Source organism: Carassius auratus, unplaced genomic scaffold, assembly GCF_003368295.1.
Source record: "Carassius auratus strain Wakin unplaced genomic scaffold, ASM336829v1 scaf_tig00009860, whole genome shotgun sequence".
NCBI classification, from domain to species: Eukaryota; Metazoa; Chordata; class Actinopteri; order Cypriniformes; family Cyprinidae; genus Carassius; species Carassius auratus.
Window position 1 is genome coordinate 76083 of NW_020524083.1, and position 144179 is coordinate 220261.

The 144179-nt window shown below is 37.4% G+C and overlaps 1 protein-coding gene and 1 long non-coding RNA gene across 2 annotated transcripts; one reads left to right on the forward strand and one right to left on the reverse strand.

Moving 5' to 3' along the window:
• Window positions 1-7381: 7381 nt before the first annotated feature.
• Window positions 7382-115156, reverse strand: LOC113072681 (receptor tyrosine-protein kinase erbB-4-like). Its single transcript, XM_026245653.1, has 28 exons — window positions 115144-115156; window positions 114913-115048; window positions 91976-92162; window positions 79075-79261; window positions 60194-60328; window positions 59636-59701; window positions 57570-57688; window positions 57244-57385; window positions 56926-57039; window positions 55324-55450; window positions 54293-54366; window positions 53554-53644; window positions 52102-52301; window positions 49998-50130; window positions 49412-49505; window positions 47579-47733; window positions 46824-46868; window positions 46376-46508; window positions 44217-44339; window positions 44015-44113; window positions 37054-37239; window positions 19487-19642; window positions 19119-19194; window positions 17397-17543; window positions 14943-15040; window positions 14655-14825; window positions 13231-13531; window positions 7382-10610 (listed from the first exon to the last, which is right to left on the reverse strand). Exons 1-28 carry the CDS (start codon window positions 115154-115156, stop codon window positions 9784-9786), a joined length of 4335 nt encoding a protein of 1444 aa, XP_026101438.1. The 3' UTR covers window positions 7382-9783.
• A 19227-nt stretch (window positions 115157-134383) lies between these two features.
• LOC113072680 (uncharacterized) lies at window positions 134384-136264 on the forward strand. Its single transcript, XR_003280329.1, has 3 exons — window positions 134384-134444; window positions 135683-135839; window positions 135928-136264. It is a non-coding gene; the product is annotated as an uncharacterized LOC113072680 (long non-coding RNA).
• The last annotated feature ends 7915 nt before the right edge of the window (window positions 136265-144179 follow it).

Below are 144179 nucleotides of genomic sequence, written 5' to 3' on the forward strand. Positions count from 1 at the left end.
ATTAAAATATTTTGTAACAAATGTATTAATTATTTCTTTTGATCAATTAAATGCTACCTTAATAAAAGTATTAATTTCTATAAATAAACATCTTTTGTAACATTATACATGTTTTTACTGTCTCTTTTGATCAATTTAATATGTTCTTAATTTCCATTAAAAAATTCTGACCACAAACTTTTTAATAGTAGAGTCTATTTACAAGAAAAGCAGTGGGAAATAAAATGTAAGCCTGAATCTTTTAACACCCCAGCAGATTTCACAACGTACTTTTGCTAGCAAGAACCTCAAGATTTATTTATTTTTAAACAACGTTGTTTCATAACTTACTGAAAAACCAATTGTGCAATGCATTTTACGGGGAAAATAGATTAAAAAAAAACTTTTTTTTTTTTTTACAATGCTAACATTTTGATGTTAAATTAAATTTGTCTATACATATAATAAATACATCTATACAGTTATACAGTAGATATTCAACTATGGTTGCAGATGTACGGTCCGTTTGCCTATAGTAGCAGCTGCTAATAAGGGGGTTACCACGCATCTGCCATCTTGGAACGGCCAAGTTGTTGTCACTCATTGTAAAAATCTATGAGTTTTATAATATGTTACCACACTGTGCAGTCTTTGGTTGTAAAAAAAAAAAAAAAAAAAAAAAAAAAAAAAAATTATAATAATTCCTGAAGAAATAGGATAACCTTTCACAGTGTGGTTGGTTTGGTTTGAGTTTTATATGTATACAATATTATAGTTTTGAAACTATATGGTAAAGTTTTAATGCATAAGTTTATCACTGATTTAGATATTCATATTGTCTATAACTACTTTTTTAGACATAGCCAACTAGCTTTTGAGTGTTCACGGACTGGCTCTGGCCATTCCAATATGGCCGATGACTTATGCATAGTGGCCCATAGAAAAGCTACTATTGTGGATCTATACACTGCATATCATCTTCTAGGACTTTTGCATCTGCCAAGTCCAAACATTTAGAAATAAACCATGCACACTTGTATTACTGATTAGAGTTCTGAATCAAATCCCTAACCCTAAGTATAAGCATAATTTCGCTTTATAGCAAATGCAGCTAATTAGCATTCGATTAACTGGATTGGCAGCAACAGATGCACTGAACATCAAATCAAGTACCGGAGGGTCAGATGCCAGATTTCACTTCAGACTGAGACTCTAGTGAGATCACAGGAGACAGATCAAATGCCACATGTGGCATAAACCAGCATGTGAGGCAGCAGCCTGGCTTTCAAAACCATTAATCGCTTTAATATTTATTGTTCAACTGGATTTGTGTTAATTGACTGGGGCTTTGGAATCCGTTAAATCTGGGTAAATCAGAGCTGCCACAGCAGTGGCTGTGGCACAAAAGAGAAACTCATTATGTTCTTAATTAAGCTGAAATTCAAAAGCTGTGTGAGATAATGTTTTGTAAGTACAGAAAGAAAGAGCAATGTCTGTGTGAGAAAGAAAACAATAAAATGATAGCAAGGCCTCTATGCATGGCTGGATTTGAGAACAAATTCAGTTTGTTAAATTGTGCTAACCTTTTATGTATGAATATACATATTCATTTTGAAATATATCAATTTGTTAAGGTCTATGTTCACATAAAGCCATTATGTTCTATATTTTAATAACATAATTATATAATTAAATCAAATCTGTTGTCATTGTTGTTGTTGTTGTTGAAATTAAAGACTAGCCAATGCAACTTTTTTCACCTGTCATTTCTATTCTTACAGTGTATATACATATCCCTAATTTTTCAAACCAAAAAAATAATTTTATGCATCCTACTCCATCACAAGCAGTTACATGGTTAGCTGTTTTACTATTTGCACTTGCCGTATTTTACCTGCTAATGGCAATTTTGAGTTAAGAGCCACATTAGCCACATTTAAAATTATAAAAATTTTAAAATAACTATTTTTTTTTCTTCTAAATTTTTTATGTGATGTCATAACTTAATTGTCAAATGATCCTTCAGAGATCATTCAAATATGCTAATTTAATTATTATCATTGCTGGAAACTTAAAGGTACAGGTTGTAGGACCTGCCACTAGAGGGTACATTACCAAAACAATAACAATCGCGGGGTTAGATGACGCTAAGAAGGAGCGTTGAATGATGGGATTTGTTTCTACCCAATTGCTGACGGCCATCAATCAGACGGAAAGATAATTCATGGATATAACGCGAGTTCAACAATGCGCGAGTAGATTACATACAAAGTGAATGCAAAGATGCGATCAGACTATGGATCAGACACATCTTCGCGCGGGTCTAGAAACGCGATGCCCCACGTTTGGCGTGTATGCCCCATAATACTAGTCTTGTTGATCGTTATAATAGCATACGTTTTCTGTAAAGATATGAATCAAAACAACTCACCTGTTGAGTAAAACTTAAGTGAGATTGGCATCTCTTTCTAGTTGAAGCTTGTCGTGAAGCTACTTCCGCATTTGTCCACAACATTGTTGTCATGTTGTTTCTATGTCAGTAAAGGCGGTCACAAAGGGTAATTATCGTCATTGACAGGCGACTGCACTGCTCAATGTCACTGTTTAGAATGGGAATTTTCTCATGATTTAGAAGTAGTTGAAAGCATTAGAGATATTGTTAGTAATCAGCTGGACAAAATATATAACACTAGCCTAGTGGTTTTTGGATATTTTACTGAAAATATCTTACAAATTGTACCTTTAATACTTTTGTTGATAATTTGTATTCTTATTTTCAGGATTGATGAACAGAAAGTTCCAAAGAACAACATTTATTTGAAATAGAGATATTTTGTAAAATTATAAATGTCTTCACTGTCAGTTTTGATTAATTGACTTTTGTCCTTGCTGAATAAAATAATTATATTACAATTTTATTTCTAAAAATAAAAAAATAAAAAAAAATAAAAAACATATTAACCCCAATTTTTGGACAGTAGTGTATATTTAGTATTAATAATAATCAATGATAAAAATAAAATAAAATAAAAATTAGTTCAGAGTAAAATGTATTAGGCAGTTTGATGTGTTTGAAAAAAATAAATAAAAAAAACATGACATTACCGTGAGGAAAAAACCATCATCCAAAACAAACCATGGCTAACAGTCAGATTCAGCCGTACATTTATGATCCAGAATCAGATCCCGAGGCTGAAATTGAACAAGAGCAGCAGCAGCAACGACTACAGCAGGAAGTCTCTATGTGATATGTAAGTTATTGGAACTGTTTATATTTGCTTAGCGGTTTTGGAAAATGACAAAGTTCAACTTTTTTTTATTTTATTCTTTTAAAGGTTTACATGTGGGAAGTGCAGTTTGATGTCAACTGAGGCGGAAAACATTTGCTGCCAAGAAATAGAACCAGTTATAGTTAAGTCTTGAAATGCATTATGTGGCCAGGTAAACACATGTATTTAAATACACACACACCATACATCGCATGTTGTTTACTTGATATGCTTACGCGCCGATAGCGAAGTTAACAACACAGAGATATTTGAAGCAGTTTTACTCACCGCCTGCGGTTCCAACTCACGATCGTGACCCTTTTTCGTTGGGACTGCAGTATCCTTAAGTAATAAACGATATGCTCAGTGAATGTCTCTGCTCTGGTCTACGGGCACAGTCGCGCTCTTCCGGGAGAAGTGCCCTTAGGACCCATATAAGGAAATTCCGCACCATCTAACGTCACACAGACCCATACTCAAAAAAAACTTTCAGAAACTTGTGACAAACCGGAAGGAGTATTTTTGGAACAAAAATACTCCTTCAAACGTACAACTTAATTTTTGAAATTTTAAATCCAACTCATTAACAGTGTAAAAAACTCAGTATAGGAATAATTGGTGACAAGAACCATAAAGAAGTCTCTCTGTTCTTCTCTAGCCCTTCACCAATCCCTGTTCTTTATGACTTATCAAGACTGGTTGATACAAGTAGCATTGATTGCATTGTGTTATATATCCCAATCATATACATGTCTTTAGATAAGACAAAATTGAAGTATTATAATGTCAAATTAACAAATAAAATGTTTAGGTTAGCTGGCTTTACATATTATTCACCTCTCAGCATAGTGTTGAAGTGAGTGTCATTACTTATTTTATTTTTCATCTTCAAATCAGTTTCTGCACCTGTAGATGTTGATCTATACATTAATCAGAAGACACAAATATTTGATTAGTGAAGACAGAAATGAGAATTACATTCAGTACCCTTGGAAACCACTTAGAACTGTATCAAGTTTTAATGATCTGCGAGAGTGGATACATATATATATTTTTTATATTATAAAATAAAATTATATAATTATTAAACATATTAATGGTTAGATTATTATTATTATTATTATTATTATTATTATTATTATTATTATTATTATTATTATTAGATTTGAAACTACAAAGATGAAGAATATATATTTAGATACACTTTTGGGTCTGAGTTTAACTCTTAGAAAGAACTGAGATCTTTACTGAGTGGTTCTGGTGTTGTTGTCAGGCAAAATACCTTGAATGTGTTTTATATATTTTTTGATAAGAGTAGGAGTAGTATTATCTTGCTAGTATCCCCCCCCCCCCCCCACCAAACACACACACAAACAAGCCCCTTTCACACTGCATGTCGGACCCGTCAAATTACCGGAATATTGCAGGGTTCTAGGGATGGGCAAATGGATCCTGAAGTATCGATATATCGATACTGATGCAAGTATCTAAAGTTTTGATATTCAAATAAAAAATATAGATATTAAGGTGTTTTTTTATTTACCAGTGATTTTGTTTATTAAACAAAATTTATTATGAACTCAATTGCACAAATTTAACAGGTTAGCAAATAATTGTGTGGAAGGGATTTTCCTGCTCATCTGTACACACACAAATGTTACAAGGCAGAATCAATCAATTACAGAGAGCGTTCACTCACTTCTGACAGTGCATTTAAATAGAGCAGTGTTTCCCAAGAGTTTAGCCTATAATAAGAAAGTATTTGTTTTTGGAAAAGGCAGCCCAGAACAATGCAGAAAAAAAAGCTATATGTTTGAGTTATTTCACAATAAACTTATTGAAATTTTACCCTAGTTTGTGAAGTACATTTATTTAAATTTCAGTGTTAAAAGTTAATATTGCTCATGTTCTATTCTGTATTGTTAATAAAGATCATACACTCTCCTAATAATACGGTTGCATTTTATGCATGGAACAGCCTATTACTGGCAGTCCCCAATGACTGCCAATGAACATAGTTTAACTATAGTATTTGTAGATTTCCTTGGTTACCACTACAGTAAACATATTTTAACCATGTATAAACAAAAATATAACCTACTAAGTTGAAGTGTATTGAATGTTAAAATGCATTTCAAATATGAAGATGATAATTAAATAAATGTCATAATCTAAATTTCATAAAGTTCAGTTTAGAAGTATTGTATCGATATCGACGATACTGGCCATTAAAAGTATTGGTATCGCATCGAAAACAAAATATGTGGTATCGCTCATCATTACTGGGTTCACTCAGTAGCCCAATCTAATGCCTTGTCGTAGTGATGACGCACGTTATCGCGCGACTCTTTTACCAGATGTTTTGAAGGAAGATCAACGTTCATGAGGAAAAAATATGTGCAAACTGTAATGAAGCAGAGTTAATTTATCACTTTCTGCGCTGATGCTGAGATCGTTCGCCAGCTTAAATGAAAGTATAACGTGCCTAACGTTTTCAACTTGTATACTATGTCACGTACTGAGGTCATGTGTCGTAACGGGACCTTTACGGGTTTTGTGTGAAAGCACGCACACATTCCGGGTAATCACTTGCAGTGTGAAAGTGCATAATCTACCGACCCGGGAACAATTGCCGGGACACATTACCTGTGTATTTGCTGGAATCGCAGTGTGAAAGGGGCTACAGAGAAAGAGAGAGAGAGAGATCTGATGAATTGGTCTGGCTGGGTTTGGTAATGCCGTTGTGGCCATGTCACACCAGGGAGAAGCAGCACTGACAACATATTCACACACACACAAAAGAAAACAGCTTACTTCAAACAATTCATGGCCTGATCTGATAGAGTCTCTGTCTCTCATTAATAATACAGCTTCAGCACAGTTTCACCTTGCCAGGAGGAAAGTGTTTCATCATGGTGGGGGGTGCTAAAGGAGGACACAGGGGAGCAGAACTGTCTTTGCATTTGAGAATGTGCGAGGACACAGACAAGTTCTCCAAAGCACTGGTCGACAGCTTGAATGTGACTTCATTATATCAAGTTTAGGTTATTTATGTATAACTTAATTGTATATTAATAATTTAATTTGGCACTATCATATATTTTACATGGATCTTTTAGACATCACTCACATTCTCTGATAAGCAGGCAATAATGGACCATTGTTCACCAAAAAAACAAATATTCTGTCAACAATCTCTCATGTCATCCTTCTACCAATGTTTCAGTTTTTTTTTTTTCTATGGAACACAAAATAATTTTTTTTTAAAAAATGTTCTGCTATATATATATATATAGCACGTTTGACCCCCAAAGCCTATTTCGTTTGATTAGTGTGATCTTTCCATTTAGCAGTCCCTGGCTCAGTTGTAAGAGGTGGGAAATAGTGCGGTTCACTTATATATATATGTCAGTAAGTGTGTGCACTTACCTGCCGGAGTGCAGATCTTCTGATACGTGCAGCATGATTGCGTGAATATTTCTGAGCATCAAAAGCGTATATGGGATAAACCGTCTTGGATAAAAATGTTCATAACGTTGCTGCAGTCCTCAATAAGTTACCATTTAAATTATCATTCAGAATTAGCTATTATAATTTTGATGCATCATGAGCATGTATGTAATGCATAATCATGCTGTCTAGGTAGGCCACACTCTAGGGTCTGGAAAAGCTCTACAGTTCTGTGTTACTGTGTTTCTCATTCCACTGGAATTCCCTTTCTCCCTAATCACTTCACACAGCTGCCACTTTTAAACACATGCTCATTTATTACAGGTCACCAACACAAAAGGAGACATTTAAAAGGACAAAGAAGCAAAGCCGGTATGGCGCATGAAGATCATCACAATGTTATGAGTGAGATAGGAAAGTCTTAATAACTGATACTGTCAAAAAAATATGCATTACTGGAAAACAAGACGAGTTATGGAGCTCTTAGACCTTGAACCCAGCATATGCACAATAATAACAATAGCGTTTCTCTTAGCAAGGAAATCATTGGAGCTATGATACTTTCATTGAAAGTATAGATAGTATGGTGCATTTCTATAATGCTGGGATACATAGGAAAAAGAGAAACATCCACAGGCATTTATACTTTGAGGGGAATGGTCTGGGTTGTGGTAAACCTCCATGTGCTGATGGTTTGATTCATTTACTGCCTCTGCCTGGAATAAAGTTTCCGTGCACAGAGATCAGTTAGCTAAAATACTCTACCTCCTTAAAACTAGTTCTTTGTCTTTTGCAGAGTAGCTGAAGCAGCAAAAGTACACATCTTACTTGCTGGCAAAGAAAGGGAGGTTGGCGAGATCCAATAGCACCACATTACTTGTTTGTAAGAGCAAGTTCAGATATGATGGATAATACCTGAAAAGTGTAGTGAACAAGCTTGGGCTTGTACCATACAACAACAAAAGACCCTTATCATCTCAGTCATCTCAGACACTAGAAATGTAAGAACAAGTTCAAAATCTCAAACAAGACCTTTATTGTGTCATTCCATCAAATAGAATTACAACAGGGATGAGATGCATCTTTTGGAATAGCCCCAAAACGAACAAAAGTACAAAGAAAGAATAAAAAAGGAAAGAAAAATATAACAGAAAAGCCCAACAAATGTAGATACATCTCCCATAGCTGTTCAATCAGAGGCAAACCAGTCACATAGTTTTAGCATGGTACATATAGGACCAAACTTATCTGCCATGACACTGACATGAGTAATGACAAATGTCCATTACAGTTTCTAAAACATATGCACAGTTTCTCCCTGGCCACAATACAGTCACACTCTCACTGAGAGCAAGATACATTTCAGAAAAAAGTATTTTCTGTCTGAGTACACTGAAAAATTCTCCATTGGAGACCAGTAGTAGTGTGTCCTCCATCACCTGTAATATTGCCTTCCAGAATATCAATATTGACATTAAGTTCATTACTAGATGAATTAAATACAACATGTTCAATACATTGTTCCCGGCTCTGGGTGAGTCTATTTGAACATGGGTGGCTCAGTAGTAAATATTCAAATTGGTTTCACTTATATCTACAGCAGTTAAAGATTCCAGGTCACATCACACCACTGGCACGTCCACCGATTCTTTTGTGACACTGAGGAAGGCACTCATTTCCCGTTTGCTCAAGAAGCTGTATGGCTGCTCCGTGTGCTCTTTCTCTGCCTGTATCAGATTTTATATTTTCTATATACGAGTAAAAAACTGAGGGAAACTGGTAAGTTTAAACAACGTGAAGAAGTTATGGAAATAAACCATAATAAACTAAATTGCCTTTTACCAAAAAAAAAAAAAGGTACAAGAGCAAGTGTTTTCCCCATTGTTTTCCCTTTTAGTCAAGTTGAACACCAATTCCCACGATCTCACGATGAATGTCCTAACTGTAGGAGACACAGGTGAGAAGTAAAGAGTCCGTTTGCACAAAAATAAAATTCTTTCATCATTCACTCACCCTCATGCCCTTCCAAACCTTCTTAAATCACATATTAACATATTTTAAATGAAACCTGAGAGATTTTTGTCCCTCCATTGAAAGTTATTTCCATCAAAACTTAGAGATCGTAAAAAAGAAATCCAAATGAATTGAGTGGTTTAAGCCAATTCTTCTGAAAAGACTTAAATACTTCATGACATGGTTTCATTTAGACTTTTATTCACATATAAACAGAGGTCAATGCACATAAATACAGCACATCAAATGTGACAAATAGAAGCTCAACGAACCTCATTAGTCAAGCAAGCACATTTTATGATGTCTAAATGAACATTTTTAAATGCCAGAGTGTAACACTGGTGTACACTGGAAAAGTGAAATTACTGTGTTTGTATTTTTATATTGGACCTAATCGATGGTTTCCAGTTCTGGTTTGGCTAAAAGCAAATAACTATCCCCAAAGATACAAAATAAACTATTTAGCCTAGATAGTACATCAATGTGTCAATGTGCAGAATACATATTAGCTAGCTTTACTGACTGCAGAAATGTTTGTGGATTTTAATATTTTCTTCTGTGTTTCTGTGCATATTTTAAAGAGACATTACAATAAATGTCTTCTGAAGATATCTTTATTTAAAGTAAGTAAACTAAATTAAACAGAATGTATATGGTGTTTATAATAATAATTTTACTTGTTAGGAATGTAAAGTGTTGTCTTTAGGAAAGTAAGAAAAAGTAATACATTTGGCTGTAACTATTTTTTTTTTTTTTTTTTTTTGGGACTTTCAGTGGAAGGAAAACAAAACACTCAGTTTTCATTAAAAATATCCTAATTTGGGATTGAACATAAGTATGTTTGGAGCGACATGACAGAATAGATGGTGACAGGATGTTCATTTTTTGGTTAAATTATCTGGTGTATATCTGGTTACATTCTTATTTATTGGAATAGAAAAGATGGAATAGATTTCGGAATAGTCCAGAGGCACTTTGGTTGATCAGTTTTCTTTAACATCCAATAAGTCTCCATCCTTAATTCCTGAAGTACTGTGCTGGTAGGAGAATCTGGCTCTCTAGAACTGCGTTGTTACACTACCGTATTCCTATGCCGGTACGGTGGAGGCGGCAGAACTGTTCCCGGTCTCTTGTTAAACTCAGAAAGATACTCAGGGCTGTCAGCCACGGCGATGCGACTTCGGATGCTGTGGCTGTAGAGAGGTTTGCTTTTGCACACTTGCGTTGGGTCTTGAGGGTTTGGCTGAGTCACTTTGGGTGGTAGACTATGCTGCCAGTAGTCAGGATAATCAAAGTTCTTCTGTGACTTCCTGTCGACCATTACAGTCCCAGTATGACCTGCTTGAAGCATGTTACCTGGATAGACAAGGTGGCCGGGAAGGCCGGATATACTTTTACTAGTGACTGCAGATTTTACTGCTTGAGCCAAATGGGTTGAAGAGCCAGACTGACTTGCAAGACAAGGTTGGATCTGTTGGCTGACAAGGGAGATTTGGGTTAACAAGGAGGGATTGCCAGACATGCTAGAGGAATTGGATTCAGCACCATGTTGCGACTGGGAATGCTGGCCATTTTGGCTCATCGATCTGGTTTGGGGGGGTTGAACAGGTGGAACGGCGAAATGAACATGTGTTCCCTGGCCATGGTGGTGGGCTTTCCCAGTTTGTGTTGAGAGGATAACGTGGCTACTTGCGGTGTTGGCTGCTGTTGTCATCCGCAGTGGGTTTGTACCACTAATGTTATTGTATGTGTTTAGGTAAAGGGGTTCGTTGATATACTCATCTTCTCCATTGGGTTTCCTATCAGGGGTGCTGTGGTAACCCGGGTTGTCCAGTGCATTAATATTTTCATTTTTCCGTTGGTTTACAAAAGGATTCTCCTCAACAGGACTAAGATGGTCTATAGACACAAAAGAAAATTGAAAATAGAATGACAAAAGCTCTATACTGTATACAGAATATTTGTCACTAATAATTGTAGTAGGGGAGACTTGTATTTTTATTTTTTATTTTGTTCATGTCATTACATTTACCTTCATAACTCACGGACTACTTAAAATGCACTAGTCATCTTGTGATCCAAGAAAAAAATATGTGACCCTGGACCACAAAACCAGTCTTTAAGTTTCCTACCGTAAATATATCAAAACATAATTTCTCATTAGTAATATGCATTGTTAATAATTCATTTGGAGAACTTTAAAGACAATTTTCTCAGTATATATATATATATATATATATATATATATATATATATATATATATATATATATATATATATATATATGTATGTATATGTTTTTTTTTTTTTTTTTTGCACCCTCAAATTCCAGATTCTCACATAGTTGTATATCGGCCAAATATTGTCCTATCCTACCAAACCACGATACATCAATGGAAAGCTTATTTCAGAATTTCAAAAAATTGACACTTATAGGGTCACATATAGGTGCACTAACTAATAACACAATTGATATATTTTCACTAATAAGGACAAGACTATAATATTAAATTAAATGCAAGAAGTCAGAGTGTTACAATTGTAACACTGAAAAATAAGACATATTAGCCCACTACATCTACTGCTGTAGTATCTATCTATAATTTCTAAGTTAAAGTGTAGGCTTTTCCATCTAATGTTTATATTTTATGTCAGTGTTATTTAAATTAATCACATTTTTAAATAGTTTGTTAAAAATAACAATTTTAGGGATAACAAATCACAAGTAACATTATAAGTAACTAGTAAAGTAATGCATTACTTTTTAATTTACGAGAAAATATGAGAGTTACTTTTTCAAATAAGTAATGTCAGTTACTTTGTTTTCCCATTTATTGATTGACAGCTCCACTGTGCTCATGAACTTACTGTATATGGTCCAATTTAACCAATACTAACAATCAAAAATGACTTTAGAAATGTTTGAAATGTTAAGCTTATCTTAACTTATTCAACATAAATCATCTTTAATTGAGCACTCATGGATCAGTGCATTTACAAACATTATAATTCTTAGTTATATTAGACATATACATAACTATCCAAGACATGCATTTTTGGAGAGAAGAAAGAAACATTGTGGCCTACATTTGTACGCATCTCCTGACCTACATTTAACATCACATTTACATCACTTTTTTCAGGAAATGAATGAACATTACTGTTCGCATATTAAATGAGCATACACATCTCTAGTTGAGAACTTCAGTCTTAGTTTATTCTGAATAGTCTGATTACATGTGCACAGGAATATTCATGTGAACATCTTCAGAATAAAGGCCCAAAATTAACTTGAAACTTGATTGAAAATTATGTAAATATGGTCACCAAAAGTAGCAACACTACTCAGCTACAATTTTCATTAAGGTAATAGCTGTTTTTAATACATTGTAGCATTACCAGTAAGATTTTTGTTTACTCAAATAGCAGTGCAGCATGATAGCAAGCTACATTTTAGTTTTTGTCACATTATATTGATTAATAAGTGTTTCAAATCTGCAGTCTAAGGCAATAATAAATCTGTTAATAGAGTAACAATAATAAGTTTGTTAATAAGTGTACTTCTTCAGACAGAGCATTTCAATTAAACTACATATTAAGCTAATAATACATGTATAATTTTATTTAGCAAGGATTTATTAAATTGATCAAAATACTTATAGACTGTTGCAAAGATTTCTCTTAAGTAAATACTGTTCTTTTCTACTTTCTATTCATCAAAGATCCTGAAGATATCATGGTTTTCATAAACATTAAGCAGCACAGTTTGATGTTTTCAAAATTGATAGAAATAATCTTGAGATTTCTGAACAATCATGTGAAAATGAAAACTGGAGTAAAGGCTGCTAAAAATTCAGCTTTACCACCACAGGAATAAATTACATTTAAAAAATTTTTTTTTTATTTTTTTTATTACTGTATTTTAAAATCAAATGAATGCAATTGGTAATGATAAAAAGAAAAAAAAGTTTTTTTTTAAAAAACATTAACCACATTTTACTGACCTCAAACTTTTGAATAGTTATACACTGTAATTAAATGGCTTCAGCTATAGTTTTGCTACCACTGTTTGTGCTAGTGACATAAAGCCTCCTGCCAGTAGTTTAACTACTGATACTAGCATAAAAACCATAAAAAAACTGTGAGTAGCCCACTTGTAGTTAACCACCCACAATTCATTGGCACTCTTTAGTTTAAGGCCTTTGAGGTGAAGGATGAGACCATTAACTGCTGACAAAATTTGTAACGGAGGAACTCAGAATCTATTGATTTTGCAACCTACTCAACCCACCACACTGGGTTAATGTTTTACTCCAGACACCCTTTTGTTTTAAACTGTCTGAGTTTGAAATTAAATGACTGCGATATTATCGACCAAAGAATGTGTAATAAGTCTTTCAGAGGTGATTTACAACAAAATAATTCATGTATACCCAGAAGCAACTCATATTTTTGAGTCAAGTTGAATGCAATTCCTCAAAAAGACATTTAAAAGACTTTTTTTTTTTTTTTTTTTTACCTGAGGATGACTTGTTCATAGGGCTCATGTACCCATCTCCATCAGTGGTCTTTGGATTCCTATCTCCGAGAAAGACAGTTGGGTCAGCGCTATAGCGTTGGCCATCGCAGTCGTCTCCTGAGCTGGACACGGGCTGTTTCTTCAAACTCCCATTACACTGTTGTTCCTCAAGGGTGTCAAGACCCATACCTTGTGTGCTACCAGGGAGGAATATGCCACTCACTGATCCAGAAGTTTCACGGGAACAAGCCCCCATCCTGTCTTCTGGGCTAAAAACTCTCTCATGACACCTCAATTGTGTCTATATAGGGAAACAAAAAAGTTTGGATGAATCATCCACCTTAGGTGTCTAAATCCAAGTCTTATAATTATACTTTTCAATTACAAATAAAAGGCGGTTGAAAATTGTAGGGAGTGTCACTGCTAGAAAACAAAATTGTGTACTAAAACCAGAATAGATAGGACAGGCTGTCTTAGTGCATGTGGAAATATGTGTTTCAGGGGAAAACAATTGCAAAATTAGTTAGTACTTCCAAAATAAGGGTATCAAGGTTTGGCTTGTTAGTATGAGAGTAATGGAAGCCAAAATTATTTTCCCTGAATGATTAAGTAACCATTTTTATTCAAGGAATAGCTCAATTAAGATTTGCAGAAAATTTACTCAGCCTCAGAGTTTGTTTCGTCTTTGATATAGATTTAGAGAAATTTAGCATTACATCATTATCTCACTAATGGATCCTCTGCAGTCAATGGGTGCCATCAGAATAAGATTCCAAACTACTGACAAAAGCTTCACAATAATTCACACAACTCCAGTCTTGGACCAGTATGAACTTCAGTTACAGTGAATATCATGCTGGTCCAGGCTGGTTTGTGCTGGTCTAGCTGATGAACCACCATAGTCCTGCTGTTCTCAAGTCAAATCGAGCTGGTGAAGCAGCATAGTCTTGCAGGGCTGAGTGTGAGTCGGCTAGTTGTCTGTATATAAGCAGTGTCTTTGGGGACAAGCTTGCATAGTTCTATATTTAATGTGTTATTGATGTAAAAAAAAAAAAATGCAAACAAACACAAACATTTAGATATATTAAAACAAAGAAAAATGAAAATTAACAGCATAATCACAAGTAGTTTGTCAAATAACAGGGGTTCCCTATCGATCTTTCACTTGTACTGCGTCTGCTTAGACGTTTTGGGGAAAACTCCTTTTTCTCCAAATACTGAAGCTTTTCAATTACGAAATGTAACTGCATTGCCATTGGTTCGTGCAGTGAAAAACAAAAATATTAAAAGGCTTTACCTTTAAACATTTTTATTTATTTATTCACTTAATTATATTTTACTTGCACTTCAATCAAGGTATACATTTTATCAGGTCATGAAAAAAAATAAAATAAATTGTAAACAAAGCAAAGAGCTATTCTTACCTTACTGGTATCCATTGGTGGTCTTGATGTGTGTGAAGAGGTAGTGATATTAAAGGTCTGAGGAACCAAGTACTCCTCAGCGTCCATCAGGTCATCCAGCTCCTCCTCGTCCAGAATATTCTGGAAGAATTTACTGTGGTTGGGGCTGGGCAGTTTCATGCGGTCATCCCCCTGAAAGCAGAAACGACACCATCACTCTCTGCAATCACCTTGAGTTTCACGGGTGGTGTAGGACAAAAGTATTGATTTTCAAGGTGAGACACAATACCAAAATAGTTGTATTCTCACCTGTATGACGAGGTATCTCTGAGGGTCTCGTGCCATGCGGCTGAACTCTGCAGCAAGTTCTTTAAAACGAGGCCGACTGTCAGCATCAATCATCCAGCCTAGAGGCGAAGACAGTAAGAAATGCCAGTAGTAACTTCAATTTATCAATTACACAGTTTTTAAAGACACTGCAATGTAGTTACTCAAATTAAATTTTATTTTGACTGACTGAGAGATAGATTCCTCATACGGAATCTCTCTAGGCTCTTCAGATTCCCAGCTACATGTTGGTGCTTTTTTTTTTTTTTGTCTTCAGTTCACCTCACTCACTCACCCCACTTTTATAGGGTTGAGGTCAGGGAACTGGGATGACCATGGCAGAAGCTTCATTTTATCCTCAGATACACGTTTGTGTTGATTTTGATGTTTGCTTTGGATCATTTTCCCGATGGAAGATCCAACCATTGGCCCATTATAAGATATTTTAAAAGAGACAGTCAGGTTTAGATTTTTTATCTGTTGGTATTTGATTAAATTCAGGATGCCATGTATCTGAACAAGATGTCCAGGACCTCCAGCAGAAAAATAGGCCCGTACAAATCCAGCCATTTATTTCACCATGGGTATGGGGTACTTTTTAACCCTATTTGAAATTATCTTGTGGGTTTGTTGCCAAAAACCTTTTTATTTATTTTTATTTATTTTCTTCATCATACCATAGAAGCCAGCCAGCCATTTGAAAGACAATATGCTTCAGAAATATTTTTCTTTGGGCCGGGACGTTAATTGAGATTAATTAATTACACAAAAAATAACGCGTTAACTAAGATTAATTAATTACAGAAAAAAAAATTCCCGCTTTTTTTATAACTTATTTTTGCATCGCGGAACGTTTCTCACTGGATGAGTTTCGGCGGACCGATTATACTGAAGCACTGAAGTAAGATGGCGGATCTTCCGGTGGCTTCACTACCTGTTGGCAGTTTAAAACGCGATGAGCGATCCAGTTATATATATAGATCAGTGACCTCAACGCAAAACATATAGCAGCTAGCGTGGACTTTACACTTTATGTTGAACTATGTATTATTTTGTTGGTGCAACAGTTTATGTTAAACTCTTTATTGTTTTGGCCAAGGTTATTGAGAGTTGGACTTAGTATGTTATGGCCTCTGAAGCAACAGAGAGATGTTTTCTAATAGTCAGTGTTTCCAATGTTCTGAATGTAATTGACAGTATTGTGTTTTACTTAAAAAAAAAACACTTTACAGAAGGTTCCAGCACCTATGAGCTTCCTGAATTTCTGAAATGTACTATTTTTTAAATTGTTTCTAAATATGCTATTGCTACACTTCATGGCAAAAATTGCACTGGTCTGCTAGACTTGGTTGAACAAAAATAAACAATATTTTGTTGCTTAAGCTTATGTATTCAGTCATTATTCAATGGTATACTATAAATCCATGTGAAAAAAAATTACTTGGATCTGTTCTCATGTCAAATATTTATCTGCGATTAAAATGTGATTCATTTTGATTAATTAATTACAAAGCCTCTAATTAATTAGATTATTTTTTTAATCGAGTCCCTGCCCTAATTTTTCTCATAATAATTTCTAGGTTTGCCAATAACTGTTGGCCTATATGCATAGGAGAAAAACATTATTGTTATAATTTGAGTTACACTTTCAGTTGTTTTACTTTCTGAATGAAAGATCATAAGATAAATGATGCAGATTTACTTTCACATCCCCCTTTTCTCATATTTTCACAGCCACCTTTATCAAGGGTGCTGATATTAGTGGAGGGCACTGTAGATAGATAGACAGACTCATTTGCATCTTATTGAGCTGTTTTTCTTTCCACATTAACCCACATTACTGAACTTCTTACAGTTCCATTATATCTCTGACAGGAAGTAACATGCCCTCACCTTGCAGCAGCCTGCTCCTTATTTCCTCCCAATTAATTTCCTTTCAGTTCTCACACTCAAACACATTATCCAAATGAGCAGCAATTACTCACGCAATCACACCACGTTTCATCTCCATCAATATTTCGCATTTCATTGTCCGTGGGGCTACAGATGTCACAGCGAGTAGAATCACAAACAACAGCTTACAGTCAAAATGTAATTAGAATTAATGGGTTCAGTCTGTGTCTCATTTCATCTCTTTGTGTTTATTTGATTGAACTGGCTGAGAAACCCCACCGCTCACCCAGCTGCTTATTTCCACAGTCCACAAGACTGTCTGGCTAAACATGGAGAGCGGATGGGCTAAAATCCATGTGACTGCATGTATCTTGCTAAATAAAATATCACGTTTTTAGTATAAAAATGATCATTTATTGTAACTTACAGTGTATTTCAAAAACCACACCTCCATGATGTTCCATCACTGAACTGTATCTGTGCTAGTACCTTTCTGTAGAATTTGAGCTACTGATCACATTCAGGATTCTACATGACACTCACATTTCACCATCACCATATAGACATCTATGGTGCAGATGGGTGGCTGGGGCAAACGTTCGCCCTTCTCCAAGATGTCTGGAATCTCACGTGTGGGAATCCCATCATAGGGCTTTCCTCCAAAAGTCATCAGCTCCCAGATAGTCACCCCTGAATGACAATAGTCAACACACCATATTCGGTATACAGACAGATTTGAGTAAAATAAATAAATGAAAATACAAATAAAAGGATATATATATATATATATATAATCTCACTGTGATCTTGAAATTAATTTAGATTAAAATAGCTCATTCGAATGTTCCAACATATTCCAAGCTAGGTGGTGCATTAGAAAGGGGCTCATCTCCTGTTTCCAAAATGCATTACAAAGTGCTTGAAAAAGTGGGCCCTGTTTGAAATTGTTTAATGTATATGTTCGTTTATTTTTATTTATTTGTGCCATTTACACAATGTTTAAGTTTTTATCAAGTTTGTAGGTGTCAAGGTACAGAAACCAAATAATTAAATGTAAAATAGCACTGGCTAGTCTTCAATGTAAAAATGAAACATACAAACAAACCTACATTTATTCAGACACCTTCAACATTTCTCACATTATTACAGTTTTGTTATATGTATCAAAAAATATATCTGGTGTCTGAATAATATTTGGTTTGACTGTTAAAACTACAAAGTAATTCAGTCAACAGCAGTGAGTGATTTTCTTGGATTAACATTACAGCATCTAGTAGCTAAATGAGGCGCGGTCACTTTAAGAGACGTTGAACGCATCCCATTTTTTTCCCTCAACTGTTTACTTTCACTTAAGAAATAACTAACAGTTTTTTCGAGCATAATTTCCAAGGTGGATATTTTGACATATTTTGTATGAATTTGTCAGCACCTTTCTCTGCATGAGCCCTGAACACCAAAACAACACGAGTACTGAATTGGGCTCTTTCACATCTTTTTGTTATATATATATATATATATATATATTATAATAATATATAACAAATGATTAAACAATATTGCTTTGTCAAATATTAAACAATGTAGAGAATATGTTACAAATAAAATTTGTCATTTTAAAATGTAACTGCATCAGAATACACAATTTAAAAACACCATTAAATCAATATATTATATCATATACAGACACCAATACCAGTAGAACTTTAAAGTTTGTGGTCATTATATTTTTTTTAATAGATGTTATGCATCAAGGCTGCGTTTATTGATCAAAAAAATATTTTACAATTTAAAATAACTGTTATATGTTAAAAAGTAATTTATTCCTCTATTTCAAAGCTGAATTTTGAGCATCACCAGTCTTCAGTATCATATGATTCGCCAGAAATCACTCTAATGTGCTGAATTCCTGCTCAAGAAACATTTCTACTTAATATCAATGCTGGAAACAGTTGTGTTGTTTACTATTTTAGATCACTGTCATTTTTGATCAAATAATGCATTTCTGCTGATTAAAAGTATTAATTTCTTTAAAAAAAAATTTAAAAAAATAAAAACTTGAGCCCCAAATATATTCTGTATTTAAAAATAAATATTCCCAGTTCAATTTAGAGCCTAAATATGTATAAGTTGACTCTCCTATGCTAAGAGTAGCTTTGACTTACAAATAAGTTCTTATCATTGAATAGTAAAGGATTGCTTTTAAAGTATACTATACTACTAACTGATTTAAGTAAAACTAGGACACTGTAAAAGTGTTTTACTCACCATAACTCCATACATCACTCTGATGTGTGAACTTCCTGTAATGAATGCACTCCAGGGCCATCCACTTGATGGGCATCTGCATAAGAGAGAATTATCATCAGGATGTAATAATAAATGGAGTAATGCAATCACATATAATTAAAACATACATTTGTGAAATTCAAATCAGAACAGTACAATTTGCAATATGATAATAAATTCGAAATACAATCAAGAAACTACCATTCTTTCTAGCAATTTATTTATTTATTGCGTTTAACCCACATTAATTACAAAATTGCTTAAAATTAATTCAGTGTATCCATAACACATATTAAGGTATATGAGTTTTTTTCACAACTAGTGTGTCTCAGCTTGTCAATACTGACCTTGCCTCCATCGGAATTATACTCCTTTTCATCAACATCCAGCAGTCGAGCAAGTCCAAAATCAGTGATCTTGATGTGGTTTGGAGATTTTACCAGGACATTACGGGCCGCGAGGTCCCTGTGCACCAGCCGCCTCTCCTCCAGGTACATCATACCCTGCCGAATAGGAGATCTGAGAGCTTCAATCCAAAAACACTATGATTATCATAAATACACATATGAGTCACTGCATTCAGAACATGGGAAGTCTGTTAAAAATTAAAATAAAATTGAAAACTGAAGTTAATTTCATAAAATGATAAATTTAGTGTACTACATTACACAAGTTGGAAACTGAGCTGGGCAGATTGTGAAAAAAAAGAAGCAGGAAGAAAAGGGCAAAAAGACACCCCAAGGGATAACAAAAACAATTCAAGGGAGTACTTGAAGTCAAAGAAAAACAAATCACTGGTTTGAATATTTCCAATGTTTTTATTAATATTTCAGCATTCAACAGAAGACAACAGTGACCATTAGGCTGTGTCCAAAACAGTAATTGTCTGAAAAATTAGAAACATATGCATAGCAATATGCATTTTTTTTTTCTAAGTGCTGCTCAATATTAGTTAGATAGCAGCAACAACAACAAAAATGAATAAATAAATAAAGAGTCAAGCAGATTCTGTTAAAATGCATTTTGTCCTGAAACTATTCAGAATTACAGAAAAATGAGAGAATAAAACACAGAAGCAGTCGCCTGACACTGTGAGACTGAATCATGGATCGATCTATCACCAGCCACACACACATACACACCAATGCCACAATGTGCAATATACTGCAAACTTTTTCCAAGTTACACTTTTTATTACTGTATTTTATAATAAATGCATGTACTGCATTACAGACTTTTTATTAATATCTGTATACAACCTAATAAGTCAACATAAAACATCAGGATATCTTCATATCTGGATACATTTTCTAACTTGTTTACAATAAAATATGCATTAAGTGTACACTACACTTCAAAACTTTAATTTTGTGAAATATCATTACAGAGTTGCATGCTTTAATGTATTTGGACAACTTTGAAACTGAAAGGTGTAGGACATTTATTTAGTAGATTACTCTGTTTTATTATAAAATATCTTTTTTTTTTTTCAGGATATGTCCCTTTTTGTCACTCTTTTACAGATAGAACCATTTAAATTGGAGGACTTGGCTTTAGATGTCCCTATCACCATTTCTTACTGTTTATTCTCTAATTTGGCATGAATAATATGCACATTCTCAAGTCACTTAATGGTAATAAAACATACCCATTCCACATCATAACTGTGTCAACAGCAGTGCAAGCCCAGCATCTCATACTGTAGGATAAATTACGCAGCACTGTTCTAAATGAGTAGAGTCTTTCCACAGTCTTTCATATCATCCATTTATTTTTTCATTAACCATTAAACAGAAATGCATTCCCTCTGGCTTGTTCTGCTCGTCTCCTACGCCGTGGCCATTGCTGTAGTTCTGAAGGATCAAGCGTTTAAGGTCTTACACGATCCATGGATTTCTAATTCTTTTAAACAGACACAGGACAGTATGAATACTACTTGGCTCAGGTATGCTAAGATTTGTAGCAATCTGTATTTCCCTTGATTGACTGTCCAATCCCAGAAGTAATGTGTTTTAAATATACTTTCATTTTACTGCATTGTAATTGAATTGGCATAGCGCCATGTTGGCTCTCCTAAAGTAGCCAAATAAATACATACAATAAAAAAGGTGTTTACTTGTACTGTTTTGGCCGATTCACGAGTTCACCCTTACATCTAATCTGAAGGCAAATAGTAGGCATATTTTGGCGTGCTGTCCTGGGGGAGGGGTCCGGGCCCGGAGCATAGCCCGAACCCAAATAACTCCCCCTATCCCAATTTGGGATAAATAGATTAGAAGTGAGGAGTTGGGGTGGAGGAGGGTTGCCGAAAAAACTGTCGTGGGACAGGAGGTAGGAAGACTGGATATATATACGCGTGCGTGCTATAAGATGATTAGCTAAACGAGATGCACCTGTACCAAATTGGATGATTATCTGATCGTGCTTCTCCCGAACTTTGTTAATAAAACCACATTTCACGAGTTCACCCTTACATCTAATCTGAAGGCAAATAGTAGGCATATTTTGGCGTGCTGTCCTGGGGGAGGGGTCCGGGCCCGGAGCATAGCCCGAACCCAAATAACTCCCCAAAAGAAGCTTAAAGCCATAGGACAGCAGCCAGAGAGATAAAATTTAGTTGCCCCCCAAAATATGCGTGTTGGGAAGAAAATGCAGAGCGACCTGGAGAGCCCGTGCAGTGTTCGACGAGAGCTGCGGCTCGCAACGTCTTACCAGCGAGCCCTCCATGCCGCTTATGGGAGGAGCACAATGCCAGATATCAAGAAATGAGGGACTCTTGCTGCCTCCGAAGGGAGCTGCGGCTCTGCTGCACCGGAAGGGAGAGTCCCTCTTGCGGCTGAGTACGAGGCGCGGTTTGTTGCATCTGATGGAGGGCTCTCACTGCGACTGAAGGGAGCCAGCGACTGTATCCCATCGGGAGGGAGATCCCTGGCCGCCATAGAGTATGCAACATAACTCGGACGGGGGGTTCACACTGCGACCGAAGGGAGCCGTGGGTCTGCTGCACCAGAAGGGAGAGCCCCGTCAGATGCTAAATAGGCAATGAGATTCGAGCCGCGGTTTGGCGCGTCGGATGAAGGGCTCCTAATGCAACCGAAGGGAGCCAGCGGCTGTACCCCATCGGGAGGGAGATCCCTAGCCATCGTGGAGCATGCAACATAACTCAGATGGGGGGTTCACACTGCGACCGAAGGGAGCTGTGGGTCTGCTGCACCGGAAGAGGAGCCCTAGTCCGATGCTGAGAAGGCAAAGAGACGCGACTGTTGGAGGGACTCCCGCTGCATCCGAAGGGAGCTGCGGCTCTGCTGCACCGGAAGGGGGAGTCCCCCATTGCGGGTTTATGGAGGCACGGTTTTTTGCCTCTGAGGGTTCTCCCAGCCTCCGTAGGGGGTTCGCAACTCTGCAGCAGGAGTGCTGCCCCGGAGGGGAGAGCCCTGATTGACGCTAACTAGAATACGACTGTTGGAGGGACTTTTGCTGCGTCCGAAGGGAGCTGCGGCTCTGCTGCACCGGAAAGGCGAGTCCCCCTTGCGATGCGAGGCATGGCTTGATGCGTCTGATGGAGGGCTCTCACTGCGACCGAAGGGAGCCAGCAGCTCTATTCCCCCGGGAGGGAGAACCCTATCCGCCCTTGAGCATGCAACATAACTCAGACGGGGGGTTCACCCTGCGACCGAAGGGAGCCGTGGGTCTGCTGCACCGGAAGGGAGAGCCCCATCAGATGCAGAATAGGCAAGAAGATTCGAGGAACGGTTTGATGCATCGGATGGAGGGCTCCTGCTGCGACCGAAGGGAGCCAGCGGCTGTGTTCCCCCGGGAGGGAGATCCCGGTCCGCCCTTGAGCATGCAACATAACTCAGACGGGGGGTTCACCCTGCGACCGAAGGGAGCCGTGGGTCTGCTGCACCGGTAGGGGAGCCCCGTCCGATACGGAGTAGGCAAGAAAACGCGACTGATGGAGGGACTCTCGCTCTGCTGCACCGGAAGGGAGAGTCCCCCTTGCGACTGTATAAGCGGCTTAATTTGATGCATCGGATGGAGGGCTGTCACAACGACCGAAGGGGGCCTGTGGCTCTGCTGCACCGGGAGGGATACCCCCATCTGCCGCTGAGCGCGCAGCGCAACTCAATGACAGATGAAAGGCTCACACTGCGACCGAAGGGAGCCACTGCCCAGCTGCACCGGAAGGGAGAGCCCTGTCCGATGCTGAAATAGGCAAGGAGATTGTAACGATGGCTGGAGGGCCCTTACTTTGGCCGAAGAAACGATAACTGAGAGGCTTCTATTATTCAAGTACACAACATGATTTAAGGAGGAATATATAATTTTTTTTTTTTTTTTTTTTTTTTTTTATTTGTCTGATGAACAACAACCGAGGGCATCTATCGGATTATGTGAGAGGCCCCTTTTGAGCTGCTTAAGATTAGGGCTGAAACGATTCCTCGAGTAACGCGATTACAAAAAAAAAAAAGATGTAGGCAAATTCCTCTGCTTCGAAGCCTCTTTTAATTTATTCTAAATCTCACGTCGGGTTCTTTCGCAATGAATTTTTTTTTTTTTTTTTTTTTTCTTTTTGAATGAATTAATCAAAATAGGTAATTGCACTTACATCCGATTCACGAATTAATATCTCTAAATATTAAGACGGAACAGTGTTTAAACGTAAATCCTGCACGTTCTGCGCGTCTCTGTTAATGAATGGAGCAGGAGCGCGACTTCCTTTTTCACACACACACTGAAGCGCGCATTACTCTCACGGTAATTTCTGCGTCTGCCGTCTCACTAAATGAGGACCCGAACACGCGAACAACATCCCCAGAACTGCTCCGACAGTCAGTTCATGAGCATTTGACTAAGTAAAACTAGCGTCACATCACATACACAGAACTGAAAAGGTACGTCAACCCGACTAAATAAAGGTCCGGGGTCCTGACATTTTATCCTACCCATCAGATTTACTGTGCATGCGCACATCAGTATAATTAAGCAACAACACATTTTGTTACTCGATTAATTTTTTTTTTTTTTTTTTTTTTTTTTTTTTTTTTTTATACCAGAGTCGTTGATGAAATGAGGGTCCATCGTGAATTTAGATTGGGCGTTCCGGAGTTAGACAAAAGCGAGCCTGATGAGGTTGAATTGGAGAATGGACATAAAATATATATTTTTATTTATTTATTTATTTATTTATTTATTTATTTTTGAGGCTCTTGCGGCAGCGAGAATTGCGGCAGTAGGGAAGGATGGAAAGGGCTCCTGCGGGAGCAGACACTGCTATGGCAGTGGTGAAATATAGGTAGAGGCTCCTGCGGGAGCAGACACTGCTGCGGCAGTGGTGAAATATAGGTAGAGGCTCCTGCGGGAGCAGACACTGCTGCGGCAGTGGTGAAATATAGGTAGAGGCTCCTGCGGGAGCAGACACTGCTGCGGCAGTGGTGAAATATAGGTAGAGGCTCCTGCGGAAGCGGAGACTGCTGCGGCAGTGAGGAAAAAACAGAAAAGGCTCCTGCGGGAGCGGTCAATGCTGCGGCGGTGGGGAGATACAGAGAAAGCTCCTGCGGAAGGATGGCTGAAGTGAGGATTGACCATTACAGATAGATAGGGCATGTTAGGAGAGTTAGCTATGGTAGATTAGGAGTTTTAGTGAAAGGGGATGAGCTGGCGTTAGAGGGGTTGGCTGAAGAGGGTTCGAGATAGATATATAAATAAATAAAATAATCGGCCTGACCAATAATAGGTCTTGGTACCCTCTGCCTTCTGGCAAATCTGGAGCTGGAGGCCACTGAACAGAAAAATGGTTAGTAGCATGAGGGAGCGGAAGAGTTGAGGGCGCGTTTACGAATGGAGGCGGCCTCACGTTTGCTTCAGCTGCTGTAGCTGTGGGTCGTGGGAAGGGGCTGGGGTGTGTGATGTCTTGTAGAACCTGTGTAGCCTGCACTGCTAGCAGAAGTAACAGGATGGAAATACTGAGATGTGCAGGCCCGTGTTGCAAGTAAAAGTAGCTTCATGCTTGCTTTGGCTGCTGTAGTTGTTGGCTGATTTGACAATTGCTCAAACCTTGTCTGAATTAATACAGTCCTGTTGGAAAAGCATCTTTTCCTCTTGTTTTGGCCTTTGGGCCCTTTTAAACAGCCTCCGGAGCAGATAAATTTGGGATGCTGTTTTCCTGTTGTAGTATGGACTGTGAAAATAGGGCTTTGAAACAATGTAGCATGTTTAGTTTTATAAACCATTGTACCAATAGATATGTCTATAGCAGTAACGTTAATTGCAGTAATTCAAATTCAAGCAGTTTCTAAAGACATTTACTTTGCATGCTTTTCATATAACAGTCCTAAAAAGACGATAGAAAATTTACTCACACTTGTTGTTCTGCAGCCAAACACGAGGCAGTAGCGTGAAAAATTCTGAATAATCATGCCAGTAAATGGTGAAATATGTCCTTAAATAATTGATCCTGCCGGAATAATTGCATGAAACTTATGTCTGTATCATCTCAGTGAGGTTTAAACATGCACAGTAAAGCAAATGTAATGTCTTTAGACATTTCGGTGTGGATGACAACTCTGCAAAAAGCCTTTGCTTCGTGGTTAAAAAGTGGCATCGTCATCGGACAGAGTTAAGTCATAACGCCGTTTAACAAATTTTGGCGTCTTCATAAGCGCATTCTATATATAACGTCTATTTAAATTGTTCAGATGAGCAAATCACGAGGTTTTCTTGCATGATTAGCATTTTAATTGTTTGGTCAGACGGTTCATATATTGATCTATATATTCACGTTCATAAATCGGGGATTAAACGTGGAATTTATCTTTTGTATGCTAAATATGTAAACAATATGTGCACAGTACCTATAACTGCGCTTTACATTTTGCAAGATTGACATGCTAAATGGCTAACTGACCCGGTTTACTCTCATCTTAACAAAATTGATAAGAGTTCCTTGCGTTTACGAACGACATGTATCGGTTTAATCAACTCGACATGTATACCGGTTTAGTCCTTTCGTTCACGAATGAGAGCTCTCGATCTCTGAGACTCATATGAAACTCGCTCATTGTGGATGACAACTCTGAAAAATTATTCATGAATGAGTGTAAACCGAGAACGATTCGTTCGCCTAGAAGATTCATTCGAAAAAACGATTCTTTCACGAATGACATGCCACTACAACAACGCACGGTCTTCGCCGCTAGTGGAGGCAGCATCGAACTGCGACACGGCTGAAAAAGCGAGAGAGGTTTACTGCGGGGAGAACTGGAGCACGGCTGCGATCCAGCATTATAATAGAGCCCGGTCCTGGCGAGAAAATCGTGTTGCCGAGTGAGGCGAGCTCAAGGATTTGCACGAGCTTTTGGCCACAACGTGTGGCTTGGCGAGAAGAGCAGCTGACGCGATGACGCTTGTTGGTGTTCGGCGGATAGATATCTTCGTCGGAAGGAAGATTGGGCCTGTGATAAGATGACGGACAGCGCGAACCGAATGCTGACAGAGCGAACCGAATGCTGACAGACGGTCTTTGCCGAAAAAACTGTCGTGGGACAGGAGGTAGGAAGACTGGATATATATACGCGTGCGTGCTATAAGATGATTAGCTAAACGAGATGCACCTGTACCAAATTGGATGATTATCTGATCGTGCTTCTCCCGAACTTTGTTAATAAAACCACATTTGGTCTGCCTGAAACACTTATTATGTATTACTGACATTTATTATTTTTCAGTAATGTTGCCTATTCATTAATTAATTTGTAAACTTAATGAAATATGTCTGAGAAATAATTGTGTACATATTCAATAATAATTATGAATACAGATAATGAATACATTTAAATATGAAGTCAGATTGATTATACATATACTTACACATAATATTTGAATGTGTAATGCTTTTGAATAACAGTCCAAAACGTTTCTAATAATAAAGTTCTCCACACCAGTCAATTAGCATCTTGTGAAGCAAAAAGCAACGTGTTTGTCAGAAACAAATCCATCTAAAAGAGTTTAATTTTTAAATGTAGCTTTTAGACAAAATATAAAGGCCAAAATAATAATGCTTCTAATAATGCTTCCTCCGGTGAAAGTCCTTATGTTGTTGTCCTCTCGCATAAAAATCCACCAACACAATTGTTTAGAACTATTTTGGACTGTTGTTGCTTGTGAATGGTGATTCATCCCTGCATATTTCACTCCTGATTCAGACAAGATGACTTTTTCAAGAGAACGCAGTATTGTGGATAGAGGACTGATATTTTAGCTGGAAGCAGTTAATTGAGGTTAAAAAATGTTTCAATGATGGTTTTTCTTCTTACAAACAAACATTTTTTTTCTCTTCACAGGTTGGACTGGGGGACTGGAGTCATGTGGATTACTGGTGGATTATTGTAATGTTTTTAACAGCTGTCAAAACAGAGATCATTTGCATAGCGTCCCCTTAGAATTATAAGGTTTTATTAGTAGAATTCTCAAGGTCTGAAAGGTAGAATTTGCCATGACATTCTGATGAAAGATTACACCTTTTCTTCAGACCTTTCCTTTTGATGATGATCATGCATAGTAAAAGCAGACATACTGTATATTAATACAGTAAACAGAGTCATGCTGAATCTACAGGGAGTGATTTAACAATGTAGATGTCAATTTTAAATAAATACACTCAGATGACAGCATAGATACAATAAGCAATTTGCAGTTGTATTATTTTTATTATTATTACTATTTGATATTATATTAATAACTGGTGTGGTTGCTGCCAAGCTTAAGGTCAAAGTTAGCGAGATCCAGCTAGTCTAACTACAACATTTGCCAACAAAGCTTCTTCCACTGAGATAAATAGGAATGCTAATGGATAGCTTTATCCAGTTAATATAGGCTTCCTTGAATGTTGCAGTGCATTTCTAGAAGCATCCAATGCTTTTAACAGCCTTGAGCTTTCTGTATATTCAGACCTTTAACTTCACTTGAAGAAAAAGACACACACACACACACACACACAAACACACACACACTGAAAGACTGCAGAGATGAAACAGGCAGCAAAGAGCAGTCCTTTGTGTCCACTGTTTGAGAGCACCCAGATGAAAGTAGGAGTAACCTAATCAAAACACTGCCTGCATTTAGCATAACAAGCCCTCTGCATGCCGATCCAGGGAGCGAGACTTAATGCTGGCGTGAGGTGCATTCGGGGGCATTCATAGAGCATCTCCTCATCTCACTCTTTTATGCACCAGCCTTTATGTGTGCATTAATAAAGGTTAAAGTTTCAGTGGAATGGAAGGGTCCCTCAGTGCCCTATTACAACACATGCTCGCCTCTGGATAGGCAAATAACAAAAAAAATACTCTTCACTTGATTATTTGGAACTAATTAGAGAGAGAGAGAGAGAGAGAGAGAGAGAGAGAGAGAGAGAGAGAGAGAGAGAGAGATAGAGAGAGAGAGAGAGAGAGAGAGAGAGAGAAAACAAAGCACTATGGCAAAGGCATGCTTAATTCTGCAGACAATAATTCTGACAAGGGGGGTAAGAGGAAGTGGGCTGGAATGAGAGAGAAGCCCTCAACATCAACATGGGAATAGAACGTTACAGAGGTGACTTGTACTAAACATAATGCAAGAACATACAGAAACCTATAATATATACTCAAATATGTCCAAATGTTACAATCAAAGGGATGCATGCTATCATGATAATCAGTGTTGGGAAGGTTACTTTGGACATGTAATAGGTTACAGATTACAAAGTACCCTATTTAAAATGTAATATGATTACATTAGCTTAAATGATTACATTTGATTACTTTTTGATCACTTTTTTTGAGACTTGCAGAATCAAATTAATATGTGTTTTATTCTGTGTCCTAAACTCCTGCAACATTGGTTTATCACATTTTAGAGCAGTCAGTGTAATTTGGGAAATAAATTAAATCAAATCTGTATGTGTGTGGAAATATTAAGATGTAACCCCCTTTGTAATTTTTAACATTTATTTTGTAATTAAATTATGTAATTCTGTTACATGTAACTAGTTGCTCCCCAACACTGATTATAATGCAGCTAAAGATAGCGATGTGTAATATGGTTATTGTGCACGCCTGTCACTGCATAAACTGGTTAAACAACAAGTTTTATTTTCTAAATAAATTACTATTCTTCAAGAACAGGAAAAAGATGTGTACAAAATGAATTGATCAAAGGGGAAAAAAAACGATCATTTTTATTTTTTTAAATGAAAAATCTCAAATTAAAAAAAAAAAAAGTCTTAATTTAAAAAGAGCTTTTCAGCTGTTATTGTGACATTTTGTTGCATTCATGTTCGCACATCTCAAAAATGCAATGACTATGACATGGCTTGAAAGCAGCATCTCTATATTGGGAAAATAATGAAACTCCAAAATGGAAATGCATTGCTTATTGACATTGTCACACATTGCTACACTACTGACTGAATATAAAATATACAACAAAAAGAATAATGTTCCTGGTTACTTCCAATATATTATTTGTGTTTTGAGCAGAAACACAAACTAAAGTGATATGTTGCCATTTGGTGGACACAGTGGTCAACCTCACAGGAAACGCACAAGTCTAAAATCTCTGAAAACATTCATTGTGCATGATTGAGCACTTGTTTTGTTCGAGTTATCCATTTGCATTCACTCACAAACAAACATGTTTATAAATCTCAAAGAAACTCTATGTGTATTCCCTAAACATATGAATAATACACTCAACATACTGAAAAAGATGCAATGGCAATATAATTCTGAAAATTTCCCTGTGGAGTCTCCTGAAGCATCTCGTTGTATTCTAGAGACATTGAAGTGAAGTGAAGTGAAGTGACATACAGCCAAGTATGGTGACCCATACTCAGAATTTGTGCTCTGCATTTAACCCATCCAAAGTACACACACACGGCAGTTAACACACACACACCATGAACACACACCCGAAAGAGTGAGCAGCCATTTATGCTGCAGCACACGGGAAGCAGTTGGGGGTTCGATGCCTTGCTCAGGGGCACCTTAGTCGTGGTATTGCCAAAAAACCCACAACCTCAGAATTAGGATCAAACTCTCTAACCATTAGGCCAAGGCTAGTCTTATCTCTACCCCCAACCTTCGGCAAGAGCCAGAGTTTAGCTCCAACCTTAATCAAACACATCTAAGCAAGCTCATCAAGGTCTTCAGGATCCTAAAAAATCATAGGTAAGTAAGGGTTTGAGCTAAACTTTGTAGTGCAGTGGAACCTCCAGGACCGGATTTAAAGAACCATGCTGTACAGGAACATACAGTTTCAGAGGCACAGTAGGGAATAATCTAACAATACTAATAGTTTTTCAGAAAAAAAATAAATAAAAATGTAGCGCACATGATCTGAACACGATGAAACAAAGAAAAATGAAAAAAAAAAAAAAACTGAAAAACACGTTTCTGTAGTTCCCCAGTGTAGACAAAATTTAATGAGTAAAATAAAAGTGACAAAGCATAAAAAGAGGGTCTATTCCATTTATACAAGGTTTTTGGTATCATGGCTGGCTAGATTTGACCAAAGAGTGAAGACTGCCAGGATTTGAGGAACAAAGGTGAGCTCCTCTATTCCCTGAGTGTCCCACTGCCCCCTCTCATGGCATCTGCTGAAATGTCACCACTCAGGTAATAAAATAATACATCTTGTTTTTTATATTTAGGAGAGTAAATATCACAAAGTAACCCTGATTTTTTTTTTTTTTTTTTTAAGAAGGAACAAAATAATAATAAAAAAAAAACAATACAAAATGTGGCTAATACGACAATTCCAAAATTTCAGCTGAGCTTTATTATAGTTAAATAAAACTAAAACCATGCAAAAAATAAAAAATAAAAATAAAAAAATAATACAAATCTATACAGATATATTAAAAAATAAAAAAGACAAAACAAAATTGCTGAAACCTTAAAACTAAGTATTGAAATAATATCTGATGCAAAGATGCTCAGATAACATTGTATTGCAGTGGACTCACTTTCAATATAACAAGGTTACTATAATAAATATACAAAATATGATTTATAGAAATTATTTTATTAATTAAAATAAATCTAATATATAATATAGACCAGTGGTTCCCAACCTTTTTCAACTCGCGGCCCACACAACCAAACACATATGTTTGCGTGGCCCACTTCAAAAAAATTAACTGACCCCGCTATTGTTGGGTTAATAACTTAGTACTCAGAAGCTAGATTTTAAACTATATTTATTGAATAAACTAGGGCTGTGCGATATGGACAAAAAAAAAAAAAAAAAAAAAAAAACTATCGCGATTTTTTTGATCAATTTTGCAATTGTGCTTTTACAGTCATAAATGCATTCAGGATTAATTTGAAACATATTTCCAAAAGAAAACCAATCAGAGCTTTATCAAAAAGTTGTAACATCTCTAGAACAGACATAAGTCAAAATTATCACTATAGCGATAAAAAAAAATTATAGTCTTGTGGCAAAAAATGAATAAATAAATAAATAAATCCTGTATACAGGGACTTTTTTTTCTTTTTTGCCATGCATTGTTCATAGAGCTCATTAATTGTAGCGGTGCCTCAGGTGTTTGCAGTGTGTTTAACAGTATGTGTATGCGGTCAGCAGTGAGAGCGCATAAATATAACGCGAAAGCACATTAAAATAATGCACGTGTGCGAATCTCTCTGTTCGCAGCAGATTTCCTTTGCTCTGTCACAAAACCGGTCGTGCTTGCTCAGATACACGCTGCTTTGCGAGGAGAGAGTGTGCACACTTAAAACGTGTCTCCTCTCACTGAGGACACTTAAAACGTGTCTCCTCTCACTCCTCTCACTAAACTGCATCCTGTTCACTAATAAATTCACTCTATGCTCATGTGTTAGACATGAATTATTTTTGCACGTTTTTATTTCTAGCCTTTTACCGCAGTGAGAACGCTCTGATCCGTCAACATTGGCTCAGAAAAAAGGCGCATCACAGACAGTGTGTGAACCTGGAGTTAGGCATATGCGCACGCTCAAATCGTGATTTTAGGACGTTTTCTTTTAATCGCACAGCCCTAGAATGGACTGGAAATGAACAGAAAATAATTGGCGGCCCACCTGCAATACCACCGCGGACCACAGGTTGAAAACCACTGATATAGACATTGTATGAAATATGCAGCTTTACCTTCATTAAACTAAAACATTTGACAGTGCAGCCCAGAGAGAACCAATGTTGCAATAAATAAGTACCAATTTATCTAATATCTAATGCTTTAAATTGGTTTGTATAATTGCATTCTTTGAGTTCATTACCAAAAGTTACACAAAAGGAGATGTGATAAATTATTTAAAACCGTTTGGTTTTGAGAAATGTTAGAAAGAATAATTATAGGTTGTAATGAAGGCCTCAGAAACCCTCTCTTGGAGTCCCAAGAGAAGAAGAAGCTAAGATTAAATGGCATGAAAAGATAAAAGTGCAGACTAAATCAGAATGCCATTAATTGCAATGTTTCGTTTCTGGTAATGGCTACAAGTTCAGTGACACACGTGCTGACTCGCCCTTGGCTGTTCGTTCCCATTACAAACTGCAATTATCTACAAATTAAGCCCAGTGTCACTAGTGGTGTCAACATCTTACAACCCCAAACCCTACAAATAAAATCCTACGGTGTAATAGACAAACACACATTTACACACTCATTAAAGTAGGAGAGGAGTCGTTCTAAGAGGCTCACGAAAAATCTCGTTTAGCAGTTCCACTAATCATTTAGAAACCACATTACCTGTATGATACTTTGGATGAGCAGAATCCATTGGTATATTCACTCCTGTGATCCTCTAACCAACCTGATGTCAGAACTATTTGTAGATATACATACATAAAGTATACAGATAATTTTTTTTGGTTGTGTTCCATCCATGTCACTATATATACATATATACAACAACAAAAGTGTGTATTCCAATCATGCATCTCAGCAGAAAACACAGAGTCTGCAAAAGAGGGAATCTTGGAAGAGGATCCCTTTGGCACAATGGGAAATTTCTGATGTGGGGTTCCTCAATGGTGAAACATTTTTCACAGTGGCAGGTTTCCAAAGAGTGATCATAACACTAGACAAAAAGGAACAAAATTACAGAAAATGCCCTATTGTGCCTAAGAAAAAAAAATCTCTGTAATACTGGTGGAAGGAAAATATAAATTATAACATTTGCATTGTTGCAACTCCTTCTTGCACAAAAGAACCAGTGTAGGCGCAACAATTATAATGATCAAAGCATGCTGGGAGATATGCTTGTCTGTTGGAGGTCTGCCCATTGTCAGAACTGTTGTTCACAGGGGGTTAACGTCACTTCTGACTGGTCAACTGAACTATATCATGGTCAAGGAGAGTTAGTCAGTAACATTTGACAGATTGAGCCTGCCAATATGATTTTTGCAATGTGGAAAGGATTCACACAGGTTAACATTTCAACTGAGAAATCCTAACCGTATGATCTGGCACATAACCTGCTTTAAATACATCATCTCATAATGAGTTTAATCTCATTCCCATGCTGAGGTCATTATTTCAGTGTGTGCAGGAACAGTTTGGCAGCTCATTGAGAATTTGGCTGGTAACAGTATTTTAACATTTTCACAGCGTGACCGAGAAAAACTCTACAGCAGATCTGTGTCACCAGCAGAATACCAGGGTAGGAATATGCAAGGTTATCTAGTGGTTTACTCAACCTACAACCTGATTAATAGGTGCCATTAAGCCAAAGCCCAAAGCTCTGAGTTACAACAAACCAGCACCGTCTCTTGAACTCAGCCAATCCATTTACAACAGACAGATTAAATGGCGGTGGAACTGAGGTAACTTAAACGGGAATGCTGTGAAATAGAACAAGGACACACAGAATCCTCATGACTTTTTCCATTGACTTCTCCAGATAAATAAATAAATTACACACACACACACACACACCAATAAGCCATTAACTTTACGAATACCTACTTAGCCTGTAGGACCTTCTTTAGTTTGCCAAAAAAAACGTTATGCCACGAGGCATTGATTTGACAAGGTGGAGATAGGTCTCCTGGAGTATCTGGTACCATAATGTTAACAGCAGGTCCTCCAGTTCCAGTACATCGCAGGGTGGTGGTAAGGGGTGTGTGTCGCAATATACTGGTATGGACTATAAATGTAATATTCAAAGCAACAATTATCGATATCGTGTTAATTTGGTGTGTGACGATATACCGCAATATTTCAAATTAACAGTTCTCTTATGATAACATTTACCTGGTTGAGCTCCCAGTTGGCAGTATTGTGCCTTAACGCCTGTCGTACAAGAAGACAGTGGTAGCAGCAACTCGGAGGAGAGCCTTGTTCAGCAGAGTAAGGTGTAATGATTTTACTAGTCATAGAATGGGAAACGTTATATTAACCTGTTAACAGCTTTTTTTTTTTTTTTGTTCATATATTTAAGTAAAGGGTGATTACTAAGGGTGAAACCACATTTTCTTTACTCGTCTTATTTTTTATTTTTTTTGCAATCACATCAATTACATTAACATATGTAAATAACATTAATAATAATTAACAATTTTTCCACAGCATTTATTAATCTTAGTTCATGTTAATTTCAGCATTTACTAATGCATTATTAAAACCTCAAGTTGTGTTTGTAAACATTAATGCACTCTGAACTAACATGAACAATGAATGACTATTTTTATTAACATGAACAACATGAACATTTATTTTTAATAAATTGTGTAATAAATGTATTTTTCATTGTTCATTCTGTTAGTCAATACATTAATGTTAACAAATGACATCTAATTGTTAAGTGTTACTATTAATATTTAATAATCATACAGATGACATTGACAGTATTTTCCATCTTGTTATTTCATAGGAGCTTCAAAGAAGACGGAGAAGACCAGAGTTTTTTGCCCTGTGTTTATCAGTATCCTTATGTTCCCTGGGTAAAAAAAATAAATAAATAATAATAATTAAAAAAAAAACCTTAGCAAGTAAAAAGTAATTTATCTAATATCTTTTTACCCCATCTTGTCTTGTCTATAGATATCACAATATATTGATACCATGAATTTTTATGGTAACAATAACTGTTATATGAAAAATCTAATATCGTGACAGCCCTAGTGGTGGTGATATAGCACAAACATGCTTTTCCAAGTCAAAAAAAAAAAAAACACATTCAAGGCATTAACAGAAATTTGCCATCATCTTCCTAAAACCACTCATTGACAGTGTGGCAGTGTGTGGCATGATACAATATCCTGTTTAATGGTAATGGTCATCACCAGCTGGAAGCACAGTGGGCATGAATGTGTGCACTTGGTCCACAATGATGTTCAGATCCCTGAAAGCTGTCAGGGATCGTGCTATTGGGATAATAAGGACTGAATTGTAACACCACCAGCCTGTGTCTGCCCAACAGTGCACCCATAAGGTGCCAAAGCCTCTGTTGGTAAACAAAGAATTCATGGTCGGCTGTAGACGTGATGCACCAGGAATCTTGATTTGTCAGACCAGGCCACTTCCTTTAAATCATCCAGGGTCCAATCTCAATGATCTTGGGCCCATTTCATGCATTTTTGGTGATGGTGTGCAGTTAGCATGGGGACACGGCTGGGTCGTTGGGCATGCAGGCCCATATGCAGAAGGCTGTGATTAACTGTGTGCTCTGAAGCATTGTCCTGCTCACCACTGCTGTAGGTGCAGGTGATTTTTTTGCACTGTGGCCCTGCAGTCACTGTGAACAATGCGTGATAGTCTCAGTTGCCATCAAGCATCATTGAGCTGTGGACGACACACAGCTGGATGATGGTTTGTGGCACATGAACAACCCACAAGGCGACTCATTTCCGAGATAGAAGTTCTGCGGAGCCGTGCCATCAGAACTTGTCCATTTTGAAACACAGATAAATGGGCAGACACTCTACTTACAGAAAGACGGTCCTTGGGTGTTATATATACTACTCTGTGAACAGCACCTGTGGCAATATTAGGTTGCCAGGTGTGCTCGCTCATTACTCTTGGCTGGGCAGTTGTAATATAATGGCTACTTGGTGTGTTAATAAATATGAATATAAATATATTAAATTACATTTTAAGGATAATTTCATTCAGTGTTGCTTCAGTATTTGCAAAAAGAAAGAACAAAAAATAAATGCAGCTATAAAGTTTTCAATGGCTCAGTTAAAAAGACACAGATGGTTAGTTTTTCAATTCCAAGCTGAAATGAAGACTGATGGAAGCCTTTAAAATTCATGTTGCCTTCAATTACCCAGCCTGCCCTTTATTACAAGATTAAGAAGTACTCCAACAAAATAGTTTGTATACTATGTTCTTTTTTTAATTGATCAACATGATCTTAGTGAATAAAGGAAAATATATGCAGAAGTGTGTGTGTGTGTGTGTGTGTGTGTGTGTGTGTGTGTGTGTGTGTGTGTGTGTGTGTGTGTTTATACTGTCCCCCATCATGTGCAGTACAAATACAATTAAACCATTCAAAGGTGGATGTTACCTAGAAAACGCTGTGGTGTTTGAGCGATCTGAAATGATAGCATGGTTTTAGACGATGGAATATACTGCATGAATCATATAAGTAATAGACAATCCACAACTATGTGAGTATTAAACAACAGCTGTCACTTATGTTTATAGTGCAATTTGACCGTGAATGGTAAAACGTATTATTTTCATTAGTTGTGGCTTGTTAGATCTAGCATTCTGCCTATTTTAAATCATCAGATAAACAGTTTTAATGCACAGCCAATCAGAATATTGGAGCTTGACAAGCATTGGTCACTTTCCATTTATGATCTAGAAATCATCAGTATATAACTCCTACAGTACATACAGGGACACTTTCTAACTGATACCACAAACACATGAAATACTGCTTACCTTTGCGATCTGCACGCACCAGTTGAGCAGCAGCTGGGAGCCGATGTTCTCCTGGTGTTCATGTACGTAGTCCAGCAAGCAGCCATGGGGCATGAGCTGAGTTACCAGCTGAATAGTGGGACTCAAGCAGACCCCCAAAAGACGCACTAGATGAGGATGCTCCATGCTGGCCATGATCAGTGCTTCCTAATGTCCAGAAACAGAAAAGATCAGGTCACTGAACCACACAAAGTAAATGTATCTCATGGGAGATAAAACATTATTTTATGTAAACATGCTAGACAGAAATCTCTGACAGTTCATTGGCATATTCTGCAGCATCTCGTGTACATGTGTGCACACTTTTAAGATGTTGTTTTAATTAATAATTTTTTACTTTTGAAACAAATGTCAAGACACTTTACTGAAAAAAAAAATCTAAATCCTTGTTGATGGATGGATGGGTTAGAAATTATTTTGCATTTCAGTGAGTGAAATAACTATTTGATCCTTAAGCAACACATGATTTAGTACTTGGTGCAGAAACCCTTGATGGCAAGCACAGAAATTAGATGGTTTTTTTGGTCCCACTTTATATTAGGTGGCCTTAACCACTATGTCCTTACATAAAAAAATAAGTACAATGTACTTATTGTGTTCATGTTGTATTGTAAAACACTTTTGCTGCTATTGAGGTGGGATAGGGGTAAGGTTAGGGAGAGGGTTGGAGGAGGTATGGGTAAGTTTAAGGGTGGGTTAAGGTGTAAAGTATGGGTCAACAGTGTAATTATAAATGTAATTACAGAAATTAAATACAGATGTAATTACATGTAGTTTTTTTAAATATAAGTACAATGTAAAAACATGTATGTACACAACAAGTAAATTGTACTAAAATATGAATTAAAATGTAAGTACATAGTAGTTAAGGCCACTTAATATGGGTCCGATTTTTTTAGTTGGTCACCAGATTTGCACACATATCAGGAGGGATTTTGATCCACCCCTCCTTACAGATTATCTCTAAATCCTTAAGGTTTCTTGGCAGTCATTTGGCAACTCAAAGTTTCAGCTCCCTCCACAGATTTCCTATAGGATTGAGGTCTGGAGACTAGCTGGGCCATTCCATGACCTTAATGCGCTTCTTCTTGAGCCACTCCTTTGTTGCCTTTGCGGAATATTTTGGGTCATTGTAATCCTTGAAAATTTATCCATGACCCATCTTAAGTGTTCTGGCTGAGGGAAGGCTTCTCGTCCAAGATTTTACAGTACCTGGGCCTGGCCATTTGCAGCTTAATGTGGTGAAGTCACCCTGTGCCTTTAGCTGAAAAACAGCCCCAAAGCATAATATTCCAACCCTGTGCTTGATGGTGTTGTTGTTGGAGTCATAGTCAGCATTTCTCTTCCTCCAAACACGACGAGATGAATTAATGCCAAAGAGCTAAATTTTGGTCTCATCTGACCACAGCACTTTCTCCCAAGCCTTCTCTGATTCATTTAGATGTTCCTTGGCAAACTTTAAACCAACCTGTACATGTGCCTCCTTGAGCAGGGGGAACTTGTGGGCGCTGCAGGATTTCAGTCCAATGCGGCATAGTGTATTACCAATGGTTTGCTTGGTGACTGTGGTCCCAACTGCCTTAATATCATTATTAACAAGCTCCTTCTGTGTAGTTCAGGGCTGATGCCTCACCATTCTTATGATCATCCTTACCCCATGAGGCGAGATCTCCAGACTGAGGCCGACTGATGATTATTTTGTATTTCTTCCATTTCTGAATAATCAGATTTTCCAGATGGGTGATTCTCACGAAATCGTAGTTTCAAAGGTTTCATATATGACATTTAAAAAAATGTTTGTATCAACAAATTTTCTTTTTAAGCATTAAGAGCCAGGTCTGAAGTGTCGGTGACCATAAATTGAAATAAGTTTTACTGACAATTCAACAATTTTTTTAACATATTTTTCAAAACATGTCGTTAAAAATCTCATTACCGTAACACTCTGAAAAGTCCAGTGCCATGGGGAAAAATAATACATTTTAACATTTTTAAAAATGGTTTATTAACAGTCATGCACAGTTACTTGAAACTTTGGTATAAAATATATTTTTATAATAAAATTTTTATGTGTTTTTCAATTATTTCTCTCATTACCGCAACACCTTCTGCATTTTGCAACCCATTTTTATATTTTTTTTCATTAAAAACTGAAATATTTTCAAAATGATGTGGCAAACCTGAAAGAACACAATGTATAGATTCTGCACATACATTTAAAAGCAGACTACTATTTTTCAATTTCTTAAATAAATCTTAAAAGAATGCATGTTGCGGTAATGATACATAGGTTACGGAAATGAGGTTCATGATTTCGGTAATGATAATAGGCATATTAAGTATGTGGTATAGTCAAACAAATAATATTTAATGTAGAAAATAAATTAGATAATATTGGCATAAATTATTTTGCAGTGCTTCATAACTAGATAACATAGGGTAAAAACACCAGGGGCCATTTTCACAAAATATTTTAAGTGAAACTAAATGTTGCTCCTAACTCCACATCTTTAGGACTCTTTGACTCTTCTTCAAGTACTTCATAAAGTGTTTTTATGTAAAAATCAGCTCTTAAATCTGTGAAAAATTAGTGGTAGTCAAGAGGACAGCTAAATCACAAAGACCAAATCATACACAATATTAAAATGGCTGTTTCCTCAGCAATCCAGTTTGGATTTATTTTACCTTTGTACTAAATCTTACTGTCATATCAGCCATAATAATTCTAGTCTGTTAAATAAAAGGCTGCTTATACATATAACAATTATTTATAAGATGCAGACATGTAGAGGCTGACAATTAGCTGAACATATGCTTGTTTAATTAGTGACACTCTAGTTCAAACTTTATTTGAATATTGCAACATTTTTATTTTGAAATCTTTATTTGATTATGGCAACATGATATCTCATTCTACAATATTTATATTATAAAATAACTGACAGATACCCATCCCTTATCAGCCAATCACTGTGGGTGTAGTTAGTAATCATGCTGACATCATCCATACCAAAAAGGTCGTCCTCACTCTTTTTCTTAGCTTAAGATTTCTCCCCATTCCTTAGTAAAATTCTGTCACAGCTGCTTTATGAATAAGTTTTAAGAGAAGCTGTTTAAAGGGGACCCTGTGGTTTTCCACAAAAATAAATACTTAATAGTGCAATGTTAGAAAACAAACAAGACTAATATTAGTTTTGTAATTTTAGTTTTATTATTAAAAAAATATTCACAATACATTATTACAAAATAATGTTTCTTATTTTATTTTATATTTTATGTAATAATCATGTAATTATGTAATAACTATTTATTAATTGTCATTGACAGTGGGAATGTAGTCTATGATAACTCAAGTGGATTTTTTTCTTTCTACTGAAAGAGTTGGTTCTGGTAAAGAGTACACCCAAGTGTTTACCTAAAGTTTTTCCAAAATCGCTCATTCCTAAAAAGATGGTTCACAATATATTTTTCTTTTTTCCATAAAGATGTTCTCCTTTAATTTAACCCTAACCATTCTTTAATAATTGTTTTTGAATTAGAATTTAAAACTGCTGCATTTTGTCATATCTAAATACACTGCCATTCAAAAGTTTAGCATCAATAATAAAAAATAATAAAAGTTTTTTAAAGCCTCTTCTGCTCATCAAGGCTGCATTTATTTGATCAGAACTACAGTAAAAACAGTAATATTATGATAAAGTGATTGTTATCTTTTTAATATACTTTAAACCAGAATTTTATTTCTGTGGTGACAAAGCTGAATTTTCAGCATCATTACTCCAGGTTTCAGTGTCAAATGATCCTTTAGAAATTATTCCAATATGACATACAGCCAAGTATGGTGACCCATACTCAGAATTTGTGCTCTGCATTTAACCCATCCAAAGTGCACACACACAGCAGTGCGTACACACACACACACAAACACACACAAAGTTCTGTTGCTCAGTATAAAAATCATTACACTTATAGAAAGTCCTCATAATGATAGATGCACCAACATTTGTGTAGGATTCCCAACAATTTTTGATAACTACTCCTGCTGTAACCTCTAACCCACAATGTCTCTCTCCTTCCTGGGGTTTGGTGGGTTGGTATAAACGTTTTCTCTGAAATTGGTCACCCTAGCCTTTGCTTAAGCTTTTTTGTTTTGTTATTAAATAATATTTAATTTAATAACTAATTTTATACATTTAAAAATAGTCTGTATGATTAAATTCTCATTACCGAAAAAGAGGTTCTCTCTACCGCAACTGGCCTTAAATTGTTGCGGTGAGTGAAAATGGTGTTGCGGAGGATGAGGTGTCTTAGCATGTTTTGCTAACAACAGAGAAACCATGATGATTTAGCAAATTTATTACTCAGTAGATATAATCAGGCATTAATTAAGTATATTTTCATAGAAAATTTGTAATCTAATATTTTTCTAAATGTGGAAAACTACCCGTTTCGGTGATGATAATCAATTTGTCGTGTAGACGTTCTGACAAGAGAATTTTACACTTTTAACTGGAACAATATGAAGATATCTGCCTACCTTGTTGGTATTTTGAAGGTTCTGCCTCATGTGTTGCTTAATTTAAAATCAAGATTTATATTTTAAAAAAAAATGTGTGCATAAATGACCCTCAAAAAATATTGCGGAGGATGAGAACATTAGTCATGGACACTTTATATTTCCACTATTGTATCATTATTATTGTACATGAATATTCAATCTGTCATTTTTCTGTCATGTGAAAAATTATAGAAGAATATCCATTTACTTTTTTCAGAATATTTTTATTGTAATTTGTTTAAATTACAACATAACATAAGTTAAGATACAGCTGGACGCATTGCGGTAATGAGAATTTCAGCAGAAAACGCAATAAAATGCAAAAATAATTAATTCCTATGTTGAAATTACTCTTTGTGCAAGGTAGAGAACAGTATTGTCTTTATTATGGTGTTTTTATATATTACTAAATTGCATGTTTAATATCTAAAATCACTAGTGACATGGCGTTTCAACAGTTTCGTGAGAATGACCCAGATGTCTTATACACCTAACAAGCTGACATTAGGAATAACTGAATTTAATTAGTTCATTGAGGCATTAATTCTCATACAGGAGACTATAATCTCATCCCTATCCACACATTTACGCCTTTCTGTTGCAAATACACAATACACAATCATGGAATTTTGTGCATAGTTTCCTTTTCTATTTAATTCTACATAAGGCACTTTGTTTGCACTATGCTTTGTGAACCTGTCTTTGTAATGCAGCTTTGCATGAAGGCTATTATGAATCGAAATGTTCAAACTTGACTGGAGCTGACAGCAAATCTCCAGTTCATAGTGCTGTATCTCGTTTTACATATGAAGAGGCCATTTAAATAGATTTCTTCATGTACAAATAACAAATAAACAGCTCATTTCATTCAAAGGGTCAGGGAGAAGGTCATGAACAACTCATGCATGATATATATATATATATATATATATATATATATATATATATATATATATATATATATATATATATATATATATATATATATATATATATATATATATATATATATATATAGTTTTTTTTTTTTATGTATTAACAACAAAGCAAATGACAGCACTGTAAGCATAAATCCTACACGGAGCATAACAAGTCTCTCTGCAAATGCTTTTGTACTCTTGCCTTCTACAGCAAAGATAACTATCAGTGAGCCTGACCTCACCTGCAACTGCTGCCCTGTCTCACTCATAGATGTATGTTTCAAAAGGAAGAAAGTGCCTTCATAAATGCACACATAATAAATTAATATGTAAGTGTTACAACATAGACAGTGATGAATACGAATCTTTCATAAGTAGGTCTGCATCATCTTGACTGCTCATGTATGTGCACAGTTAACAGAATACAGAAACATGCACAAAGAAATTCCTAGGCAACTGCAGTTATCCGCTGCCAGTGTTGGGTAAGTTACTTTCAAAAAGTTATTAACTACTATTACATCATCAAATTGTATTTAAATTAAATTACTAATTACTCTGTCTGAAAAGTAATTGAGTTACTCAACAAGTAACTTAATTATTCAAATCACTAAATAGGCTACAACTTAAAATCCCTATAAACCTTAATAGAAATTAAACTCTATAATTTTTCAATTTGAGTCAAACATATACTGGTTTAGCCTTTCAGCTTTAAAACAACTGTAATACTGTAAAAAAATAAAAATAAATAAATAAATAAATAAAAAACCTTCTTTGGTTAACAAATAACAACATATCTGAATAACAAAAAAAAAAGCTTTAGAAAAGTTAATCAATATATTATTTTAGTTTGGCAAGAAAAAGCCCAACTAGTAAAATCCGTACAGGTTTATGTAAAAACACTTTAATGTAGGTGAGAATAACACATAAATGATCATGGCATTCATAAGATCAACAGAATCGTGTGTGATTTTTTTTTTAGACTTAATTTAGACTTAATTTTTCAGTGGATCAGTAATTTAATTACAGTATTGTGTTACACCCAACACTGTCCACAGCACATGAGGCAGCATTTTCATGTTTTTTGAAAGGAGCTTGACCTCTTCCTGAATCTTGGGAGAGCAAGAGAGAGAAAGAGTGTCAACGAGAAAAGAAAAAAAAAGTGTGATAAAATATGTGACTGAAAAAAAAAAACTGATTTGGTTATTGTTAAACATCATTCAATTTGATGTGGTGAGGTAAAATAAGCTATATTTCTAATTTAACAAGGATAAACTTTTTTTTTTTTTTAGAATAATGCACACAATATTATGCAAAATTAAGACCAGGAATGTTTATTAAGAAAAGTAAATGGGATCAAGTTTGATTGATGTCAACCTGAATGGCTAAACTGACTTCTAAACAACCGCTTAAAGGGGTATTATTAAGATCAAGGTGTTTTACTTACATCCATAAACTCCACATTGGCTTTAGGTCCTGTACTTTCATTGAGTATCTTTATAGCCACTGGAATCTTCACAGTTTCCCCTTCTGGAACCCAGATTCCCTTATAAAGAAGACATTAGAATTAGCCAACAAACCAAAATTTAAGGAAATCATATAAAACAACAAATGCTGACAGGAAGACACAATAAACATAGAAGTGTTACCTTATAGACCATGCCAAAGGCTCCAGTTCCCAGAATCTTGACTCTCTTAAGTTCAGTTTCCTTCAATATACGCAGCTTGGCTTGGTTTGGCGCGGTACCACTGGGCGTCAATGGCTCCACCAACTGCTTGAACAACCAAGCCTTAGATCATTCACAACTTTTGAATGCACAAATACACAGAGCTCCAAAACAAACTCTTAGAAGTTTCATTTAACCATGTTTTCAGAATTAAGTTTGTTTATGCAGTGAAGGGAACCAAGCTACTGAAGATAAGAGGGGTAGAGAAGAGGGAAAGGTTGAAAGGATGTACAAAGATATAATTGCTAAATACAAAGTGGCATTTGTAGTTTCATTGGGGGCTGGCTTGCATAAAAAAATAAAAAAATAAAAAATAAAAACATTCTGTGTCTGAGTGTGTGTGTTTGTTTGCATGGAATCTTGGACTTCTTTAGTAGCTTGTGTTTCCGCAATAAACTGATTTCAGACCTGTCTAAGAAGAAGGTAGTGTTTTTTATTTTTATTTATTTTTTTTATTTTTATTTTTTTTTTGTGGTGCAGTGGTGCTAGATCTGGCTGTAAACCAAAGGATTGCAGGTTTAAACACCATAAAGCTTGATCCATGAGCTATCAACATTGTGCCCCTGTTAGGAAACTCAAAGTTAAAATAAATAAATAAATAAATAAATAAATAAATAAATAAATAAATAAATAAATAAATAAATAAAAACACTATTATTTACACATATTCATACTGTTCCACACTTGTTTGTCTTTATTTTGTGGAATCCAAATAAAGAACTTTAGCAGAATGTACAAAGTACTTTTTCCTACTTGACAGTTAGGCTGCTACATCACAATAAAATAAAATTGAAAAATAATATGATATATATTATGAAAATGGAACAATTATGGAGTTGAATGAATTATTATATATTATATATATTATACTGGAAATTTTCCAAGTAATAAGTACAGCAAATACATTGTTTTGAAAAAAAAAAAAAAAAGTATTTGCTAAATGTCTTTCTTGGTTGTTGTTGTTTCTCTGAATGGAGGAATTAAACCCTTGATAACAGTTAAAATAATGACCTTTAGTCCCTGGATACACTGTTTTTATTTATGAGAACGAAGGAGAAATTTTCCAGCATACCTTATACAGGCAGTCCTCTCAGCACTTTCAATCTTAGGTAATGGAAAAGGCACTTTTATAGTGACATTTTAACAATTTGTATACATGAAAATTTTGTTATCCATTATTTGGGGCTAACTGTTAATTTAAGTGACCAATCACAGCACAGAATGGAAGGCTGTCACTTTGTTTTATGGAAGTGCAGACTGAACACACACAGTGTGGAGCTGTCCATCTCTGTGGTGCTGGAATCCAGCATTCAGACTGTGCATTAGAGGGAGCTGTCCAGATATGTGGTGCTGAAAGAGAAACATCTGTCAAACATACAATTTATTTATTTATTTTTTCTCACTGTAAAAGGATAGTGTATGAGTGGTTTAATATTATTATAAAGCTTTCAGCTGAAGAAAAGGAATGTTTCAACATAATTTCAACTCTTCCGTCCATTCAAGCTAAATAAATAAATAAAAATAAAAATAAATTAGAACATTTTCATGCATGTTTTATTAAAAAACTGGGTGGTCTAGATCTCTCCTAATCGCTTTCCTTTTGGCAGAAACATATAACCTACTTGAACAGAAGCCTCAGGTTTGCTAAAACGGATTTCAGGATTCTAGTGTGCGAGTGTCTCTGTCAGCTTTTGGGATACAGGGCATCTTCTCAGGGTGACAGCTGTCTATAACACTGATGCTCCACCTGCAAATTATCCAAACCAGCATAGACAGGCCATGTTTTTTAATAGGCTGCACAGTCATTCAGGGCAACAGGACTATGCATTAACCCAACAAACCTGCCATGCATTTAAGGAAGGCCTTCCACCGAATACTTTATGGAGTGTGTGCTGGGGAATTTTTAAGCATGCAGCTCACCAAGAAAAAAAAAAAAAAAAAAAAGCTGTAGACAGGGAAGGATTTTGATGCATTGTGACAGATAGAAGAGACAGAAGATATTATGTATATTGTGTGGAATGTTTCTGTTTTAGTCGGTGGTTACTGATTTATGTAAATTTATGAGAACAGGCCTGTCTCACCTCAGTCTCCAGGAAACGACGTAAAGCTCTCTTTTTCTTAATGCTCTTTCTGCGGATGTAAACGGCCACACCCAGAGCTATGATGACCATCACAAAGAGACCCCCGATTAACCCAGCTGCAATCAGAGGAGTCCTGGAAGATCAAAAGAAAATATCAAGTTTTACTGCTATGCATGCCTTATCCCTAAAAACAAGAAAAGAACACACAGCACTGCATACTTGTTATTTTATATTATTAGTTCAATATTGTATTTTATTTTAAATTATTTATGAATGTATATATATATATATATATATATATATATATATATATATATATATATAATTTTTTTTTTTTTTTCTTTGTATTTAATTTCCCAAATAATCTCTCAGTGCAGGAAATAATTTTATTTGGCTTTTTCTTTTTCTTTTTTTTACTGAAATTGGCTGCATTTGTGAAAGCTTTTACCTGTCCAACATGCCAGCACAATCTTGTACTCGGGGTCCACTACAACTGCAACATAGAATATCATATCATCAAGTTACAATCAACTTATTTCAGTTACACTGCAACAGACTGTTAGATTAAAGCAATAAACACCATATATTTCTCATACTGTCTTAAATGATTAAAACAAAATGAGTAGCCTTAATTGAAAAAATAAAAAAGTAGAAAAAAGTGATTAACTGTTACGAATGTGACAATTTTACAACTTTATTTTATCCAAATTATTATGATACAATTATACAATTATTATTACTTTTTTAATAGCCTTAATTTCTTCTATGCAAAAGTGTTTGAGTACTGAATTTTCAACTAACAAGGGAATGCAAAGTGACTTACAAACTGAAAACTCAAGCTACAAGCTACATGTTCAGCCAATCCATGTATAAAATAAATTTCTGTCCTAAGTGTGAAAGATGATTGTGTCCAAAAAACTATTTAATCACTGTGTTGGGTCATCCATTGATGTCCAGCATAAAAATCTGGGTCCTGCAGAAAAAAAACAGTTTTGAACCACTGATCTAGGAAGTCAGGAACCTGTTCTCTCCATTCTCAAATCCCCCAAGCTCATTTATCTAAGACTGAATGTGGTAATCACAAAGGCTTTACCCACATGGGTAGTTAGGTAAGTGCTATGGGCATATTGTGTTTGATGCAGTTAAAGAAAGAAAAGAAGCTTGCAAATAGATTTATGAGCAAACACAAGCAATCAGTCATACCCCTGGGTGCAATTGGGGTGGCAGGGATGGCACTCATTGTTGGTCTCAGCATATTTGAAGATGAAGCTGTTTGCTCCCTGCAGACCATCAGGGCATTTCTCTACGCAGTTGGGTCCGTCTTTGAGATGCAAGCACTTCAGACAGTGATCTGGCCCCTTTAATGTCAGAAGAGAGGAAGACGAAAGATTAGGAAATGAAAAGTGTCTCAAGAGAATGACGTACTGTTTTACAAGTGGAAAGGAAACATTTAGTGAAAAAGGCATGGGCATGTAGCTGTATGCTCCCTTTGTTAATGTTTATTTAATAGCTTCCGGTTCAGTTTGGCTTGGGTTTACTATAAAGAAAAACTATGCAATGCTGTGCTTTAATTAACACACACACATAGATCACTTGAGATCAGAGATCGCACACACAGAAATATTCAGGAGAAAATTATATTTCTCAGCAACAAGTGGCTAAAATCTGTGTTATTGAAGTAACTAAACCCACAGCTTCTTTATTTGTACAGAGAGACTCTCAGATGCAAGGAAAGACAAGGCACGCTTATTTAAATAGCACATTTCCTACGCAATGGTAATTCAAAGTGCTTGACATAAAAGAAAGTAAAATAATCATAACAATTGTAATAATAATGGTACAAAAATAAAACAAGGAATTAATAAGGAAAGAATTAGATTAGATGCAAATAATTCACATGTGTAACTTTTATCTCTCTCTCTCTCTCTCATTCTTGTTCTCAATAATTAATTCAAATAAATGTGATCTTACCACACTGCTTCATCTCTGTGTTTGATTTAAAGCGGGCAGCGAACATGTCTTATCACACACACATACACACACACACACACACACACACGCACACACACACACACACACACACACACACACACACACACACACACACACACACACACACACACACACACACACACACACACACACACAGTGAAAAGTGGGGACATCCCATAGGTGTAATGGTTTTTATAATGTAGAAACTGTATATTATATGGCCCTTCACCAACCCTACCCCTAAACCTAACCCTCACAGGAAACTTTGTGCATTTTTAATTTCTCTACAAAACTAATTCTGTATGATTTATAAGCGTTTGGAAAAATGGGGACATGGGTTATGTCCTCATAAGTCACCCTCTCCTTGTAATACCTGTGTCATACCCATGTCATTATACAGAGTTGTGTCCTGATATGTCACAAAAACATGCCCATTTTCTTAAAAGGTTCTGACGCCAAACTTCAGAATTGCTGAGCATTCAACTACAGTATAGCATTTTAACCATGCAACAAACAAAAATCATAAGTCCAATAGGTAAGGAAAGTAAAAGCACACCTACAGTATCTTAAAAAAAAAAAAAAAAAAAAAAACATTATTTTATATATCATTCATATCCATAACACAGATGTAGGACATTTTGGACATGCCGTGTGATTTTGTGTTAGGGGTTTGCCTCTTAAGTATAAATTTAAGTATAAAAAGTTTTTGCAACAATAATATGCATCTGTATGATACAGCATGGTTAGCCAAGGCTTGCATCATCTACTTCAGTCTGATAATGTAACCATTTTGAATGAGGATACAGACATGATTTTAATCAATAATGTTGAGACTGTAAGTAGATAGCTTAATTTGTTTCTAATCAATATCACTCTGTTTCACTTTATATTCAGTCTGGAGCTGTGATGAGATGAGCATGCAATCGACTCTAAGAAATCTAAGATTGTTTTTCTGTTGTTCCATGTCAAAGGATATCAAGTTTTAATTAAAGTAAAATCAAAATCCAAGTAACAAATAGTCTTAGATGGCTTTTAGGCTCTTACCGGGCCATGGCAGGTCAAACTTTTCTCTCCGGCTTTTTCACACTGGCTGTCACACTCAACACAAACCGAGCCATTGGCGTACTCTCGAACATCCCTAGAACAGATACTTTAGAGGTTATGCATAACAAAAATGCATAAACATTTTCTCATAAAATGTGCAATGACTACAAGCTATATTTTCATCACAAAAAAAAGTATTTCATAAATGCTCAACTAATTCTTGAATGACACAAAACACACACTACATTTGCAAACAAAAGACTAGCATTGGACATTTTGCCTGTTCTTTTTTTAAAGCCTGTTTCCACATCTCCATGTTATTTTTTTCAGCCTGCCTGATAAGTATGAGAGACGGACTATTCCTTTGAGTTATAAATAGCATTAAAAGCATTTTGATCCCTTGATCTTGATAGCCTGATCATGAAAGTCATACTGCAGAAAATCTGCATTTGAAAAACACATTCATATTAAGCCAACTGCAAGCTAAAGTGGTTTAAGAAATAGAAAAGCAAGAACTTTGAAGAAAAACAAGCTATACAGATAAGCAAACTGACACCGCAACTGATCCGTTTGCACACATACTCACCCATTATATAAATTACAGGACTTGACACATGTCCTTCCTCGGCTAAAGTATTTGCATGAGAGACATTGGTCTGGACCGGGACCCCAGCATCCTCCCTCTGAACACAACGGATCACAAACCATTTGTTCGTTAGCTGAAAAAAAAAAAAAAAAAAAAAAAAAACAGACGCATACAAAGAGAAAGAAAGAAAACACTGCAATTAGTTTCTTAATTTGGAACATTGACACCTCTATTCCACAAATATGCTAGTGTATTTATTGTATTCATGAAATATGCATGCAAAGATGCACGATTGCACTGATTTTGTTTTTGCTTTAAGTTTAAGAATCCTTTTGTTGATATTGTGATTCGATTTGATTTTACTTGGAAATACAAAAGATTGCACTTTATTTATTTATTTATTTATTTATTTATGTATTTGTTTTTACTTGCACTTTTACTGGTTTTTAAATGCAAGTCAATCTGAGAGGATTTTGTACAAGTGCACTACCTCAAGACATTTTTGTTCTTGTAAAATATATCTCATTGTCATGTTCTATACTTGTTATATTTATCTTTAAATTAAATGTTATATTGTGGCAGTTTTTTTTTTCTCTTCGATATATTGAAAATTTTATTCGAATATCAATATTTTTTCAAGGTATCGTATCGAAGTTAGAAATTCCAGTATCATGACAACACTACACACAAACAATGCATTCTTGTTCAAAGGTTTGTGGGTCAAATAAAATTGATACATTTATCCAGAAACTATGCATTAAATGTATTACTATTGTGATTAATTTGATTATATTTTAATCTATAATTTAATTTAATATATTTTTCCATATTTTAGCAATATGCACAAAATAGCTCAAACTAAATGATCAGTTTTTTAAACAATATGTATTCAGATTTAATGGAAGGTTGTTGTTGTTTTGTTTTTTGTTTTTTGCATTAAATGGGCCCAACTTAATTTGCAACACTGAAGGGCAGTGTCATTGTACCTTAAACAGGACAGGTTTCAAATTCACCAGCTACATAAAACAGTGATTCTTACTCCTCAGTAGGGTTTGCAAACACATTTTCGTTCATATGAACATGTTGCTTGTGTGTGAAAACACTGTGGGCATCTGTTGTGTAGATCAGTGCACTTTGATCAGTGGTGTGGAAAAGAGTCTGATGAATTAGTCAGCTAACAGAGCCATTGATCCTAATGTTACAGACTTATTAGCACACTAATTACATCCAGCTTGGCAGTGTACGCTGGAAATGGCTCTCTGTCTGGCAACATCTTCATTAGATAAAAAGTCAAATTCTGGGGCTACAGCAGTGAGAATATAGAATAGTTCAATACTTAATTGAATAATACTGAGTTGTTGTTGTTTTTTTTTGACAAACTTTTTTTTTTTATGCCCAGCAAGGCTGCATTTATTTGATCAAAATACAGTAAAAACAGTAAGATCAGGAAATATTATTACAATTTAAAAGAACTGTTTTCCATTTTAATCCATTCTGTGCCACATGATCCTTCAGAGATCGTTCTGTGCTGATTTGCTCTTCAAGAAACATTTATTCTCATTACCAAAGTTGAAAACAGTTTTCTTTTCTTTTGTCTTCTCTTTTTTTTTCTTTTTTTTAAGATTCTTTGATGAATAAAAAGTTCAAAATAACATTTATTTGAAATTGAAATATTTGAAACATGTCTTTGCTGTCTCTTCTGATCCCTATATTGCATCATTGCTAAATAAAAATATCAATTTCTCAACAAAAAAATAAATAAATAATAAATAAATAAATAAATGTTCCATTATATTAATTACAAAATTCACTAAGACATATGATGCAATTAAATTATAGTAACAACTTTGAGTCTCAATTTTCCGCCTAATTAAAGTCTATTTAGAGACTAACAAGTCTGATGGAAGCTTTTCAAGCAAATGTATCACTATAGGATGCCAAGTAGTTTTTATTATTATTATTATTATTATTATTATTATTATTATTATTATTATTATTATTATTATTATTATTCTTGCTGCAAACATGACATCTTTTTTAGAGGAAATAACAGTTACTGAACAGATGGAGTTGTAGATGAGAGCTGAAATTGATCAACACTCACTACACTCTCTGGGGTCCCTGTTGTTCTTGATCAGAGCTCTCTGGGTGCTGGTGTGGAACAGACTGGTCCAGTTCACTGTGTTGTAGAAGCAGAGCTGGCTGTTGTTGGTCATGTAGACGTTACCGGCGCTGATCTCTCTCAAAGACTGGAACTTCAGCGCAGAGATCCAGCGCTGTTTTAGGATCAGCAGAGAAATACCACTGAGAAAACAAAGCCACAGACAGCAAATTTGGCTTCTCTTTTCTTCACATTAATGCATGCTATAATTGAGGACATCTCTGATATACCACAACAATGCTACAGGAACTATTTTAAGTGCCACATCCTGAAGGATAACATTTTCAATTTTATCTAAAATGAAACAAGGGAATTTTTAGAAGTAGTTTATGAGGACATTTCTGAATATATATTTCTAAAAGATAATTCAAATAATTTAGAGTATGAGCAAATCTGTGGAAAGTTTCAACCCAACACTTGACAGGGCAAAAGTACATTTGGGACAACAGCACATAGTTGCGAACCTACTGAAAGTGCAAAGGCCTTTTTAGATTTCACTAAACTAGTCCAGCAGTGCATTTTGGACAAGGTTTTGTGAGTTGAGTGAGTAAAACAGACTTTACTCATGGGTAGCATCAATCCACCCGTATTTCAGCTACATAACTGTGACATAAAGTCATTTCATTTAGTCAATATAGCTGGTTATATATATATATATATATATACATAATTGTTGCCAATACAGTGACATTGCAAATTTATTAATATTTTTTAATTAATTAATGGCAATATGTGGTGATTAATTAATCTATCTTATTAATCACATAATAACTGCACAATTTGTCTGAGATATTTTAGATATTTTAAAAGTAGCATTCAATTTTATTTTATTTTTTATTTTATTTTTGTGGGGGGCGGGGGTATCCCTTCATTTTTATTATTATTATTTAATATGTTTCTTGTTTTTTTGTTTTTTTGTTTTTTTTTAGCAATGTGTAAATGTTAAATCATTTTAAATGAAATGATACTCTAAATAAGAAACTAAAACTGGCAGTATGTGGCAGTTCTGATGAATAAGTTATTTATTGAAGTTATTTGAATTTTAGGGGCATATAACTGGATTCTATAGGCTGCATCATGTTCTTCACCAGCTTGAAGTGGCGCTGCACAGACTGATCGGTGTATGGCATCAAAGTTAGAGCAATAAAGAGCAGACGGCTCCATATGCTTTCAAATCAATCACCGTACTTTGATGTCATACATGAGCGGTCTGCAGTGTTGCTTTAGGTCGAACACACCTTATGAAATATAAGATGTTGAGTGTGGGGCAGGGGCAGTCCAGACACATTAAGTGTGTTAATTTTAATACATAATTTTTTATCCTATAACTAATTAATTAGATTAACATGCTAAATCAGCAGCCCAACTTTTAACTAGAAATTTGTGCTGATTTACCTATAAAGAGAGCGTCCTCCAATGGTGGCAAGGTTTGAAAAAACACCAAGATCTGTCATGTTTTCTGGCCAAGACTGGATGTTCAAGAAACCTACAAAAACAGAGAGAAAAAGAAGTGAATCATTAAAAAAAATAAAAAATAAATACCTTCGTATAAGACAGATTACAATGTTTGTTGCTATGACAGCAGACAGTGGCTTAGGATATTGCCACAGGTCCAGTGAGTACAGTACAAAATTATTTACAGCCTGTCTGACAGCATAAAATGATCCCATTACATTGAAATGAAAGTATATTAAGGGACATGACTGTGCTAATTAAAAGAACGGTTGCCATTACCATCATTTCTTCAGAAGCACATTGTTTTAATTATCTGTTTGTTGGCTCGTATTGGCAGAAATGTGTCTAAACTGAGGGTACACCAATGGCGCACAAGAGAGCAGTTTCTGAGTTTCATTTTGAAAACGCTGCTTCACTCCATTAGCTATTTGGCACGATCATAAGAACAAGCTGAAAGTGACAAAAGGCTTTTAGCATGAGTCATAGTTCATTCCTTTGAGGCTTTATAAACAAATAAATATTGTGTGTAGCGTGTAAAGATAAGATATTTGTGACAAAGAATATTTCCCAACTCAAAGGGTATTGTTAATGTATGAAGAAATAGAGAAAGTTAATGGTTTCACGCAAGGCTACACAGGCTTAATGGGTTGTCATGTGATGAATGGTGACTGTTGCTCACCTGTGATTTCTCTGACAGTGCGGAATACATTTAACCGATCAGGGTCCAGAGCTTTTATACCATGAAACATGTCCCTGTTAAACATAAGACACAAAACAAGCCCGAAGAGAGGTTATGAATGTGTGTGCGCTCGTGCATATGTGGCCTAAGACATTTTACACTCCTACACCAGTTTCAGAAACCTGTTCTTTTTACCAATTAAGGCTGCTTTAGAATCAAAGATCATGTTCAAGACAAAGTGCTTGATTATAATTGTAGAAATTAGATTTTTATTTTGAGGTCGTTCACTTTTTAAATGTGGTCCACATTTAATCCTAATGAGTAAAATGCCTTACCCTGGAATATTTATTTAAAACATATATAACATTACATATTATAATGTATACATTGTTATGTATTATATTATTGCTTTAAATATCATCTTAAACATTTTAAATACAAAATAAATTACTTACAGTAGAGATCAAAATTAGAGAACAATCTTTAAATTTTTTTTATTCTTTTTTTTTTCTTAAATATTGTTAATCTTCATTGCTTAAAATCTGAAGGACTATCAGCTGTAGGTATACCACTGTTCAACTAATATGTTTGACAAACTATCCAAGGCATTTCAACAACAACAAAAAAACCTTTATAGTGATTCACACTGCACACAATGATCAAAATTAGAGAACAGTAACCACTGTAGCATGAAAGATCTTCACAACTAACATTTGGGAGGGATACAGCTGTCGTAAACTAGTAGGAAGTGTAGAGACACTTGCTTTGAATGATTTCAGAACATCTGCAGCTGCAGGATATCACTAGTTCCTCACACTGCTCTGGTGTGATCTTGGTCAGTTTTGTTAAAATTATTCACATTTTCACAGATTCTGCAACGGTTTCCCAAATGTCTGCATGCCACTGTATTTAGGGAATATTTACCATCTTTGAACCTTAGTGAGAAAAAGGCTCATTAAAAGTGCCAAGACAAAACTGTAAATCTGAAGGCTGTATAAGCCATGCATACAGTAGATAAAGACTGGACTCACCCTTTGATGCCTGTGATGAGGAAGATGAGGTTGCCATTGATCTTGGTGCAATTGACAAACTTATCAATGTTGCTGGAATCTACAGTTTGAGCCGTTTGAAGACTGCCGGTACCTATACCATCACACACTGAACACCACAAACATCCCATTTAACAACAATTTACCATTTACACAGCACAACCACATTCTCAAAGACATGCATTTCTCTGTTGTAACAAAAAAAAAAAAAGAGTTGAAACATTGGATCGATCATATTTCACTGAAGAAAAAGAGATATTTCAACATCAACCCAGTCAATTTCCCCCTCACTGTGTGCCTAATTATAATGAAATGCAAGTCATATTGAGATTGACTAAAATGACCCAGTTTGGTGCTTGGGCCCATTATCACTTCTGCTTATTCTGTGGTCATCCCTAATTAATCTTTTCTCTATTGAAAACAACAAACTTTCATTACAGTCATTACAGAATAGACCAATAATCTGTTTACAGTGCACTTGCTTTTTAGACCATATAAAACTAGCAAGAATCTTCATGGCTGGTTAGTGCTGTTTTGGATGGACTGACTAGAAGGGTATTTCTGGTTACTCTAGGTAGTCTTGTTCGTTTAGATTATTAAGAAGCTTGGCTGAGACATCAGAGCACCAGCATCATTTCATTTCAGAGACTTTTTAATGGGAGGAAATTTAATGGGAGAAAGCATAATGCTTATTTTGGAGAAAGTAGGAATAAAACTCTGGCCTTTAAGTTAAACTACTAATATTGATGAATAAACAGCATATTAGGCTGTCCAAAACTAGTTTTTGTTAATATAGCTAAGTTGGTATGAGCCACCACAGTCATTTAAACATAAGTGAAACTAGCATGGCATTTTTGGGTTGTGGAAACAACAATTACCATGCTGAATGCACAATACTAACATTAACTTTTATTTAAAAATAGAAACAGCTCCTGAACAGAATAAATATCATACCTTCAAGCAAATCCTTCCCGGCTAACCAGCTAACAAAAAGTATTTGTATTTGTACTTTACTTTTATTTCACACGTTGCATGCTCGTGGTTTCTATTGTGCATTAGGGAAATGATATACAGCAAGCGCCACAGCATTTGTGTGTGCAATTGAAGAGTGCACGGCTGCACGCTATGAGTTCGTTTTTCTGAAGTGAGAGACTATTTTTTTCGTAACAAGTTCCGTAACAATAGAATAATGACACTGACATTAAGCCTGACAACATCTCATCTGACTGCAGATACTGAATCGGGACAGTGCATTTTTTCTCTAGCATTCTTTAATTAAACTGCATCTGACAGAAGTGTCAACAGCTTTTACACACGTCTTTCACACGTCTTTCATAATAAAACCACGTTGTTAATGTTGTTTCTTTGACTGTACACTCCATGACCCACTTTTGGGTTTTGACCCACCACTTGAGAAGCACTGATTTACACTAAAGATTTACTGTTACCTGTCCTGCACAAAAAGGGATATTACCAAGATGACTGCCAAGTGAACTGACTTGTCTTAAAGGGACTTGGATTTATGTATCATCATGACACTAAAGTCAATATGAGAACTAAAATACCTATGTGGATATCACTGACCTTTCGGGCAGATGTCAGTGCACGGGACGCACATCTTGATGTTGTTTTCCTCCACCTCCATCTTGTTGCTCGGACAGGCTCTGACACAAGAGCTGTGATCCACCACGAAGTTATCTGATTTCCAGACAGCACAATATTAGAATATTAATAATACAGCTGTGCAAAGATATAGTCTGAGGTGAAGATTAGAAATATAATCAGGCCAAACCATTTATTTATTTCTTTATTTCTTTATTGTAGCAAATGAAGAGTAGAGACCTTTAGAAAGTGTGTATTTCATAAATCAGTAATCCCATTCCTTTAAGAAACCTAACTTACGTGGGCATTTCTTGACACAGAAAGCTCCATAGGTGTATTTGGCGTTGGGATTGTGTTCGAGCTGGAAGGTTGTTGGATTGTAGACGAATGGCTGAGGACATTGTGTCACACAGGCCCCACTGTCATTAAAGTTGGTACAAGCCTGAGAATAAAAAAACAATCATATAAGCATGTGGTTGATCAATAATACATGCTTATAATGAAGTGAGACCTCTGCAGAGCGTTCAGTGTGCAACACGTTACCTTTCAAATTATTTTAAAAGTGAACAGGCATTTGTCATTACATTTATTACACTTTTTAAACAATACAGGAAGAGCTGTCTTACGAAGCAGTCTGTATCTTTGGGTCCAAAACAGCCTCCTGCACATTCACGGTGGCAGCAGTTACTGACGTACGGCCCAAAACAGCGTCCATCACACTGCTCTGCACACACCGTTTTTGTCACTGTACGATTGTGAATATAGATGGAGAAAGAAAGAATCAAAAATAGTTTTCTCACCAAGTGGCAATAAATGCGTGCTATATATATATAATTTTTTACTTATAATTGTTTGATAAAAATAATGATACATTTTAATTCAAATTTCATTTTTTCTTTTTTTTTAATAAATTAAATCAAATATATTTGACAAATACTGTCAATTCCGGAAAATAAAACAAAGTTATTCTGCACAATATTTGCTCAAAATTCACACTTATATACAGTACAGACCAAAAGTTTGGACACACCTACTCATTCAAAAAGTTTGCTTTATTTTCATGACTATGAAAATTGTAGAGTCACACTAAAGGCATCAAGGGCTATTTGACCAAGAAGGAGAGTGATGGGGTGCTGCGCCAGATGACCTGGCCTCCACAGTCACCGGACCTGAACCCAATCGAGATGAGCTGGACCGCAGACAGAAGGCAAAAGGGCCAACAAGTGCTAAGCATCTCTCGGGGAACTCCTTCAAGACTGTTGGAAGATCATTTCAGGTGACTAGCTCTTGAAGCTCATCAAGAGAAGGTCAAGAGTGTGCAAAGCAGTAATCAAAACAAAAGGTGGCTACTTTGAAGAACCTAGAATATGACATATTTTCAGTTGTTTCACACTTTTTTGTTATGTATATAATTCCATATATAATTCCCCATGTGTTAATTCATAGTTTTGATGCCTTCAGTGTGAATCTACAATTTTCATAGTCATGAAAATAAAGAACACTCTTTGAATGAGAAGGTGTGTCCAAACTTTTGGTCTGTACTGTATTTTAAAACATAAAATGTGCACTCCAATCCATTGCAAAATAAATATATAAATGAAATTCTTTGTAGGAGCTGGAACTGACTCAATTTGGCATGGCAGGCATGATTTTGGCCGATGCTGATAATCTCTGATAATCTGCTACTGATATACTGGCCACGCACATCATATTCTTAGCATAGATCTAGAAGATAATGTTATACTTGAGTTAGATTTTTGGTTGACATAAGGGCTCAGTACACTCAATACACTCTTTCTGACAGCTGAGCAAAACCAAAACAGACACTGTCGAATAAAAAGTTTGTCACTCTGTCTTATCAGTCAGTAATCTCCATGACCTGAAATACTTCATGCCATCTACAGCAGTCTCAAATGTCTTATGGTGTTAAAGAGCATGGCTCTGACACCCTGAGCTCAAGAAGAGTTTATGATCCCTGTCTCTCTCTCTCCTTCTTTCTTTCACTCTTTTATTTTGGTCTAATTATCAGCCACACTATGAGCTGTATCACCGGCAGGTTACAGACAGTAGAGATACTCTGATAACCCTCCTACCAGTTAATTATCACAGCTACTCGCCTAGAGGCTCAAACTGACAATAACAGACAGCAGACGTTTGCCTTTTATTAGAAAAGATGTACGAAATGAAAATGTATAACTTCAGAACCACACTGAGAAACAAAGAAATATAAATACAAAATAATAAAGGTTTGTTTACTCCGGCACATACTGGAGATGCAGACAATCAAATATGAAATTCTGTCTGGACACAACAGTCAAAAAAGCAGACTAAATAACTAGCATACAAAAGTGCTTATTAATGCTCAAATATATTGATACTTTGAACTATCTTTCCTTGAGGAATTTTAAGTGTGGTCAACTTTTTATTCAAAACAGTTTATCCAAAAGCGACTTACATTTGAGTCACAGAAAGCCATCTTTGGCTCCAGAGGACTGTATATTTAGTATGCATAGCATTCATACTTATTATGATACTTTTAATTCTGTTTTCCCTAAGGAATTTTAAGAAGAGCATCTGAGATAAAGTAAGTATCCAGAGATTATTATAATCTTAAAACTGCTATAGTGTCACTGAATAGACAATAATAAAGCTGTGGAATATTGTAGATGTAGATATATGAATTCAAACTCACAGCTTTGGCACTGGTCTTCCTGGTGACCCCAGCAACGTCCATTACAAGATCTGTGACACCGTCTGCCTGCGGAAAGAATCTAGAATAATCAACCATGACATTCAGTGCTCCATATAATGTCAATATAACTGACTCTGTCCAGTCCAATGTATAAACAACGGTCATTTAGAAATAGTTCAGACACTAGAAGTGAACTTGAATTCGTCTTTGACTTAGCTTGTAAAATTCATACCACATCTCGTATTCTACTGGTAGTAAAATGTATCCACTCAGCCTTAGAATTGTACTACTGACAGGCAGTTTCTTTCTTTTCTTTTTGTGCACAGAATAGCTCCCTATTGTAGATGTAATAGTTTTTGACTGAGTTTGAAGGACCTTGCTCAACATTCACAGAATAAATAAATGGAACTTTGACAGTTACTATTACAATTCTTTTCTTTTTTTTCTTTTCTTTTTTTTTTGAGAGAGAGAGAGAACCACAATGGCCACCTGCTCCATCGTTTGGGTGTTTATGCAGTTTAATTAACATTTGACAAAGCTGCTCAATGAAGTACTCACATGAGTTGCCACTGTTGTTGGAAGGAACCACCAGAAGTTCGGAACGTGGGTTCTTGATGATGTCATTCCAGTGGATGGTGTCAGCATGGCACAAGAACCTGTTCTGATCCACATACACACCTCCATTCAAGATTTCTGGTAAAAAAAAAAAAAAAAAAAAAAAAAAATTTCAGCTTGTTATAATAAGTATAGTAGCTGAAGATTGACACCCTAACACAATGGCCACACCTTTTTTTCTTCTTTTTTTCTTCTTCTTTTTTTTGTGTGAAATAATATGCATGTAAGGTGTGTTACATGCACACCTATTTCCCCCCTCAAAATAAATGGCACCTGTTTTGATATTGTCTATAAATTATGACATTTATACATTTTTAATGTTCACTTCATTTTTGGGTCTAGCAGTAAGTAACAGGTAGACAGACTAGCCAGGAAATTATTAGGTACACAATAAAGCAGCGTTTCTCTTTGTTGGCTAAAACTAAAACTATTTAGGTCACACTTTATATTGTGTCCCTAATACCTTTGTACTTACATAGTAACTATATGTGTACATAGTATGTAACCAAAGTGTAAGTTCACATTGGTGCATAGTATCTACATGTTTGTGTATCTACACATATGTAACGACACATATGTGTAAGTACAATTGTGTAACAGGTCATTGGTAACAACACTTTTTGGTAATGAAAGTACAACTGTGTCATGAAAGTGTTACACTTTATGTTAGATTTAATTACTCTGATGTTACACAGCAGAAGCCAGTAAGTTAGACTTTACATAGAAATGTTGGTAGGTGTCCAGAATGTTACACTTTATATTAAGTGGACAGTTCCTGAGGAGTTAAAATGTAAGTACACTGGTATTACAGTGGTGCACCAACTCCAACTCGAAATCCAACTTTTCCCACTTTACATATCTCTAAACCTACACATTTCCAGCCCTTGGATCAAATTGTTCCAGTAACTCTTAAACATATTGTTGTTACAAAATGTAGTTATATATGTCCTGTTACACATTTGTACTTAAACAAACCATCCTGAGGGTTGTTACATATGTGTAGTTACAGAAATATTACAGCTGTAGATACTATGTGCCAATGTGTACTTACACTGTGGTTACATACTACATACATATTTAGTTACTATGTAAGTACACAGGTATTATGGACACAGTATAAAGTGGGACCACTATTTATTCATTAATTTATTTGAATTTAAATAAAAGCTGAATTAATAATAAATAAATAAAAAAAACAATATGAACAAGATTCAGTTTCCAGAGATCGGGTCGTCGGGGGTCTCGCCTTCGACTGTCGCCCGATCCACTATGCACCGACACCTAACGCTCCCTCCTGCAGGTGGTGAGCCCACGGGAGGGTGGCCTCATGTCACTCCTTTGGGCTGAGCCTGGCCGGACCCCATGGGGGGAGGCCTGGCCACCAGGCGCTCGCATACAAGCCCCAACCCCGGGCCTGGCTCCAGGGTGGGGCCCCGGCTGCGCCATGCCGGGCAACGTCTCGGTCCTTGGTGTATTTTCCAACATAAAGGGGTTTGTGAACTGTTCTTAGTCTGGCCCATCACCAAGGACCCGTTTGCCTTGGGAGACCCTACCAGGAGCATAAAGCCCCAGACAACATAGCTCCCAGGATCATTCGGGTACTCAAACCACGATAAGGTGACAGTTCAAGGAGAGGATAAGTTCCCCGGGAAAGTCTATGCCAGGGTACTGGAGAGGAGAATTCGGCCGATAGTGGAACCTCGGATTCAGGAGGAACAGTGTGGTTTTCATCCCGGTCGTGGAACACTGGACCAGCTCTGTACCCTTTCCAGGGTGCTGGAGGGTTCATGGGAGTTTGCCCAACCAGTCAACATGTGTTTTGTGGATTTGAAGAAGGCATTCGACCGCGTTCCTCGTGGCATCCTGTGGAGGGTGCTCTGGGAGTATGGGGTCGGCGGCCCCCTGCTTAGGGCTGTTCAGTTCCTGTACGACCGGAGCAAGAGCTTGGTTCGTATTGCCGGCAGTAAGTCAGACCTGTTCCCGGTGCATGTTGGACTGCGGCAGGGCTGCCCTTTGTCTGGGCATCTCTGTTTAGACTGTTGCCCCCGTGACCCAGCCCCGGATTAGCGGAAGATGATGGATGGATGGATGGATGGATGGAATATGAACAAGATGAAAAACAAACTAAAACTATAGCACTGCCTTACTTAAACTGTTGTTAATTGAACTGTTAGCTAAAATACATTTTTAAAGATAAAGTTAACTTAAGATATTGATACATATAATAATATAATATATACAGTAAATAATCTGAAAACGATATAAACACGACCATAATTTCATCATACTGACAAAAGTACATTACAAAATGACTAAAACAAACTAAAAATAAAATTTAAAATAACTATACATTAATGAAAGCTAAATCAAACATTAATAAATAATATAATAGTATACAAAAATAATACTAAATAACACTGGCACAAACACAACCATATTTTTTATCATACTGTACTCCACTCCATGCCTAAGCTGGCAAAGCTATTACAGTGGAAGCCATACACACTGATACTTTCTGTGCATATCTTTCATTGATTTCAGCTTTTCTCAACAAGCAGCATACAACTTATAATCTCAAAAGTTTATGTTATCCTGGAGAGATCTCTCAGATTTCCATGCACCATTCAGATGGGTGGAAACTGTCACGCTGGTTGTGATAAGCATATGCGAGTCTGACGAGCAGATATAAGTGGCCAGATTCAATTCCAGATTCCACTTGAATTTATCAGTCTCATTCTCAGTGTGACTAATTACAATAACTAAGAATAAAAATGTGTTTTTATTTTCTATCTGTAAATGACCATAATTGTCTTTCGCCTTTAGCAAGATCAGCCTGCGGTCCATATCTTCCTCTCTGGTGCCAGGCTCCCTTCTAAGAGTGTGAAAAGGTGTATCAGACACCTTGCATGGTTGGCTGATCGTACTGTACTGAGCTTTCCAAACACCATGAATGAGTCTGGAAAGAAATCGGACCTGGTACACATCCAAACACACATAGCAGTTTGCTATGATAGTACAGCCTCTTTTTGGCTTGAGCTACCTTTTTTAAATTCTAAGCGTATGGATTTTGTTTTGCACATTTTATGGTCTGAAAAAAAAAATAATGATATAAAACAATGTTTAAAACTACTTAATATTTTAGGTTTAGTTACCTTCAAATTCAGTGCAGAGACCTCGTCTGTGTAAGCAAAAAGTTTTCCTAATAATTGCATTTGGTACCTTAGTGCAGCCAATAGCGAGAGTCTGGTACGTGGCAGATTGAAACAAAAGTTGTTGACCAATATGGGAATAGAAATTCATGATGAGCATATGAGCTGTTTGCAAAGGTTGTTCGAAAACATGCTTTATTTTTGTAATTCCGCTAGATGACACTAGTAGTGAAGAAACTGCCAACACTGTCTATGGGCCTTTTTTGATGACTGATTATTCAATTTAAGTGCCAGTAATAGAGTGTTGCCAGATATTGCTAATATAAATAAATAAATAAACCTAAATAAGTTAAAATCTTGTGTTTTGGAAATAAGATATCAATATCGATATAGTTTCCTAAAGTGTCACATTAAGTCCAAAGACACTTATAATGACTGGATCTGGCAACACATTGGTGGCTGTACCTGTGTTCGCCGTGATTTTCCCAGACATATTCCTGGAGCAACATTTTTTTATGATCCTGGATCAATGTTATTGTACAACAATACAGACTAAACCCAATCTCCACCCCTAAACCTAACCCTACCCATAATTCATTCCTAAAAACAGTAGGAAATGATAGCTGATTAACAAGGGGTGTAGTAGCAACCCTGATTGTAAGCCTAAAACAGATATTTCCTGAAAAGTTATATCTCAGTTCTGATTGGATGATTGGAATGTTGTTGCAGGATCAACAAAGGTTGTTGATTCAGGAACATGTTGTACTTGGTGAATTCACGCTCGCCCTGTACCTGTAAAGTTTCACAGCAACATTAATCGCTCTCCATCATCTTTACGCCACGGACACTAAACAATCTATCCTCCTGGAGGATAAAAACAATCTTCCAAGAAAGAAAGAAAGAAAGAAAGAAAGAAAAATTTTAAACGGACAATTTACAATTTACACACTTTTACACCTCATTGTTCATTCACAATATAGACAGAGTTAAAAAACCTGAGCATTTTTATATATTCTACATAGGAATATAAATAATAAATCCAGTTTCCTTTCTTTGGCTAAAAGAGCAAAAAATAAAAATAAATAAATGTCACAACACAAAACTCTAAAAGAAATCCCAGTGTTTTCCATTAGTTTCTTTGACAGCAGTAGAGAGATCGTTTTGCATGACAAATGTGAGCATATCTGAGAGTGCATACTGTGTGGAGGAGGGCCTCCTCGTGGATATCCGTAATTGTGTTAAAGCTTTCTGATTAAATTTCAGTCATCATACATTTTTTTGCTTCACAGTCGATCAGTGTGACAAATGTGATGCATCGTCCCGATAATTGAAATAATATGCACGGGAACAATAAATAAATAAATAAATAACAGCTGTTAAAACTTTCTAAAGATTGCTTTGCTTTATGTTTGCTGTCTTTTCGACTGGCAGCTCAGTATCTCCGAGGGATTTTGCTGGCAAATGTTAAAAACAATCACAGGCCATAAATCAAAAGATACGACAACATGTGGTGCTCATAATGGGAAATGAATCTACTGTAAATCCAAGTTTTGCAAATTGTGGTAATTCGATAAGATGAGCATCATGTTGGAATAGCACAAAAGTTTTGATTTTCACTTTTTTTTCTTCTTCTTCACCAAACAGATGATAAAAGGCATTTAATTATAACATTTGCTCTTCAAAAAAAGTAGTGCTGCAGTAGTATGGTACAGTGATTCAATCAGAAAATAATACTATAATACTTTGAAATACAGTACACTTCTGTTCAAAAGTTTGGGGGCTGTGTGATTTTTTAAATATTTTTTTGAAAAAGTATATTATACATGCTCCATTAATGAACCAAAAATAGTAATATTATGAAATATTACTTCAATTCATTTTGTTTTCCTTAGTCAATAACTGTTTTCTATTTATTTATTTATTTTTTTTTAATTTTTTTTATTATTTTTTTTTTTATCTGAAGAACAACATCCAGTTCTTAAAACTTCTGAAATCAAAAAATTAACTTTGGTTAAGTAATTTAATATCTAAATACCTCCAGTTTCTATTATAAAAAAATAAAAAAATAAAAAAAAAATAAAAAAATAAAAAAACAGCTTTGTCATGGTTACAGAAAAAATACCAGAAATGGCTTATATTGGAGAGCCTTTGAATATTGTTTTGGACAACAGAGGTCCTTTGAGTCAAAAACACTGAGAATGTTTACTACTGAGGGCTTGACTGACATGCCGATATCATCAAGTCACTTTGCTACTCCTTATTACATTTCCCATAGAGCCTGAAATGGTTGCTGAAGAAAACAAGGTCCTATTAAAATGAGAGATCTGCAGAATCACACTATTTATATCAAAATAAATGCCAATAATATTTCCATTTCCATCTCCCCATTGCTTAGTGCCACTTCCACAAATATCCTCTTCAGACTAGCCCTCTGTCACTGCCTCCCTCCACCATTCAACCCCCCTTCCACATTCACAATGTGTCTCATTATTCAGCCACACAGGGAGGGGAGTTTGGCTGGTAGTGATAGCATAGCGTCCCAGAAATCACAGCCAGCAGCAGGGTCTCAAAAAGGGAAGACTGCAAGGTTGGTAGACCCATGATACTGCTGAAATCTCACAGGCCATTCTGCAAGACCAAGCTTGCAGGTGCACCTTACATTTCTCACCTATAAATTTTTGTGTTTGGTGAAAGGTGGATTTGACCTTACGAGCAGGTACCTTTGAAATTGGGTCCATTCATAAAGAGAAGACAAAGATCAACTGGGATATTGATATTGCAGCTCTCCAGCGAACTGCATTGTGCCGATAATGAATAAAGGACATGGGGTGGCTTGTTATATCCAATACACTGCATTCAGTTTGACACAATGAATGCCATCTCGATTACGGAGACACTGAAGAGTTCAAAGCAAACTGACTTACACTTACAATGTCTCACAGTAACGAATAAGACATTTCTCAATGTCAAACCAGTAACACACAAACCCCTTTGGTAAAACAAACTGGCAACCTCTTGGAATACACAATTAGTTGTTGTCACAGTAGATTACGGTACATTAGGAAGCACTGCAGCAGATATTTTCCTTTGTGAATTACTGCACAAACACACTAGGTTGCAGCATCATTGCACATAATCTTAGTTTATAGAAAGGGTTTTTATATATATATATAAGTATAGTATAAGTAAAGTAGCAGAAAAGGATAAGATTTTTTATTTTTATTTTATTCTGCAAGGACACATTAAACACATCAGTGATGATAAATGTAATGGTATAAAGACATTTATAATGTTACAAAATATTTATATTTAAAATATTATTTAGAGAATATGAGGTTTATGCACCTGTTGCACCTTTTATAGATTTTTATTATTATTATTATTGATTAAGAAGTTAAATAATATTAGTCAGCAAGGATGCAGTAAATGGATTAGAAATGACTGTAAAGACATTTATAATGTAAATAGAAAGTGCATCATGAAAATGTTACTATTTCACAAAAATAAGCAGCACAAGTTTTACACATGCAATTATGAATGAAGGACTATTTTTGGTTTCCGAGGAATCATGTGACACCGAAGACTACAGTAATGATGCTGTAAATGCAGCATTATCATCACAGGAATAAATTACATTAAAAAAGTATACATATGTTAATACTTCAAAATATAGCATTATGTTGAGCATGAGAGGCTTCTTTTAAAAACACAAAATCACTCTGACACCAAACTCTTTGAATAGTAGTGTAAAGTGTCAAATAAACTGAAACGGAAATTCAATTCAAATGTATGTCTGTCCAAAAATTGCAGTACATGTACAGATTATACACGGACTGAACATGAATTTCTGTTTTAGTTCTTAGTAGTGTCTCAAATACATATCTTGCAAAGATTTGAATCCAATAAATCCAGTTACTCATTGTCATCCTGGCATTTCACAAATACAACTCATAGTTTTCTCAAAGACTTGTGCATGACTATTCATTGAAGGCTTTCATACTGGAAATGTCAATCTTCATGCCAATCTACCTCCAGAAATGTATGTGCAGTAAGTATAAGAAAGTCTGTTAATGAGCAATGGGTGGGCATTTAAAACTTTCTCATTATTAATTATATGCTAGTAGGGTGGATTATTTACAACTATTTATACAGAACAGAATAAAGACGACCTTAACAAAACTCAAGCACCCAAATGACCCAAAAAATGACAATCTATTACTATTACGTTTTCCCTTGATTAACACAAATTGTTGATGCCAAAACCGCCTAATAATGACAGACCTTTGACTATTTCATGAAGTTTCTTGCAATTATGTTTGACATTAAATGCTCCGACTGCACTCCATAGGGATGATGAGTTAAACAGTTAATGGTGGAGCTTCGCATTAGGTATAAAAGGAAGAAGAAGGGCTGCCGAGAGAAGGAACACCCAGAATGCAATTTGCCACCAGAATTGAGTCAGGAGATCTCTTTATATCCCCACCGCACAAAGTCCTCAGAGAGCTGTTTTAATCACATTCAGCTGCAATGAACGGGCTTTGTTTTTGAGAGATTCAGAGGCAAACCAATTATTACCCACAAAGCGCTCTTGCTGTACCCACTTTGTTCTTGACTGATGGTAGGAAATACAGAGTTTGCTGACATAATTTCATATTCAAGAAGTAATGCTATTACAATAGCTTTGGAAATAAAATCAAAGTACTAATAACTATCATTATTTAGGGTGAGAGGTGACAGCTTTAGAAAGTTAATTTATGTTCACAGCTTATTTCAGCTAGGCACAGTATAGCTATAGCAAAACAGCAGCTAAAGACGCAAACAGAGAGGCTTTTTATTGTAGAATTTCTGCTTTGTTTTCTATTTTTGTTCCTTCTGAAAATACAAATTTAAATTTAGTGGTTTTACATCACCAAGTGAATGTTTGAGGTTATAGAAACTGAATTAAATATTTTTACAGTTCTTGGGCCCTATTTTAACAACCTCAACGCAAAGTGTAAAGCGCACGGTGCAGGTGCACTCAGGGCATGTCCAAATCCACTTTTACTATTTTAAGAGGTCCCTGCGTTTGGCAGGACCTCTTCAATCATTTAGGCCTCACTGCTTCAAGTTTGCATTCAGCTGCTTCCATCTGCCTCCAACAACTGATGTTGACAGTATACTCTAGAAAACGTCTGTCACTACTTCTGTTTCATTGCAACTTTCACTGGATTTTCCCAAATAAGGTGAATATGGTGCTCACAACTCACTTTGCACATCATACAGCCAACAACACTGCTTAATTAAGTGACCTTGAAGTCAAAAGAACAACTCAAAAAGAATCTGTGCAGCTGCTCTTCAGTACAAATCATGTTCACAAAATCACTGAAATGCATCCGCAATAAAGGGGACCAGATGGATGAAAAACATCCACACAATGAAGGCCCAGCCTTGGGTTCATGGACAGAAGCTCAGAAGTGAGAAAGTGTTTACTAACTGAGCAGCCAAGGCTGTGTGAGGAGAGCAGAGGACTGCCCATGCTAGTCCAAGAGGCTCTGTGGGGGTGGGTGGCAAGCATGTTTCACATCAAGGCTATTGCATTAATAGCCACCAGGGATGTGCACAAGCAAACATATGAGGAAACAAAACAAGTGTTGGGTTGAATGGAGATTTGTGTAACATAATAAATAATTGGTATAACAAGGTGGAATCAAGGAGTCAAACCAAACTTAACCACCAAACCTTCAGAAAACAAATAAATATTTAATAATTTTATATCACCAAGTAAATATAGCAACTTTCAAATGGCCAGTTATATACACTCTGATTAAATACTAAACAAAAAAGTTGTTTTTCTATTTGAATAGACCCCTAATTTCAGATTTTTTTGTTTTGTTTGTTTGTTTGTTTTTCTAAAGGGGAAAATACACTCATTTATCTTTTTCATACAATAGATCAATTTTTAGAGGGGAAGGGGTGGGGTTTGTTATGCACTGTTTATACAAAATAATAAAGGTTTGGATCAACATGGTGTGAGTAGATGACAGAATTGATATTTAATTATAAATTAGAATGATATTTTGCATTTCATAACTATAGATTATTTTTCATAACCTTTACACAGATCAGAAAAATGGTAAAGAAACATATACATGCATGTGCACAACAGGTATTTTATTAAATGCTTGTAAAAGACATGTACAAACCAGAATTACTAGTCGCAGTAAGTTATGATTTGCCATTTTCTGTTGAGTAAGAAGATAATGCATAGTTTGCATATTAAATGACAAGTGCATGTTTTCATGTCAATGTTTCATTATTAGAGAAAATTTGGCTATTGGAAAGATGGAATTATTCATGATTATGCATTGAACATATAACAGTGGAATATACATATAAAAGGGCCCCTTTCGATACAAGATCAATCAATTGAATAATGCTTTTATTAGGCATATGAACGCATTCAATTTTCATGTGGCAATAATTGCTGAAGCTTTTATCATAGTATACTTTATCACCATGATTTTAGGGAAATGCGGTACGCGGCTCTCTCTCTCTCTATCCGCACCGAACACCAGTAACCAGCTACTCCATTCAGCTTTTTCGCGTCTTGTGTTTGGATGCGGTAAGGCGTAAAAACATGTGAAAAAGATAAGCTTTCGTGACGATGCGCAGCAGTGGCCCGTCAACTGTCCTGAGCATCTTTTTAGGCTGGCCTCAGTCAGTCGGTTATATAAAATATCAAGGTGAAAGTCATCATAGCTCGGCTAGACCAAGCTCCCAACCCAACTTTGAGAATAGATTAAGGCAGCTCTCGATGCCTTCGGCAATGTCCTGCAAGTCTCATTCTCCTCACAGCAATCTTCTTGCTCACTCTTGGTACTCCCTCATATAGGATTTTATTGGTTACATGCTCACTCTTGCTGATGTTAAGCACTGCACGCAGCATCCTGGTGTAGCACCCGTCCAGGGACTTCTCTAAGCTTGCATTCATGGTCCAGCATTCACTGCCATAGAGGAGAATGGAGTCTACCGTCGCGTAGAAGAAGCTGAGCTTGATTTGGCGGGAAAGGTTGGAGTTCAATACACTGTTCATGCCGTTCAGGGCCCTCCATGCAAGTGTCTTCCTCACTTTTAGAACTTGCTCAGTTGAGTTGACCCATGCGCCCAGGTATTCGAAGTCCTCAACTTCTTTCAGCACAGTGTCTCCTGCTGTTATCAGAGGTTGATGTTCTGGTGGAACGTTGTAGGTCATGACCTCAGTTTTCTTTGCATTTATCCTAAGACCAACCTTGGTGCACTCTAGCGCTACCCTGCGTAGTAGTTCCTGTGCTTGTTCCGTGTTGTCGGAGAGCAGACTGATGTCATCTGCATAGTCAAGGTCTGTCAAGACTACTGCCGGGTGTTGACTTGACTTCCTTGGTGTCAGTGTGAAGCCAAGTTCCTGCTCTCGCCCACTGATTGCCTTCTTGAGCGCATAATCAAGGACTATGATGAAGAGGAAGGGGGCTAGTGTGTCCCCTTGCATAACTCCAGCCAGGATGTCAAACTCCTCGCTGTTGCCATCTAGAGTCACCACCCTGGCCCTTGTTCCTGAGTACATGGACTCTATTGCCCGGAGTAGGTTCGGAGGAATTCTGTATGCCTTCAGTATCTTCACCATCGTACCTCGGTGAATCGAATCAAATTCCTTTTTGAAGTCTATGAAACATACGACTGCAGTCAGATTGTCCTTCCTCACCTCCTCTATCAATCTCCTGAGTGCCAAGATCTGGGCTCTAGCAGTTCGCCCTTCTCGAAAGCCGTTCTGATTTACTCTCAGATGAGAGTCGATTGCTTGCCGGACCCTGTTCAGAATCATGCGGTTGTAGATTTTCGCAATACTACAGGTCAGACTGTTGCCTCTGTAGTTTTCCGGCTTCGAGAGGTCTCCGGATTTGGGCACTGGCACGATGTTTGATAGAGACCACATATCAGGCAGCCGATTGTGCAGCAGAGCAAGGTTGCAAAACTCTAGAATGATGTCATCAAAGTCACAGTTCTTCAGCACCACTGGGGGTATGCCATCCGGACCAGCACTTTTTCCCACTCTTACTGTGGCTTTTGCCCTGACGAGCTCACCGAGTGTGAAGGGACCATCGTTGATGTTCAGGTTTGGGAGGTCTGATGGTATTTCCTCTTCCTCAGCCGCGTCTGCTGTTTCCCCCAGCAGCCTTTTGAAGTGGGTTGACCAGGTCATCACCATCTCCTCCGGGCTGTGTCCCTTCACCTGTCCCTCCTTTGTCCTATTCCGCCCCGTCATTTCATTGATGACCCTCCAGGCCTCCCCATACTGCGGTTCCCCTTGCGCCGCCTGCACCCTCTGCACTCTTTCCATCAGTTCTTTCCTTTTGTTTGGCTTCGTTCAGCTCACTGCGCCTCTCCGCAGTTGGTTCCCGCTCAAAGTTGAGGCGGGCTTCCTCCACCATCCCACGTGCTGCTATGACCTCTGGATGTTTTGATCGCAGGGAGGTTCTGACTTTCTCCATCTGAGGCACGCACAGTCTAGTTGCCTCCTTGTTTACTGTGACGAATCTCCTGTATTCGCCGCTTGCCTCCGCTCCCCTGTCCAGCTGCTGGAATCGTCTCACCTCCACTGTGTATCTGGTTAGAAGGCCAGGGTTACTTGAGAAAGCTTTCCAGTTATACCATATTTTGGGACTTGGTTTGGGAACCCTGAGGCTCAGGCGAACTCTCATTGAGACCACGTGGTGGTCTGAGCCCACAGAACTAAAAGTGCTGTATAGCTCAGCATTCATAATGGAGTTCCTCCACTTCTTCCTCACTAGGATGTAATCTAGCTGCAGTAGCATTCCTGAGGCTCGGTCCCGGAAGGTCCACCTCTTTCTTGTTCTCTTCCGGAAGATGGTATTTGCCGCCAGTAACTCGTGCTCCGGAAGGCAGTGAGGTAGGTGCCATTGCGGTTGGTAGAGTCGTGCTAGGGGAAGGGTACGTCCTCTGGTCCAAGCCTCGCATTGAAGTCCCCAAGAATTTCCAGGAAGTTGTGTGTTGGGACGCCGCGGACCGCTCTTACAAGGTCCTCAAAGAACTTATCCACCTCGTCAAATGGCACCACATTGGTGGGTGAGTACACGACTATGACTGTTGTTACTGGGTTACCTGAGAACTCTGCACACATGATCCTGTCGGTGTGGTGGTAAAGCCGACGTAGAGCCTTATGTGCCTGTGGGCCCAGCATTAACCCTACACCACCTGTTGCGGCTTGGGCATCATTCCTCCATGCTGATGTGGAAATAAACGTGCATCTCTCCACTCTGCGGTACAGTATTAGGTCATCAGTGTGCACTCTCCTATGTTCTTGGACCCCCAGGATCTCCACTCCCCGTTCCTCTGCACAATGTGCAATTTCTATCAACCTCGCTTCTTCTCTCGCTGTGCATGCGTTGAAGGTTCCCATAACAACTGGTTTCCGACAGCGCATGATTGCATTGGACAGGGTATGTAGTCGGACAGGACCCTCCCCGGGACAATCCCAGAGTTTAAGGTCCCGTTGTCATGGTATCCTCCAGGAGGAGGACCAGCACCACCATCCGCCGAGATGTTCCTACGGACTCCCGCTGCTGGAAGTATAGGATTTGGGATGTCTTTGTGCTCCATGGTTGGCTTTACTATGTTGATATTGGACTGTGGGGCGCAATTCCTCACATTCCCGATTTTATTTCAGAGTGACCTTCTCTTAGACAGGTTGCCATCCAAGGCTATGAGCCCCATCGGCCCATGCTATTTGACCCCTAGCTGGGGGCAGTGGTTGGCAGACACCAGGGCGTATCCACACGCCGGTGGGCCTGCACGTCGTGCCTCTGGGGCCCACTGCTGCTCCGAGATTCCCTGCAGATTAGCCTGGGGCCTTGCGGCACCCAGTATCTGTGTGTGGCCACGTGGAGGCACTGCAGGAGTCTTGGTGGTAGAGAGGCTGTGTACCGGCAGGAGTAGGCTTACATACTCGGCTCCTATTATTCACCTCCACTAGAGGGGCTAGCCGGTAGCAGTAGCTGAAAGCAGAGAGTAGCAGGCAGGAGCAACATGCAGCACACAACATGCAACATGCACTGACTACAAGTACATCTACACACTACTGCACGTGACGCATCACACACACACCCTGTGCAAGCACACACACACCAATTATAATACTAAGTAATTATGAAATTAAATTAATACATGCTTTATATAATAATTTATCATTGGCAGTTCATGCTGACTAATGAATTAATTAATGTTAAATAATGGTGTAATGAATGAGGTGGATCAGACACATGAGTATTTGTTATGTTAAACAAATAGTGGAATACCCCTGCCCAACATGTTTTAGAGAAAACCAAGCCTCTGGTTACAGTGGTAACAAAGACACACATCAAGATCAGATTGTTTTACAACTCAAAGGGATGAAGAGTTGTCACTCTAAATTCACCTTGAAACAGACAAATGTAGCCTTGTACTGTACAGTACATCCTAATTTGTCTCCCTCCAGATTTAACAACTTGAGAAATGTAGGGACAAGTACCCAATTATCCCCATCATCATAATTTTTCCTCTTTTAGTGTTTTGCTTATGTATTGAAACAAACTCTTTCAAATTAACATTTTAGAATTGCATAACTGCTTTCAGCCTATAGTCTTTCCACTTCAAGATACTCAAACTGGTTCTTTTTCATCAACCAACTTCAGGCAAGATCAACTTAAGCCTTCAGGTTGCATCAGCACTCCCTTTCAGACAGACAAGACTATAATTTGCACCTTTTTACAGAGGTGTGTTTGAACTAAGAAACTGATGTTTCCTTCAAGCTGTAGATCTGCAGAATATCAAATTGTACCATAGATTAATGTCTTCATTTCTCTTCTCTTTACTGCTTAAGCTTCAACCCCTCTTCCTATGCCGACTAAATGTGTGTGTGTGTGTGTGTGTGTTTATGTGTGTTAGACTATTTTAAGTGTTTATCTAGTTAAAACACTTAAATCCTCTTCAGAAACAGAAAGTAGTGCAGCGGCTTTGGTTACAGGAATAACAGTTTAATGGTGGCATTTCTGCTGTTCCATCCGAACCATCAGCTGTCAAAAAGTCTCTTTCACTCATTCTGCCATGCACTTCTTACACCAGTGTTGTGCATTGTACCCAGTTGATGGGAGAAGTATTCTTATAATGCATTAAAAAACATTTTTTAAATAAAAATACAAAATGATTAATTTGTAATAAATAATTATTCACGATATTTTGAAGTGTCCACGATAACAATATTGTGCGTGCATTATCATTGTTTATCCTATTGCTGAATACCAACACAACTCTATTCTGCATAATTTCTTTGCACAGTGCACTCTGGGACTTCTTGGCATGTACGTAAGTGGAGTGTGTGTGTAATTCAACAATGGAATCATTAGAGAATTCACAGTCTACTAGACTCCTTTCATTACTGTGTAATATGTGTAATAATAAAATGCTGGATATAGAGGTCATCTAAGAGTGCATAGACAAAGAAGAGCAACATTTGATTGAAGGAACACAGAAAATAAGGTTACAGCCATTATTGTATCATGAGTTGCTTATGAAAGCTATTGATCATGCAGCAGAGCCGTGTAGAGGAACCATGAGAGGGGAGCACATGGCCATAATCAAAGGAGTCATTCATCATCAATGTGCTGAATATCTCAAGGGGCTGAAGAACAACTTTCATCTCTTAAAACTCATACTGAAAATTGCAGAAACATGGTTACCACTGCCTCAACAATCACTTTACCAGCCATGCTGGAGGAATAGCTAAATTCAAAGCTTAAAAATATGATTTAAAGAATTTAGAGAGGAATTCAAAGGGCAACCGTTACCTCAAATGTGCAGCTCTTCCCATCATTGGACACAGTCATTTTCTTGCTGACTATAGGGTTTATGATATACAGCATTGTTTTTTATGAAGTGCTCTGTTGCAGTATCATAAATAGTGTGCAACGTCCTGCAACACTGGGCTGGAACATTCTGTTTGCAAGCTTTTGGGTGTAGAATGAAGTTATTCTGATTCTAGTGCACATTTTCCACTGATAAACTGTGGTTGTAAACAGTAACTAACTCATTTAAACGAATGCTCCAGTTTGAACGTGCATTAGGATCTATCGACAGCATAATTGGCATATAAAAAATAAACTTGTCTTTCAGATAGTAAGAAGTAAGAAAAATAGTGTTTCCAATGATGCACTCTAAGTCTGCAGAGGTTTCAAAGCAGAAATGTATGGCTTGTATTATTTATTCTGTAAAAAAAAAAAATTAAAATGAAAAAAAGAGAGAACAAACGTATCATTCTGTCAAGGTTTTAGTTGCTATTTTTCTAGGCACATTTGATTATGCATAATTGACATAAAATGTGAATATTTCTGTAAATTACCTTTTCTGCATATCATAAGAAAGTCACAAGCCTCCCTGTTTTCATTCAAAATATCTTTAACTGTGTTCTGAAGACGGACAAAGCTTTTATGAGTTTGGAACGGGGGAAAGTGATTAATTACAAAATTTTCATTTTGGGAGGAGTATCCCTTTAAATAAAAGCTTTCATTGACACCAGGCCCAGCAAACGCCAGATCCTGAATGTGCCTATCTGTAATTGATAAGATAAATGCGGTCTCCACAAAAGATTTGCTTATGACATAGTAGGGAAATATCATAAGTGGTGTTAAAATGGATAATACAAAGCAATAAACATGTTGTTAAAGATAGAAAAATACTGTGCAGTGCCTGGTTGTGGAAGAACTAAATCATTGCATAATCTTCCTTCGGATTCAAATATTAGGAATGTGTAGTTGAACTTTATTTTTAATTAAGTTCCAGCTCACATGAGTAAAACATTGAGCATTTGTTTGCTTCATTTCTCAGCAGATTCCTTTGTAAACAAGAAACAGGTCGACGCTGGATTTGCAGAAAGACTGAGATTAAAAGGCAATGCTGTGCAATCGGATCCAACAAGAATGGCGCAGCACACTAATGTGAGTAAAAAACATTTGTACTATGTTTTTACTATTGCTTTGTTAGAGATTGCTTGATCTGTCCTGACTATGTGTGCATCTATTGCACTATGTGTGCATCTGTTATCCAATCATGGCATTGGGCATTTACTTCCCAGTCTTCATTGTGGCACGCCCGTAAAAACGGAGCAATTCTCGAGCCAGCCTCAAAACCAGGATAGAAAATAGCCTATTACTTAATGATTTTTATGTTTTTCAATGTAAAAATAAAAAAAAAAGATACACAAATGTCATAAGTGGAGCTCAGACAACAGTATTTGTAAGGTATTTTCAGTGGTCAGAAGCCAAATATTGGACACTTTGTTTACTGCCAATAGTTATAGTATTTAAAACAGAATGTCAGAAGTATAAGTAATGTGGAAACAAGAAATGCATCTCGTTTCCCCTTTATCAAAACAATTGAATAGGATGTACTTCAAAATTCTTGAATCCTGAAGTACATGCATCGTACCCAATTAATTCAAAGATGCAACCTGACACTTCATCACAATGATGGGAGAAACAATAAAAGGATACATATTTGGAGACGCTAAGAAAAGAAGACAAAATGGCAGTGAGATACCCAGACTATCAATGCTCTATTTATTTATATACCAAGAAATTGTTTAATCAGCCATTAAAGTGCTAAAGCCATATTTGGGATTAATGATACATGATTATGCAATATGACTACTGGGCATGCTAGTGGTTTTCTTAACTTTCTTCCCATCACCTACTGTGACCCCGTACCACCTGCGGGACTCCTCTGGTCTTCCATTGGCTGTCCATGAGTCATCAGAAGTCAGACAACCATTATCACGCCTCTGGCTGTTTGGCTCTGAGATGCAACCAACTTCTTCTATTTGTCTGTTGGTTGTTTGACTCCTTGAGCTGTTTCTTATTCTCTCCATCTCTTTATGCATCCCACCTGGGATCTGAAAATATTGTTCTTAAATGAGTTTCTATATTGCGTGTTATAAGATATAAACAAAAGTCTTTCTATCAGGCAACCAAGCAAGGCTGAAGAAAAAAATAAAAAATAAAACATCTGTAAAACATGCTCAAATAAAATACAATACACTCATAAGATAAAATGCAGTCATATAATGAAGAGTGGATAATTTATATGAGAGACATCATCTGCATGATTATCACAGCCGCCACACTGCATAGCATGAAAGACATTATCAAAAGCAATCTTATCAGACCTGTGTTCAAATACACCATTCCCTGCTATGTTAATTTAATCTAAGACCACAACATACACATACACCTGTCAGACATTTAAACATTACAATCATAGACTCAGTCTACGAAGTCATTTAGATAAACTTAATGCACTAACACTATCCAATCTGCAGTATGAAAAATAATTAACAACTACTCTTCATAATCTTCTATCCAACAATTGCATATACAATACTGTTTAAATGTCTGGGTCAGTAAGATTTTATTTTTTTTATTGATGCTGAGACGCCACTGCACTTGTCATATAATCACAACTATGAAGTGTTTTTAACCTCATACTGTTTATTTTAGGTTTCAGACATTTAAATAAACAAGTACTTACAAAACAATACATTTAGAGTTCAGCCCAGATGTTTATGGAAGCAGCAATAACAATCCATTAAAATATAATTTGCTGATATGTTTTATTAACATCAGATACACATACGTGTGGTGTAAGTAAACATAAAGTTAATTATATTCTTATCCCTGTTCTCCAGCCACTTATTTGCATGTATTTTGGGAGAAATTGATGAATTCACATGTGATAAATCCTGAACTGCAGTGCGAATAAACATGGCGGCGTCCATCTCACATTACAGATCACAATCAAGATAATTTAGAATGGTTTTTAAACGACAAAACACACTCATTCGCACATATTGTGAATTGGAATATCAGGTAGTTGATGATATGGTAAGCAAGTTTATGAATATTTTGGGAAAATAAAAGGGGAAAAACAAAATAAAAGGATCTATCATACTCTGTTATTGTGGCCGCGGTGTATCATGTGACAAGCATGATGCATGGCCATGGAAACAATAAAGTAAAAAATTCTAAAGTGAAGGTCACCTAAAAAAAAGTCACTCTGGGGGGGGCCGCTAGAATATTTTAATCTCACAAGTGAAAGGGTTAAAAGAATAACTAATATTTAAAATAACATTTTCTATTTTAATATTTTTCAAATGTATTTTAATACTTCATTTGGACTGAATGCATCCTTGCTGAATTAATGTATTCATTTTCAGAACAAAAGGAATAATGATAATAATAATTAATTGATCTTACAGATCTTTTATATGGTCGTGTATGTTGACTGTTGAATAACAAAAAAAGCTAAAAAGTATCTATAAAGCATTTTAAGATGGAACTTTAAGTGAAAAGAAGTTCAACTTTTAATAACTTGCTTTACTTGAACAAACATATATATATTATTATTATTTTATTTTTTTTAAACTGCTAAACCTTCTTAAATGCACATTTCAAACTGTTGTTTTGGGGAAATGCTGTCAGGGTAGAATCTTACAGATCTTTTTCAGAAATAGATGTACCTTTTCTGACAAATTTTGACATAAATACAAACAGCAAAAACTGAAACTTCAATACAGTTACAATATCAGAAAAATGTGTAAGATTTAGCAGAATATACCTGTCAGGTTCTTGAGGCCGAGTTGTCTAAGGCCAAAGTGGGCATCTCGTCTGTAGTTGAGGAAGATGGCCAGAGCGTAGCGTCCTTCATACAGTTTAGTGCCACGGATGATCCGCAGGTTCTCCAGAGGAAGATAGTCGAACTGATTCAGAGCCACCAACACGTAACCCGTCACCTCACGGATGGACTGCAGAGATACAAATAAATATATACATTTTAAACTGAACAAATGCATTGTAGAGTTACTGTACATTTCTTAGGTGAATGCCATGAATCATTTTCTTTAGGCTATTCAAGGATGTAGTTTGGCCTTTAGTCAAGGCTTTACCAAAACGTCATCATCAAGTCTATTAGTCGATTCATCAGACAGTCTTTATATAATATGAAGAGATAATGGCCCAAGAGAGCGCTGGACCCTCCCTCTACACACCACATCAATCATGTTGACATCCAATCACTGTTTCATACTGCGTATCATTAGCAGGCACAGAGGACAGGTCTATTTCATGCAGAAGAAGTGAATGTGATATAGCTGTAGTGACCTGACACACACATACTGGAACTATAGTCATAGAAATCCATCTGAAGAGCTGACCAAGCACACACTGACAGCTGTCGCATACCTGCAATACTAGAGATCATTATTATATCAAATTTCAGATGGGTCTTCAAGGCCAACAGCAGGTGAAAATAATTGTTGTATGAATTTTAATGTTTTAAATATGCATACATACATACAGAGAGATTCTACTGAGGATTTATACAATATATAATTCACCTGAAATTAAAAATGTCCTTTTTACTTTACCTCAGGTCATCCAAGATAAAGATCAGGTTCTTCATCAGAACAGCTTTGGAGAAATCTATCATTACATCACTTGCTCACCAATCGATCATCTGCAGTGAATGGGTGCCATCAGAATAAGAGTTCAAACAGCTGATAGACACTTCACAATAGTCTAAATGATTCTGGTTCAGAAATTTGCATCTCATGAAGCAAAAATGTGTGCGTTTATAAGAAACAAATCCATAATTTTAAATGTAAAGTGTCACTTCTGGCCAAAATAGTCCATAATCCATAATAATGCTTCCTCCAATTAAACAGTCCATCCCCTGTTGCCTTCTCACATCAAAATTAATCAACACATTTGTTTAGAACTGTTTTCACTTGTAAACAGTGCTTTGTATGTGCATATTTCTTATTCAGACAAGATTTATTATTTTTTTTAACTGAAGAAAGCAATATAATGGATAGAAGACTGATATTGTATGTTATTGCTTGTGGGTTATTGTATATGTTTTTATCAGCTGATTGGACTCTTCTGACGGCACCCATTGTCAGCAGATGATCCATTGGTGAGCAAGTAATGCAAAGATAAATTTCTCCCAATCTCAAACTCATCCACATCTCGGATGGTCTCACTACTAAATCTGTGTTTGTTATTGTCATCAGCAGCTTCTGTTACCTAGCAACAAACAACAATCCTCCAGAACCTTACACAGGCCTCCAGGACATGGGGATAGTTTCTAATTTGGTTCTAATTTGCCTTATTTAATTAAAGGATTACCTTGCTTTTCACAGCCCTCTCAAATAACAGTACTTTGAAACTAATTTGTTTTCTTACCCTTTGGACATTAAAACAATCACTGGACCAGTGCTTTAACTGCCAAGAAATAATAAAAAAGAAAAAGAAAACTGACTTTATTATTATTATTATTATTACCTTCCTAAAAACACAGTCTGATTCAACTGCAGTTACAGTTCCGCGCCGCAATTCCTAATTGATTTTTAGCAATTTAGCAAGCAGTAAAAAATAAATAATTTATTTCTAAATGAGGTTTAAGCTGCCTAATGCATAGTTTTTGGTCACGTGACTGGCTCGAAGACCTGGCAAGCAAAACAGTCATAGACCTGCAGCACTAGACTGTCAATTTTCTATCTGTTCCAATCCAAAAATATTTAGATCGTCTCTCAAAAGAATAAAATAAAGACATGAACAAAATGCACGTTTTGGCCATTAGAAATCCATATATATCACCCGCTGCAATATTTCAATCACTAAAAACAGTTCAAATTCAGTTCACACATTATTGATGATGTGTGTTTTATGCAGGTGAGCATGAAAATGAACCCGGAATATGAAAACAATGCACTAAATGGTTAAGTGTCACCTTTATAATGGTTTTCTGTGGGAAAACATTTAATATTACACTTATTACACACTGAGTTTATTTTTTGGGTTCATCTGCTTGGCTTGCCTGTACAAAGTATACATCGTCGATAAGGTGTTTACCGCGTTTGGCCTTTAAATATCACTGTCTACTACATTACTTAATGCAAACCTCATAAAAATAACTGGTGGTCAGTGGAGGAAAGCCTTGTGGCCATTCCTGTAAGGGTGTGAAATCACAGGAGCTTGACGTAATTTTGAATAATGTTGTCATGATTCTGCCCTCGTGTCCTTGATTTTTCCTAGTCTTGAGGCAGGATCATGACAGACCCGTGTTTTGTGTACAAGCGCATGGCCTTGTCTTTGGGCCATGTGCTTGTGTTGTCTCGTTCCCTTGCCCCGCCCCCCTTGTTAACCTAGTCGTGTCTTGATTGTCCTATCTGTAACACCTGTCGTGTCTTGATTAGTACCCCTATTTAGATCTCCTAGTGTGCTCTGTCTTGCGTCGGTTCATTGTCATTGTGATTGTACCTCAACTGTGTCCTACAATTGTGATTGTGTGTGAGATTGTGCTGTACCCGCTGAAGTCCTTGTATTACCGTGAGTGTTTATAGTTAGTATTTAGAGTCCTTGTTTATCTTGTCAGTCCAGTCCTGTTTTAGTTATTTAGTCTTTACCTTGCTCCGTGTTTTCCCCCTCGTGGGATTTGTTTTCCCCTTTTTGTAATAAACCCTTTGTTTGAGAATCCCTGTCTGCACCTGAGTTCCTCCCTTACCAAAACCTGACAAATGTAGGATCACAGTGAGCCGCATGTTAACAAACACCGCTTTAGCTAAATGTTATGCATAAACACAGTCGATGTGAGTATTTTTAATACAGAAAATTATTTTTGGCAGGTTTACATTCCAGGTCTACAGTACGTATTAGTTAAGGACAGATAGCTTCAGAAAATCACTAAACACTATCTTGTTTTCAAGATACAGTAACAACAAAATGAAAATTTGCAGGTACCAAAGTAAGACAAAAATTTGCAATTTGAGCTGTGGTAAATTTGTTTAAAGGAAGCACAACAGAGGCAATAAATAAATAAATAAATAATAATAATTAAAGTTACTCTAAGTTGGTGAAAATAAATAAACACAAATCAAAAAAAAGAAAAAAAAAAGGAAGATATAATATCGATATATGATATTTTGGTGTTATTTTTCAGTAAAACTATCTGCATTAAAGGTTGTGCATTAAGGGTAACTTTACCATTAAGGGGAAGCTGTATCTTTAAGAGATCTGGACAGGCTATGAGATCATGAAAAGTTTTTGCTATTCTAACTGTTCCCTTCACACACTAAAATTAGTTTATACTATCTATGCACTTCCCAGGAGAAAAGTCAACAGGGTGCATGTAGAAGACATTAAACACACAATGAACATATGAATGCTGATATTCAAAGGAATAAACAGGCTGTCCAATGTCATGCATCACAAACCTTGAAGCTGTAAAAGAGCGAAAATAATTTTAATTGTGGTCAAATAATTACATTTAGGAATAGGTACACAAGTAATGGTGGATGATTTCAAACAATTATATCCCTTTATTAAAAATTGGTTGATCAAAAACATTGATGATTATACAGTAATGTGAAATGTAGTATATGTAAGAGATAATGATTTTATCGCACAATGTAGAGGCAAAGAACCACCTGAAACTCGTCAGTTATGGCTCGTTAGATCTAGCATTCTGCCCACTTTAAATCAGACACAGAAATTAAGTAGTGTGGTAAGACTCAGTTTATTTGAATGAATTACACCATTTATTTTAATTCGTTATTGAGAGTGAAAGAGAGAGAGAGAGAGAGAGAGAGAGAGAGAGAGATGCATGTTAAAATGACCTGCATCTGAGTAACTTGAGTTTAGTTACTACTTTATATGCAGTATATATATAGATAGATTATAATTAAAAAAAAATATTTTCTGCTTTTATACATTTTAGAATATAGATTTTTATATTTTAGCTATTTCTATTTTAATTTTTTACGTCTACAATATATATTTTGTTTCAGTTAATATTTATTTTAAATAACTTTTAATGATCTTATTTCTAGTTTTTAACTATACTGTAATAACCCTGGGCTGCATTTCCCAAAAGCATTGTAAGCCTAGATAGTAGAACCATTGCCAATAATTTAGCTATTAATGCACAATTCTTATCATACACACACACACACACACACACACACAATCACACACATCTATGACCTATACAAATAATTTACAGTTTTATTACAGCTTTTCGGAAATGCACCCTTGATCTGCTATCCATTCACTAATACCTCTATACTTTGTCCACAGATAATTAATTTGTATCTAATTTTTTTTTCCTAATGAAATTTAGGAGAAACGTTAAAAGAAAGGTTAACATTTAAATGTTAGAGAACTGCTGTCCTGTGATCTACAAAAGAGCAAACTCTTTTACAGAAATTGTTAGTAAAACCTCTCCAGCAAACGATAAATATTTGGAGATCTAATGACTTTACAATCTGCATTTTCAAATACTTGACTGTCTTTGTTAAAAGCATGATGAAAGTAAGCTGAGGTCTTTTGAGCGAGACCGCAGCAGATGTAACAGGAGAATATTCCGAACAAACAAAACAACTCCAGTTACAAGCAAGAAAGTGGTAGGAGAGCATATCTCGCAAGAGATATGCGACAGTGAATGAGGAGGGTAGTTGACAGAACCCTGCAGTGAGAAGTGGGATGAGTTTCAGGGTCACAATCATCCATTTTTAGATGACAGAATGTGGTGAAGGCGTCTTTACGTGCAGGCACGGCCTGTTCTGCATTCAAACTGAAGAAAAACATAATATAAATGTCATCTCTATTGTTAAATGCAATCTGTTTGTTCCACTCCATGTGGCAAGCTACATGACACTGCACATATTTGCCTGAAACTAGCTCTATCTGCCAAATATTAAAAATCCATAAAGGAAAACAATTCGGAGGGCTAAATTAAGCAGCATTGAAGACTCATTTTAATAACAATGCATGCTGTAAGCAAAGTTTGGTCTTCCATAACTACAATAATGGGTCTTCCTTTAGTGCCTGCTGTCTCACACGATCATTGCCTTCATTCAAATAGCAATCATGACCTTTACAAATATCTTTACAAACAAAGGCAATCATTCAACCACTGGAGAAGAAAGCATATTGTAAATGATAAACCATAACTACATTTCTGAAAATAGCTATGAATCTAAATGCATTACACAGAAGTAGATTCATAAAAGAACATTTTTATTTTGTTTTAATTTTACTTTTTAAGCCAATAAATGGCTTTACTGCATTTGGCGCTGTTCTAAAAATCAATCTGCAGGCAAGAAGTCTTTAGAAAAAGATTTTGTGTGATTGATTTAGAATTAATTACACTTCAGCTTCGTTTATGCCAAGGTCAATATTGTCTAATTTGACAGATTAAGACACACAGTTCAATCGTCATTCATACGAATGCTCTGCATTCAATTATGGTCATTTCTATTATCGGAGCTTTTCGTTTAGCTGTAATAATTTCCAGATGTCTATAATTGCTGAGGAATTCATCTCACCTCAGAAACCGTGTCAAGACACTGCTGGCTGTAATGAGACAACCATGGATAAACTGAACGGACACACTTCATAAGACTTTCAATGAAAAAATAAATAAAATAAAGAAATAAATAAATGTAGTTTATTGTTTAACTTAAACTGAAAATAAGATTACTCAGGGTAAATAAATGTGGTTTTAGAGCAGAAAGTGCAATTAAAATGTATTAATTATTAAGAAAGCAAGCAACACATTAAATTAAACTTCATTTGGCATTTGTGTTCGTATTATATATTTTTTTGCTTCTTATATATATACATATATATATATATATATATATATATATATATATATATATATATATATATATATATATATATATATATATATATATATATATATATATACATATATAGTTTATTTTTGTACGTTTCATAGGATTAGAATGACACAATAATAAATTGAGACAATAAGCTGTAATAAATGTGTCAATTATTTGTATTTGTAATACATAATAAATACGAACACAAATTTACATTTAAAATAAAAGCTCATGGGTACTCCAGGGCAGGTTTGAGAACCACTGCATTATAAGATGATGCAGATAACACTAAAATAACACTGGTGAAACAATATAATGATTCTGAATCATTGCTTCAAGATAAAACATTTCTTGCACCAAAAACAGAAATGAGAATGCTTGATGTGGATTTCAATTAAACTGTCAATTAAACAAACTGCTGTGACAGGTCCAGAACTTCCAGTGACAACTAACCTCACTCAAACATGAATGAATTAATTATTATTTTCTGATGTGTCTGCCAGCTCAGAAAGGCTGAAAAGAAAACACACAGGCAGTGTATTATGGGCTGTCTAAGTCTGAAACTGTGTCATCCAATGAGCTTTTTCAATTCTCAGCCAGTTTCTTCCATAGATAGCTAGCTATTTGAATAAGACCACTTCTGAGCCATATACTAAGGCTGCATTCCAGTTCCCTTTTAGACACACACTTGTGAACTTCCCTAAGCACTTATCCTTGGGGAATCCCTGCTGCCATTTTGAAGTGGACGAGGGAAGTTCACATGGACATACCCTTGAACCCTCCATTTTGACAGAAGGAGCGAGTCTGCTTCATATGCACACTTACAGCCGCTCTGTAGTAGACCACAATGCAACACGACTACGACATCATCGCAGATTGCGTTTAATTTATCCCCACCCCAAACAACTCATATAGTATAGAATATAGTATAAAGAATATATAATAAAGTAAAGAATGGTGCACCAAACATTTGTACGGGGAAAAGTAAACAATAAACCAACTGATCAAGGGTTTAGGACAATCCAATTCAGCCCATACCAAGGGTTCCGCCAGTAGTGGGCACTCATGCAATGTAATCAATGACATACATCTGAGGAAAAACGAGACGGAGAGAAGTTAGCGAGTGAAGGGCATTAAAAAAAGTGAACTGCAATGCAGCCTATGTCTAAGGCAGAAATTTGTGTGTCTTTTGTTGACACACCCCACAGAAGAGAGGGGTGTGGTTTTCAGTAGTTCATTATAATTTAAAGAGACATGCACTGACATAGGTTGCTGTGAACATAGCTGTTTTTGAGAGGGTACAAAGAGTGTTGTTTTACATGACCATTGAGGAATTTTAACCAAAATATATTACATACATTTCATGAAGACCCTAAAGAATCATACCAACTTGTGGAGAATGGGCATCCAAAGTCCCCTTTTTTAAAATCATATGCTAACCTTTTTGATTCTCAAAATTCCAAAAAAAAAAAAAAAAAAAAAAAAATCTTTACCAGACTAAGAGGGGGAAAATATTTTCTTTGAATAAATTAGAAAGTTGTTTACTGATAGTATTGACAGAATTACTGTACCCTCAGAAAAAAGGTAACTGCTGTCCAGTGTAAAAGATGTGTAAAAGTACCGCAGAACATTATTATTATTATTATTTGCTTTTCTCTCCTCTTGTTCACGAACTGACTTTAGATGCCAGTCCTCACGAAAAGTTATGACAAGAAACTAAGTTGAACATATGACCTCAGAGCCATGAAAATGGGCTTTATTTCATGGCATTTCAAGCATAAAGAAAAGTTAAAGTATGTAATTAGTAAACACTAATATGCTATGAACTTGTGATAGCAATTTTGAGAAGGTGAAGAGACACTTAATCTAACAGTGTAAAAAAGAAGAAGCTATAATTACACTAATGTTAGTGAGCTCAAGGCTGTGCTGATACTGTATGCTCTCCTCCGACAATGTGACAGTGACAGTGCAGTGGGATAATGAGACAGTGCTATTAGCCCACAGACACAATTACCATTTTCTCCAAAAGCCCTCTTGAACCCTTCCTCTTTCTCTTTGGGCACATTATATCAGCTGAAGGGATTTTAGAGGGTTAAGTGTTAGTGAGGAGGTAGTGAAATTCTATATCTGTAAATGAGAGGTTCAGAAGTCAAGTAGCATCATCTCTAGTAAAAATACATCCTGGTTCATTTACCTCTTGGAAAAGGACATTTCCATGCAGCAGCACACTTTTTAGTGGGTGAAAGAACAGCTATAGGGAGAAGACGGACATCTTATACTCACTAACAATACACTGGATATATATTTGATACTTTGATAAAGATTAAAAAAATAAATATATGAATTATATATATATATATATATGCTGTACATGTAAATTGTGCACAATAAGTGATTGTAAAACATGCAGAAAAATAACTAGATGCCATTTGTCATGCATTATATATTGTAGGCTTCTACCATTCAAAAGTTTGATTCCATTTTTGATTTTATTTTATTTTGTATGGTTTTGAAAGAATATTACCAAGGCTGCATTTATTTGATCATAAATACAATAAAACTAGTAAATTTGTGAAATATTATTAGACTTAAAAAATATTTTATTTCTAATGTAATATATTTGTATTTTATTTCTGTGAAGAATTTTCAGCATCATTACTCCAGTCTTCAGTGCCCAATGCACATTATGCTTCAGAAATCATTCTAATTTGCATTTTTGATGCTCAAGAAACAACTTTATTGGTGCTGCCTTTTGTGTAAACTTTTTTTTTATTTATTTTTTTTAAATTCAGGATTCTTTGATTAATAGAAAGTTCCAAGGACAAGCATTTGACATAGAATTATTTTAGAAACATTATGTCTTTACTTTTGATATATTTAATCTGTCCATGCTGAATACAAGTATTCATTTCTTTCAAAAAAGTTTTCACCCCCCCAGCTCTTAATGCATCTTGTTTCCTTCTGGAGCATCAGTGAATGTTTGAATCTTTTTAAATAGTTGTGTTTGAGTCCCTCAAATGTCCTCAGTGTGATAAGATGCATCTCAAAATCATAAAGTCACTGCTTGAAAGGGTTCAAATATGCAAAGATGCTGGAAAACTGAAGAATCTGCAGGGCCTTAAAGATTTTTCTGAAGAACGCTGCTCAGTTTAACTGTTCAGAACAAACAAGGGACTCATGCACAACCATCACAAAACAGAAAGACAGTCGTGGATCATCAGGTACCAGAACACAGTACTAAGAACCAAGGGTTCCCAAACTTTTGAGTGGGGTTATTTTATTAATTTCAGCATTTTTATTTTTTTTTTGTCTTGTGGACTAAATGTTAATATATTTTATGTACAATATCTTACTCAGGACAGTACCAAATAAAAAATAACATGCATTTAGTATGATCTCTCTTATTTTTTGAAAATGACTCGCATTTTCACAGATTCTGCTAAGGGTGCCCAAACTTTCGAGCCCCATTGTATATATATATATATATATATATATATATATATATATATATATATATATATATATATATATATATATATATATATATATATTATTTTTTTATTTAAATGCAGTATAATGTGTATGTGGTAATTCTAGCAGACCATCATATGTAGATTTTTGCATTGGATCTTTAATCCTATAAAGTCTACTTATCATAACTAAAAATGTCTAAGGCCCCTAGATAATCAACTTTGCTTAAAAACCTACAGTCGGATTCATGCCTTCTGTCTTCTTATTGATAGCTCATACTTTTTAAAAAGCAATTTAATATAATTCAAATATATCCACCCTCAGGTTGTTAACGTACTTTTGCTGTGAATTTCTTTTCTATTTTTTTTTTTTTTTTACAAAAGAAACATCAATAACTTTGTTATTAATATTTAAATATGAACATTTACTGGATTGAAGCAGATCAGGTTTACTTGAATATCCTTACATCTTTTTTTTTTTTTTTTTGAGAAATCATGTTAAACTCATACTCAGCATCAAATAGGATACAACAGGCTTTTGAGGAACATTTATCTGTTTATTTTATTTTCTCATTCATTGTATTGTTTTGCATTATATAATCTTACAAAAGTCTCATTTGTTTGCATTACTAACCAAATTTCATCACTTTTTTGGACTGAAGGAGTTTCATGAGGAGGATACGTCTCCCTAGTCTATGTATATGAACTGGGTACAAACACATTCAGTCTCGACACATTTGGACTTATAAAATGTCTAAATGTCATTGGTTGTCTCAGCATAAAATAGTACGGTATAAATCCACTGTTCAGGGCATCATCATTTCTGGAGTTTTGTGGGAAAAGCCTTGAACATTACTTTTCTAGGTCAAAACCATGACACCTTTTCCTATAATAGATAATTTTTGTCAAGTTTTCTTGCTGATGGGGAAACTGGCTAGAAATAAAGAGTGCTCTGTAACACAGATGGATTCATTTGTGTACAGTGTCTGTTTACATTGTTCAAACTACTCACTACTCCAGTCTGTGTCGCTTTTTGTCTGTGTTGAGTCAGTTATTTGCTGGTTGTGCTGTCACTGTGAGTAACTCTAATGCTCTCCTGTGCTTATCACCGAAAATGCACAGCATTCAAGGCCAAATACTTGAATATGCATTCTATATGCATACAACAAATGCAACAAATGTGCAGCACCTGAAATATATACACTATAAAATGCTTAAATAAAATGTAGCATGCGTTATTTGTGTTTCTTATAACTGATTTATTGGAAATAAGTGGTTTATATATATAATATGGTAGAGATGCCCCTATAGAGTGTGTTTTTCAATTTAGAGATTGGAATTTGAGATGGATTTTAAAGAGAAGGGGAAAAAACGACCTGAGAGATGTTCTACCACTGTATAGATCTGTCTCTCCACATGAACTGCATCTATGGATTGCAGTGACAGGGCAACAAATGCAAAGAGGCAATTGTCTATGGCAGTTCCTGATATTAACACAAGCTGGCAGCTCAGACATTGAGCCACTCTGGTATTCCTACTAAGCAGGCATGGAGGGAGCCAGCAGCCTGATTGATCAGACCTTAATGAAGACTCAGTCAAACCCTGTAACATCATTAGCTGCTGTTGGAACGCTCAGGCCTTGACCAGGATAAAACCTGACAGTGGACCGTAGGTGTACTTGACAGGCCAAAGTGACACTATCTGCCGATACACACCCTGATCCTGGATGCCGGTAGATTGATGGGAAAACATCAGGGCTACAAAAGTAAACAAGAGACCTTTGAAACATGGCTTTGTTCCTTCAGTTGTTTTCTTACATAATGTAGGGCATGACGAAAAAAGGCAGAAAGGGTCACGACAAAATACAAACGAGGTGCATTTAAGCAAATGTTAATAACTGGATGAAAAATACTGTTGCACTCAAAATATTTGTGTACAGTAACTTGGACCACCAATTTCAAGCGGACATTGGTGCAATTCACATCAATTATACAAATCTAATTTTGATGAAAAGACACCTGTGGGTGTGTAATTATGCACCAAATATACTAACCGCAAATATTCATTAGGCTATTAAACTATATTGCTTAGCAAAAAATCAAAAAAAAAATCTTAATTAAGCACTAATCAAGCAAATAATTGAGCACTATATCAGAGTCTTAGCATTTCTATTTTACCATTTAGCTTTTCACCATAAACATAACTTAATTTTTGTATAATATATTCACACAGGAAAAAAAGTTTTTAATTTATTTGAAGTTTGATAATTGATAAATAAATGCCCTCATTCAAAATCATTAACAAATCTGTTTCAAAATTTCAGTGGTAGTGTGTGTGTGTGTGTGTGTGTGTGTGTGTGTGTGTGTGTGTGTGTGTATAATTAATGACTTTTCATGAAATTCACCCCATAATGGCTCCCTTAGGTGGTGCTGGAGACTGGCAAACCAATTATTGAAATTTCAGAATTTTCTTTTTGTTGATTATTTTCAAATATATATATATATATATATATATATATATATTTGAAAATAATCAACAAAAAGAAAATTCTGAAATTTCAATAATTGGTTTGCCAGTCTCCAGCACCACCTAAGGGAGCCATTATGGGGTGAATTTCATGAAAAGTCATTAATTTATTAAGACTCAGAAGCCAGTTGATTTCTCTGAGAATAAGTAATACACCTGGTTTTAGGATGAAAAAAAAAAAATCCCCTCTTATACAGCCTTTTTGCTCAATTTCTGCAGCTATACCAGGTTTGGAACCAAAGTAACATCCATTAATGCAAATGAAAAAGAGCTATTTAACCATCAGTGTTGCCAGTAATTGCAGCGCCCATACAAAAGACTGCTAAAAGCTCCAACTGCCTTTGAAATCCAGAAATACACGATGACTTGCTCTCTAATGTCATGTCACTGGAGTGTTCATATTGAGAGTAAATAGTCTTTTGCTATTTGTATATGTATGTGGTATTCTGTTAGTCACACGTAATAAAATGCCATCTAAATTCAAATATAAATGATTGACTGACTGTCTGACTGACTGACTGATAATGTTATAAGAGGTTTCAATTTCAAAAAGTTTTTATCTTCCACAAAAATATTAAGCAGCACAACAGTTTTCAACATTGATGACAAAAACAAAAGGTTCTTGAGCAGCAAATCAGCATTTTAGAATGATTTCTGAAAGATCATGTGACACTAAAGATTGAAGTAATGATGCTGAAAATTTAGCTTTGCATCACAGTAATACACAATCTTATCAAAAAATAATAATTATGAAATAGAAACAGTTTTATTTTTTTATTTTTTTTACATGTTTTAATAAGATTTCACAATATTGCTGTTTTAAGTTGTGAGTACTCACCCTGAGGAAAGACAGGTTGCGGTTTCTTTCAATACTGGTGATCTCCAGATTACCCATGACCACCTCACAGTTCTCGTAGAACTTGCGAAGAGTTTTGTACTGCTGGTCCAAATCTGACAGTGTGCTGAGCTTGTTATCAGTGCCAGGACACACTATAGAGGAGATAAAAGAAAGATTGATCAGACCACTAAAATGGTTTTACACCAGCTGTTCATTGAGTATATACACACAACTTGCAGTATCTTACCAATTGAGATCCCTTTTTGAGATCCACCCCTCAACCCCCCACCCACACCAAAAAAATAAACAAATAAAACAAAAAAACTGTGGATCTTCCTAGTAACAACACAATATTAAGAATCAAGTCTATGTAAACTTTGAAGCTGGGTCATTTTTATAAATTCTATTATTATTTTCTCTTCGACAACATCTTAAATGTGAAATATCTTATTCAGGTCAGTATTGAATAAAAAAAAGTTCATGTATTTTGTATGATCCCTCTTTTTTTGTGGTAAAATGATTATATCATATATACTGTATGAACAAGTTGTGAAGCTGGTTTCATCGATATGTCATTATAATCTGTTGCTGAAAATCGGCCAGCTCGACTCTTGCCTCTATATGAAGACAAATGAGAGCTGGAGAGGACAATTCCCTAACATCGTCTATTAGATCACAGACCTGTGGAACCATGACCACAAACAGGGATTTGCTGAACAGGCTTAGAAAATAATAGAAACTCCAGTCGATAGCGCAGAGTTATAATGTGGGAGGCCACCGGGGCTGATGGTGATCGTGATGCTTCTGAAGTGGAGGCAGGAGTAATAAGCAGTTATTGAACCCCGGAGGGTGACTGTTTCTCTACATTACAGCAAGCTATATTACGGCCCACCGCCTGCAGAGCGGACCACTCCATATTATTGTTGTGGACAAATTGCACCCTTCCCCGTTAAATTCATTCACTGTCACAGTTAGGTAGTCTCAGATGACACAGCAGTGCCATAGTGTATAGAGAGCCAAGATTTAGACCTCTGCTGGACAGATGGAGAATAAATTCCATTGAATATACCACATACAGTATCTATGGGTGAGCAAGCAGCTGGTAAGGAAAGCAGCGAGCTGTCGGATACCATGTTTCTCACAAATAGAGGTCTACTTGTTTTCTCTCTCTCAGTGGCATTGCTTAAACATGGAGACTGGGGCTATAAAATAATTTAAAATAAAACAGTGTCCAACTTTCAAATTTCACCGGGGTTTAACACACAGAACACAAATGGCATAGTAAGTTAGAAAAAAAAAACATTCTGTTGGTAAACCACTTAGATAAAAGCTTTCAAATATGGAAGTCCAGTTTTGGCTCATGGTAAAAATAAATAAATAAAGTTAACTGAGATTTTTTTCATTTTTATTCTGAAAACTGGCTTCGAATTTTTAAAAACGTGCAAGCTGATGGTTGGCATGATTTCAATTAGAATTGTGAACCAGTGTTAATATCATTAACAAAAAACAAAACTAAAAATTACAAAAAAAATAAAAATAAAATGCATCAATTGAAAAGCTGGATTGAATTCAATTGAATCAATTGAAAAATTAAAAATGCAAAATATTTAAGAAATGTTGCCATGTCAATTAACTCACATAAAATAAGTTATCCCAACATGACTGAAATAAAATGAATTAAAGATTTAAACAAGAAAAGTTTAAAATATAAAAAATAATAATAATGACAAAATAATACAGTAGCACATACAGTCAAATTATTCAAACTTAAACCAAACTGAAAATTGAAAATATAAAATATTTAATTAATTCATTGATATTAATAAATACTATAATAATTAATAATAATTAATAATTCTAAAATAACTTGTAACTCATTTATATCAGAGAGAGTCAGTTTATCATTTACTTTATGTTGCGTTTCCTAAAATTACCAAATAACTAGTGTGTTTTATTTACTCACCAAAGCCAACGTTTACACATATTTGGCAGTTGCCGAGAAATGTTACATTATGAAGCATGTTACAGAATTTGCTCAGTAAGGCCTCAGCAATCTTGGCCTTCAACTTTTAGTACTCTGAGCTTTTACTTTACTACGGCTTAGAGGCAAACGTGTTTCAAATGAAACATTCAATATAAGGGTGACTGATGTACTCAAAATCTAAGAATGATAAATGAAAATGTGTCCTTTTGCTCCCTGCTCACACTGACCCAATAATCCATGATCATTTATGATGCTAGAGGATTCCTTTCCATACTTCAGCAGCATATGTAGACAGAATCTGAGGATATGGGATCCAGGCAGGATCAATGGAGTGACAGATCACCACATTAACACCCATCCCGCCATTCCACACACTTATCATTTTTGACTCTGCAAAGCTCCTATGGGTGTGCAACAAATTTGTTCTTCACATTCAGCTTAATGAATCTCTTCAGTCCAACTATGATTATAAGGGAACAGACTGTTTTTCCGGAATGTTGGCAATCACTTAAAGGCTCAGAGATTGGCCAATGAAATTGCAGCAGTCCCTCATCCATCATTAGCTAACGGGGTCAGAGTGAGCCGCCCTCTCCTTATGCTAAAAACTCCAGTGTGCCCTGAATCATCATTCTCTATCACAAACCTTAATAAATGCCATTGATTAAACCAATATCAGCAAGTGACACCAACCCCATTTGGCTATAAGGACATCCGTGATGATCTTCGACACAGCTTTCTCTTCTCGGTCAGAAAATTATATAGTATAATTCTTAAGATTTCACTTAAAGGACATCTAGGTAATGTTTAAAAATAGTCCTGCCTAAAATGCAAATCACAACAAAAACTGAGATCCAAATTTGATCCTTTAAGAATGACTTAAAGGAAGTTTGCTGCCTTTTTAATGACATGAACCTTAGTTCACATAATCTGAATTAACAATAATTTGCTTAAATTGCAAAAAAAAAGAAAAGAAAAAAAAGGGTGTAAATAGCAGAAATATGACATGAAGTGGAAATTACATGATGCAGTCAGCCAATAAATAATCAGGTGACCATAAATTAGATTCATGCTGTAATCCATATTCTTGTTAACAGTCACAGTTGCTGAATGTATTATAGTAAAAGTCATATCTCAGGTGGACGGCTATTGTAGGAGGTCACTGAAGCATGCAAACCATGTTGGGAGTGGAATTATTCTCCCAATCCATCAAACTTGAGATCTACTGATGGCATTTTGCTGCTGGGATAAAGTATATGGAGCAACAAATCTACAAAGAAGCGTTGGGTGGTATGGCAGTGTTGTGCACATGACAAGGAACATTCGGTTGAGTAATGTGATGGAAATTGATGTTTGTAGTAGACATAATCATGCATCTGCATTCCAGGCTTCCGAATGTAATGTGTTCCCATTGCAGTTAGGCTGTTCATATCAAAATTGGCCGTAATATCCCCAGCGATGAGCCGGCAGTTTGGTGGTTTCCTCTTGGAAATGAACTCTGTCAAGTGCAATAATATGAATCAGCGTATGAAGCACAGAAAGAAGACACATCCCCGGCTCTCATATTTGAGAATTGTAGATACAATTGCAGCCTTGAGTTTTTATAACTATGCTTAAAAGTATAAGTTCAAAGTTTCTTATCAAGACCTTCACTGAATTCATTCTGTTGAAGAAATATGCTTTTCATTTTTTGGTGGAGCCAGTTAAATTCATTGGTTTAAATGGGTTTTTGTGTGTTACAACAGAACTTTGAAACTATTAAAATTCAGGTCATTATAAAAATCCAAAAAATGGTGGAAATCACGTGACATGTTGCAGGCTTTCAGAAACTGCAGGCTTTCAATGACCAGAAACAGACATGATCACATGACAAAATCAGGATAATGGGTAAAAATGAGTAATGATGCAATGTTCTGATTTCTATTCAGTTTCTTTAAGATATATATATATAAAAAAAAAAAAAAAGTTTCTTCTTTAATTTTTTTTGAGCATGAAAGTCAGCGGGATGCAAAATAACAATTAAAATCACATCAAAGGAACAAGTCCACTGGAATGTGGAATGAAAAGTGTGATTTCTATTTGATCTGACTCAAATGCCTTGTTATTCATCCAATCAAAAGTAATTCAGGCTGATTTAGACATTAAACGATAACTTTGATTGGAATAAAACCGCTTAATTCAGAAAGAATGAATTTTAATGGTCTATTCTTTGGTCCAGTTCAATGTAGTCAGGTTGATTTAGTCAGATTAAATGCAAGAAAACATTTTTTTTTATTATTGTATAATTTTGATATCCAAACATAAAAAGACATCTAAAAAACTTTTCATTTCTAATTGTAATAATAATCAATCAAACCTGTGATCAAATTTGTTAAACTACATTACGGAGTAGCTGAAGCTATGGTTGCAAAGTAAAGAACAAAATAATACACGTACAATGATGTAAGGTGCTCAGAGCTCTACTGATCGAAGACCGATTTTATAAATTGCAAGGAAACTAAAAATCGAATTGACACGGAGTACAATATAGTCCTATTGAGCTGATAATAGTGGCTCTCAAAGCAGGAGGGACAATCACGTGACTATGGGTTCATAGCTGCACACCAAGTGTAATTTTTCTGAAAGTATAATTTTAAATCATGAATTTTAATAATGTGATCAAGTATAATCAGGCAAATTGCATGATCTGTGCATATTTCTCTCCTGATTCAGACGAGTGGACTTTTTCACTGGAGAAAGCAATATTTGGGAGACAGGACTTGTTTAGCTGGAGGCAACACTTTGGAGTTAAAAAAGTCTTGGTGGATGTGTTTCTTACAAACATGCAGCTTTTCAATTCACTGGATGGACTCGTTAATAGATGGACTGGAGTTGCTGTGGATTACTTGTGGAATATTGTGATGTTTTAATCAGCTGTTTGGACTCTCATTCTGCCAGAACCCATTCACTGCAGAAGTTCCATTTGTGAGTGATAGGGTGAACTGTTCCTTTAAATTACCCTGTAGGACAAACTGAACTCTACCACATGCCGTATTCAGGAATGCAAGTCGTGTCTTGAATCTCTTAAACCTTAATGCATTTATTAGCATGTACCATTATTGAGGAGATAATGCAAGATCCAAAAGTGTGAATTATTTAGTATCAGAGGTGAAAGTTAACCATCTACAGAGGGTAAAACCTTACTTAGAATGTTAAATGTACATATGTAATGAGTTCAATTCCTGTTGTTCACATATGAGCTCATTTTCACGAGCTAGGCCTGTAGCAGTTCCATTCAAGGGACAAGGTTACATCATAGCTGGCACATTTGCTTGCAGTAATGTATGTTAAAGTCACTCCAGTTTAACCAAGCGGTCTGGTTTTAGTGGATGAAGCCATCTGGACATGAGCAGATTTTGTGTCAACATGCTGACTGAGTTACTACCTTCGGCTCTGGTTCTTTTTCGTAAGGATGCATTTTACCAATATATCTTTTATCTTGAAATATATCTTATTTTACCTATTGTTTTTGGATTCTGATCTCTTATAATCTAAAATTTGATAGTGGATTCAGGCTATTGCAAAACCTAAAGTTAAAGAGGAAATTGTTGCACTGAGTTTTGCAATAAGAGCAGGAATCACATTTAAAGTAGTGGTGTGGCACAAATACATCAGTTTAGAAGTGTAATATTCCTTGGTTGCATTATTGCAATTACAATAATGCAGCATTCTGAATATGTTCCTCCAGTATATGCATATGACTCCCAAATGCCCTTCTTTAATATATGACTTACAATAGCAATACACAGTAGCACTAATGACACATGCAACAACAGAAACATGTCACACTGTTCTTCTTCACCCACAGCATGCCACAGGAACCATACTGTTGTTTTTCTCTATATCTGCTTGCAAATGCCAACCGACCCATCTATGATATAGGGGTGGGAGAAAGGTTATGTAATTGCTGTGGAGGCCAGCAATTACATCACTCTTTGTAAAAAAAAAAAAAAAAAAAAACATAAAATAAATAGATTTATCTCTATGAAACTAGTGTTCTGGGTTGTTGCTAAGTCATCATTTAGTACTAGCTAAGTCAAAAGAGCACACATATCTACTTATCTGTGTCTCCAAACAGTGATAGATATGACTTGGGACACTCCTTTAATGGTATTTCTATGACCATTAAATTTCATTTTTAAAATGATAGTTGAAAATAGTAGATGATGATATTTGGCAACAAAATTAGCAATGAATGTTGTTAATTATTCTGTTTAGCAGATGAATAATCATCAATATGTCAGTGGATCAGAATCTATTAGACACTGCATGTTGTGTACATCGGTCTATACTTGACTCTTTGACACATAACTTACACATCAGAGAACTCATTAATAGTCAACTGTTAATCGTCAACACTCTTCACACTCTGATGTTTTTAGGACTGGGCAAGTATCTACAGATTGCTGAACATGATGAAATTTGAATCACAGACCACTTTCACACATACAGATTTTATGGTAAATTACTGTTAGGAGATTATGCGTGAGCAGGACCTTTTCCGGTAATTCGTTCCGGCAATTTACGGTATGAGAAGTTGCAACATTACCAGTCAACTACTGGTAGTGAGCTGTGTGTTAACAGGTATGAGCAAGTACAAATTTTGAACGCGCTGATGTGAGACATCTACTGTGGGCCAATCATAACATTCTGATGCATTTACTCTGCACTGTTTACAGACGTCAAAGAAAAATGTCTCTAGGGCAAAAGCAGCTGCATGAATGTGAATGTTTGACACAAAAATGAAAACGTGAACAAAAACACTGACCGAGTATACCCCTTCATGTTTACAAACATGGCACAGCCTTTAAGAGGTCATTTCCAGTTAATGATGTCACATAATTAACTGGTATTTTGAAATTGATGTGTGAATGGTGCTTCACCAGGAAAAAAACACAGAACGTTGTTGCTTGTGTGAACAGTAAATTTTTCTATTTGTAAAGTTGTACTGGTAATTTTATGGCAATTTACTGGTATTACTGTGTGAAAGGTGCTACAGATGACAGAAAAGCAGGGTGACCATACATCCAATTTTTCCCTATAATATTCAAAGGTCCAGGTTTTGGCTTTGTTTTCCTATTGACATGCTTCCCACAGTCCTCATAAATTATAAGTGAGTGGATGTGCATAGCTTTGACTTTCTCAATAGATCCCACCTTCCCACATGCTGCGATTGGTCAACTGTGTACAATGCCTACATGATACTGGTCAAACTGTTTTTTAAGTTGTTACATTCAGCAAGTATGGAAACAATGGCAAAGCATGGATCATGGAAAACAAAAACAAAACCTAGATATAGAAATCCCAGCCAGGAAGACAGGACAAACAGGAGGATATCAAACAGGAATGTGTGGTCATTTACACTAATCAGATTAAGGTATGAATGAATATTAGGCTAATTTTGATAAAATTGATTGCACTCCCTTTCATTTTGCTGACATGCCTGTTTGCACTCACTGTAGCATGAAATGAAAATTGATCACATGATCAAAATTTGTTCTCCTCCTTGTCAAATAATCACACAAAACTTTTTGATACACGACATCTCATAGTAACTACATTCGTCCAACTCCAAATGCTTCAAAAAAGTACCATAAACGCACTATAAATAGTACACAACTTATGTGCTATACTTTAGCAATATTGCTTTTACATAAGAGCTTGATAAATAATGTGTATTTATTTTTTATTTGCCAACAAAAATAGTTTCAAACAAATTCCTAGCAGAACATACAATGTTGTGAGTCTCAGTGCAATACTCAAATTCCTAAATGAATCCTAAATTACTGTTTTGAACAAGATTTAATTAATGATTAAGTGATTCATTCATAAAGCACTTGTTTCGTTGCCGAATGAATCAGGACCTTTGAACTAGATTATAGTCATAAACATATGTAAACAGTCATAAAGACAGAACAGTCATAAATACAGTAAATTATTTTGTTCCTGAATAAGTAAGTGTTTGTCCTTTGTTTTGTTCTTTGAATCAGTGTTTTTGGAACAAATCAGTTGAATGAATGATTAATTTGCTCATTTATTCATATAAACAGTCACTTGTCAGGTTTAAAAGGAAATGCAGAAGGAGTCACTTTCAAATGATGAATGATAGTGGTCCTAAACCTGCTGTCCTTCATACTGCATATCAGCATGTATAAGGATGAATTGTTTGTCTCTTTGTCAGCTGTATTCAGCACTACATGTAACACGTATAGCAGACAGCTTTATTATTGGGTGGGATTCTTTATCCAACAACCTGAAGAAGAGTGTGACAGAAGAGTGTAAGAGTCCCTGATCTATTGTGTTCTAAATACTATTTTATTCCCTGGTGGAAACAGGCTTAATATTTTCTGCTCCATGGTACACATGGCCAGTTTGCCTCTCTTTAACCAAGAGCTGGAGATAGGTGTGATTGAAACCTTAATACAAGTCTTTATATCTCTGTTTTACATACACATGCATCTTCACTGACTAACACAGTTGACGTGAGTCGCTGTCAGAACAGATTGGGAGTCAGCACTGGGCCATTAATCAATCTGCTCTGGCGTTCCTGTATATTTCACTAACAGCCACACACAAGGGCCTATCTCCGACTTGAGTTTCCATAGAAAGCACATGCAATGGAGACTGCACCATTAATCCTAAACAATCACTTGGACTGGAACTACTTGATACGCCTGACTGTGCCAGCAATTCACAGCTGCTTTCTTCTTTACATGTACACCACATCCTCGCGGCATGTGCATAATGCGCCATCTTTACACCTCACAAATTACTTTGACATTTGCAAAAATGCTTGCAGAGTTTAGAGTCATAAAATTTACGAGAGGTTATGCAGTAAATGAGCCCTACCTGGTCTGAATTTAAAAAATTGCACACTGCTGTCATTCCATGTAGGCAAGTTTATTCAGTAATAATACAATTAAATAAAGAAACAAAACAAAACAAAACAAAAATATAATATATAGGTAGATGATTCCTATGTGGTTTCTATGGTGATATAAGTAAATATAGTATGATATTTGCCTTCTGAGTGTTTGCCAGGGCATCTGTATGTGGTTGCTAAGGTGTTCTCAGTGGTTTCTGGGACAAGTTACCCCTTACCCCAAGTATGATCAAAAGTAAGTCTAGCAACAATATTAAGTCTTACTGACTTCAAATAAAACCAGCTAATTTAGTTGTTACTTTATGACATGCTTTTTATGTTACCTGAGAAAACTGTTTGTAATACAGTGAAATATTACAGTCATCAAACACCCCATCAAGGATCTGACTGCAGAGCATGTCCTCATTACTGGATCTGCTACTCATTCATTCACTCTGGGGTTCCTCTGTTCTTTTAGGCTACCAATAACTGACAGGAACTTTGTCGATAAAGCACAATGAAGGCATTGTGGGACAACATCACACTAGTACTGTCACACAGAGAAAAGAGAGAGGGAAACTGTTTAATGGCTACCCCCTCCAAATCTTACCAACCCTTTTACGTGCTTCAAACCTCTGTGGACCAAAAAAAAGGCCGGATAAAGAAAGGTTGTGACAAGTATAAGGGCAAGAATGAGGGAAAACGTATGAACTGATGAAAAGAGAAAAGAAATAGACCTAACTGCACAGTTTGGTAAAGGTTTTTTTCAGGCTGGGAACCTTGAAAGGACTGGATGGAGCTGATGCAGTGTGCAGAAATCGCATTAAAGGAAATTTGAAGGAAGAAAAAAAAAAAAAAAACACTGTTGCGAACACTTAAAAAAGTTGTAAAAAGCAACTTGATGCTTTAAGACTTTTGAGTATTCTCAACAAAAGATTTTTAGTTCTGCTAAAAAAAAAAAAAAAATACTTTGTTGAGCCAATGTAAATTTGTTTGTTTTTGTTTGTAAAACAACTTACAAGACTAAGATATACAGGAAATGGACACGTTAGGAAAATTCACATATCAGCCAAAAATGTGTGGTTACAGCAACACCAAAACACTTGATCCCTTCTTTTTGGAACTATGTTAATTGGCCCATTAGTGTCATCACTAAAGTTTATTCTAGTAAGTTTTTAAAGGGTAAGCAACATTACCAGTTTCCCACTAAAGTTTTTTCCCTTGACAGTCCATTAATTTCTTGTGTCATTATAAAACAGGAAACTGGCTTGTTAGAGTCTCAATTTTTCCTCTTTAAAGATTTACCTTAAGTGGTACGAATAAAAACAGCTTATTTCAATTATGTTTTCCAGGTAAAGTCAGCAAGAAAGAATAATTGCACTGGGTGTTGTGGATCCCAGAGATGGATTACAAGCTGAAGGCAGAGCTGTCAGATGTTCCATAGGGGATTTGGGGGGAAAGCGGGTGTCTTTGGGTGAGTGTGTGCTTGTTTATGTGCGGTGAAGTGGTGGTAGCAGAGTTAGTTTCAGCTGGTTAAAAGCTTTACAGCTGTCCACTCATTTTGTATGTCCGTGCAACTGAATCTAGGGTCTGTAACACCTGTTAGTACAGTGGATATAGAAAAGAATCACCCCCTTTAAGATAATATCTTTTTTTTTTTTTTTTTTTTTTTTTTGCTTTGCACCCATCTCCGGGATACAGTTGTGGACAAGCACAATTCAGGAGATGGATACCAAAAAATGTAAAAAAAAAAAAATAATAATAATAATAATTATTAGGGATGCACCATTATGATACTGGTTTTGGTATCAGGCCCGATACTGAGCTCCTGTACTCGTATTCGTTAAAATGCCCTAATACCAAATGCCGGTACCACACAGTGATAAGTGCCATATTCAGACAAAAAAAAAAAAAAAAAAAAACACAGACAACAGAACAGACAGCAGAATGGAGTTATTAGAGATTAAGGTTGTCTACGTAGGATATCTATGCAATGTGAATATACAATTCATCACTGGAAAGTTTGTAGTTTGGGCAGATATGTCAAAAACAAGTAAGTAAAACAATGCATAAGTTACTTAACTGTAGAGAGAGAGAGAGAGAGAGAGAGAGAGAGAGAGAGAGAGAGAGAGCGTGCACAATTCTGTTGTGTGATCTTTGATATTCACTCACTTGGCATTCCAATTTGGATCGTTAAAAAAAAGACCATTAATAGGGGCATTCACTATAATCATAATTTATTTACAACCTTAGGCATACATGACTTTCTGGTGAAAGTGAATCTAGCAGCCTGTGTGTAATATGCTAGGCAGCACTACTGTCCCTCTCGCTCTGCACCAGTACAAATACATGCACGCGTTGAGCTAGTTTTGCTGGCTCGAGTGTTTCTGCATTATATGAGTGGCTTTGGAATATACATCGCAGTACGTTTCAGATAAAAAAATAAATAAATAAATAAAAAAAAAACACTTCTATTTATGAAAAATATCACAGGATATGTATAACGAGTGATTCCCTGCATTATTACAGCAAATCACATCATTACAGTACTAAGTCGCAGCAATGGAGCAGCTCTAATGCTATTAAATTGCATATGATGAACCATAGAGCAAAAACATGATCAAAGAAAGTAACAAAAACTAGTAAAATATATTGTCATGGGCATAATTAAGTGTGAAAATAACAGAAGGAGAAGGAAGAAACCAAAAATTATTCAGAGACCAGATATACTTTTTATATATATTGTTTTTACTAGTGGGTGCAGGACACTATAGTTCATGTACTGTATGTAAGTAAGGATAGCAAAATAAGTAAACTGTGACAAATTATACCCCAAAATTCTTCAAATAGTGGACTACCAGTACAAATGATACAAATTTGGGACCAAAAATTATCCAGACCAAGTTTGGGGGAAAAAAAATAAGTTCAGCTGTCTAAATAATACTTTTTTGATTGTAATCCATTACATAGCTTTCTATAAAAGTTATCTAACATTATCAAGATGAATTTGTTCTGACACAGTTTAATTATGAGTTGTTGTCACATTTTATTACCATCTTCTAAACTATAGAGAATAAACTGTGATAATGTGAAATGTTGAAGGTGTCTTAATAAATTTTGGGTTGACTGTATCTATTTTAATAAATTAAGTGAACCAGCTAACATTATACATACTTTTTGTACCCAATATTTAAAATAATTACAAATACAAATAAAAATATTGGTATCTGTACTCTGTATCGACAAGTACCAAAAATAAAAGTAGTGTAAAAAAAATGTAATGTAATTATTTGTCCTCAACGCCAAACGATATGTCTGATGGATATCCAAGACAGCTCACCATCCAAATAACAGCATTCTTACAGTAAAGCTTGGAGGTGGTATTATATCCTGTTATGGGGGTGTTTCTCTGCAGCAGCGACTGGAGCCTTTGTTAGGAGAGAGGGACAAATCGAAGGGGCAAAATACCATCAAATTCGTGAGGAAAATCTGTTGGCCTCTGCCAGTAAGTTGTCAATGGGAAGAAGGTTAACCTTCCAACATGACAATGACCCAAAGCACACAGCAAAACTGACAACAGTGGTTAAACTGGGAAAAAGTTGAATGTCCTTGCATGGCCTAGTCAGAGCCCAGACCTAAACCCCATTGAAAATCTTGAAGAGATGTCTTGAACAAGTCAATATTTTGTTTGTTATCTGGCTCGGCTCGGTGTTCATCTTCAGTTCTCTCTTCACAGCAGTTCAGTCAGTGTACTGTTAGAGTAAATTAATTACTCCAGGATATTGGTTTGTTTCAACTCAGAGGGAGTGTCAGCCACATTAAATAAATTAACAGCTTAAGTCATTTGTGGATTAATGCTTATTGGAGACGCAAACCGTTTCAAATTATTCAGTTTGATTTGGTGAACTGTTTCAAGAAGATCCAGTCGCATCGAGTGATTCACTCGCAAACCAGATTCAAATATTGTTTTGTCTTTTTAAACTGTAAAACTACCAAAGTTTTTTTTTTTTTTTTTTTTTTTTTTTTTTTATCTTGGCCAGTATAACCATACAGTACTCGAAGCTAACAGACATGAACTAAAAGACAGAGAAAACTCTCCAATTCTAATTTCATGGAGCCTTTAAAGGTCATGTTCAGAATAAAGGTGTCTAAGATGCTTTGTAATTTGGGTTTGAGAAGGTCTAGCAAGAAAAATGTGTTGTGATAGATTCTGCATATATTGTCTATAGCAAAAACATGCAAAAAATAAACACCTCAAACTCAACCAAAAGCCCCAGTTTTTATCAGAGTGAAAAATGTATTTATTTATTTATTTATTTATTTATTTATTTATTTATTGTCCTGGGTAATGGCACCTGTTCCAGATGTGGTGCTGACAGATGTTTGCTTGCATTAAACTGTCATAAGAATTATTTCTGCACTCCCTCTCCAGACTTTGTGTTAGTATGTGTTTGTGTGTTGCCCTTCACACCATATGTGACTAATTTCATTGCACATCTGTAATCTTATTTCATAATAGCATATGTCAAGGTTCGATGGCATCATATCACTAGAATCCTATAGCTTCTCACAAACACATTGAGTATACAGGGATCATGCATTGTATCTCAAAGAATTATACAGAAAAGCCACCATCCCATCTAAAACGTTCCACATTCGGAATAAATTACACATCATCATAAAACACATTACTATTAAATTCTGATCAAACTTTCTCTGTCTCTCTATGCTTGATGCTTCAGGGAACTGGATGTATATCGCTAATGGTTATTCTGAGAGTCATCTTGTTATGTTGGGTGGAGAATGGACGTGATGCCTGAAGGGTGAGCTCAGATGAGTTATTCTTGTGCCAGTTCAATTTTGAGAGATGAAGAGTATAATTTTGTTCATTTTTTTTAAAATCTAATATTTGTCCAAACACATTTGCCAAGATGAAAAAATGAATCTTTGTTTAGCCAAATTTGAGCTAAAGTGGCAAAATTTGTGATGCATTTGCTTTCATATTTAATTAGCAATTTGCTAAAATGAAAAACGCTTGGGAATTTCAATTTAAATAAATAGGAGCTGTGCTTGCATGTCTAAAAAAAATGGCTGCCTCAGGCTGTTATAAAGATGGGATCTCAAAGACTTCAATTTAAACAGGCCCCACATTTTCCCTTTATTGAACTTTCCAGGATGCTAAATCAGGCTGATTTTCATGCTAAACCATGTGAAAACATTATACCGAATATGGCACTTCATTTACAGGCAAAAGTTTCTTACTCTACTTTCTGCAGTAAAACACAAAGCATAATTTTTTGATTGCACATTTCTGAATGATATTTTTTTTTTTCATGATCAATTCCGTAAATTACAGTACAACAACCAATAATCTCACACACTGTGAATGTCCATGCAACCATTTAAACAGGAGTTTAATCCTGTTGTGTTTTATACTTTGTCGTTCTAAATTTGTCTGTGCTTCCCTAGAAAGATTTGCTATCCAAAAACATCCCTCATCTCTCAGATAAATGGCAGCAATGATGAATATAGAAGGGTAATCATTTATTTGAGATAACAGAAGCGTAGTGACCAGTCTTTTCCACCCACAGTCTGACTCAATGACATCTCATCATTCTTCTTGTCTTCTATAGCCATAATCCTCCTGTTCACAATAATGAAGGGCCAACCGAGTGAAAAACCACTTCACACTTCTGGGTCATTCCTACAGTTTGGTGGATTTTATGTCTCCATGAAACAATACTATGCACATTTCATGCCACATGGTTTCCCATGCATAGATGAACCCCACTGACACAAATTCGTAATAATATAACACTTTGAAGCACTCAAAAGACAAATTCCCATTTCCTCAATAATGTTTTCTCAAATTCACTTTGAAATAAATGTTGCATACATAATTCTAAATGAGCAAATTGACGTATTAGTATATACATTTAGTTATTAATTTTGACATAAAATACAATAACTTGCAATACTTTTTTTTTTCATTTGTGAAACTATAAAATTACTTTAAGTCTCTCAAACTTCACGAGAGAGTGTCATTCCAGCAGATGATGTAGGATGTAGGCGTAGCATAAGCTCCAGTGGGAATATGCTAGTCTTGGAAGAACCAAGTTTTGTTTACAGTAAAGACTTATTTTGAAATTCTCCAACATTTTTCTTTACAAATCCTTGTTTTCTACTTCTAATTTGTGAACGGTGTTTTGTTCTCTCCTCTTCGCTTCTTTGTTCAAAACTTCTCAGCGGAACTTGTGCTACGCCTACATCCTGCGTCATCATCTTGAACGCCACTCTGGTCCCCCTTTGAGGCTTAAGAATGAGTAAATCAATGGGTTATTTTCATCTTTAAGATGAACTATCCCTTCAAGGGGGACAACTTTCCCTAGCCTGACTACGTCAGATTTCCTACTTCCGCTCAATTTCATTTCGCTTCTGTCTACGAAGCAAAGTGAAGTAGCAGAGTCTGGTATTACCAGGCTAAACTTTCCCCATCTTACACTATCTATTAAAATTATTTCTGAATGTTAATTTTCTGCAAGCATGTTGTTCTTTCCTAGCAAGTAATAGGGGTCATTAGGGTAAAAATGTCATGTAACAGGGTTGACAAACTTGTCTATTAGTTTTTTCTAATAGACATACATGTCATACATTTGACAAGAAAAAAAAAAAAAAAAAAAAAAAAAAAAAACAATTGGAAGATTTTTGCAAACCTGCTCAGTCCAAAATCCACCAAACTGTAAAAATGACTCTTCTGTTTAAGCATGCTGGTCGTTTTTTAGTTATTTCTGAGGCAAAAGTATTTTGACTACAAGTTCTAGTCAAACTAGGTTCTTCCAGCCAGGAACTCCTCTTGCAAGCCACACAGTGCCTAAAGCATCAATTACAACTATATTTTCACTTGAGAAGAAGTGGTGTAGAAATAGTATGGAAAACCATCTCAGGTTACGAATGTAACCATGGTTCCCTGAGAGGGAACGAGACACTGCGTCCTCTGAAGGGACACTATGGGGAACACCTCGTCGTGACCCGTGTCTGAAGCATACTTTGAAAAACACCAACGTGTTGGCCAGCGACAGCCTCTGACGTCGCTACCGGCGCGACTATAAATACACGCCCGTAGGGCCCATCACTTATCTTCTTCGTGAAGCTTGCGTCCGAAGCATGGCAGGGAGCTAGAGGACGCAGTGTCTCATTCCCTCTCAGGGAACCATGGTTACATTCGTAACCTGAGACGTTCCCCGTCAAGGTAACTTCGAACTGCGTCCTCTGAAGGGACACTATGGGGAACAGTATACCCATGCCGCCATGCTGAGAGGAGTGCAGGCCAGAATCATGGCAAACATGGTACCAACTCTACCATTTCACCGGGAGTCGCCCCTGGGACGGTTCGACGGTTGTCCATGACATTATCCCTTATGGCCAAAGGCCTAAGCTACATTCCCAACTTACCTGAAGGGCCTCGGCCCGGGTAGAGCTGAAGGCTTGGAATCACGAAAGATTCCTTTAAAGGGATACGGCTAAGAACTTAGCACTGTTTATTACCAACTCTGCCTGTCACAAAGGAGGGGCTCTCTTGGCACTCTGATAGAGCAGCTCGTAGATGGAATGGCCCGGGAGCAGAGCAATTGGAGGACGGAACGTACAGATGAAGCCTCGGCCACGCCTGTACCATGGCATCCAGCCCCAATGGAGCTGGATGAGTCAGAGGAAGCCAGAGGGGATAGTGCGACGCTCTCTTGAGCCGCAAAACCGATCCACCCAGATCTGGCCAACCTCTCTAACTCTGCTTCAACACCTTGGTGCAAAGGCGCCATTCCCCGAGCCTCAGCCCCTGCCTTAGCAGAATGTCTGCTCTCACAGTGCATCTCAAAACAGTATGTACTACTGGAGCGCTCTGATGAAAAAAACGATAATTCAGTCTCCCATGAGAGGAGGACTCCGAGCTCCGAGCAGCATGCTCATAGGCGACCCTTTTTGAAAAGGGGAGCGCTGCTAAACTACCGCGAGAATTGCCCACACAGCCCCCCATGTTGAGGGGCACACAAATACACACTGGTTGGATGAAGCCCAAGGAACCCCGGGGCTAATCATCTTAAGAAAGGGAATGAAGGGCAGCACGTAACCCTTACCTTACAGGATTTTAGAAAGTGGGCAGAGCCTTGCGTGCACACTTACCACTTACGTGGATTTGAGACAGTGCGCAAAGTGTTCACGTGCACACTGACCACCATGTGGTTTTGAGAAAGTACACAGGCTTAGCGTGTGTACAGAAAAGTTACCTGACAACCACTGTATGTGGGAGCTCACCTTCAGAGAGACCTGTGAAGCCTACTATCTGATAACCACAATATGTGGGAGTTCACCTACAGAGAGGCCTAGAGAGGCCTACTACCTGTTACCAGATAACCACCTCAGTGGAAGGTAATATGGAACTCAACTCCAGGGAGGCCTGGTGAGGCCTACTACCTGACAACCACAGTATGTGGGAGCTCGCTTTCAGAGAGACCTGGTGAAGTCTACTATCTGAAAAAACCACAATATGCAGGAGTCCACACAGCCCCTCATGTTGAGGGAAGCGATGCTTCGGGTGTATAACAAATACACACTGGTTGAATGAAGCCCAAGGAACCTCGGGGCTAATCATCTTAAGAAAGGGAACGAAGCGGAGCGCTTAACCCTTACCGTACAGGATTTTAGAAAGTGCGCAGAGCCTTGCGTGCACACTTAACCCCTTACGTGGACATGAGACAGTGCGCAAAGTGTTCACGTGCACACTGACCACCATGTGGTTTTGAGACAGTACACAGGCTTAGCGTGTGTACAGAAAGGTTCCTAAGCATCGCAGAGGCGCTTGATTGCAGGGGAGAGGCGAGCTCCAACCCTCAAGCAGTACATATAGAAGGACTCCGTAACTACCACCTCCCCGGATGCGCCAAGCGGCCAGGCGGCCCCTCAGGGTGACCTGGTCGGATATCCATGAAATTCCCTGCAGTGCTGTGCCAGTTCTGACGATCAGCCAGGCTCCTTGGGAGGGGTGCGGGACGAGCAACCGCAGAGCGCTTGCTTCCCGCACGTGGAACACGCTCCGTGGTGGGTGTCGCGCCCTGGGGGGGCGAACCCACGCGGCACGGCCGCCTGCCGAAAGCCTGTGATCGTGGCCAGAGCACAAGGCTGGAACTGAGCACTGTAAAGGAAACTCACAGAGTTTGTTAGTAGACATAACCACCAGCAACATAACACCCATAAGCAGAAAGGGTTACATACTCACCCACCCTCCTGTACTGGAGTGCCGCTTTACGGGGCGCCCCCTTTTGGTCCGGACCGTCAGTAAGGTGGTCACTATGAAAATAGGACCAACCAAAAACATAACAGGTCCAGGATAGGAGACTGTTATGTGAGAAACTTTCCACCTAACCCCGATCAGGTGGAGCGCTGGTGGCTACAGGGGAATTAGGCAGGGGATAAATAAAACAGAAGTTAAAAACATCCAAAAGGAAGTGACGAACTCCTAGGTATCACTCCGATCCGGACGAGAACGCTGCCCCATCTGAATCACATCCCTCAGACCCTGCTTACCTCTTCGTGACCCGCGATTCCTCTTGCCCCTGCCCTCAGGTGGGGGAGGAGCGCGAGCCACGACACTAGCCTTCTGCGCCCGTCTTCGATCCTCAGATCGAGATGGGCCAGGACCCCTTTGTTGTTCGGGCTCTGCTGCTGCGTATGATTTACCATTTAAGCGGGATGTATCCTGGAAGGGCATAGATGGCAAAGAGGGAGATTTTAGAGAGGATGTTCCCCAACTGAGAGATAGCTAGCCAGCATCTCTTCTACAGGGGGCATCCTCTCATAGCCGTTCTCGTGCATGCCATCGATATCAGCATAACTCGTATGCTGAAACCGATGGATGCGAGAGAAAAACGGCCTCTTCCATTCCTTTTTGACTTCTGCATGTAAGTCAGGCAAGAATGGGAGGCTCACCTGGGCTGGCGGGCTATGGTCAGATAAATAACACTCATCGAGGCTACCTCGCGACGTTACCTTTCTCGCACGCTTCCATGGCAAGTTTTTTTTTTTTTTTTTTTTTTCATTATTTTTCATTATTTTTTTTATTTTGCCGTGGCACGATCCATAACCTCTAACAGCTCCCCATACACAGAGCAGGAGAAATGAGCAGCTCAGCCTCAGCTTCTTCACCACTCTCAAATATCTCCTGCTCTTTCTGGGTAGAACCCAGCAGAGCACTAACTTCAGTGTCAAAAAGGATTAATGACTACGCATCTTCCTGTGTCATCAGGTGTCAAATAAAGCTGACATGGATGCACAAACTGTTTAAACGCCTTGCTAGTGGATGCCATGATAACAATAATAGATCCCTCTTACCGTTCTGGTCGTTTCTCAGATGCACGCTTCAAATAAAACAGTCAATGAAAAAGAAGAAGATAAGTGACGGGTCCTACGGGCGCATATTTATAGTCGCGCTGGTAGCGACGTCAGAGGCTGTCGCTGGCCAACACGTTGGCATTTTTCAAAGTATGCTTCAGACACGGGTCAAGACGAGGTGTTCCCCATAGTGTCCCTTCAGAGGACGCAGTTCGAAGTTCCCTTGACAGGGAACTGCCATTATCCCATGTGTGCATTTCCTGAAAAGTCTGTATAAAGAGAGCCGTAAGGGAGATATGCATTGAGAAACACAGATAAGCGCTGATAGAGAAGGCCTTGATGTGGTGGTGTTGAAGGTGAGGCTGGGTACTCTGAGCGCTGCTCCATTAATTTTGCCCCCACAGCAGACAGGCTGCAGTAATGACTCTCCAGAGAACATGGCTCTGCATTTGACCTGGGATACACATCTTCTACCAGAGCTCTATGGCACTCCACCGGGAACAACCTTGTGTGTGGGTTTGACAAGAAAGGGAAATCTTCGAAAACGGAAATAAAGTTGTTGTTGTTGTTGCAGTTGTTCTTGTTTGGCTCGTTCGGAAAAACAAGAGCAAAAGACTACTGAACCTCGGCTGAAGATCAAATATTGTTAATATGAATGATTCAGCAGTGTAAATCATTAAATAGGTTTGGGGCTGGGGTTATGTCAAGATAAGACTGTTGTTAGAGTACTATTCGATGCTACATGGGTGAAATGTATATTTGTCAGGTGTCATGATGCAAGAACTGATATAAAAATATAAATGTGTACCTTGCAAGCAATATAAGTCACTTTGGATCTGCCAAGCATCTGCCAAAAAGTATAAAGGCAATATGCAAATGCAACCAAGAATCAAGACCAGTCATAATGAAGTATGCAAATATTACAATGGCATCAGTGGCTAAAAATGCTGACTTTTTATTTTCTTTCTTTCTTTCTTTCTTTCTTTCTTTCTTTCTTTCTTTCTTAATCAAATCTATTAAATTGAAGTTAATTGAAATAGAGATTAAATACAATAAATTCAAAAAAAAAAAAAAATTGATTAAACTCTAAATAAAAATAAGACATATTAAAAAATAGACACTAAAAACACAAAACAAGTTGAGGTGAGATATAAAGGGAAAACACTAATATATGATATAATAAATAATACTAAAATAACATTGAAAATAAGAACACTAGAGGTGTGAAAATGTCATCACATGCAATCAAAAACCACAAACAAAACTGAAATGTCCCATTTAATTCATCAGACTCTGTTTGATCTGATTTTTCAAATGTTCCTAATTTCAAGAAGGAAGAAATGCTTTTTTGATAGTTGCTACAAAGACTATAATTTGAAAAACGAGGCTTAAAAATGTGAAGTTTTGTAGAGTGGCTAAAAAACAGCTAGTAGATGTTGACACAGCACCCCTCCCCTTATATATAAATAAATCCCTGACAGAATACTCCACAAACAAGATCAAGGCCGGGTCCCAGTACTTAGGAACTATTTGATGTGCCTTTCTTTTCAGCGAGGAGGAGCAAACATCAAAAAGGACATGTGCGGTCTGCAAATGTGAGACATTACCTTGAAACCATCTTCAAAAACAGCATCCTTAAGTAATTTGTTTAATGGAATAAAAATGGCTAATTGACCACTCGAAGGTAGTAATTTCCCATCTGAGAGCTGTTCTGTGCATGTGGGGGTAAGGCAAATAATTAGCAAAGGTCAAAAAAGTTCAGAAAACAGTTGCAAATATGTGGAATACCTGTGGTGTTTTTATTGTTGTCCGTATTAAAGAGGCATCTTTGCATATGTGTCATGGTATCTAATGGAGAACTCAAAAGCAGAAATTAGTGTTCAGGGGTTTATGAACAAAACAGCAGACAAGACAGGAGAGGGTGAGGAAGGGGGTGAACAGAGTCCAAACAATAGACAGGTGAGTAGCACAAAGACTGGCAGACCGAGGTAATGGCCCCAGAGACCAGCCTGAGATGACAGTTGGCCAGAGAGCAGTAACGACAGGACAGAGCAAGATCAGAGGATAGCAGCGATGGCATGACAGGAACACAAAGCAAAAGAGCCTGCACACACGTGGTCACAAAGGCACTGCACCGGTCCAGCTACTGTAAGCGGCCAGGGAAGCTCAGCCTGCAGGACAGGACGAGACAAGACAGATGGCAGAACTAATATAAAGGGAAACTATAACTAGAGAAATATCTGATTAAGTAAAAGCTAACAAATAGAGAGACAAATTGTTCTTTTGAGCCGGTTCTCAGGAAGTAACCAGTCGAGGTGGTTTATAAATCAAACTGAATCGAACTTTAGTTTCAAGCTGATGACGCAGGAAGCACAACTCAAAAAGAACCAATTGAGCCGGTTCAACCAACTGTCGAAGTTTGCCAAGGATTACAGAGGATTTAATAAGAACCGAATGAGCCGTGGCGAAGTTTGCCGAGGATTACCGAAGATTCTGATGAGTGAGCTGATGATACTGTGCAAGCCCAAGGCATGTCCTAGAAATATGCTGTTATTTTACATTTTATTAAAGCTTGCAAAAACCTTTCTGTCGAGTGATGTAAATAAATTTTACAATAGTTTATTGTGCATGCATCATATTTAAAGTTGCTTAAGCGAAATCAGGGACTTTTATGCATTATTTAAAGTATACGGTAGACATGTAGAACGTACTGTATCCGCATTTGTGCATCAATGTCTGCAATGTGTGCTGTAGGTGTGAAACTTCTAGGTATCTTATCCAAGTTGTAGGTTAGTCAATATTGGTTAGTCAGTCATATCTGACATAAAGGATCTGCAAATTAAACTGACCACAAACACCATTAAACACCATAAGCCCTTCCCCGGACAGCACGCCAAATATGCATACCACACCTCAGCTAATTATATGTAAGTGTGAACTCGTGAAATGAATTATGGCAATAATCAGCAATATGCATTCACACAAATAGCTTTATTTTTTGAATGTTTCAATGCATGTCAAGTTCTGATCTATTCCTTGTGCAATTCCCCACTTGAAAAGGACAATCCCTCCACATGAAGCTTTTAACTGGATTTCACTCAATAAACAGCCATGGGAACAGTTGTTTGTCCTTTATTTACCATTCCTTGATAGCAGTAAACAGGTGAAAAACCTCAAAAGAAATGACAAATACCAGTTATTATTTGAGTTGACAGTCAAACTAAACAATTCTTCACATTCTCCTCAGATAAACACAGTACTGTCATTACAAAATACAAGGTTTCCACTTTTAAGAAGTATTTTCATAGTCAAGAATTATTCTAAGGCATCATTGTAGCCACACAACTATATATCCTTTACAAAACAATCAATTATTTAAATTTTTAGAACCTTCTTATCTTTTAACAAAGTATCTTTAGCCAAATAATTTTAGACTATACTTTTTCAACTGAATTAAGAACTTTGTTAAGATTTCTACAAAGTTGAAATTACTTTTAACAATTTCAAACACATTCTTTGTCAAACAATGAATTTGGAATTTGATTACCCCACAAACAACATTTGAAGTTACAAATACCACTGCAAAAGTCCTATCAAAGTCAACAAGAGTTCAAGAGTTTGTGTTTGACTGCTTAAGGCAGTCTAGCCAAACATGGCCAATATGGCGCTTACCGGCTGTCCTTCACAGTATTGTGGAAGGCTTGGTCTTGCACAGTCACCTTGATGACAAAGATGGTTTCCTTGGTCTTGTGGTGCCTTAAATGCGGTCTAAAGACAACAAAGCCAGGTACTGGCACGCTCAGATCACCTGGAAGAATTGTTCCACCTGGTTCACCACTGATTGAAGGAGGAGGAGTTTCACCACTGAGGAGCTCCCAGGCAGTTTGTCAGCACACCTCCCACTCGATCTTCCCATGGGAGCCGATGGAAAGATCGCAAATCAGCACCTGCTTACTGCCAGTCAGCTCAGAGTTTGGTCCTCAACTGGTAGCAAGACAACCAGGCGTCGAACATCTCTGTGCAGGACTGTGGTTTGGAAAGCTTCTTTCAGGACTTTGATCGATGGACGGTTTAGTGCAGGTTTTGTGACAGGAAGGCAGGAGCTTTGGACCACTTTGACGATCACGTCTCGAACAATGCCCTTAGCATCTGGATTGACTCTCACGACCCGTCCTAGCTTGAATTGGCCCCTCACTGCATTTTGGTCGCACAACCAGACAATATCTCCGACAGCAACATTGCGATGCGAAGTGTGCCATTTACTTCTCAGAAATAAGTTTGGGCCAGCAAGCTGGCTCCAAGACCTCCAGAACTTGTTGACCTGGTTCTGCATCTCTCGGAGTCTCTTGTAAGGGTAATTTGCAAAGTCAAATGTTCTAATCTCACCACTTGAAGAGGCTCGGCCCAGGAGAAGTGTGTTTGGTGACACATACTGCACACTTTCTTCATGGGTCTGCACCCTGGCATCTATTGGGCATTCGTTGGCAAGGTTTGCAGCAAGTTGTAGTGTTGTCTGAAGCTCGCTGTAGCTGAGGCCAGTGTTGTTGCCCAGGCTCTGCAGTGCCTTCTTGAGAATGCGGACAGCGGCTTCAGCAGCCCCATTGCGGTGAGGTGAGTCAGCAGGGTGAATTGTCCACTCCCATTTGGTACCTTTTTGAGCCGACATCTCTTCTATTGAAGTTCTATTCTGAGCATCCAGGAACTGGTACAGCTCTCTTAGGACAGGTTTAGCGCCAATGAAGTTTGTCCCCGGGTCGGACCAGATCTTTTTTGGGTGCCCTCTTATTGCAGTAAAGCGTTGGTAAGCCATCAAAAAGCTCTCTGTCGACATTGTGTTGACCAGGTCTGCATGAATTGCCCTGCTGGCCATACAACTGAAGACGACACCCCACACTTTCATGGAGACCCGTTTCTTGATGTCATCTTTGACAAGGTACGGTCCAAAGAGGTCGACTGTAGTGAACTCGAATGGAGCTGCAGGTGTGGTTCTTTCAAGAGGTAGGTCAGCCATCACCTGTTTGCACCTTCTTGCTCTTGACTTTTTGCAGAAAAGGCAGTTCTCCACTACATTTTGAGCAATTTTCCTCCCTTGGATGACCCAGGCTTTCCTCCTCATTTTCAGCAAGGTTGCAGCCACACCTTCATGACCCTCATTGTGCGCCTCCCTTGCCACTAAAGTAGAGACCCATGCATTGAAAGGCAAAAGGGGAACTGCAGTGCCATCCTCCCTGAAGCCATGGATTCTCCCACCACAGACTAGTAGCCCAGATTCTGGCTCTCTGTACACAACCAAGCGGTCCGTAGTAGTGACTGGAAATGTTACCCCTTCTTGAGCAGCAAGATAGATGTCTCTTATTGCCTCTTGACGTTCTGTCACGGTGATAACTCCTTTTGTGGGAATCGCCTCCCACTTTGGGGTCTCAATGGACTTTGTTGCAGATGTAAACCTTTTGGCGGCTCTCCAGATGAAAGCAACCGTCTTGATTAGACACTTAAGACTACTAAAGCGCCTCTCATCTACTAGGTTTAGGACAGCTGCACCAGCAGGAAGTCGTCCCGCAAGACTTGGAAGACTTTTCGCTTGAGCTCTGGTGAGTGCAGCCACAAACGACTTCTTTTGCATTTTGTTAATGCTTTATCGAGCTGTTACAGACACATCTTTTGATGACATAATTGGCCACTCGCTCTCTGGAAGATGTAGAAACTCTGGCCCTTGCTGCCACTCTGAATGCGCATCAAGTTCCTTTGGCCCAGCTCCTCGAGTGATAATGTCGGCTATGTTGAGTGGTCCAGGGATCCACCACCAGTCCTGTAGCTGTGTGCTCTCTTGGATCTCTCCAATTCTATTAGCGAAGAAAGTCTGAAATCCATAGCTTTCACGCTGGATAGCTCCAAGAACAGTCTGACTGTCTAACAAATGGTACCACCTTTTTATCTGGATCTGGGTATGCTGTTCAAAGTACTTTTTCAGGCGACTTGCAAAAACTGCACCACAAAGTTCTGATTTGACCGCATCCCCCTTCTGGTCTAGAGGTGTCAGCTTTGCTTTTGACTCCACTAGTAGAATTGTTAATTGTTTGTTGCAGTTCCACCGCAGGTAGAGGACAGCACCATAGGAGCTTTCACTACCATCTGAAAAAGTGACAGCCACTGGTTCAGTTGTTGCCTTTGGTGGAGTAAGGGCTCTTGGGAACATTACTTTGCTTAGCTGGACGTACTCCTCAAAAATTTCAATTGCATCTTTGCGGAGCTCATCCGACAGGGGAAGGTCCCATGTGTCCTTGACCATGCTGCACTTTGGTTTTGCCTCTTGGAATGCCCTTCGGACCAAGATAGCCCCTTTTTGCTTTAATGGTGTTGTTAGGCCAACTGGGTCATACAAGCCAGCAACTTGACTCAGCAGTTCACGTCTTGTCAGCGGGTCTGGTGTCTGTGCTCGTACTTCTTCAAGCAGCAGGTTTTGTCCAAGTCTCATCTTTTTCCTCCGCCTGGAGAAGTTGACCCTCACCATGACATGCAACATGTCTTCATCCACAATGTAGCCGAGACCGAGCGCCTTGTTCTCTTCCTCCTTAAGCTGGTTCGGCAGCACAACAATATTTGGTGATGCCTTTTCTCTTTCTCCTTTACTTTGGCCTGAGAAGACCCAAGGCTTCAATGCAAACCCTCCTGCTTTTAGAATCAGCTCCACATTCTTTGTAATGACTTTGAGCCTTTCACTGCAGTTATGGGATGTCAAGATGTCATCGACATAGCTGTGCTCATGTAATACTTGACATTCCTCTGTGAGGTGGCTGAATTGAGGCAGGTTAGCGGTCTCCCTCATAGCAAGTTGTGCTATGCATCCTGCTGGCTTGTCCCCAATATTCACTCTGGTTATGGCGTATTGTTCTAGCTCATCGTCCTCTGAATCACGCCACAAGAACCGGTGTAGATGGACTTCCCTCTCCTCGAGCCACACAGAATTATACATCTTTCTGACATCTCCTAGAGCGGCAAAGGAGCCTTGGCGGAACTTGAGGAGGACAGCTCTAATCGAGTTGAGAACGTCAGGACCTTTCATCAAAAGGTCATTAAGACTTTGGCCTTTGTACTTCTGACTGCTGTTCCAGACAAGTCTTACCGGAGTTGTAACAGAATGGGGGTTGGGTGCGATAAGATGACTAATATACCAGACAGGTCCATTCCAGTTGGTTAGATCCTCCTTGGTCAACTTCTTTGCAGCCCGGCGGTCAACCATTTCGTGGACTTGAGCTCCATAGGCTTTTTTCCACTGCGGTTCTTTGTCGAGCTGTCTCTCTGTTCGGAGGAAGGTTGCCTCCACTGCTTTTCTGTTGTTTGGCAATGTAGATGGGTCCATGAGCCAAGGATATCTTGCATGCCAGTGTGGACTATCACTGTGGTCATCAGCACCAACATAAGTCAGGCCACCCCTTACAACTTCCAGCTCCCTTTCTTCAGCCAGAGTAATTTCTTTGCCACCAGGTTGACAACTGCCGCAGCGACATCCTCCACATTTTGGAGTGCAGGGGGCGCCAATGCTATCCCATCGCCACCACTCAATAAAATCCCGATGTGTAATAGCAGAATAAGACGACTTGATGGTAGGTTTGGTGCAGATATGTTCTTCATTCATCAATGCTGCTGTTCTCATAGACCTGGCGAAGTGCGCTCTGGACTGGTGTGCTGTAACTGTAACCTCTTCAAATAGACCAGGGTGTGTCCCTGCAATTGTCTTTCCCAATGGCCCATCCCATAGTACAAGGTCCCCAATGGTGCGCATTTTCTGTGGGACCAGTCGCCCTTCCTTATGGCTTATCAAAAGCTGTATCTGTCTTGGTCTCACCAGTTCATTTTGGGGGACATCTGGAAAGAACTTTTGGAGTCTTTTGGCTGTCACATGTTTATGGATATCTGCAATGCTGTCTAAACCATAGCAGAGGAGTTGGTGGGATCTGAAGTTGCCCTGCTCTGTGCGGATCCGGATCTTTAGGAGGTACCGTTTTGTGGTAACTTGAACTTTCATTCCTCCCACGCCATGGACAACAAGGGTTATGGCTTCACTTCTAAGCTTCAAACGATCTGCTGCATCATGAGTTATGTAGTTTGTATCCGATGCCAGGTCGATCAAAGTCCCAACTTTTTGTCCTGCATTGGCTGTGACCTCTAAGAGCATCATGATGACTGGCCACTCCACCATTCCATTCTCTGCTAGAAGACTGCTTTGGTTGGACAAATGAGAGCAACTGACTACGGTGTTGCAAAAGGCATTGCGACACTTCTCTGCAAGTTCAGGTGAGAGACTTTTAACAAATTCTTCTTGAGCTTGGGTGTAACACTCTCTTGTGTCACCTCCCACTTTGCCGTGGTTATTGGACCCCTGGACAACATTCCCTTTGAACGTACCAGCTCTTGGGCAAAGGTAATAGTGGTGTTCTGCAGCACGCTGTTCTATGCAGTCTGGCCTCCTGCACAGAAACTCTGATTTACAGTAGTCACCTTCATTGTGAATCTCCAGGCATTTTTTGCAGGCTCCCAGCTTCCTGACAGCATTTCTTTTCTCTGACAACTTAAGAGTGCGAAACTTCTGGCAGAAATATATCCTTTTCTTATGCTTGCCATCTCCGCAGACCACACATCCTTGAGCCTGGTTGCTTAATTGGGTGGAGGTTCTGGTTCGAGCTTGCCGAGGTTCAGATTTTGGTTTTGGTTCCTCCTCTCTCAGTTGGTCCAGCTTCTCATAGATGGCTTCTTGACCTTGAAGAAACTTGAGGAGGTAGTCAAATCGCTTGTCCTCCTCTGCTTCATCATCTTTGCCAGCTACATGAAGAAGCCATTCCTTCTTCAGACCATCAGGAAGTTTACTCTCTATCGTTTTTGTTACAAGAGGGTTCTTTATTGCGCCGGTCTTGCCAAGCTCGTTCAGATCGACCAGGGCTTTTCCTACAGATTGAATTAGCTCAACAATCCTCCTAGGCTGGTTACCTTTAACTGCTTGGAGTCTTTGGAGCTCTTCTACTATTTCAAGGGCTATAGTTGTCTTATTACCAAAGCGGTTCTCCAAGACCCGGAACATGTCCTCAGCAGTTATGCAAGTTGTAAGGCGGAGGTCTCGTATTATCTTCTCATCCACACTGTCGAGAAGTTGGAACTTTTTAACCTCTTTGGATCCAGTAGGTTCTCCCTGCATCTGGAGCGCTTCCCAATCTTTTTTCCACCGGTGAAACTCTCGTCGGATGCCAGAAAACTTTGGGAGGGCAGCTGGCTTTAACTTAATTGCTGGTGTGGCCACACAACTGATTGAATTAGTACTCAATTTGCTTGTTTCTTCTCTGACATGTGCCCCTGTAAAGTCTGCTTGTCTTATTGAGAGTTTTGGCAGGACAGTCTCAAGGCCTTGAATACGACTCTGGAACTGTTGTTGCTCTGCTGGGGGGGCCCAGCACTTCCAATGTTTATGCACCTCCTTCGCAGCCTTCACAAATTTCTCAAGCTGTCCGATCATGAAGTGATATGCATCTGGGTTTCTACTTGGGTCCACAGCTCCCACGTTTTCTGCTTGCGACTCTGCTGTTGTAATTGATTGTGTCAGTTCATATTCCCCGAAATTTGCCCACAATGTCTTTTGTATGAGGTCCTTTAGCTCTTGCAATTTCTTCTCACACTCATTAGCTGTTTTGACCAAGTCCCTCTTTTGCTGCTCACTCAACTCCTCTGCATCGGAGCTTTCTTCAATACATTGCCCCTTTACATCATCGTTGGCTTCCAGGACTTTGCCAGCTTCTTCAGAGATCTTCTTAAAATTGTCTCGAAGCTCCTCTTCCGACATCATTGTATGCATTCGTAGCACATTATTGGCCAACCTAGAAAACTGACGTTTCGCTGATGTCCTTGCGGTCTTTAGCTGTTCTACCAGTAATGAATCAGCCATTTCAAATCACAGCAACAGGACGGGAACAGTCTTTATTTGTCTCTTTGGACACGTGTGGTCACTCTTCTGGTCCTTCTCCAGTCTTCAGAGACGGTTTTTCACTGTCAAGTTCTGATCTATTCCTTGTGCAATTCCCCACTTGAAAAGGACAATCCCTCCACATGAAGCTTTTAACTGGATTTCACTCAATAAACAGCCATGGGAACAGTTGTTTGTCTTTTATTTACCATTCCTTGATAGCAGTAAACAGGTGAAAAACCTCAAAAGAAATGACAAATACCAGTTATTATTTGAGTTGACAGTCAAACTAAACAATTCTTCACATTCTCCTCAGATAAACACAGTACTGTCATTACAAAATACAAGGTTTCCACTTTTAAGAAGTATTTTCATAGTCAAGAATTATTCTAAGGCATCATTGTAGCCACACAACTATATATCCTTTACAAAACAATCAATTATTTAAATTTTTAGAACCTTCTTATCTTTTAACAAAGTATCTTTAGCCAAATAATTTTAGACTATACTTTTTCAACTGAATTAAGAACTTTGTTTGTTAAGATTTCTACAAAGTTGAAATTACTTTTAACAATTTCAAACACATTCTTTGTCAAACAATGAATTTGGAATTTGATTACCCCACAAACAACATTTGAAGTTACAAATACCACTGCAAAAGTCCTATCAAAGTCAACAAGAGTTCAAGAGTTTGTGTTTGACTGCTTAAGGCAGTCTAGCCAAACATGGCCAATATGGCGCTTACCGGCTGTCCTTCACAGTATTGTGGAAGGCTTGGTCTTGCACAGTCACCTTGATGACAAAGATGGTTTCCTTGGTCTTGTGGTGCCTTAAATGCGGTCTAAAGACAACAAAGCCAGGTACTGGCACGCTCAGATCACCTGGAAGAATTGTTCCACCTGGTTCACCACTGATTGAAGGAGGAGGAGTTTCACCACTGAGGAGCTCCCAGGCAGTTTGTCAGCACAATGCATTTACACAATTTTCACGGCAAATGGCACTGAGTTTGTTAGAAAAGAAATGCATAGAGAACCAATGAATTGGCTTTTTGAAACGGTTCAATGAGTCCATCTGTCCGAAAAGAACCGGTTTGCGGAAATTAAGCAGATGTTGCAACACTACTCTACACTGAGAAGCCACACACAAGGATTAAGGTTAACGAACTGGCAAAAAAAAAAAATATATATATATATATATATAAACGCAACAAACAACAACAGACAGGTGATGACTAAAGGAGTGGTAACTGGTAAAAAGGTGGCATCAGTTTGTGACATCTTTTTCTGTTGTACACCCTCCATTATTATAATTAAGATGCATAATTATTGTTAGAAGAAGAAGAAGAAGAAGAAGAAGAAGAAGAAGAAGAAGAAGAAGAAGAAGAAGAAGAAGAATTGGCATTACATTCCAACATCTATATTAGTGGTAGTAGTATTTTTTAAAATGGCTGAAACAATTATATTTCACTAACAATAATTGTAAATAAGAATAAAATAATAATGATGATGATGATGATTAAATGTAGAACTGGACTGGACTAACACACCTACAATCATAAGAAGTAGTATAATTACCATTGCTAGTCTTCAGTAATAGCCTCACGTTTTTCATCAATGTCTTCCAAAGGTTTGTTAAGGCCATGAAATTGGTGTGTAATTTTGACCTTTATGACCTTTAATCTGGTTTTGTTTTGGATCCATGTTGGTTTTAGTTACAAACTTGGCCAGTTAAAGTGCCATATGCTGTATGTGGCAGCCACAGTTGAGAGGCTGGCAAAGCGAGACTGGCACCAACACCAGGCCAAGATACTGAACATACCTGTCAACACAGATTAGGATTAACAGACAGATTCATCTTGGATTCACCCCACCAGGCTGCTGACCAGCCAGTATGAATGAATGGAGGATGAACCCAGCAGTGTCAAATTTCATTCCTGTGGAAAAAGTATTGTATTGCATCATGATATTCAAAACTAAAATCTTGTGTTTCACTAAAAGACAGCTTTGAGATCTGCCATTTAAAAAAAATAAATAAATAAATACATAAATAATATAAAATGTTGACGTCATTAAACTGATCAAAGGTGAAAGTAAGGGCAAAACAGATTAAAACAAAAAACGGCTATAAATAAAAATATGTGTGTATATATATATATATATATATATATATATATATATATATTGTATTTTTAATCAAATAAATGCAGGCAGCATCTTGGAGCACAGCCCATCAACCTATGAAGTTCTATCTAGTACATATATAGAATGTGAACAGAAATGCCCAGATGATTCTAAAGCCCTATTCGGACGGGACTAGTTTTACAGGGGGTCGTTAGAGAAATCTGCGTTTCACAGACGTACTTGGTGATTTTAATCCCGCCCGAATCTGCCACGTCTGTGTTTTTCTCACACAACCTCTGTGGTAATTCCAGAGCAAATTACCTACCGTTTTTCAGCAAACTCAGTGATCCTCTGAGAAAACTAATCCCGTCCGAATGCGAATGTCTGTGATTGCCGGTGATATTCTATTTCACAGCGCGTTTCCTTGTGTGTTTTGGCCAACGTGAATTACCGTAGATGCTCTTACTGCGCGGATGTTTGATATATTTGCTTAGCGGCAAATAAATAATAATAAAAAAATAATACAAATAATAAAATCAAGAGCAAGATCGCGTAAACTGTTAATACCGGCTATTGTAATATCAGCATCAGGTAAGATTACTCACGTTCATTTATGTAACGTTACATTTAATTAAAAAATAAAAAATAAATAAAAAGGAAAACAAGTTAAACTAAAGGAACCACACATTAACATGGTTTTACTATACTAGCCATTTAGTATTTATTGTGTAATAATACTAAGGCAATCATTCTGAATGAATGCAATGCACGCATACAGAGCGCGTGATCTCTGTGACGCCCAGATGCTCAAATCAGACCCTCCCACCTCTGTAATAAACACAGAGATACTAGTCCCGTCCGAATTGGTACATGAAAATCACAGACGTCGGGTGGTAAGAATCGAAACTCAAACGTAGTTTAGAAAACTAGTCCCGTCCGAATAGTGCTTAAGAAGATGAGCCATGCATTGTGTTGCCAGAAACTGTCAAAAGATTTTTCTGGTGTCCTTCTCCCTTCTGCCCCCAGATGCAGCCATGCATTAATGATTTAAATTAGGACACATGTCATGCATTGTGTCATCCCATTTCACACCATTTTACTTTCCTCTACTGATTCCATTATTAACTTATATTATTAAAGCCAAGACTAAAACAATGACATTGAATTCTGATAAAGCTAATACTCAATGTCATACAAAACCCACAAGAGCCATCATGCAAGTTCTAATCTAAAAATATATAAATATCTCAGGCTGAGTGAAACTTAAAACAAAAAATTTAATTAGAAAGTAAATGAGATATAAAATTACAATTATGATACAAATTAAGTTACAAATCCAATCTATAAAGTCACAATTGCAAGAAAATGGTCACAATTAATCATGTTTATTGTTACCCTGAGGTAGAGACAGGTTTCCACAGTACATAACATAATTGACACTGAAAACCTTGAGGGAAATATAATTTGCATGTGGGTGTAAATGTGTAATTTGTAGGTATGTAAAGATGTTTATGTGTGGGTATACTTAGAGATGGCAATTAAGCCTATTAGCATGAATAGCCTCCTGTTGGTGTTTATTATTATTTTTAATAGCTCAGTGAATATATTATGACACTGAATACACAGTTTTTTATTAATTCTGTATTTCACACCTCTTGTAATTAAATGGCTAATTAACAACTGATCAAAAGTGTGTACAGGCAGAGTATGTAGTGTAGTGTCAAAAAGATAATGCAACCATCCATCACATCTCTGCCTGATGCAGCTATCCAACCCCGCTACTGTCAACTGTCACACAACTTGAGTGGAGCAAATCATGGCAGAATTTTCATTTTGGGGCATTTAAGAACATTTTTCTTTGCATGCCTATATCCATGGGCATTGGTGCTCAAGCCCCAGTAAAATACCACTGTGCCCCAGTAATATATTAAGGGGGGGGGGGTTTGCTATTTCATGCATACTGAGTTTTTTACACTGTTAAAGAGTTGGATTCCCATGCTAAACATGGACAAAGTTTCAAAAATTAAGTTGTACCTTTGAAGGAGTATTTTTGTTCCAAAAATACTCCTTCCGGTTTGTCACAAGCTTCAGAAAGTTTTTTTCGAGTATGGGTCTGTGTGACGTTAGATGGAGCGGAATTTCCTTATATGGGTCCTAAGTGCACCTTTGGCGGAAGAGCACGCGCTCCCGTGGAGCAGAGCACTGAGAGCACAGACATTCACTGATCAGAGCGAGAGCGTCGCGAAATGTCACAAAAGAAGTGTGTTTTTGGTTGCGAGGGCAAGACAACCCTGCACAGATTACCAAAAAAAAAAAAAAAAACATTAAGGGACCAGTGGACGGAGTTTATTTTTACAGAGCATCGACGGAGTTGTGCAAGTGTTTTTGTTTGTTCCCTTCATTTCGAAGGTGCTTGTTTTACAAACAAGGCCCAGTTTGACGCCAGATTTGCATATCGTTTATTTCTTAAGGATGATGCAATCCCAACGAAAAAGGGTCACGATCGTGAGTTGGAACCGCAGGCGGTGAGTAAAACTGCTTAAAATATCTCTGTGTTGTTAACTTAGCTATCGGCGCGTAAGCACATCAAGTAAACCTTGTACACCTTTAAAGAAAAAAAAAATAAAGACGACATAAAGTGGAACTTAGTCATTTTCCAAAACCGCTAAGCAAATACGTATACACAGTTTCAATACATACCACATAGAGACGTCCTGCTGTAGTCGTTGCTGATGCTGCTATCATTCAGTTTCAGCCTCGGGATCTGATTCTGGATCATAAATAAACGGCTGAATCTGTTAGCCATGGTTTGTTTTGGATGATGTTTTTTTTCCCTCAGAGTAATGTCACAACTTCCAAACGCTCTCAACGCAAAAGCCTACTCGCGCTCGTGATTCTGTAGCTCCACCCACTCGTCACGCCTCCAGACGCTCATGTTTTTCTGAAAAAAATCGGCACAGACTATTTTTCTCTTATACATATAATAAAACTAAAGACTTTTTGGAGATATGAATGATGCAGTACTAATCTATAGGTACTCAAGGAGATTGAGTGAAAATGAGCATTTCACCCCCCTTTAATGAAAAATCCTTGTGTCAGTGTTTACTGACCTGAGGATATTTTACTTTGATGATATTTCAGCAATCAAGTAATGTGTTGTATTTTTTTTAGCTGTTTAGAATCAGAACTATAGTGATGTCAGATTCATGAATTAAAAAGTATTTTAATTGCTCAAACATGTTCGCGAAAAGGTCTGAAATTGCTTGTGATTCAGCATAATTCATTAGGACAGTTCACTGATGCACTGATGCACTGGTTTCTCACACCACAATAGTAACAGGATAGTTTATAAGACGGACAACAAAAAAGAGCACTGGATGAGGTGGATATTTACCTAATATCCATCATAGGAAACAATTTGCAAATGTCTTCTATTGTTTGCAACAACAAAGCAGCTCTTTATTGCACATGAAGCTAAAAAAAAGACATCCAACACTAGCTTTCTCTATTCTGAATCAGAATTCTAACTTAAGGCTCCAAACAGAGAATAAAGTGCAGCCAAAGCCATCTCAGCAGATAATGAGCCTTACATCCAGACACAGTGATAGCATGTACAGTAGCAGTACAGCAGGACAAGCCTGCGATGGCCAACATCATCAGCCCATAATTTGTAAAGCATTAACTCAGATTGTATGGTGTTGAACTGATCTCTCCATTTCTGTAATTTGCTGGCACAGTCTAGCCAGTTGACAATTACAAACCACTTTACATGATTAAATAAGAGCTTTTTAGCATCACTAAATGCTTCCTAAAATGTAAACAGTCAGTAGCTTGATGGGCTCATACCTTTTTTTTTTTAATTAACAAATGGTTTTCAGTTCATGCACAGTTGTGAACAATGCTTTTCTGTTTAATATTACTAAACAGAGCTAGATGTTGCTAGAGGTTTTAGGATTTCGCTATAGCATATAGCGGTGTTATTTTATAATTCTAACACGCAAAGATTGCTGGTGACCTCTGATTATTGTTGTTTCACATTCACGGCACATTTAAATATCACACTTTTACTTAATCTAGAAAAACTTTGTATCATTAAATAGTACTCCAGCTTCAAGATTTGACCACTGTTTATGAAAACTCAGCTGCAGTCACAGCAATTTCATAATGTATGGCAGGTGTGCAAAATAATCAATAGATAAAGTATGATATTTTGAATCGAAGAAAAACACACATTCTTATTCAGTCTGGTTTGCTGTGGTTTATTTGTGTTCACAAACAGTGGTTTAAAGTAAGTTCTGAGTAAAATGAAAATGTTTTGTTTTGTTTTCTAGAAAGACTTTTGATAATAGGTGAGTGAATGTATATTGGGATCGAAGCCATGTGGATTGGTAAGCCATGTAATGCCAGAATGAAGGCTAATAATGGTTGTATAAAACATAAAAGAACAATGATAAAATAAAAATGAGGATTACATCTTATACCTTGTAGAAGTGGGAAGGGTTGTCGAGTGAGGACAATAGAAACATGTATGAGGCAGTTTACTGGGCCAGACATCAGACAATAGAATGCAGGGGAGCTTACAGGGGGCCCTATTTATTTGAGCCAGTAAGATGAAAATTCTAAGCTTCCTATCACTTTTTATAAGTCCTGTACATTAGGTTAAAATCCATCCAAGGTTAAAAAACATTGTCATTTTCTCAAAATATCATTTTAAAATTACTTCAATTCTCAGAGATCCCCAAACGGTTCGCGCGAAGCTGTTCAAAAGATTCAGTTTCCTTAAAACCCACCTTTCGGTAGCATACTGTGTTCTGATTGGTCAACTAACATAGTCAGGCTTGATTTGTTGTTCCGCACACACCTCCATGGTAAACTATGCATTAGCATCTGTTTGGGGTGAATAATGTCTTATTCCTCTCATCGCGAAGCAAACAGTAAAATAAAAAACTTGAACAGTCTCGCTGCTTTTTCTTCTGTGTGGGCGTATTCAAGTCACGCGCTTCAGTTTGAATCTAAATAGCGCGTTCAGCGCGGGGGCGTGGTCACATTAGATAAAGAAGGGAGACATGAAAAACAGACATCGCGTTGTTTTCATATGGATTACTTTATCACAGAATATCTGTTTTCGGCAGCACTTGTTTAGTTTTAAAGTAGACATGTCAAGCTTTCTATAGATATCTCTCTCATATCTCTTCGTTGAGTATTCACGGAGTTAAACTTCATTTTAATGATGTGTTTGTACATGACGATCAGCACAAACAAAGGCTGCAGACAGCACACATGCTGATAAGACGCTCGGGAGAAAACAGACACATAACTTCATAATCATACTTTGCGTTGTGATTCGGAGATGCTCGTTGTTCTAAATAAAGTTGGTAATGAACCCTCTTTTATGGCCAAACGCTTTGAAAATCCCTATGTACTCACCGAGATTAGAAAAGCAGTCATCAGTGAAATGTTGTGAACTCAACAAAAGGGATTTGTTGTACTGCTCTGGTATTGTGGTAAAAATTAATTTTAGCCATTGGTTCCTCTGATTTTCATTCTTTGGCAGTGAAAATAAAACAAACTTGCCTTTACAACTAAAAACACACTGTCTCCTCGACATGATGCTATCACACCAACCAGAGCGTCTGTGTGGGGGGATGGGGCAGGTCAGAGACTTGTTTCTCCCAAAACGGTAGGCGGAGATTATTATGCAAAGTGTTCCTAGTGACGTACATAGAGATGGGCAAAAGATTTGAATTCTATAACGACTCGTTTCAGCGATTCAGAGTCGACTCCTTACTTTAGAAGCCAATAAATGTATAAATTGTGTAATTTTTGGTTTAATTACTTTGCACATTGTTTACACTGATGGACAGCTACATCATACACTGTAATACAAGTAATTTTTGATTTCCCATCTGTGTGGCTCTTTAAACTTAGAAAATGTTTCATAAAATGTGATGGTTAAAAGATAACATCCTCAAATTTGAAATGAAGCATGAGGCACACTTGTTGCTTGGGCTTCATCATTTCTAAAAACACTAATCACAGCCACATAATTTTTTATACATTACAAAAAAAATTATAATAACAATTCTTCCTTTTATGTTTGAGCTTATATATCTTCATATTCATAACAGCCTAGGGCTGTCAAAATTGCTCAAAAATGACGTTCGAATATTCCCTCTAAAAAAAACACGAATATTCAAACTATTCAAACATCTGGTCGCGCATGTTGTAAATGACGCGCATTACGTCAATAACAGGCCAAAATAATACAAAGAGACATAACTACTTGTATAGATAGTCTATTTAAGTTTAAACATATATGACAATGTATTACCTACACAAAAACAAGGAAATCGACTAATGGCCAAGACTGCAAATTTTTGTGCAAGCAATTTAAGGTCGCGACTGTTGTCCCAAATATAGCAGGCTTCATTCAGTGATTGAAACAAATATTATTAATATTAATTGAAGTTTTACAGCATATAGAACTGACATTGAATGCTCCGAGCGAGCTGAGCTGTGGTAAACATGGAACTTTTCCATGACATGAAACGATAAATAATCAAACCTAGGATCCATTGCTTTACAGAACTCCCCGAAGCCTGTCCCATCCGCGATACTGATCGGTCTCATGTCCTTACAAATGAACGAAATTATTTTATCCGTTATGGCCTCTTGTCGTGTTGCAGACAAAGAGCTTGCGGCGGGCGATGCAAAGTAACGTTAAGTGTCAAGACGTGACTGTTTAGCTGGAGTTCCACACATTATGCCATGCTCCTTTGGGTGCACATTTGAGCCTCACAGAGATGCGAGGCTGTGACCTGTCCCTGAACCCGGCGCGCTAGCGCGCCCACTCGCAAGGCAGACAACCATGCCTCTACTACCGCGGACGTTTTTTTCCATATTTTTTTTTTTCATTCGAATATTAATTTTCATCTTCGAAATTCGTTTTTTTTTAAACTATTCGAATACATATTCGAATTTAGAATATTCGTTGACATCCCTATAACAGACTGAGTAATTTGGAGTCTTTAACAGTAAACCTTTGAGTGTCATCTTCCTATATACAGTATATGTTGGTTATGTATCTAGTCAGAAAGACACGTGAGCAGCAACTGTTTATTTTGGGTAAGTCATATATGTCCCCATGCCAAAATGGGGTTAATATTTATTTATATTTTCATATCTATATATTATTACAGTATTTATTAATAATTTGAATTATTTTATTAATATATTCTCAGTTTAAAAAAAATGTTGTCATTTATTTTTATTATTACTAATTTTAAAATATTCTAAATTGTTTTCAGTTATTTTTATTTCAGTTTTAGTACTTCAACTTTAAGGTTATTTCAGCTTATTTCAGTTAGTTGCCAATGTGATATTTATAATTATTTTGATTCTATTTTTCTTCATTTAACATTTATATTTTATTTTATTTCAGCTTTTATTTCAATAAACAATAACAACACTGAGTTTATATTTAGTATTTTTAGTTACATAAACTTTATATAAATTTTGCATATTTTTAATATACATTCTGTATAAATAACTGAATTGAAAGTGTGTAAATAACCATTTACACATTATTGTAATTAGGCTTGATTTGTCAATAAATTATCATACTGAATTGCGATTGCTCTTCATTCTTGCATCTCATTGTTGAATGCCATAGCAATCTGTAACTGTTTCATCCATTCATTCATTTACTCACTCACTCATTTGATTATAAAAAAATAAAAATAAGTCTAAGCATTTCCATGAAGTATAAGCTTTAAGCCAAAATGAAAGCAAAGCCCCTGCTTGTAAACTTGCCCCACACCATGATTGTGCATAAAGATTTACACACAAGGGATTTGCATATTTCAGCATATCATCCCAAAACAGACATTTGTTGACCAATCAAGCAAAATAATGCAGCAAGAAGGTGTAAACCTCTCATAATCTGACTAAACCGAATCTAATCTGAGACCTCCCTTGACGTTTCCTTAGGGATAAACAGGTGCAAATATTCAGTCACCTGGTGGATGACATACATCACCCAACAGTCCTTGAAAAATCCTTATCTGACCAACCTTCCAGCTCCAGTAAAGCCAACAGCAGGAAACCAAGATTTCCCATTTGTACGCCTGAGTAGATTCTAAGTAGATTCATCGTAAATCAATCATGGTGATCAGCAGTGTTGACACCTTCAGTGGATGGAGTTTGTAATGAGATCCATCTGCTTGTGCTGAAAATTAGGATGGCCTCACACTTATAAGTTCCAGCTTTTCTGACAGCCATCTTCTAAACAGCCCTCAGAATAATAACATCTACAGAAGGAGCTCAGGCAAGATCAGGCAAAAATGTTTTTCCTACACATTTTAAAATGGATTGCTTTAGAATTTGACTGCTGGTACTGGTTGTTCAATCTTCCAATAATTAACCCCATATCAACACCTTAGCAAATCTTTGCATTCCCTTTTTAACCACCGACAGCAGTCTAGATTTTTGTACAGTTTCACATTTACTTCAGCAAGTGTAAAAATTAGAAGCCAAGCTCACTGGAAAAACATGGTGACATTTCTGTAAAATGAATATCATTGATTGCATCTTCTGCATTTTGTGGCACATTCAAAGTGAAATAGCATTAAAAGAACATTGAGTTTTATCCATGGGCGTAGGTTTAGGGGGGGACGCTAGGTACTAGTCCCTATCAATATTTTGAGATGACAAATTTGTCCCCACCAGTACTTAGCAAGCTCCTTTGAACTGCTATTTGGATCTTTGCACTCCTATTTGGATCGATTCTAACGGCCAGGATGACGACAGTACAAGAAACGGCGGAATTTGATTGGCGGCGGGGTATCTGACAGGCTACACGCGCGGGCCGGGACTACTTTTGTGCTTGCACTAGCAGCGGGCGGGTGATGTGCGTACTGTGTGTGTGTGTGTGTGTGTACGTGCGCATGTTGACAACGCCGATGGAAGATAACTCCTGATTTTTCTTTAACTTTAAATAATGCAGTTATCAAAGTACAAGTATGCTTACTTGTAAACACAACCTTAAACAGGCTTGCAGATTTAAATCCATTTAGAAATGATGAAAAACCAGCCAGCCAATGATCTAACAGAAATTAACAGCTGCCTGCCAAACAAAAATGATAACAAACCGAATTAAATCCTTCACTGCCACACAGGCAAATGACAAATCAAATCGCTTAATAGCTGAACTAATTATTATTAAAGTGTCACTCACAGTCACAAGCCTAAATTCGCTTTAACACAGTCCTCTTACATTTACTCTTCAAAGTAGTGATTAAAACGTAGCGTTAAATTTGAGGTAGAATTTTTGGCGGTCGACAGAAGCTTTTCACCAAAGCAGAGTGTGCATTTTACCGTTATGTTCTTTTCTTTTTCGTTGACAAATTGAAAATAATGTGCGTACTTCCATAAACCAAGCGCTGTCCTCTCTGCTATCTTGACGGGAGTTCGAAAAAAAAAAAAAAAAACACACACACACACAGGGTCAGGCGCAGGGCACAGACGCATCACAGCCATTGACTTTACGATCACAGAGCTTCGGCTCCGCTGATACTGTACATCCGCAGGTGGCACAGTAGACCTAGGACTACTGTCTGACAAAAAGCAGGCTGCAGTCGGGATTTTCCTTTCCTTAAAATAACGGATTACTTTTTTTAAAAAAATAACGAAGTTACTGATTACTTACGTACGGAAGCCCTGAACCGCATGGTGGAGAAAAAAAAAAAGGGAACTTATCTCGTTATTTCGAGTTATTAAGTCGTTATTTCGAAATAATAACTCGTTATTTCGACTTATTAAGTCGTTATTTCGAGTTATTAAGTCGTTATTTCGACATAATAACTCGTTATTTCGACTTATTAAGTCGTTATTTCGACTTATTAAGTCGTTATTTCGACTTATTAAGTCGTTATTTCGAGTTATTAAGTCGTTATTTCGACTTATTAAGTCGTTATTTCGAGTTATTAAGTCGTTATTTCGACTTATTAAGTCGTTATTTCGACTTATTAAGTCGTTATTTCAACTTATTAAGTCGTTATTTCGACTTATTAAGTCGTTATTTCGACTTATTATGTCGTTATTTCGACTTATTAAGTCGTTATTTCGACATAATAACTCGTTATTTCGACTTATTATGTCGTTATTTCGACTTATTAAGTCGTTATTTCGACTTATTATGTCGTTATTTCGACATAAGTCTCATTATGTTAAGGCTTGTGTTAAGTTCAGTATGAGCCACTAGAGGGCAGAATAAGACCGCGAATCAAAGAACGCATTGTAGTTATGTTGACCTACGGTTAAGCACTTTTACAGGTGGGTGCTCCAAAATCCCAGAAGTTTATCATTGGAAATTGCATTCATCCCAGGCATATGCATTAATTTCAGGCTAACATATATTGAGGTGAAATTTATGTAGCCCATAAATGCAATATTACCGTAAAAGTTTGCCATAAATACACTAGGTATAGGCGTTTATTCTATGTAGTTTTCATAACACTGGATATTCTACTAATTCATACTTTTCTAATACATTGCCTAATGGGCAATTAACTTATTTAATAAGTACATATTTTGTGCTAATTGCTAGTATTGTATGGGGTCAGAATTGTTGCATTATTCCAAATAAATAGATTATTATCCATAAATAAATGTAACGAGATTCACAAAAATATATCAAATTCACAAATAAATGTAAAGAGTTTCACAAAAAAATATAAAACGCACAAATAAATAAAATGAGATTTGCAAATAAAAAAATATATATTTACAAATGTGTTTAATGTCACAAACACAACTCTACCTGGCATTTATTTGTGCACCGCTGTCTGTGCATTTGTAAATTACTGCACGCATTTGTGGATCGCTTCCTGTGCATTTGTGGATTTGAAACACTTCACTTCTAGCGTCGACGTGCAGATAAATCCACAAATAAGTGGACTCCACCCACCGTCTACTTAACCCAATCAGACAACGCCCATGTTGCACTGACCAATCGCAGCACGCTCTCTCTCCAACCAATCACGTTTGGCCTAACAACCAGGGCGGGATCAGACACATGAACGCGAGTCACTCGCTACAGTCTCTTCAACATGGCCGATCAAGAGGAGTAAAGACAGGTGAGTGATGCTAACACAGTAATTAACTGACGTTTTACCAGGTTCTTGATATGTCATCATTTGTCATAACTAGTGAGGTAGTTTGACAATTTACACCATGATTTAATAAGTTATTATTTGCTCTCAAGCACCATTTCGAAGACTGTCGCATTTGTCTGCCACATACATCAAGGGTGTCTTAATTCTAAAATGGACCATTATTCATTGTGAGGTGTAAATTGTTGTAATTTCTTTACTTTTGAATTTCTTTACTTGTGGCCTACAAAATGCGACCTCCTTGAGAAAGCAGCCATCGAAACAGTCAGCGGATTTATTTTACATTTAGAATTACTGAATTAGTTTATTAGATTAAATAAACTATTACTTAACATTGAGTGCAAGATGAAGAATATGTGAAGCTGCGGGTAGATTCGATGTGCGCCTGTAGTAAGGTTGCCAACTGCCCTAATTATACAGATATACGTTTGGGGTAAGATCTTCCACTGCATATTACATGAGACTCGGTTTTATTCCCCCTTGTCACCCCCCGCAGTGGCATCGTCTCAGATACTACGAGTATGTGTGAACTGAGGGTCATAAGCTGTTGTTACGTTACCTGGAATGCATGACATGTTAATTGAAATTAACTGTCGAAAAGAACCAGTTTTCGAAAAAAGAACCCGACTTCCCATCACTAGTGAAAAGTTGGCTTTCCTCATTATTATGTTCCCTTGTATATAACTGGAACGGTTACTCCATGCACCTTTAAACTACAGTCTGTTCAGTTAAATATTTGGCTGCAGTTTGTGTTTACTTACTGTTTGTTCAGGGCCTTTCTGCACAAGGTGAAAGTGCTGCTCGGGCATTAGTGCAGATCATCGCCAGGGATCTGACACCAGGGCCAAGCCGCTCCACTAATTACTATTATATATAATGCTCATTACTGTAGTAACATCCAAAATAAAACTATAACGTTATTTGTAATTTAACTAGTGTTTCCCAGTTTTCTACCTCTCTGGTGTTTTCTGAACCCATCCGTCCGTCTGTGTTATTAATTTTTTTTTTTTTAAAGGTAATTAAATGACCACTTGGTCATGTAGCATGTTACATTTAAAAATATTGTTGGAATATTGGCTATCTGCTAAAAATAAAAAAATCTAAAGTACTGTGCTGTATTTACCAATTAGACTAATATTTCATTGTGAACAAGGTTTATTTCATTGATCAAAATGTTCTGTGTTTGTTATTATGCATTTTAGGACAGTGAGGCAGCAAATGACAGACTAATCCACTTTCTGAAGCTTGGATTACCCCAGGAAAACATCAGTAACATTTTAGGTGTCACTCATACAACTATCGTTCGTTGGATGAGAGAATGTGTTTGGCCAGAGAGAGAATCCAATAATTAACCCTGAGGTAATTATTTCTTCTTACAATGCTTTATTGGTTTTGCTCTGTTAGATTAACCCCCCATATTTAAAATGATTTATTTGTTTACCTTTAGATGGAATATTCAGACTCAATGGCAGTTGAACAAGATGGTGGAGATGCTGACCATGTTCACTTTGCAGTCAACGTGCCTGTAATTCACAGGCCACAACTCACAAATGAGCAAATTGACCCACTGCAAGTGTCTGATTCATTTGGAGTAGATGTATACCTCAAGACTCTCACATATGTACAGACTTTGATTGAATAAAGGGATATTTGAAGGTTTATTTCTGCTGCTCTAATTTTGACAGCAAGGTTGTAAATGTGTATATATAGTTGTATCTTAAGTAAAACTTGTGGAAACAACCTTTTAAGACATGTAAAATAATTAAATTTATTTTAAAATGTTATTGAAGTACTTTATTTATTATTATTACTTGTACATAGAAAAAAAAATTACATAGAACCAGTGTCCAGAATTAAATGAGTCCAAATCCAGTGGAGGATGTGTTAGCACAAGCTTGCAATGTAGATGCAAAGTTATCCATTGTGGTTATTTCATCTGGTATCATCAGGGTCCTGCTGCAGGTAGAAGCCTTGAAGTATCTTCCATTCCAAACATTTACCTGGAGATTCTTGGATGGGACTTCCCATCCAGTCCAAAATGATGTAAGCTTTTGTAGCTGGTCTGTAGTAACTGTGTGGAAAAATAATCAGAAGATGCATACAAACAACTCTTAACATTTTATGGAAGGTTGTATGCATTAAAACTGTCAAACTGCAATGAGTCTTAGAATGAGAAGTTTGAAAAATACTTTTTACAGGATTTATATTGTAATTAAGCCATTTATAATACATATTAAAACAATAAATATGGCTAATTTGATTTGCAAAGTATTAATAAAAAATATAATCTTAAGAACATCTAAGTGTACTCAACTGTGCTCTTTTGAGACACCATAAACTAAAATGTGCTTTTAATATACTACCTCTATTTAAAACAATATGTATTTAGTTACCACTTGTAGTACAAGAAGTTCAGTTGGACTATAAGTGGTAACTAAATACATGTTATTAATACTTCCAATCATAGTAACCTGAACGACATACCAATTTTTCCTCAAATGTGCTTTATAATAAATTACAATAAATCTATGAACAGGCTGTGGTCATGTCATGCATTCCAGGTAACGTAACAACAGCTTATGACCCTCAGTTCACACATACTCGTAGTATCTGAGACGATGCCACTGCGGGGGGTGACAAGGGGGAATAAAACCGAGTCTCATGTAATATGCAGTGGAAGATCTTACCCCAAACGTATATCTGTATAATTAGGGCAGTTGGCAACCTTACTACAGGCGCACATCGAATCTACCCACAGCTTCACATATTCTTCATCTTGCACTCAATATTAAGTAATAGTTTATTTAATCTAATAAACTAATTCAGTAATTCTAAATGTAAAATAAATCCGCTGACTGTTTCGATGGCTGCTTTCTCAAGGAGGTCGCATTTTGTAGGCCACAAGTAAAGAAATTCAAAAGTAAAGAAATTACAACAATTTACACCTCACAATGAATAATGGTCCATTTTAGAATTAAAACACCCTTGATGTATGTGGCAGACAAATGCGACAGTCTTCGAAATGGTGCTTGAGAGCAAATAATAACTTATTAAATCATGGTGTAAATTGTCAAACTACCTCACTAGTTATGACAAATGATGACATATCAAGAACCTGGTAAAACTTCAGTTAATTACTGTGTTAGCATCACTCACCTGTCTTTACTCCTCTTGATCGGCCATGTTGAAGAGACTGTAGCGAGTGACTCGCGTTCATGTGTCTGATCCCGCCCTGGTTGTTAGGCAAAACGTGATTGGTTGGAGAGAGAGCGTGCTGCGATTGGTCAGTGCAACATGGGCGTTGTCTGATTGGGTTAAGTAGACGGTGGGTGGAGTCCACTTATTTGTGGATTTATCTGCACGTCGACGCTAGAAAGTGAAGCGTTTCAAATCCACAAATGCACAGGAAGCGATCCACAAATGCGTGCAGTAATTTACAAATGCACAGACAGCGGTGCACAAATAAATGCCAGGTAGAGTTGTGTTTGTGACATTAAACACATTTGTAAATATATATTTTTTTATTTGCAAATCTCATTTTATTTATTTGTGCGTTTTATATTTTTTTGTGAAACTCTTTACATTTATTTGTGAATTTGATATATTTTTGTGAATCTCGTTACATTTATTTATGGATAATAATCTATTTATTTGGAATAATGCAACAATTCTGACCCCATACAATACTAGCAATTAGCACAAAATATGTACTTATTAAATAAGTTAATTGCCCATTAGGCAATGTATTAGAAAAGTATGAATTAGTAGAATATCCAGTGTTATGAAAACTACATAGAATAAACGCCTATACCTAGTGTATTTATGGCAAACTTTTACGGTAATATTGCATTTATGGGCTACATAAATTTCACCTCAATATATGTTAGCCTGAAATTAATGCATATGCCTGGGATGAATGCAATTTCCAATGATAAACTTCTGGGATTTTGGAGCACCCACCTGTAAAAGTGCTTAACCGTAGGTCAACATAACTACAATGCGTTCTTTGATTCGCGGTCTTATTCTGCCCTCTAGTGGCTCATACTGAACTTAACACAAGCCTTAACATAATGAGACTTATGTCGAAATAACGACATAATAAGTCGAAATAACGACTTAATAAGTCGAAATAACGACTTAATAAGTCGAAATAACGACATAATAAGTCGAAATAACGACATAATAAGTCAAAATAACGACTTAATAAGTCAAAATAACAACTTAATAAGTCAAAATAACGACTTAATAACTCGAAATAACGACTTAATAAGTCGAAATAACGACTTAATAACTCGAAATAACGACTTAATAAGTCGAAATAACGACTTAATAAGTCGAAATAACGAGTTATTATGTCGAAATAACGACTTAATAACTCGAAATAACGACTTAATAAGTCGAAATAACGAGTTATTATGTCGAAATAACGACTTAATAACTCGAAATAACGAGATAAGTTTCCTTTTTTTTTTTCTCCACCATGCGGTTCAGGGCTTCCGTACTTACGCACGAAACTAACGCGTTAAGTTACAAATTTCAGGAAAAAAGTAATTGGAGTACTCTAACGCGTTACCCACAACACTGGTGGAGTGCACAGCATTTTTGGTAACTTTCGGCATAGCTCCACATCCGAACATGCACGAGTTCAGGGTGATTCTAGTTGACCATGCACGTCTGTGCCGGCATTTGTGTGAAACAGAAGCAGTTTAATGGGAAGTTCAAACTCCATCAGGTACTTTTTTGACATAAAAGTTTTTTTTTTTTTTTTTTTGTGGGGGAGTTCGCATAGATTCTCCAAGGCTTCTTATTTGAAGTAGCTATGTTTTATTTTTATTGTATAAAATAGAATAAGAATTCATTATATTAATATCATATATATTAATTATACACTATTTGCTTACAGTTGTCTTTGATGCAAAATACAGCCAGTAGTTTAAGATTGTTTTAAGTTTGTACATAAATAAATGATTAATTCATCAACTCATTCATCACAAGACTTGTACTGGCAAATGACTTCTTCTCAAAGGTAATTCCTGATGGTTTTAGAGGACAATTACTCCCCGTCGCTCCCCTGTTGTTTCAAAGAATATTACAATGGCGAACATAACAACTATAAAAGCCTCATCTGTTTGGGAGGGTGTGCTCGCAGTCAGCGGAGCAAGGTGAAAGTATAAGTCCCGCACAACTTTGTTTGTTGTCGTCTTCTAAATAATGCCATGAGTGGGGCTTAAGGAAGTGACGTTGCCTACATCTGCGCAGTGCGGGGGATATTTTCTTGGTACACTTTGGGCCCCTTAGTACCAACTGAGCATTGTTTAAATGCCACAACCTACCTGAGTATTGTTACTTACAGCATTATAATGCACCATGTCACAAAGCTCAAATCATCTCAGACTGGTTTCTTAACAACGAGTTCACTTTACACAAATGGCCTCCATGGTCACCAGATCTCAATCCAATAGAGCAGCTTTGGCATTTGGTGGAACGGGAGATTTGCATCATGGATGTAAAGCCAACAAATCTGCAGCAACTGCGTGATGCTATCATGTCAATATGGACTAAAATCTCTGAGGAATGTTTACAACACCTTGTTGAATCTATGTATGGTCAAACCCGGTACCCGGTACGAGATGTACCTAATAAAGTGGCAAGTGAGTGTATATGTTTATGAAATTCTTGATTAATTTAAGGAAAAACATATAATAAATAAATAATCAGATAAGCCATGCTTGAGGAACAAGGGCAGCTTGGGCAACAGTAGAGAGACTGTGTCAATCCTTTGCCAGCAACAGGCATGCTGGGAGTAAACGTGTCCACCTGCCACTCATTTCTCCCTTCTCTGAGCACGACTGGCACACAGAGTCTCAGCTACACACATCCTAATGTGGGCCGACAAAGCCAAGACAGAAGCTACCAGATCACTTGCCACAACTGATGGTGATGCATTAGTGAGTACAATGTCACAGGCCGGAGCGGACCACCAATTCAACGGGTCTCGCTCCTCCCTCTAACTTCCACCTCGAGGAGGTCCCACAACACCCCAATGAATGGACGGACAACCAAGATTAAAATGTAACAATTTTATTTGCTTAAAAGTTTGGGGAAAGGGGTAAGGGAACTTTAAAACTAATGATGACTCGAACTATTCTTTATCCACAAATACGGATTCCAGTCTCAAGAACACTCCTCTTCAGCCCTTCCTCGACAACACTCCACTTCAGCCCTTAATTTCCCGCCGACTCCACTCCAGGTGAGTTTAAAGCAAGAGCTAGGCAGTTGACGTGCAGGGGTTCTAGCTCTCAGGTAAATACAGAGTTCAATACACAGGTGAGTATTCACAGGGCTAAGCTGTTAGCGTGCAGGGGTTCTAGCTCTCAAGTAAGTAGAGTGTTCCATACACAGGTAAGTATTCAAAGGGCTGGGCTGTTAGCGTGCAGGGGTTCTAGCTCTCAAGTAAGTACAGTGTTCAATACACAGGTGGGTATTCACAGGGCTGGGCTGTTGGCGTGCAGAGGTTCTAGCTCTCAGGTATGTACAGCGTTCAATACACAGGTAAGTATTCACAGGGCTGGGCTGTTAGCATGCAGGGGTTCTAGCTCTCAGGTAAATACAGTGTTCGATACACAGGTGGGTATTCACAGGGCTGGGCTGTTAGCGTGCAGGGGTTCTAGCTCTCAGGTAAGTACAGTGTTCGATACACAGGTAAGTATTCACAGGGCTGGGCTGTTAGCGTGCAGGGGTTCTAGCTCTCAGGTAAATACAGTGTTCGATACACAGGTGGGTATTCACAGGGCTGGGCTGTTAGCGTGCAGGGGTTCTAGCTCTCAGGTAAGTACAGTGTTCGATAAACAGGTAAGTATTCACAGGGCTGAGCTGTTAGCGTGCAGGGGTTCTAGCTCTCAATGTAAGTACAGTGTTCCATACACAGGTGGGTATTCACAGGGCTGAGCTGTTAGCGTGCAGGGGTTCTAGCTCTCAATGTAAGTACAGTGTTCCATACACAGGTGGGTATTCACAGGGCTGAGCTGTTAGCGTGCAGGGGTTCTAGCTCTCAATGTAAGTACAGTGTTCCATACACAGGTGGGTATTCACAGGGCTGAGCTGTTAACGTGCAGGAGTTCTAGCTCTCAAGTAAGTACAGTGTTCAATACACAGGTGAGTATTCACGGGGCTGGGCTGTTAATGCGCTACTCACCACTGAAGATATTCAGAGGTCTGTATTCCAAGCAGATACGGGTTTAGTCGATGACTGACGGCTGGTGGGCCTTACAGGTGAAACTGCAAACAATACTGGGCTTCCCGCCCAGCTTGACAAGGGGCCACACGGGGGAGGATCGGCTGTTGTCCTTCGCTTCCCTCGTCAAATAAACAGCACAGACGACACGCACAAGGCCGGTGGTTGCCGACAGGGCCAAGGACACAACGTCACATGGATAAAAAAAAGGATAAGGCTTTGATTTAAAAGCTTACAGGGATTGCTGCGTGGGCAACGACATCCAACCTCCTCCAAAGGCGCCTCCAACACGTCCGAGCTCCAGCTTACTTAAGGTAAAGACTGTGGTTGCCACCAATACACTACTCCTCTCCGTCAGGCCTCTTCCTACGACCAGGGACACAACCACGGACAAACACCACACACCACCAAGGCACTACAATTCTTCTCGTGTGTACACTTCAATATAGCAACACTCACCACACTCCACACACTCAGTGAAAGAAGATCGGTGGTGTATTCCCGTTTCGGGCTCAGAGTCCTGACAGGGCGGGTCAGATGGACAAAGGCAGGAGGGCAGACCACAGCAGGCAGATATATCGTACACCGGAGTCTCTCCGTCTTTCCCAGCGATCTCCAACGCAAGGCACTACTATCAACACTGAGTAAACACACAAGCACTGAGGATTATCAGATCAACACAAGAGGGGGGGGGGGATTTTCCACTGCTACGGAGAGATATGCAGTCGGAATCCTTTCTTAAAGGCGGTTAATCTCCCTCCACATCCGTCATTCACTCTCCACAATATACAAGAAATGTTCGTAAAGTCTTCACCCACCAGTGCACAGTGTTGTCCTCTCCCAACACGAATTCAATGATCTCCTTTACTCAGGGGCCTTCCAAACGTAGGATCGCTCCTTCAACTCAATCCACAATAAGAGGTAAACACAACATACAAAAGATCGATCACTTAACTTCCTCCGCACTTCCAATATCCATTTTCCTTGGATTCTCCGTTGCAGCCCGTAAATCGCAACATCCACGCCACACCAGCCACTTCCGTATCCCGTGGAACAACAGCAGAACAAAAACCTCCTCCTGTTCATAAACCAGCCCCTTTTATATCACTGCATCCTTCCCGATCCTCCAATCGGCATCCAACACGTCCTCTTCCCACACCTGACATGTATTTTGGATAATTTCCCCACCTTGGGCCAACCGGAACAGAACTTATGTTTCACTTAAATTGGTCCGGGCGGAAATATTTCCCACACTACAGTTCCGCCCGGATTAGTCACCCAGTGACATCCTCCCCCGCCAAATCGTTCTAGTCCCTAGAACGTGGTTGTTCAACCCAATCCCCATACCTCTCGGGGGGCCGTCCTTGGTTCTCTCGTTGGGACCGTCTAGGTGGTGATCCGGGGTCCAGTCCCCTTGGTTCAGCCTCTGGGAGCCTCGGAACTATGGCCCATGCTTGCAACGGCGGAGCGCACACAGTCGGAGCTGGTAATGCCTCTAGGGGAGGTCTAGGGTAGTTCGGGCATGGCCGAATCAAGTTGCGATGTAATACCCGTTCTGGTCCAGCCTTCCCCTCAGGTCGAAGTACATAGACCGGCTGCCCCAGCCGCTGCTGATGCTGCACCACATATGGAACAGACTCCCAACGGTCACTCAACTTCCCTTTCCCCTGTCGCCGGTTGTCCCGTACCAGCACTCTCTCTCCTGGTAACAACGGGGCTTCTCTGGCCGTCCGATCATATATCTGTTTGTTCTTAATTGCGGCAGCATTTATCCTCCCCGAGACTTGCTCATAGGCAGAGTGAAGGCGCTGGTGGTGGCATCTTACCCACTCGGTCAAACTCAAGGTCTCTTCCAACTTGGCCACCCCCAATACCAAGTCTGTCGGCAACCGCACATGTCTCCCGAACATCAGGTAGGTCGGAGCGTACCCCGTAGTGCTGTGGACGCTGTTGTTATAGGCCTGGACCAGTGCAGGAAGGTTACTCACCCAATCGTTCTGACGTTCCTGGTCCAGCGTACCCAGTAGGCTCAACAGAGTCTGGTTGAAGCGTTCGCAGCACCCATTCCCTTGGGGATGGTAGGGGGTAGTATGGGTCTTAGTACATCCATACACCCGACACAACTCCCTGATCACTCTGGACTCAAAGTTCGGCCCCTGGTCACTGTGCAAGAATTCTGGGCATCCGAAAGGCTGAATCACTGCCCTCCATAAAGCGGTGGCGGTCACGTTGGCTGTCTGATCCAAAGTCGGGATGGCCCAAGCATACTTGGTAAACAGGTCGGTGACCACCAAGATGTTTTGGTAGCGGTCCATGGGCCTGCCCAAGGTTAGATAATCCATGGCCAGGATATGCAACGGGGCCCTGGCCTGTATCGGAACCATCGGGGCCTTCACCTCCTTCCGAGCCTTAAACAGGGTACATCGAGGGCATGCTTGAATGAACAAACTCACAGCGGCCTCCAT

Excerpts from the sequence above, each read along its gene's own strand:
- LOC113072681 (XM_026245653.1), bottom strand. Across the intron at positions 60,329-79,074 it reads CGGCCTCAAGAACCTGACAG|AAATCTTGAATGGAGGTGTG; the intron begins GTATATTCTGCT and ends TTTTTTTACCAG. Across the intron at positions 57,689-59,635 it reads GGAAGACCAGTGCCAAAGCT|TGACAAAAACGGTGTGTGCA; the intron begins GTGAGTTTGAAT and ends ACAATCGTACAG.